Source organism: Spea bombifrons, chromosome 11, assembly GCF_027358695.1.
Source record: "Spea bombifrons isolate aSpeBom1 chromosome 11, aSpeBom1.2.pri, whole genome shotgun sequence".
Classification (NCBI taxonomy): Eukaryota; Metazoa; Chordata; class Amphibia; order Anura; family Pelobatidae; genus Spea; species Spea bombifrons.
Window position 1 is genome coordinate 23,994,343 of NC_071097.1, and position 144,179 is coordinate 24,138,521.

Here is a 144,179-nt window from a genome sequence, read left to right on the forward strand (position 1 = left end):
ATTGTCCACTGCAGCTTTCATTTCAGCTATGTCTTAAGAAGAAGTGTATTTGGAGGAGTTACATTATTATTCTATTGATTATGAAATTATATTAACTAATTGCCCCCTATGTAAAGCACAAAACGTTAATTATACGTCAATGAAAGAAATTCTAAAATGTTGTCTTGATGAAGAGATCTTTTATGACTTGCCAGACAAATACTATATAGAAATAAATAGTCCTTTATTTTCATAATGGTAGGGGAAGGTACATGTGAATATCAGTATTTATTTTGCAAAATAAAATCCCCAACAGTTATTAAAAAGCCATGCCGGTGTGGCTGGTTTGTAATGATGTGTCTGAGCTGAAGCCTAATTATCTGGTCAAAGGGCTTTATGCTGCAAAGAGATAGAGCAAGTTAAATTTTAACCTGCGAGGATTGTAAACCAAACCAAAGGCCAATGAACCTTTGGAGTTTGATACGATTAAGGAATAACCATTGGTACACGTCGCAAATTCCCCATAATCAAGGAGAACTCAGTGGTAGTGATCTCCGAAATTGCTCAGGTAAGGCTGCTTTTCTAAAACTATAAAATCTTTACAGCAAATGAAGGCAAACAGACACGTGATAAAGGCGTATGAAATGTGAAGCATTACCTTTTTATTTTCTGTAGAATATGTTTTTGTCTTATGGCAAATGTGTGACTTCTTTCTTTTAGATGTATGCTCTCGCTTATATAAAACAGGCGTATGACTTAACCAAAATGCAAAAAGGATTATATAGCTGCCCAACAGGTTTTGTGAAAATGGAAATATAGGAGTGTTTAAAGGAAAACTGAAACAGCAGCTGTTAAAAAAAGGGAACATAACAAATGCCGGGTGTCAACCTAGCAAGGAATCGCTCAGTACCACATATTGATATCCAAATAAAAATGTAATGAAGATCATTAAAACAATATTAGCTATAAAGAAAGACTTGAAAATGTAAATAGTTATTCCTTTTTAGAACATTTACTTTTGAAAAGAAAATAAATTTATAATAAAAATAATAATAGCTTTTTGTAGAATTAGTTGTTGCTATTTGCACAAACTGCTGTCTGTAAATACTGTCTTTAATCTTTGATAATTGTTTTATGTTAGTTATGTATCTAATGTTCATGCGAGGCGACCCATAAGCATATCAATTGGAAAGAAAAAAGCTTATTTTTTTAAACATGCATTTTTTTCTTTTCTGTAATTATATATTTTAGTTTCTGCATTATATTTCAATAGAAATTCTTTAATACGTACATTTACTAATTAAGTTAATTTACTAATATTTAAAAAACTGAATTACTAGGCGTAAATACATTCGAATCAACAGACTAAACAAATCAAAAAATAACTTTCAATATTTCAACAAGTTGGGGTTATTTTAGTTTTTTTAGAAAAATAATGTAAATCGCTAAGTTAGTTATTTTATACAAATCCAAAGGAAGGTTTTATGATTGAATTTAGAATCCAAGTTCTTTTTGTGCTAGGATGAAAATGTTAATATTTGAAAGAGATCCCTGCTTTTTATAAAATTAAATGTTTAAAACTATTTTACGTCACAAATACCTGTATTAATAAATAATTACTAATAAACAGGTTCTATTAGGTTAATAGGAGAAACAATGTCTATGGCCTATGGGTTGAAGAGGAATTCTTGTAAAGTTTACATTTTTTTTAATGATACTATAAAATTGCCAGAAAAGGTTTGTATACATTTAATATAGAATTTATATTCTATATGCTACATATTTACTTTGGACTGGCAAAAAAACTGTTACTCATGGCTATTAGAAATCAGCAAAGTATAATCTCACATCATCACTGGTTCTGCGACATCATCATTTGACAGACTAAGGCATTTGTAGGCAAAAAACGAAGAGGAAAAGAAGAATACATCACTTGTTATGACGCAATGGTGGAAACATATACCTGAAACTATTGGAACTGAATCTAAACACAATAGGTGGATATTAAAGACCTCATTTATTGTAGTTTAACATTTATAAATTTGAACTGGAATGCTAATTATTTCAATGCAAAAATGATGGCCATCATCACCAGGAAAAACAGACAGCATTTTAGTGTGAGTTACTTGTAATGGAGTTGGAAAACAATGTTGAGCTGAAGGATCTAGAGAAGGAATTTAAAATATACAGTCATGCCTTACCAAACGCAACTTTAACATTCATTTTTTACGTTACCAAAAGAAGCCTCCATTGTATCCTTTCCTGTCAATGCATACAACTAGTAACTAAATCAGGAGCACTGGATGTATCAGTAGGTGTACATGAAACTATATTCTCTATATTGGAATATTACTGATCATTAAAGAGGACCTCCCATTTAAATCTTTTATTACTACTAACTAGATAAAAGTTTTTTGTTTTTTTTTTAGATAATATAATATTTTTGGACAGCTGCATACTAGACGTTTATATTCTGTAACTGTTAACTTAGCCCAATCTACTAGACAAACACCCCGACTCCTTATCATACTGCAACAGTAAACAACAGATTAATTCTCAATCACCCAGTCGGGCACTAATGGAAGGCTATAGAGGAATGGATTTTATTGGACAAGCAGTAGCATTGCCTGAGCATAGTCTGAGCAATCACCCAAAATATCACATGACTGCCTACAATGGCAGCCTCTAGGTTTGCAAATAAATACATTTTTTGGGCTGGGGGGAATGAAATAAAATTACATTTTCTACAACACTAAGCTGCATTACTATATATGGTGCTTTATAAATAAAATATAATAATAATAATAATAATAATAATAATAAATACAAAGCACCATTGTGGATACAAGAAGAAAATGCAAAATAGATATTACCACTAATTTTTTTTTACTATTCTCACCATTACTAGTACTTTCGTAATTATTTCATAAAGGTTTTATTATATTGTCCCAATAAATGTAATGGTTTATAATAATATGTATTTAATGCCACAATAGTAATTGTCTATGGGATGGTGCAGGTACCAATATGGTCAACTGAGCATTATCTGCTGGCATTATCCGGGGAAACATTGCCTTTTTAAAGTTGTACAAAAATGAGTGTAAGTCATAGTAATATTTTTGTGCATTTATATAGATATAAATACATATATTATTATTTTTTGGGGATTAGTACATGATTTATTAAGCAGCATACGCTTGACGATGTCTGCCTTGTTTAATTTTGTTTCCCAGTGACATAATTGTAAAAATTAAAACTACTGACCTAATAAAAATCTGGACAGTTTCTACTAAAAAAACATTTGGGGGGAGGATTATATGTGTATGTGTGCAGAAAGTTAAAGTCTCATCCACATGGCATGGAAATGGAGGGCCAGCCTGCCATATCTCTAGGCTGCTTTTGGTTCAAACTGCTGAGACAGACTTACTTCTCTTTGAAATCTATCTTTACTTTCACATATTAGTCACAGCGTGAAAGGAAGAGGTTTGCAGCTCACCTGCACTGTGAAAATCAATGACTGAAACAAATGTGTTTATAAATAAAATTGTGTTAAATAGTCAATTATGTCATTACATAAATAGATATAAATATCTTGGTAATGCCCAGCCGCCCCAAGGTAATTACACTTACCCAAAAGTGTCCCTATGTGGAATGTTCAAAGAGCGAATTTGGCACAAAAAAAAACACCTTTATTAGCTAAATGAAGTATTATTGATGAAAGATTTGCCCTTTCTGTACAAAGCTAGTCCCGTACTTTTTGCATATTTGTTCCTTAGGAAACAAAAAAAAATCTCTCCCTAAGAATAAAAGAATAAAAGGTGAGTCCGGATACTAACTTCACGTCACTGACAGGTCTATAAAGGCTTACATGGATTCTCAGCAGTTTGGCTCTGGCCGTATGAGCGCTGTGAGCGAGGTAAAAGCTTGGCCCTCTGGTCTTAAGGTCAGGCAAGTTCACCGAGCCCAAGGTACTCATTGGAGTCTTCACTGGGGCGCTTGGCACATGGTGTAGCTGTGTGAGAGCATACTGACTTTAACCGCCTCCAATCTTCAATCTACACTTTTTATTCCCTCGCCCCTTACTTAAAAATGCCCTAGCCTATGACTAGAAAGGGAGTTTTTATATTATCAGCCATTGCCTGGGGCTCAAACTGGATGCTGGATGCTATTACAGTTTTATGTTTCTCAATGAAAATGGAGTTGGGTCTTCTCCTTGAAGACCTCAACGAGGGCCCTAGAAGAGCCACCATTGCCTAAGCTTTGGCTAGGGAGGGGAGGAAGGGGCTACGTATCCCCACATAGCATATCCTCTTTACACCTCTTTTCTTCTCGCAATGGGGATGAGCATTTACTGTTGGTTTAATAGTAATCACTGCCCTGATAAAAGTATCATACAGTGCATGTGAAACCTGAGAGCTGGAGATACTGTATACTACCCCATATCAACAGGAGCATATTTAATATATTAAATTCCATATTGCTGATGGTGAATTGTATTAACATTGTTTTTCCTACATAAAATATATCTCAGTAACCACATAAATGAACTTGCGCGACTATGAACAGAATGGGGACACTACATAATATGCATTTATAAATGAAAAAGAGTAGAATACACCTTTGGTTCATGTGCCCAGCTTTGAGAAAGTTATATTGTCGATGTGGTCTAGACAATAGGATTCATTATCATATGGGCTGGCTCTTGAGTAAATACACTCAAACAAGGCTATATTGATCCACACAGGATAAACATCATTTAGTTATCTTTCTCATGGAAACCGTAGCTAAGTCTCCCGAAAGGGCACTGTTGTCAAATACACACAAAAAAAAAAACCTGACAAATGCTGCTAAGATACCACAATTCTAAAGCGGAGACCTGAATGACAAAATCTGCAGAAATGTATTAAAACGCCATAAAGTTCTGAAACCAACTGATGCTACGGTTTTCTCTATTTGACAGTGATCTTGGATTGTATAGTATTAAATCCTGTATATATATATATTGGAAATAATGTATATTTATAGTAGTAAACATACTTATTTACACTGCCTATAGTTTGAGGCTTTCCTTGTTCGGCTTAAGTATTTTAGAGATATCTGGTTGGAGAGACTAAGATTATTTTATTCTTTGAGCAGAAAAGTGTCCCGCGATCACCCCCATTCCTTCTTCTAAGACCTTCAAAAACAGCTCTTTTAAAATGGTGGCATAATTATAAATTCATGTTACTGTAAAAAAAGGAAATCTGTAAAAAAATACAATGGATATCAAGTATGCATAGAATACATTGTTGATCTTTCAACCATTGTTGTGTATTTAAACATAAATACATTTATAATAAATGGTTTTAAACATAAGAAAATGGTATTTCAATTCTAAAACTACTTTATAAATCTACTTTTTTTTCATTTCTTTATTTGTCTTTTGTAAAAGATTGACACAGAAAATATGGTCTAAAATAATTTCATAATGACTGCTATGTTATTAAAAGTCAGTGTTAAATAAATATAAATCTACTTTTTAAGTATTTACAAATTGTAGAAATACAAAGATACATTTATTAAAAGATAATAAAGATAATAAATGTAATGTTCTGCTGGCTGGTAAACTTTGAGGATAGTTTCCCAGATTTAGATGAGGATACCTTGGAAGAAAAAAATATTATAAAACCTGTTGGCAGGTAATTTTTAGAAGATTCTGCAAACCTAATATCTAAAAAATCAAACATAGTGGTACACATTTTCAGCGCTTTTGGGTCCTGATACGAGGGGGTGAGTGGATACATCATGTGATTCTGTAGGTGGATTTTCACTTAACTGAAATAAATATTTGATCTTATAATGTACATAGGGTACGTTTATAGATCCTAACAAATTAAGATGTTGGTTTGATCTGAGATACTTCAAATAAACACCAAGGTCCACTCAAGGCAATGTGAATTCCTAGAGGTGAAAACTGGGATCACATTACCTTATGAGAAATTATCATGGATTTCAATACAGAACAATATGAGACAAATGTTAAAAAAATTGACAGTGATTTTATGTTTGTAAATTATGTTTTACACTAAACTATTGTGTAAGTTAAAAATGAAAGACAGCAATGCTACCATCATATGGAATACAGCAGTTATGGTCACTGTGGTGTAAGCGAGTCAAACTGGACGTATCTCCATTTCTTTATAAATTAAGTCAAAATAAATAATGGGTCTTATCACCAGGCATATCTGGAAACTAGGATGCTAGAATCATCGGGTTCAGGCAGTGGCATATCCTTCTTAAGTAGGCATAGAGTGTCCATAGGCTTCTTTCCTAAGAGCAGATCACCCTACTGGGACCTTGTGTCCCTCTTTCTTTCCCTGATGCCCGTCATTGAGTGATATTCTGAGAGTGGTCTAGTACCAACACTACTATCATATATAGATGGAACATACATGTAAACACTGGCGAGATGAATCATCTTTTACTATAGAATTGTCATAATTGTGTATTAAGTGGTAGTCTTGCTTTAAAATATATCCATAGTGTTTTATCATGATAAAACCCACAGCCAGATGCCTAATGGCCACGTCAGGAGGATTTGTAATGGTTTGGCTCCTTTTCTGATTCTTTGGAGAATGGTTCACTTTTACCTGGCTTTTCATTTTGTCTGCTAATAAATAGAATATTTCATTTAATGAGGTTGTAAACAAGACTGAGTCTAAACTGTGGGATTTTGCTGTCAGCTATTGACCTTAATGCAAATATATCATTACGGAACAGCTAAAAATTCAGAACAATAGAGAAGATTATTATAACTTCCATGGATAATGAATATATGTGTATAGCAACTAATTGAGATGTCAGTTTTATCAATGAAATGTAATTTTTTATATTTCCACCAATATTAATTTACTTAATTTATCTTAAATTTGATTGCAGTGAGCACACCTAATTAACCTGATTTTTTGCTGATAATCATTCACAATGGAATCAAATCAAAAATGCGGGGATGGACTGGCCGGCACTCAGAATGAAGCGGCACTGCGTGCATTGGTCCAGCGCACGGGATATAGTTTGACACAGGTAGGAAAATGCTGAAAGTTATAGAAGCAAGGTAGTCTCTGGTCAATTATTTGTATCAATTGGTTACATTAGTGTAACACAGCCTGTATGATCAGTTAATGAAAAACACAAATCTAATTAGCCAACTCCCATTATTGTTTGATTATGAGACACATCCTAAAGTGATGGTTGCACTGATATGCTGGTACTATTCCTTTTGGATTTTCTTTGTTGGATAACACGTTTTGTCCTTTCTTTCTTTCCATTATGAGATATTTCATAAAGGTTTGTTCCCTGTACCAAACTCCAACAGATATACAGAGTCATATTGCTCAAAAATATTCTGATGCGTCTTCTAGCCTCCCTTTCTGAAACACCCTGGTCTTCTGGTACCTTCATAGTGTCTTCATGCTCCATTGACTACTTTTCCTTCTTCTCTATTCTTTTCCCAACCTCTGCAACGCAACGTCTACAAAATACAACCCAAAAACTACTATGTCTAGTATTTTGTCCACTAAGCTATTGTGTATAAGTTGAGTTTCAGGGATAAATGGATACATATAATAAGTACGTTGGTGCATTTAGCTGTCATTATTGAAACATTAAAAAGTTGGTGGCATTGAAGTGGTGCTCAATCCAGCGATTTATGCAAAGAGAGCACAAATGGGAGAATGGAAATAATAAATGATTTAATATCTCAAGGAATTTAGAAATGTATGTAGAAGAGTGCCAAAAACACAACAAGGACGATGCTCAAATTTGTAGTGAAAGTTGTGATGACTCAAAGGCTTGTGTGAATTTAGACCTTTATACAAGTCGACCTTTAGTCTACTTTTATTCCCTTCCAAAGGAATCCCCAAAAATAGTTCTATAATGTTGCTTCAGTGTTTTTAGGCTCATAGGTGGTTATATAGATTCTGTGTACAGCAAGGAAATTTCACTATTGATTTAAAATATTTAAATATGTAAAGAGATACGGGGGGAGTACAGGGGGGACGTATATTGCAGAGTAAGGGAAATGTTAGGACAATAGACCAATGTCTAAAACGAGAAAGTAAGATGTAATGTAAAGATTTTTTTACTTAGATCAGTAGAACAGCCTTACTGCAGAAGTAGTAGAGATTGATACAGTGAAATAATTTAATCATGTATGGGGTAGACATGTGCCAATTCTAAATCAAAGACAAGACCAAGGACCGATTAAGATTACTGCAGCATTAATGGGCAGAACAGATGGAGCAGATAGTTTTTCTCTGTTGTAAATTCTAAGTTTCTATGTTTCTTGTTGAGCCAGCATCACAATTCTTTTCTATGCTATATGTTTCATGGAAAAGTGCTTTCAGTGAACAAAATATATTAGTTTCATTTTTTGATTCATCGATTCAGAAAAAGGCATAGAGTTTGGTTGATTGGCGTTATTTGCCTGCATTCTAAGGTGTGCATTCTTAAAATAGACAGGTTAGTAATTTACATGCTACATGCATACTTTATACTTCCTAAAACAGGGATCAACTGCCACGGCATGCATGTATATTGGCTTATAACTCATAACTCCCTGTTTCGTGAATTAACCCTAATGTGACCATGACTGATGGAATGTTACTGAATACACACATACGGTATATTAGAATGTTACTAAACACATATGTGTTTAAGTTTCTCATATTCCATTTGCGAATCAGTTTAGGACAAATTTATTGTTAACAATTTGTAACCTAATTGAAGCAGCAGGCTGACAGACACTCAGAGTGTTCAGTAGACTATGTGAAAACAGTGGATTAAGCTCTGTTGACAGAGTTCTTGTGCCAAAACAGCATTCTGCATGTGATTGATTTACTAACTACTCATTAAACATTCACATCTTCTCTTGGGTTCATGGTGCCAGGCACTGCTAACCCTATTGTGTATAGTGTTTGAGAAGAATATTGATAATATATTTGAATAACATTGAACATTTTCCATTGAGTCTGACCTATTTTGTTAAATGGACAGTATACACGATGGTACATTTATAATATATGTCTTGGAGTCATCAAGGTTGCCCAACTAGAACAGCAGAATTGTGGTAGCCCTCAATGGCAGTCCGATGGACTAAATAAGAAAAAATAAGACCTGTTGATAAGGGGCATCCAGGGGTCAGGAATTGATTGTACTCGAAGGATGGGCATTAGCATAAATGTATGGCAATGAAATTAGAATTCCCACAAGGTATAAGAATAGCTGGGATGGAACGCCATTAAGGCATTCAGAATGAAAAGTATAACAAACCGATGTTTTGCATGTATTCATTAAATGGGGTGCCATACTGCAAACAGAAATCCATGATAATAAAGATTTAAAACAATGTTCCCAAGGTACCTAAGGCTTCAAAGAAACAATGTTTCACAAGTAACCGAGACTATCAGTTTGGTGCACCACAGAAGACAAATGCAACTGTGCCCATTAATCCTTGTTGATTAGCTCATCGAGCTGGACCTTTAATAATTACCAAACATATCCATTCAACTAATAAATAAAATTATAATAAATAAAAGGGGGTGTTTGTAATCATTGTTGTAGATATGTTGTATTATTTAGGAAATAGAAAACAGAATAAAGAAACATTTTATTCCTGTATTTCTGTTTCTGTGTTCTGATTGTAAGGCGGTCACCACACAGTAGCCTTGGAACGGGGATTTGGTGTGCTTGTATTAATTCTGCTACAATATTTGTCTCATTCCCTGCTAAAGTGATATTCATTTTTGCAAAAGGAAAATGGACAGAGAAGATATGGAGGACCCCCTCCTGGATGGAGTGGACCGGCACCTGAAAGAGGTTGCGAGATCTTTGTCGGCAAACTTCCCCGAGATCTTTTTGAGGATGAACTCATACCATTATGTGAAAAGGTAAAATGCAGTGTTTTATGATAGAAAAATAATCAATAATAAAAAGTAGTAGGCCAATTGCTAGAACACGGCTTGGTTACCATATCATGAAACGGAAGCTGCCAGTGTTCCAAACAGTTGAAGCAAAATAACTACTCATAAGAATGTCATTTCTTTGGTGACTTTGGTTACTTGGAGAAATTGCATTGACCCAAATAACTTGATTTTCAACCTGTTGTTGGTTGTTCTTTTTTTCAGATAGGGAAAATCTATGAAATGAGAATGATGATGGACTTCAATGGGAATAATAGGGGATATGCATTTGTAACTTTCACTAACAGACAAGATGCAAGGAACGCAATCAGACAACTAAATAATTATGAAATCAGGTAAGCACAATGAACTTTAATGCAGAATTATAATGATTATTGTAACAATTATATCTATAAATGTATATATTCTGTGTATACTTATGCACTACTTATACTACACAATAGAGACCTCAATGTTCTACTCTACACAATAAGTAAAAAAAGAATAAATATTACTTTATTAAACAACTTTATAGGACAGTAAAAGGTATAAAATGAAATATATATATATATATATATATATATATACGGTATGTATACAGTACTGTGCAAACGTTTTAGTCAGGTGTGAAAAAATGCTGTGAAGTAAGAACACTTTCAAAAATAGACATATTAATAGTCTATTTTTAAACAAAATGCAAAGAGAGCAAACAGAAGAAAAATCTCAATCTAATCAATATTTGGGGTGACTACCCTTTGCCTTCAAAGCTGCATCAATTGTTCTAGGAACACAAGCACAAAGTCATGGATTTTGTAGGCATATAGTTAAGTGTATGATGAAACAATTATACCAAACTAGTACAAATGGTAATCACTTTTATTTATGTAGGTTGAAACACAATCATTAACTGATACAGAAACAGCTCACTAACGAGTCATATGCCATGATATTGAATGAAATTTTGAGACAGACAGGGGTTTACAGAAACAAGGCAATGTTGAGGATCATAGATGAAGTGGTTGGCCAAGGAAACGTAGAGTAGATATCCAGCGCTGCCACCGGCTCAGCATTCGCAGAAACATTTACTGTCCGGAGACCAAGTGACTCAACTATTAACCAAAACCCAAGAACTAGGGTGCAGAAAAATTCAGAGTTAAAGTTCAATTAACTTTCCAAAAATATATTTTTGTTTGTATTGTAAATATTATCCTCAATAGTATTTTAAAAGGTTTTTTTTCTGATATACAGAAATGGACGGCTGCTTGGGGTTTGTGCAAGCGTAGACAACTGCCGATTGTTTGTTGGTGGGATCCCAAAAACAAAGAAGAGAGAAGAAATCTTAGCAGAAATGAGGAAAGTCACAGAAGGTGTAATTGATGTCATTGTTTACCCCAGTGCGGCCGATAAAACAAAAAATCGTGGCTTTGCGTTTGTTGAATATGACAGTCACAGAGCAGCAGCCATGGCAAGGAGGAAACTGCTTCCAGGTACAACATTGGATTGATGTAAACATTTTCTAACTAAATACCTGAGAGGAACAGAGAATAAAACTATTTGGCCCATGTAGTCTACCCATGTTTCCTTATATAAAGGTATAAAGGCTTAGCATAAAAGAAGGGAAGGGTTCCTACATATATTAAGAAGGGATAAAAATGAAAGTAAGCTGGAGGAAAGAGGGGCTGACATGGAAAGAGGAGACCAGAAGGAATCAGACAGTATGTCACGGACTGACAGAGACTAACTATAATACATTATGTGAACCCCACGTTCTTGTTTCACTGCCTATCTTGAAAATAAATAAAATGCACAGTAAATGTTGCTGTCTCTTATCGCACAATGACAGGACGTATTCAGTTGTGGGGTCATCCGATTGCTGTAGACTGGGCAGAACCAGAGGTTGAAGTAGATGAAGATACAATGTCCTCTGTGAAGATTCTGTATGTAAGAAACCTTATGCTGACAACCACGGAAGAGACTATTGAGAAAGAATTCAGCAGTATTAAACCAGGTAGGACACTCTAATAAGTCTGGCGTTAATGTATGATTAAGTAACAAACCTATGCAGACAACACTTGTTTCTTTTTGGGACATCATTTTAAGGGATACAGTGTAAGGACATGAGCAGTCAATCAAACGGTCAAGAAAAACTGGTGTCCAGCTTGGAACGATCAACCCCGTATGCTGTAGCTTGTGTTTAAAGCACATTTTCTAAGCAAAACTATTCAAAAGATGCCAGTGTACTTGTCACATAATTTCCTGTATTATATTACAATGCATATACACTAAATATACAAACTATAAAGATAAGTCCGAGAATCTTAATTCTATTGCCTCATTTTCTTATGCTACCAAAAGGGTTGGTGATCAGACTTACCACCTTACGCCTACTGCACCACGACTCTTACAACTTTGTTAATCAATCACACCCTCTGTTATCGCTTATCTCTGTGGCTGCAACTTCTCTATCTACCAGTTTTATAAACAGACAAAATCATGCTGCCATTCCTTTGTCTTATCGTGTTATGATCATGATAATATTTATGATTGAGTAAGAAGAAAATGAACTTTGAACTGCAAATGTAGAACTTCTGCAAGTCTGTTGGTAATAAGGCATTGTTATATAGTGTCGTCTTTGTCTTCTGTACCAGTGTGCACTTAATGTGTGTTAATGTTATTTTCAATCTTGTATACCGTCAATTTTAATGTTATTGTTAACCTTCACTCTCCCTTATTTTAAGAGTGCTACAGAATCTGCGTATGCTCTATAAATAAAAAACAATGTTATGCCGTGTCAGGTTAACCAGATAGCAGCTAATGCACTAAATCTATAGAATAAGCTAAGGTGTACTAAAGGTGTACTAAAGTGAACCCAACATCCACACCATAGTAATGATTTGCAGTGATGGCCACTGGGCTGCTCGGTTGGATGCGACAATGCGTGACTTAACACATGGACAAATAGGTAATTATGTAAATGCCAGGACAGGCTTGTCATAAGGCTTGGACCAATGTCACTACCAGACCAGGTCCGTGGTGCATTATTTGCTATGATGCCTTCTGTACTGTGTTATTTCATGGGTCATTATTCCAAGCAGAGTGTTTTTTAATGGGCCAAAATCTATGTCATTTGCAGGTTCAGTTGAGCGCGTTAAGAAAATTAGAGATTACGCCTTTGTGCACTTTAACAGTCGTTCCGATGCAGTTGATGCAATGAATGCTTTGAATGGCAAGGTAGGACAAACTGGATCTCTGCATGCCTCAGAGAGAGATCACTTGTGATTATAAAATGATGGAGTATACAAAAATGTAAATTACATGTAGTGATATGTACCCCTTGGAATGAATCAATAAACATGCTTTTTATTTTACTTTTATTGGTTAAAAAACCCTCATCGGCTCATATTTTTCTTCTTCTGTAAGCGTATAGCCAGCCGTGTTTGGCCATTGGGATCTAGTGTAATCATTAGAGGTTAGTGCAAGTTAGCAGACAAAGAATCTTCAAATCATGTATTCCCTACTGCCGACTTGCATTTCAACATGCATCAAACTATACTCAACTTATATCAACTCAACTGCAACTCACAAAATATGCAGTCGCAGGCAATCACTCCAACTCACAACCATCTCGTAAATTAATGGATATTCAAACTGCATTGCATTTACATTTTTATAGTGAATTTCAAGTGTAAAATCTACCAAAAATGTATTACCCTAGCAGGCATTGTCAAAAAATGTAGCTTTAAATTGGTGAACCATGCTCCCTATTCTGAAGTTGTTTATTATTATTTTTATTGTTATTATAGAAGTAAAATATTGTTTTAATTAAAAATAATTATATTATTGCATAGTTACTTTGGCTGCTTGGCAGAGTGAATCACTAAGTGCAATATTTGGTAAAACTGGCAGATTTGTTTTAATTTGATATGGGAAAGGAGGGACACTATTTTTTAGGTGATGTGGCCTATGAAGGCCTATGAGTCCCTTACTTTCAAATGACATGTCTGCAAACCAGTTACATTATCCATAAGTAACTTTAACAAATTACATTAATTATTCTATCAGATGGGATATGACAATTCTCCTTAAATTTGTATTATTATTAATAATAATAATAATAATACAAAGCAGCATTATGGATGTTCTGTGTAGGATTTAAAAAATGAGATCAGGTAGTTGAGTACATAGTACGGACACCTCGTATCACACAGAATGTAGGACACAAAGAGATGTGGCTAAAGCAATAACTGGAGGAGCATGAGCAATGCGAATTATCAATTTAGATATCTGCAAAATAGTTATGTTACTTGAAAAACAAAAACCACAAAAATACTTTATTAATATAGTTATTCTTAAATATGGGATGTGACAATTTTCCCTAATAACAATGATAGAAAGAACCAGTAAGTGCCTCTTATTTTTTATTATAGTCATGAATTTCCATTTACAGATTGTTGATGGATCACCTATAGAAGTTACCTTGGCGAAGCCAGTGGACAAAGATAGCTATGTAAGGTATACCAGAGGAACCGGAGGAAGAGGAGGTTCTGTACAGGGAGAACTTGCCTATACGATAGGTCATGTATATGATCCCACCACAGCCTACCTCGGTGCACCTGTGTTCTACGCACCTCCAACCTACGCTGCAGCCATTCCAGGCATTCATTTCCCTCAAACCAAAGCATATGTCAGCAATCGTGGCCTCGTTCGACCTCCGTCTGTTAGAGGTAACTTACCCACAGTGCATAAATTACATTAAGCCTGTTAAATCCCTGTGCTTGCTATTAATTGGGAGAGCAAACCATGACATGGTGATTTAGTAATTAGTAGATTGCTATCAAAAGGTTATTCTTGTATAATTTATTGGATTAGCATCTAAATCAGTGACTGTTATAATGCACAGGTAACGTTACTAACCTGAATCTTAAATAAATGTCACACTTCCATCGTAAGGATCTGTGGCGTTATACACTGTTGTGACAGCTAGCCCTCTAGTAATGTGTGAAGGTTATGTTGAGAGAAAGCTTATTTGGGAAAAACACAACTAATCTATCACTAGAACTATGGGCGATAGATTTTGGGGGGCTTTATGTGGGGCCATGTGATCAGCCTTAATTAATTATAGTGCTTCACTAGACGTAACCTTACGATCTAAACATTCTCCTCTTATGGTCAGCATTAAAAGGTAAAAATAGGGCTCAAATATTTGGCTTAACAATTGTTATAATTTGTGCATGAATATAATATAAAAGTGAACCTAAGGTACATGGAATAAATATGAACATTAGGAAGTGCGTTCCAGAAAAGGCATAATTGCTAACTTTTTGAAACTCATACGTAGATGAATAATAATAATTAAAATTGGCTTATCAACAGCTATGCTACCAATGACAATCACGTCATTATTAGAAGGTGAGACCTTTTATTTTAGCATCATAGAATTTTTTTATTTCTGAAGATGAGACTTCTGAAGTATGGAGAGGTTCTTTAGAGGACCTTCATCTTTTATAGGCTTCATCCTCTCTTGGAGCAATACAACCAGATTGCGCTGGGATATGAGTTAGAACAGAAGTGCTCTAGCAGAACAAATAACAGGGAGAAACACCCCCCGTAAACATAGAAAAGGGAACAAAATAATCTTATAGTAAATGAGAAACAGCACCAGTCTATAAGTAGTAAGAAGAGGCACTCCATATCATATCAGTTCCATGTACGCCGGGCTAGCTTTTACATTCTATTATGAATCAGGGTGATTTTCGGTTGATTTGTTACAGTTTAATGCCTTTTTACATTCCTAGAAATTTACATGAGTGTACCTGTAGGGGCTGCGGGAGTTAGGGGACTGGGAGGACGGGGATACTTGGCGTACACTGGCTTGGGACGTGGATGTGTGGGATACCAAATGAAAGGAGACAAGAGGACAGATGAGAAACTCTACGATATTTTACCTGGAATGGAACTTACGCCAATGAATACCGTCGCTTTAAAACCACAAGGAATGAAACTTGGACCACAGGTAGGCATAATGGTGTGGAACAAATGACATTTACTTTGGTGTTTTAAGGCCTTAAAAAAAGGTTAATATTTGTGAGGGACACTATGCAAAGTTTATGGTGGGTACATGATTATGCATGACTTGCCGCACACTGACCCAATGACACCATTGTGGTAAATTTGTGTATAGTATTAACCCTTATATCATCAAAATGTACATTTGTGCATCGAAACATAGAAGCTTGAAGGTTTACTTAATATGACAAAATTGTAGCAGTAGTGAGTCTGATGTACAGGAATAAATATATATACTACTTAAAAATATGAGACACTGACTATTAATACATTCTACAAGCATAGGGGAATGTTCTATTGATCTAAAATAGATTTTACAGATACCGTGAAAAATTGGTACAGCCAAAAAGTACAAATATAGACAGACACTAATAATAATTTTGAAGCATGAAAGGCCCGAATTTATGGTTTCATTTGTTTTACCCATGGTGATAATAATCAAATCTGTTTCCTGGAACCCTTTTAGAAAAAAACATTGTCTAATTGTCTGTTATCGAATGTCATGTTTCCATTGTGCAGTTTCTTTGACCACATCTGATGCTTTTTCCCTTAATTTGTAGATTAGAAAATGCATCATTAGTTTGAGAACAGGACCTTGTGTCCTGAATGCAGAAATAAGACCAAAAAAAAGCAGAAATTGTGTCAGCCTTGTATTAAAAGGCCTACGATGTACATCTGAAATGCATATGGCCTCTTGATTTATCTCTCAATTTAACCCCTTAAGGACAATGGGCGGCCCGTAAACCCATTGAAAACAATGCATTTTGAGCCCGTACATGTACGGGCTTTGTCATTAAGGGGTTAAACTGAGCCCAAACTTTTTTCCATGTTTTGCTCTTTATGTATTGTAACACCTCCACATATAAACAATATATTTTAAGAATATTTTATTAATTTATAGAAACATGGATGTTACATACATTTACAATATTTACACATGATAAAATACAATATTTGTATTGGTAATTGTTAAATTTCATGAATACATGCCTTTTCTTTCCAGATACTTGAGGAAATCTGTCAGAAAAATAACTGGGGACAGCCAGTTTATCAGCTTCACTCAGCCATTGGTCAAGATCAACGGCAATTATTTTTATACAAGATCACTATCCCTGTCCTTGCCAGCCAAAACCCAGCAATGTAAGCATAGATTCCCAGAGCGCATAATTTATGCATCCTCCATAAGCTTATTTACCATTTGTGCCCAATTCTGATCCCAAAGCCCCCCAAGCACCTTATGTTTTCAGTAGTACTACTTAAGGACCAGGACTATAGTACAATGATAGGACAGGAGTAATTTGTTATTTTGCTTTTTTTATATATATTGTTTTTTTAGAATAAGTAGGGCTTTGGTTTGATACCATATTTATGCATATAACACAATATTTACTAGGACAGTGCTGAGTGCAGTGGGGTTAGGAGTGCGGAATTTTGTTGTGGAGGTTAGGGGCTGCCCAATAGTGTTGTGGCATTTGAGTTTGAGGGGGGCTGATGAAAAATATCAAAAAAGAAAGAGTAGAAACAGTTTACCTATTATCCCAATTCAGGGAAGGTTTTTTCTCATAGCTCTCACTAGACATGGGATATCTGAAATGTCCCCTCCAACTAGCCTACTTTGCATAACTGCTGTCTGTCATGGTCTCTGTCTAGATGTGTAATTTAGGTGCCTACTTTCATTGTTGAATGAAGCTAGTAGAATTCCTTGAATTAGTAGAGTTTGCTCTTATTGTACATCATGTAATGATATTCTTCATGAGCTGGCCCTTCTAGAAAACCTCCTTTCCATTTTATGATTTTGACTATAAACCAAGCAATTTATTATGAGCTTGGATTTTAAAGTGTTAATGTCTGAATCATTCTATATGACAATTTCGATTCTCTTTATTTATTAGACACCCTTTCACACCACCCAAACTCTGCATATCTGTGGATGAGGCAAAAAATTACGCGGCAGAGTATACTCTTCAGACCTTGGGGATTTCTACAGAGCCAACAGAACCCCCAACAGCATTCGCAGGTAACATCAGCTCTGCAGTCTGACATGGATAAAAACAGGACCAATTTCATATGCGCATTTTTTATAGTGTTTCAAAGTTTTCTTTACCTAAGTTTGGTTATCAAGGAAAGTCCAGAGCATCATCGGAACAATGTATTTTGTAGGTATTATACACTATATTTTATATGTGCATTTGTATAGCCCAAATATTTTTATAAAATATTTATAAAACATTTATAACTATAGGAAGTTAGGAACTACTGTTACTATAAAAAGAAGCTATTTTAGGCCAAAAAACCCTCTCATGATGTCTTTCTCTTTCACCATTATGTACTAATTTAGATTTTTTTTCTGAGAGACAATTCACCCGTAGTAACCTGAGTAGTAACCAAGTTTGTTGATGATTGTTATATCATTATACTTTTTGCTATGACATACTGTAATCTTATGTTTTTTTTGTTCAATTTTTGTAGGATATGCCATTGCCAGTTCCCCAGCTGCAGTAGCAGCAACCCAGTTGAAACAAGCTGTGGCCCTTGGACAAGATCTAACGGCCTACGCAGCCTACGAAGCCTATCCTGCATTTGCAGTTGCAGCTCGAGGAGACACCTATGGAGCCTTTTAATGGTCAATTCACAGCCGATAATAACACTTTTTTATTCTGAAAGTTAGCTAGACCATTATGTAAAAGGACATAAAAAGGATAATTCAGGGTATAGTCCTAGGAAAAGGAAAGAAATAATGTATTTCTGCATACTTTTTCTACTTTAGTGCTGCCTCCTTAGTGACCTTATCTTATTTAACAATGTACTACATTTTAACAACTTTTTTTTGTTTACATGCATTATATTCTAAGAATAGTTTCAAAAGCTGAATAATATATGTTGCTTTGCAAAATTTAATTGGACACGGTTAAGCCATTTTGCAGAATCCATGTCAAGGGAAAAATTCTTATCATCTTGTTCATTTGGTCATAATGAACAATTTAGATAACAACAATTTTAAATATGTCTTTTACTCAATACACCTCTTAATAGAGGGGAAAATGTAAAAAAAAAACATTTTTTTGCATGTAGTGAGGGCTCAACTGTAAATATGAATTACCAGTCTTTTCTTCACCATAAAACAGGAAATTTCACATTTAGTTTTTAAGTAGGATTTTAAGTATGTAGCTCTTTATTTGAAAAATACATGACATACATGGTAGATCCATTTGAGTGTATTTTTCAGTAAACGCATTCTTATCTTATTATTCTTATATATATGGTTTTTTTTGTCCTTATTCTAAAGTCCCTGAAATCTTAATGACAACGTGCTTACTTAGTCTCCTGAACAATTTCCCATTACCATAATTTTTTTTTTCAATTTTGCTACATCAAAACATCAGTTTAAATGCCTCTATATAACAAAAATATGTTAATGAAATATTATAATACCAAGTATTTGAAAGAATATTTTTATTCTACTCATCTTTTTTCTTTTATCTCTGGGAAACAAATGAAAGCTATTTATTTTACTTTTTTTCCCTAGACCATTTTAAATCTGGTACTTTGGTTATTCGTTTTAAACACTTTTCAATTATCCTTGCTAATCTCATTAAGGATTAACCCAATAACAAATAATGTATTTCAACTAAAGATCAATACTTTCACTAATTTAAATGCAAGAAAAAAGTTTATTCACAATTAACCCTCTATGTACAAGCAAAGTAAACACATAATAGTGTTAAGTTATAGGAGGAGCTTCTTCGGTAGCAGTGAGGTGAAGGCAGTAGAGAAGAGGCTTGTGTATCGCTAAGGTGGGCTAGCGGGGCTTATGTTATGTTTGTTATGTCATGATAGTCCATGATTATGCTGCCCATCTTCCTGGTTTGCCCTATGGTCAGAACCTAATATTTAGCACCTTAGCTTTTATCCTGCTCATAGCCACCATGATGAATGAATCACTTCTCTAACCAACTCAGTATAAGGAAGCAACATCTGTTATAGGAACACTGCCAGACGTGGGGGCATACATTTTCTCTGTGTGGTTGGCTTTCGCACCCAAGATGCTCAATGCAGCTCCTCTGGTCACTAATTTGATGATGAAAAACATATTTAGGAAATGGCGTATAACGTCAATCAGCCCAACACGCAAAACAAGCAAAAAGAAACTATTTAAAGGGCAGTAATACTTTAAAAAGTATTTTTTTAAACAGTAATTTAAAAAAAATATTTTGCTTAACCCCTTAAGGACAATGGGCGGTCCCTAAACCCATTGAAAACAATGCATTTTGAGCCCGTACATGTACGGGCTTTGTCATTAAGGGGTTAAATAAAGATAACAAACTAAGTGCATACATGTTACCTTGTTATCTACATTTTGAATTTCATATTTTTGCTAACCTAAAAATGGTTGCAAAATAATGGCTGTTGAAATCATTGAATTTTATGATTTAAACCTCTCTTCATTCGCTTTTCTTTTTACATTTTTTATTTCAAATATAGTAAACTTTTTTTCAGGCATTGGGAAACCACGGCACACAAAAGCATTAGCTCCTTGGTTTTTAAAGATATTGACGTAGGCAACATTGTTCATGATGTATATTTTCTGATTATGATATATTTGCTTTTGTCATAGATATAATATTAGAATATTATTGTGCTAACATGTTCTGGGGGGGGTCAGTCATGGAACTAATGTAAAACTAGGGATATCGGTTTCCCTTCTTTACAATGGGAGGTTCTGTCACTTTTGTAGGGTTCTAAACAAGTGTTAATGGGATGATTTTTATATCTTAGACACACTCCCTGCATCATATAGAATGCAGGTGGATTATAGACACAAAGGACTATTGGACATTGGTGGAAAATTGTCCGGACAGACCCTCCACCCTCACCCCCCGTAATGGTGCATCATTAGTGCCCTTGTATAGACCAAGCGTATTAAACTACCATTAATGCGATTCAGGGGACTGAAAATGGTAACAGTATTAACAGATGTGCAAGAAGCACTTATTTTTGTACATTTTATTATTTCTGTTTGTAAAGAACTGTGAATATTAAAGAATATCAAATAAATTATGCCATCACTTGAAACAAATTATGGAATTAACCTCTTTTCTGCCAGTAGGGACTGAGACTCACTGCAGAAGGGGAAAACAGGGGTAACTTGTTGAGTGCTAGGGGGTTTGCTTGCCTGTCCGGCACTCATCATAAGGTTAAGGAATTAAGTGGACATAAAAAATTGGGTGGATAAAGTACTTTGTAATCCATTTACGAAAATGTCATTAAATTGGTAACACAGGGATATTAATGAAATGCATATGTACATTGTTAATCATGGATCACAAGTGTATGATAACAAATGGAATGTCATTAATTAGGCATTTTAGCACAATAAACATGTATATAATATTGCGAATCATTGTTTTGTGTTTTTATTAATGTTGGTATTGTTGGTTAGAGTATTACAAACACAGAATCAATGCAAGGAAATTTATTTAGAAAAACCCCACTTAAACGGGACAAATAAGGTGCACACGTCTTTTAAAGTTATAAGGACACTCTGAGAAGCGCAATATTCTACTCTGTGTTCATCAGTTGTAGACCAGACAGCTGACTTCCGCAAAGAGCATAATGAAGAACATTGGGTCACAATCATCAAAAGTAAATAAAGCAGTTATGTATTATATCCCCCTGTACTTGAATGTAGTAGCGTCCAGTTTCGGTACCTCTTTACAAATAAAACAAGAGACACTTCTTTATTTTTAAAAAACTTTATTAAATGTCAGATATGGAATTATTTGTCCGCGGTGCGGACTTAAAATAACTTCAGCATCGCGACACTCAACCTTTATTAACATGTTACAAAGTGTCAAATATTATTACCACAACCAATTTGACACAATATATATCAATAATTTATTGTAAAATGAAAGCAAACATAACCAATTGTAACCATTTAAATAACCACTTAATAACCAAATTAATAACCAAATAAGTAACCTGCTGGTATGGGCGTGTCCACCTGTATCCCTGCTGAAACTGCCGGCGTCCCCCAGCGCGGCAGTCACATGACCATACGATTCACAGGGGCAGCTGCCCCTGGAGTGTCCTGCACTTACACCTCTGTGCACCACAAGTAACCATACCTAGATGGTTAACTCCTGCACCGTACCAGCTTAAAAACCAGAGTACCCGGCACAATGCCAAAATCAGGGGAGGGATGGGCGGGAAAATTTTCTTTAAAATGATTGCCCCTATAGGCCACGACCCTTCCTTATATATCCCCCAGGGAGCCACCAACTTAACACTTTCAGTGTCAAAATTTCCGCTTAGTCATGCCTTAACCCCTTCAACAGGCCTGACCATGGGTACCTCGTCCGCACTAAATTCATGTGGCCCCTCTGTCCAATTTCTTTTCCTCCGGGGCTGTTCTAGTATGTCTTAATGCGTGTTAATGTCTATTATAAGTTACGTATATTGTCACGTTTAAGTTATTGTTATTTTCCTCTCTCCCCTATAGCTCTGTGGAATCTGCTGGCGCTCTATAAATAAAATGTTTAAAAAAACAGTGTTTTCTGTTCCATGTAGGCCCAAGTCAGTAAGACTGTCCCTGCACAACCGGCTTCACTTTTACCTTGGCTATGTATCATATTTATTTCTATTATATTCCTTTCTTATAGGTGTCAGCCACCCACAGTGTATTCTTCATAACATATTCATATGATGTTTCATTATTATTATGTATGTATATTTCATACAGACAAAGGGATCTTTTTAAAAATGTAAAATGAATCTCTAGTCACATGCCAATAACACAGGCAGCCTAATAATAGTGGCATATATTAAGTAGACTTGGGCGCCGTCCAACTCTTGTTCGTCTTCGCGGGGGGAAAATCTTCGTGTTCTACGAATATTCACCCGTTCCTGTGTTTGCTTCGGGCAAATATTCGTGTACATTCTTCGTGTTTTGCCGTTTTTTTGTAGAAGGGGTTAATACAGGGTTAACACGGTAAGCACTACACAGCATCTTTGGCGCCAGGATTTTAAATGTCCGTACGAGCAACCCTATTGGTCCCCGGCAGGGTCCACCTCTGCCATCAATCAATGAAGTACACCTGTATTTCATTGGTTGATGGCAGGAGAGCCCCCTGCTGCCAGAGGAGGCCCCTGCAGGCAACCAATAGAGTCGCTCACACGGCCTTGTAACTCCTGATGGCGAACCTACAGATTTACGCTCCTGTTAACCCCTGCGATGCTGCGTAGATAAGGTAGGCTAGATGGGAAGGGACCAGAGAGATTAGTAAACGAAGAGGAAGTTGTGTGTCTTCGTCTTTGTATATGTTTAGCCGCCTCCATGTTCGTATTTTCGGTATCATGCTGAACAACGAAAACGTACCCTTGGTGTTCGTTTTCATGTTCGCCCACAAATGAATGCACAAGTCTAATATTAAGTTGTCATAAGAGTCTAAATTTTGTGTAAACTCCATCAGTGTTTTTGCATTTCTGGGTTCAATGTCTCTTCAATTGTGGATGAGTAGATGAACGATGCTTACAATCGTAAAAAAAGTCAGTGTTTTTTATTACACATTATTCTTCTGGATAAGGCTGTGTGGGCCTTTTCTCACTTTTTCCCATATACCATAGAGTAGCCGGTACTGTTTTGTTCCTGGCTTAGATGGTGTATTTCCCCTTAGCTGTCCCATTGATTAAATGCTGACTTATAGGAAGAAGAATATCAGCATTGGTTGTTATGATGGTTTTCTGCATATGTCACAGTCTGTATTGGTCATGATGTGCACATAATGTATTTCTAACTCTTTAAATGACTTAGAATCTCCGTGGATATTTATACCTAGGGCTTCCTAAAATACAACTCCAGCAATGTATCCCTTTGTATTTTGGCATTGCTCCAACCTGGAGACACCCATGATTGGCATTCTAGTGCACTCCAGCCACCAAGGCCATGCAGAATATGAAATATGGCAGCCACTAGTATGGTTATGTTGCCTTCCCTTGGTATAAGAAACCCCATCCAACCATACAATCTTTCTTTGAAGATTAATGAACAAAAACAATTCCTTCTTCTTGAAATATGCGTGATTATATCTGCGCCACATTTTCTTTGTATTTGGGAACTGTAATATTATTTATTACACTTTATAAGAATATATGATTTATGTTTTTGTAACAAGTTCCATTTTTTCAGCTCCATACGTCATAGAAAAGATTCCATTTGTGCAGATGGCATCTGATCCAGTTTTCATGCAATCAGGTTAAATACAGTGCATCAGATAAGACTGTTTGTTCAAACTCAGGGTAGCCATGAACCATTAGGACAACACAAAATTTTAACAAATACATTTTTTTATTTTACATTTCCTCCAAATCAAGTCTGTGCCTCAACTATAGTAACATACAGTGAAAATATTCTAGAAGCGATTAACCTTCATTTTTTATTACTTTTATTTTTTCCAACAATCAGGTTGGAAATCCCAACCACAGATCAAAGTGTCTCACACATTGATCTGCTCCAACCAGACACTGAACAAAGTTTCACTTAAAAGCCACATATAAATCTCAAATAGTGCACAATAATAATTATTGTTTTTATTATTATTAATTGTGTCTTGTACAGGAACACCAAAATTCATCTATATTTCTTAAGAGAGAATGAACTCGGTATTTGCATTTTGAGGCATGATGAGTGTTCGTGGGAGGCAATATTAATGTTGGTGTCCCCATTGTGTGGTTAAGCGACAATAAACAATTAAGATTCAGGAAAAGTAACTATTAGAGAAAAATCTAGCACTAAACCTTGGTGTATGTATTCTAGAATCTTAACTGAGAGGCTGACATAAAATGAACCAGGAAATAACCGGCACCTATCACAAAAGATAAAGAATAAGCCTTTATGTCCTTTGTGTCCAAAGCCCAGGAGATGGTCATGAGAATTGGGGCATAGTTTGCCACTGGTTTTGTCGATGATGAAACAGGTCAGATTCGAAGGATATTGTGACATAGGAACAGGTGAATGTGTCAGCGTGCAACAGTTTCTTTACCCAATAAAAGAAGAACATGTTCATCGAAGGTGATCCTAAACACCCGAACTGCCAGTAATGTGAGCCAGGAGAACATCTGCAAGTCATGCCATTATTTAAAGACACACTTAGTTGAGTAATGTGCAATAAAATATCAACCATCACATACTGATAACAAAAGTACTAATTAGGAGTCCTAGATATCATCTGAACAATGCAAAGTATGAACGAGTCAGCTCCGGACTGTGTGACCCCCTTCATATGGTTATGTATAAAAAGTGAAGTCTGGTGTAGTCTGAAAACTGATTTTCTCACCATAGTAACCTCTGCAATTTCTATTCCAACGCTTACCATGGTGATAAGGCCACTTTTCAAATTTTGGCCAGAATCACTTTTTATACACAACCCCAAATATGTTTGATTTTGAAACGTAAACTTTTGTTTTGTTAACCAACACTGACACCAAGTGGTTATCCAACTAAATATGAAGTTTTTATTTTATACATAGTACAAAGCTCTTTTTTGCAGTTATTGGGTCATTTTAAATCGACGCCAGCTGTTTTCTATATTTATATCTCTGAATATTGTTTGTTACAGTAACAAGAAACCCATGTTCGGAAAAACAATGAAATTTAAGAAAAAATACCTTTTTAAATAAAAAAAAGTGCACTTTCATTATATCCTTCCTTGTAAGTGTTTGTTTAATTTACTTTTAATGGTGTTATAATGGCCTTTTTAATGATATTTCCTTTGTACTAGAAAATGCAAAAATCAGTTTACTTAAAGCGGTAATTCAAATGACCAGGAGGTTGTACTAATCTTTATTACACTTTCTCAATGTTATAATAATTAAGCACAACTTTTGACAGTTATCCTGAAATGAACCCAAGACCAATAACACATAAAACCAAAGCACATCTAATGAACGTATAACCCAAAATTATAGGGTTACAGTTCTCCAGTGGGGCTAGACCTAGTAATTTCTTCAGCTAACCTGGGTAATGGTTTGGTGAAGTACTTCGGAAATTCAAATGCGTGTTTGTTCTAGAGTTGCAATGAATGGCTTGATCTGTGGTAGGTCACTCCTACGTGCCTTACATGTAAACCCACTTGTGTCGTTATGGTCCGTATTGGCATGTTAGATTAATTCTACCTTTATAGGAAGCCCCGCTATAAATGTGAGCCACCAATCTCTAATGCAATTTAATTAGAAGCCATATCCTGAAATGTTACACGTATTGTGGTCACTTGATGTACTGCATATCTCAGAGGCCAAGTGCTATTTTCTACATATTTTTGCAGAAACATTGTAGACATTTTTGTAGAGGTTGTTTTTCAAGTAAGCCTTACTTAAGATTGAGCGGGTCACCTCTGTAGCCACAGATCTCTTTCCTCTAAAGCAGGCTTAATGCAGAGAACAGCATTAAAGATGCACTGGAGTCTGCAGGAATTCTATAAATAAAATGTAATGTAAGACTTGTGGTGCAAAGTGCTTAAAGTGCGCTAACCAGCACAAACCTTTCTACTTTACAACTAGATTCTTTCCAGCACAAACCTTTCTACTTTTCAACTAGATTCTTTGGAGATTGCATAACTTTTAATTACAGTAAATCAGAAATGTTTTTCAGAAGAAAGAGGAGAAACGTTGTCCTTACTAGAATCCCCTTTTAAGATCTAAATAATCATATAAAGTTTAATGTTTTACAACAAAAATGCATATCAAATCATGAGACTAGCTCACCTACAAACAGAATCAAACCACAGGAGGCCTGTTTGATCTCACCCCAAGAGTGTTTCAAAACACAATGCAAATTCCCCTTTCATGAGACAGTCAACAACCTCAAACATTATGATTGTTGGACTTTGCCAGAGAGCTTCAATTGGCATTGCCCTGGGCATAACTGAGCAAGGAGGGCTGGGCTTCATCTGTACTCAGTTGGATACCAACACTGGCCTACTGATTAGGCTCACAGTGGTCAATATTAATAATAATAAGTAATAATAAATATTTGGGGTTGCTGTTGGGTTCTAGATGGTTGCTGAGGGCAGGACTAGACTGATATGTTGATGGAGATTTCCTGTTCCTAGTAACAAATGTGAGCTAAAATCTGAGCTGAGACGTGCCATAGGGTAAGCTATTATGATCTCAAAGACAAATAATACGTAGTCATACACGCACGTTGTTCTACTTGTTGACATCATCATTATCTACGTTGTGTAGCCATAGAGCTGAGTTGAATAGCTTAGTAAGTAAATTCTGTATTTGTGTAAGTGCGAGGTCAGTTATCGTTGTAGCTCATGTTCATTGTGTTTTATTAAGTGTAATTGATCCATTATCGTAATTGAGTCATTATATGCCACATCATGTGAGTGAAATTAGCTGATTTTACAGCAATTGCCAGTGCATCAGCGAGGCGAGAGAGACAACTTTGTTTCCGGGAGACTCTTGGGACTCTGCTTTTGGTACATATTTACAATGTAAATGACTGCTGGCTGAGCTAAATAGTTCATATTTTCATTTAAATCTATATTTCTGTCAATGTGAATGGTGTGTAAAGAAGTATAGTATAATAAACATAAAGTTACCTAAAGGCAACTACTCACTTAATTACCTCCTTCCCTTATGATTTAACCCCTTGTCCATGTTGTGAGAAAGACCTACCATTTAAACAGTGAAAGGCTTATTGCAAACAAAAAAAGGTAATTATTATTACCATATAGCAGTATAATCAATTCACTCCTCAGAGACTACCATGTTCCCTTCTAATGTTGCTTGGCAAAGATGTACTATGATGGAAAAACACCAGGACAGCAAAAAACGAGCAAATACATAAAGTTTTTACTTTAAGCCTTCAGCTCTATGAGAAATGAATGTTGTGAACAAGTTTGTTTATTGGTGTATATAATGATTTCATGGAACCAGAACACAACAAATGATCTCATTGTTTTTCTCAGTATTTGGTCAGCGCTCTGAATCGCATTAATGAGATATAACTTATAAACCATAACAGATGACACAGCTTTACTCCAATTCTTCAAGCCACAAAAGAAAAATGTTCTCATAACTTACCAAATAATATTTTGTGTGAGATTCAGAGGGTCCGGACATGACCATGCTCATGGGAGAAACAAAAAAAGCAAGAGCAGGATATTATTCTGATGTTCTGGAAACGTGGGATTTGGCATACATGATCAAGTATCAAGACTAAGAAAAAGTGCATTACATAACCTGGCTCATCCCCAGATAATACAGAACAAGTTGCGGCAGAGAAACCCATTGCAACATAAATCATTATGGCAATAGTTTGAGTGTTTGCAATCATCCAGAATTAACGATGAGTGAGCCGGCTGAAGTGTGACACAATCTGAACAAAACAGAGCCAGATACTATCGGCTGACACAGGACCCAACTCTCGTGTAGAAGGATGCCACGAGGACCTGCTGCCACGTTGCTGATATAGACTTTAATAAATACATTTAATTGATGCTAAAATCTTTGTAGATGGCAGGTGCAGTTAGAAGCCTAAAAGGGCTCGGTCTTAATACCCACAAGGACATCCTGACTAATGAAAGTCTATGAAGAAAAGGATTTTATTGAAACAAGCAGGACTTCATTAGCATTTCTATAAAGAATCAGCTCAGTGTGATGATTGAACAGGGAACGTTGTTCAAATATCATCTGACTGACAACAATGGCAGCCTCCAGGCCTGCAGATAAAGTTACGTGGATCAAAATAAAATAAAACCACATTTCCACCGATGTTAACCTATATTACTGTATTTTATCCCATGGGACTTTCCATTTAATTACGTGATTACTCCTCTGTGTTCTTACCCTATGGTGGGAACTGACTGGTTATGGCGTTTGAAGAAGTGGTGGGTTCAGGTATGGAACTGAATTAGTCATGGAGGTTTTGCTACACATGAACTCAACTCTTAACTTAGTTAATACAATATGATCCTTAAATCTAACATTTTTAAAGCCATTTACACTATTTGAAGAAATGCAAAGTAGAATCAAGGATACTAAAGAAAGCTTCATCTTAATAACCTGGATCATTGTACCCTTTAACACCTCGATAAAATCAGATGGTGCTTCTACTGAGAAAGCTTTATCCCCCAACATTGAAGGTCTGTTCATTAGAATTTACAAATAACATCAGACATAGTATCACAATGCTTTTTCTAACTCAATCTAAATAAAATTATATATATATACACATATAGACATCTTACAAAAGCAAACATTCATTTCCTTGAAGGAAGCTGCCTTTTTTTTCAACAGGATTTAACACATCAAAATAAATTCTGATCTGCGTGAATCAATCCACAAGCCACTTACAAATCCCCAGTCCCTACATTTAAACTCAGTTTTGGTTTGACTGTGCTAATATTTTTTCTCCCAACCCAGGGTCACTTGGAAGTCAGAAGAAATGCCCTCGTAAGGTGTGACACGGGGTACTAGAAGCTGTTTATAATGTCCAAAGTGTCGAATCCTGTAGATGCCGGGTTGAACTGATGACGGTATATGCCATTCCACTGTCCCATTGCTCTGGTTTCCGGTGCCCTTATGCCAATAATATCTGAATAAAAGAGTCATGAAATATTTCAATGTCAAGATGTTGCATAAATACAAAAACAAGATACTTATGTTAAGGGGAAGTGTAGATGAAAGCAGAGCTGAATTGCTAAAATGACTAGTTCCAATGCATGTCACCCTAAAACAATTAATGTGAAAATAGCTTCATGCAGCTTAATGCATCAAAATGGGCCCAAATGTCAATGAATTACTTCATAATTTTGCACAGCCTAAGTTTTTAGCCATCCAAGCCTATCTTAGATTTTTTGTGGCTTTTTGGTTTCCGACATTGCAAATTACATTAAAAGCTTGTTTTTTGGGGAGCTTAATGATGCTTAATGTACAAAACAGAACCTAAATATTAACCAATTTCCTCCAAACTTTCATCATAACCTACTGAAAATCAGCACTGCTTAGGAGTAGGAGTAAGTGGAGTTCAGCGCAATGAAGTAATAACCAAAAATGTTGTAGACATGTTTTCTATGAAATATTACATTGTTATAATACAATATAATATGATTGTCTGTAAGAAAGCAGGGCATGAACTTATGTCGTTACACGTGTGTTGCTCACCTGGTCTCCCATGAGGCATCATTATGTACTATTTGCCATGTTCCACTTAGATTCTCATATTTTTCCACTGCCAGGTATGTTTTGTTTGCCTGTGAAAAATATTAATATTTATTGAAGTTTTAGCCTATAAACATTCATTTTTGTGTTTTTAGTTCTGTTGAAGTTGTGAATGTTGCATGAAATATGAGGAAGTGATATACAGCTTAAACAAGCTAACATATATGAAAAACAGATACTTTGGAGAAGCGATGTTATCCTGAAGATCGTCAACAGGATTTGGGAGCCAAAAGGTTAACCCAAATCCCCACCAAAAAAGGCAAATCTTGAAGGCTCCAGCTCTAATGTGGCATTTCTAACGTGTGTGTCTAGTGAATAAACTCAGTCAAGGGCCATTACGGTCCCAGGCCATGGCTGATATTGTAAAAACTTAGCCCCCACCAGCCAGCCATAAGCAGGGCCAGCGAGGAAAACAAAAACGTGATTACTACTTTGTTGGTAGAGCAGAATATCAGCACCCGGTAATCATACCCTCACTGCCAGGCTTTCACCACATAACCCCAGGATCATGTAACCTTAAGGCAAGTTGGCAGGGGAACTGTGAAAGAAGTCTCAACGAGCAGGAAGGGACAATAGGATAGGGGACTGGAACAGGGAACAGAAATGTCTTAAAAATTTGAAAAATGGAAGCCAAAGCTGCAGCTGGAGCCAGATGGACCCAAGTCTCAGCTTGGACTTGTTCTACTGAGTCTGAGATGTTTGGGAGGTAAGATGGAAGTATTAGGTGTACTCACCATGTAAGCAACAGAATTTCTTGGGTTTCCAGTGACAAATGTTACAGAGGCAATTTCTCCCTGTGAATGTCACATTATATACTTTGTTTAATGGAATATGAAAAAAACTTTAAATATCCATTACAGGAAAAATATATGACTTGTACACTAACATTCACTATGACACAACTAAGTAACCGGTAGGGAAACTGCCACATATTTAAGCATTACTTTATTCATTAAAATAACCAATAACTTATGCCTTTTTCTTGCCCATCAGTGTAACTGGAGGTATTTAGGTTATAAGTTGACGGCTTTATTTGACCAATTTCTTGTCCTGAATATTTACCCAAAGTTACATGGGATCATTTAGTGTATAGAAAAGTACAATCAAATATATATGAAAAGAGACCAATATACTTTAAAGTTACAAACTCAAGTTGCTTTAAGTCTTTTACCTCAATGGACAAATCCATAGCATTCTTTGGGTCATGGGCTCTGCAATGGATGACAGAACCTATGTTGATAAAAGTTCTCCTTTCTATACATGATTAGTGCTCACCGGATGGTAAAGTGGCATCACATCCTCCAGCACGTCTCCAAAGGTTGTGTTTCCAGGAGCTTTATCTTGAAGTACGTCAGGCAGTAAGTTGAACAGTTGACTCTCATTAAAAAATGGGGGATGTGGTCCAGTTGGTAATTTGTCCACTGTGTTCTGAAACAAAGGGGTGTCGGATGCTGGATTAATTCTTCATTTTTTTTAAAATAAATATACTTTGATTTGATTTACTCTTTGATCCATGCACTATAAAACATCCTATCAAGCAATGCCCACGGAAGAAGCTCAAAAGATTCAGACCTAATTATGTTGGTGACATAAGTAAAATGAATGAAAATAAAAGGACTAAGGGTCCAGCTCTCCAAATACCAGCCAACCACAGACATACCCTGTTGCTGTATATCACTGATGGATTATTTATGAGGGGTACGTCCTAGGCCTGACCCAGGGCAGCATAGCAGCCACTCACCCCCATGAGCTACCTGTCATGCTCAAACATCATCTCTGTGCTGGGCACCAAGACAGCGCTCTACTACGGAGGTCTGTACTCACCAAAGTATAAGCACAGACCTCCATAGTGCAAATGGGCCATTCACAAAAAAGATCTATCTGATCCCAGAAAGGCCTTCTGCCCCTGATAAAGTGCCCTGCTCCACCTGCTTCCCTAAAATAAGCCTCTGATAGACGTTATACAGCACGATCTTACAGAAGAAGCTGAATCTGAAAAACTCACAAGTAAAAAGGTACGTGTGTGGTATGAAATATAGTGTAAATTGTATTAAAATACTTACTGATGTATTCCATGAATACATGCATCCAAGCATGTTACACGAATAATATAGAACCCGCTTTTTAAGTTTAAACTGAGTGGCTCGTTCATTTACCTCTGCAATGGCTTTAGCCAGACCTCTGAACAGCTGTATATAAGCAGACAGAGTATGGGGCCCAAAAATTGTAGATGCTGCTTCATATCGCTGAGCCTGTATCAATACAAAGAAAACTGCATCGTTTGTCAACAGCCATGTAAACAGGTCAGTATACTAAATGAGAAAGAGGGAAATAATGGCAGAAATGTTGAAAATGCTATTGTGTAAAAATGCCTTCGTTTTGAAGGGATTAAAGGGCCAGGGCTTTCTCAATCATCTCTAGTCCAGTTCTGCACAGACACACATAACCTTTGCCTAATACACATTCCCAGGTGGGGCACGGCTTTTATAGAGCTTGATTTTGGATTCGTTAGCTTACCTGATACTCTTCATAGGTGGTGATGTAGTGGGTATATACATTAGACAGTCCGGAGATAACAATGTCTGGGTTGCGGGTGCCAAGTGGATCTAACTCCTAGGAAAATGAATCCTTCAGTGAGTATATTTGGTTTGTTGAAATACTTAAGTATACGTATAGTAAACATTCATGAATCAATGTCATTTGTACCCCTGCTATGATATGGTTTAATACGATAATATTTTCTGGCATATTCCTATGTAATGTCTTCATAATATTAACTCAGCATAGTTCTTTATAGGGTCAATTGAATAAAATCAGCAGTCCTAGTTCGTTGTATACTGACAACTACAACTATGTACAAATGATGAAACATCATCCATTATACATGCCTAGCCCAACTCAGCTGGATGTATGACCATAGGATACCTCTCAAGTGTCCTGCTATGATGCCTAGTAGCCCCTCCGTGCCACTTTTGCAGGTGGTGGAGATCGTGGGCAGGTTGGGAATGTCCTCTGCTCTCCCATGACCAGCCTGAGGGGCTGTAAAAATCAATGAAGGTCTGTGCTGAAGCTCCTTCACAGCTTCCACGTGGCCTCCTCAGCAACCCCACTCCAGCCACAAACAAAGGGGTACTATTTTGGGACATGGACTATGAGTGTGCCATAGTCCACGTTCAAGGGAATAAACATTCTTATCAGCCGACGCAAAGTAATTCTATCATTAATATAATACCATTAAACCCATAACTTACTTTCTTTACAGCTTCTCTTAGTCTTCGCCCTGACATAGTTCTGTTGAAAAAAACAATTCTTCAGTAACGAACTGAAATTTTTTTTATTGATGGCCTTTCAGCTGTTGATACCTGTTGATGTTATAAACCCTCTCTCTTGCTGACTATATGGTTAGAGCTATAACTTAAAATATTTTTCAATTCGTTTCAGTGTAGATATTGAATACAAAATCATACGTTAATACATACGTAAACTCTCCCGGGACAGCAAGCACTGCCAACGATCCAATGGTTAGGATTTGAACATCAATTATTGTTGGATGCCATGGTAATGGGACGGAAACCTAGGAGGAAGAAATATACACTTTTTATTAGGATCGTGATTGTACCGTGATGAAAAATAAGTGTAGGTAAATATAAATAAAATAAAATTAAGTAGATTGTTAGTACTGCAGTCACATATCCTATTTACCTCTCCGGTATTTAGCAAGATAGGTTTGGGTTTCTGACATTCTACGGTTTCGTTTGATGGCTTTCCGAAAATCAGATCACGTATTCCATCCCAAAATGGATGACCTTCTAAAGTTCCTGTAAATATAGCAATATTGGTTACATGTATTTAAAATCTAAATGCTACTCGTAATTATGTAACACTAAATATTAACATTGTTTGATTTTAAGTTATTATAACGGATGCTTCCCTTTTTTTTTGTAATTGCGAATTCCCATAGGCGTTTGCCCCTTATCACTGCTCAGTTATTATCTCTTTATGTATTGAAATGTTTCTATCACACCTCCTCTCTTTGTTCTTCCCTCCAAGCTATACATCTGATCTTTTTACAAACCATTTACCATTTTAGTAGTCAGCTTTCATCTTTGAAATTTCTCCAAAATATAAATAACCTGCTGGGTATCCTTACCTTGTGTGAAACTGAGTATTCCAACACCATCAACAGTTCCAGCAGCAAAGCTGTAGCCAAGAGCTGGCTTGCATGTGTGTGCCTAGAAAGAAAGAAAGAAAGAAAGAAAGAAAGAAAGAAAGAAAGAAAGAAAGAAAGAAAGAAAGAAAGAAAAGTAAGGTTGGAGAGGAAATGAAAGAAAGAATGAAGGAAGAAGAGCAAAGGAACAAAGAAAGGAGAGGAAAATGAAGGAGGAGAAGAGAGGGAGGAGAGGAAAGGAAGGAAGGGCGGAAGGAGAGGAAAGGAAGGAAGGACAGAATGAAGGAAGGCAGGAAAGAAGGAAGGAAGGAAAGCAACTTATTTACGTGTTCCACTTGTAGCAATGGATGCAATGAATGGTGGGATATATATGTAACTTACAGTGTGAGTGTCATTGAGCTGCACGGTAACATTACTCATATCAACCCACTGATGGGCCGAATTCACAGATCCTTCGACTTCCGTGAAAGCTGCGTCATAAAGAGCCTTATTGGAAAAAGATGAATATTTATCAAAACACTGGCAAACAAAAAAAAAATGTAATTGATAAATAAAAACAAGAAACCCTATCTTGTAATAAAATAAATTAATACATAGCATGTTTGCTCACGTAATTAACACATTTTTTTCATATTCTATTTATCTACCATAACATGTTTTTGATTATTAGTATTATAATGTAAAGTCATAGAAATGTAAAACCTGTATCATTTAAACTTCATTCAAACACCTAGTTATATTTTGACATTTTTTTTACTTGCATTTATTTATCCATATGTATTCATTTATCTAAATATTTTGCATATATATATATATATATATATATATATATATATATATATATATATATATATATATACACAACTACCATTGTGGTGTTTTTTTAATTGTATCTAGATTGTTAGTTATTACTTACAGATTATTTATTATTTATTATTTTAGTTTTACTGAACAAATCCAAACAGCCATAATCCTGTCTTGCCATAAAATGATGTAATTTCTAAAGAGAAAAGTTATGCATGAGAAACACGTAAGAAGTAACATGGACCTATTGCTTGCATCTATTTGCCTACCTTGGCCCTCAGGTAGATTTTCTCTCCAATTATTTTTGTACTCTCAAATACATCCTTTCCAGGCCCAGTAGCCATGCAGGTCGTAGTCTGATAAAGGGATTTACAAACAGAAGAAAAAAAAAACAGAATTTTAAATAATTTCTATACCAATATCATTTTCAAGATCAATTACATTTCAAAAAGATTATATACAGATTCTTTCGTATGAATAAAGAAAGGGCTAAAGTAGACTAAAATCCTGGCAAAGTCTTCTAAAAAACAAAATGTAATCAACACAAAATAATTACAGTTTTGGTTAAAACTGCATCAATGTCAATATAAGTTCATTTTAAAGAGACGGTCACACTGCTTCCTTCCATTGATGCTACCTTACGGTCTTCCTTACATATATTTTTGGAAGTGTAAAGGAGTATTAGATGTATTGTATTTTTTGTAGGTGTATTTTTGGATGTCCATCCCTGCATGAGCTGGTGTAGCTACAGTGTCACTGGAATCACTGCCAATACCCCACTTACCCCTCCTATTTCACAGGTACTGGTGGGGTTCTCACATGACTCCCCTGTGTTTATACAATGAGGGCCTTTTGTATTCGGTGATACATCCCCAAGGTTTGACGAAGCAAAGGCTGCTACAAATGATCCCTGCACCGGGAAAAAATGTGGAAACATCATAAGCAATACGAATCACGTACGTTAAAGACATTAGAAAAATAGAATGTGTAATAATGTTTATATTCTTTATTAAATCGTCATTGCGGAGCCATAAACGCCAGTAAAATAATTAACCTATTGGTTAACAATATGATGATGCAAACTATCTAATTCTTCATTTTGTATGGGTTTAAATCTCATTAACTGTTTTGCACTTATTTTATAAATAGCGGAATGCCCAAGAAAGTTGATGATTTTATTTATTCAATAAACAGCATTCCTATAAGCACTTTCTATTAAAAAAAAAAACCTACGACCTGAAAAGTGTTAAAAGACCAGATTTTGCGTAATGCTTATTAATGAAAGTGTTTTTCTAAAACTGGCAGGTCAGCTAAGTCTTGCAAAAAAGATTATCTTTAAGATCAAAATAATCATTACTGATGGCCTTTTTGCTTGTTTTCTTCCGTGAGGACTATTGAGTTTTCTAAGGAACAGAACTAAGTACAGAGCAGATATGGCCATGACTACACATGAGATCTGGAACACGACTTGAACTTTGTACACTGGCAAACACACTAAAAAGATATAACATGTGTTGTATTAATCTTTCTAAAGTACAGGCAGACCCTTGGACCCACAAACAATATTCAGTTGCTGCTTTCTATTTACAAGCAAGACCATAGACTGCAAAGAATACGTTTCTTCAACAAACTTAGCATTTTGAATTCATCTCAAAAAATGTAATTTTCAGTTACTTTTAAAATGAAAGAAATTTGATACTTTCGGAAATCATATCGGACTCAAAACTTTGTAAAAAAAAAATCAAGTTATTCATACCCATGCTGCTCCAGAGTTCCAAATTATTTTGTAACGCTATGATAAAATCCATTTCTTTTTATACTCACTTTCAGCTTTTGTTTTAATGAATTTTAACAAAGGGATTCCATTACATCATTTTGTCTAACCTTTTATATGATAGAATGTTTATGTAAATATATCATTTGTACTGTATACATTTTAATACTGTAATACAACATTCAATAAAAAATATAATTTATTATTTCAATATTATTATAATAAATTATTAATAATTTCTTTTAATACATTTTCAAATATAAATATACAGAAATAACATAGAACATTAATAACAATAACACTAAAAACAAGGTTAAAAAAAATTCAATATTATTTTCATGAAATAAGTCATTTAAGATGCCCACCTCGCCAGGTAAAAAGCCTTTATTCTTTTCTTGTTCAAAAAGATATGAAGCATAACCCATGTTGTCGCTGCTCACCAGGTGGTTCTTGTTGTCCATGCTAACCGCATGAACCGCAAACCAGCTGTGATTGAGAAAACGAGAAATCGCTTTTCAAATAATCCAAGAGTTCTTTTAACATTAAAAAGAAGACATGAAACATACTATTAGGAGAAGAAACAAAAAGGTGTATTGTTGGGGGGCCTTAGGTTTCCTTTGTTTTCCAAGAATTTAAATCAGCACACATTCCAAATATAGACAATTTAACAAATTCTGAATTTTATATCTAATTTAAGCCATTTCTGCCTCCCCGCCATTACCATGTTGGTGAGATGTAACCAAACATCTATGTGTTTCAGATGCATTCTGTAAACCGCAAAGCTTTGGGCGTTGGACACACAGAAGATCTGCTTACCTGAACATTCCAATTTCCTGGTTATTCATATCTGTCATCTTCAGGATGGTCATGTCCTTGTCTGTGTTAGATGGGTACCTGTAAGAGACCAACCAACACTTATTGGTGGTTCTGGACTGATCTTCATATCTGCAAAACTGTCTGATGGTCTGATACTTAAATAAAGTAAACTGCTCTTGCATTGGATCATCTCACAAACTGTTGCAAAATACAGCTACCAAACAATAAAGGATGATGTTGTGAACTCTCTTTGTCTTATTTAACAAACATACATATGTTCCTTGAATCGCTCCACATTATAGTTTGGCATTAACATCAAAGATTTACTCGCACGCCGCCTCATGCACTAAAATGATGGGAAAATGAACCAGTTGCTGATGAAACTTTCATTCTAATATCCTCACTTGTTCCGCTCAGACTCTGGATTGAGGAGATATGAAGTTGGACTTCTATTTATATGACTGTCGTCCACCGTTCCTTTATTCAGAAAGATCCTGCCTCGTTTCATTGTTTCGTGTGCTCTGACAATGCTCTGAGAACGCATACAGAAAATGGAATAAAGTTAGCTGGAACATCTTCGCATATATATATATATAGACTTCCTGGAAGACTTCCATCCTATACTCATTTGTTATTTTGTACTTGGAAACTTCTAATGTACATTTCTTATCCAGCAGCACTCCGGGATAGAGTTTACAAGCAAAGCCAATTTAACTATATAATAATAAAATGCATTACATTTCAAAATATGAGCAAGATATAGTTAAATTTGCACTCCTTCAGTGCTGGTTCATCTCATATTAGTTAGAATAATTAAATGCAGGCTACCCCTGTACTACATAAGCCTCGCTGATTGGTACAATTATACATTGAGCTTTAATTTAAAATCTGTGTGTAATTATTGCTTTAACAAAATGAGACCTTGTTTTTTCAAGGATCTCAGCATATTTGGGTTATAGCAAAACTAAATGAAGGAAGATCTTATCATATTTTTACAGCTAGTTTAACATAATTGAATGTAATTTGTCAATGACTTTGATCTCACTGGATACACAGAAGTTTGCTTTGATCTGAATAAACTGAAATGAGAGCACATTGTGCTGGGCTTGTGAGATAGGATCACTAAATGTGTATGTGGGATTGAGCAATTTTTTTTGGGGGGGGTTACTGGGCATTTGAATTGCTTACTGGTGACTCTGTATACACATACAGTATATACATACATGCATAAACAAATACACATACTCACTCTCACACACAAATACCAACCTTGTGGCTTCTCTCCTGTGTCCATGCGGTGTAAGGTGCTGTACAGATAATGTCAGAGCCAGGCACCCAGTAATGCAGGGCTGATCCCCCTGGAACTGTGGCCATAGGCCCTGTGCTAGTCGCCACTGCCCTAATGTAACCCCAATGAGCACCCAGCTACAGTAGTCAATGCAGCTACCGCTCTCAAGCCAGTGGTGGTATATCTGCAGATTATCCATTAGAACTCTGGGGCCAACAAAAGCTCAGAGGCCCCTAGGCATGTGTCTAGAGTGCTTAATGGATAACCTGCCACTACTGTTGTGGGATTTGTTTTATCAAGTCTATTTTTTTAGACAGATCACTGAATCAAGGCCATTTTATCTATAGATGTTGGCATGTCCCCGGGACCCGCTACTGGCCAGCTTCGCCTATACACTAAGTGCCCAACTTTACCTGCCTACACCTGAGCCTCCTCACTGTTGCGATAATCTAAGTCCCTGTCCCCTTAGCCTGGGGCTCAACTCCTTGTCAGGGCTGCAAAATGGTGCACAAATCTGTAGATAATAACTCAATGAACTTTGGTTTACTCCATTAAACTCATGTCGTTTGCTGAGATGTATTCCCATGATAATTAATAGTTTAGCCCTGGATTATTGGAATAACTCAATACAATCAAAGGTGTATATAAGCGCACTATTGAAGTAAATTCTTCTACTATAATAATGTAAATATAGAATTTGTATTTGAAAAGTCCGTTAGTTTACGTACCGTAAAAATCCCATTGACAATGGCATCGGTGGCAGGTCTGAGAAACCCTTTGCTCGACAACATGAAGATTGTGTATTGGAAATAACCGGCAGGCCCAGCGTGTGTGTGGGTGCCGCTTAGTATAACATTGTCTTGTCTGTAGAGATCTCCATATTTGCTCTTCAGTTTATTCATTACCTGACAAAACACAAAAATCCAATCTTTCAAGTAACATTATTATTATTACTATCTTTTATTTATATAGCGCCAACAATTCCCACAGCACTGTTTACAGTAAATACATTCAAAACTAGAATTTATAGACAAAGCAATATATTAGGTAAAAAAACATCTATCATTCCTCCTGCTGCTCTATTAAATTTGTTGGTCATTTTGTATACCCTGTACATATATTAATTTCAATTCACGGGGATCCTGCAGAAATACAAGTCTTAATCTCATTGAATATGGTATAAATGATAATCATGATGTCACATTATTAATAAACAAGCTAATTCTATTCACAATACATACCTCCAGCCTAACTCGCTGTGAAACCATCCCTATGTCAGCGCTTACAAACACCACTCGTGTGGAATTATCAGGTTCTGCTACAATGAAAGCTCGGCTGTATTGTCGAGTGTGAATCCCTCCCGCCAGCTGATCGCTGCTTGCATATCCCATCTAACAAGAAATATGTAAAATATATTTAATTCTGGAACAGGAAAATCATTTAGCAAAAATACCGTAATTATAATTGACCATCCTTGTGTAACTTTATGCTTAAATTGTTACCCTTAAATGTTCAAAGGTACCTTCTCATGAATTACTGACAAGTTTATAAAGAACAAAGAGCACCAGACTCTACTGGGAGTGTGCGGAGGCACCACGAATACATATGGTGGAATATTTCATGGTCATATTTAGTAAGGGGCTGGTTGCATCCCTTTATGGGGTCTTAGGGTATGACCAGGGCCACCATGCTTTAGCCCTCAATGCTTTACACAGTTCTTCCAGAGGCCTTCTGAAGATGGGCTGGTGCCACACACACCAGGCTCTTGTCCTGTTTCCGCTGGCTCAGCAAACTCCTCCTCATAGATAAGACGGTGTGTGGAGTTTAATCAATTGGAATTAAAAGTAGCAGCACTTTCCCGTAACATAGGTGTGTGTGCATTTTTTGTATTTTATTTGAGATTGTCTCTATAAGGACAAGCATCCATTCTTCACTAGTGTGAGTTACCAATGGAACATCTGCTAGTAGACCAGTACAGTCTGCCCTTCCAACACCAACAAGATAGGCATCAGGGTATGGATCAGGTGTTGTTGTTTTGGTGGTGGTTGTTGTCGATGCAGTTTTGATGGGAGTGGACGTCGTCTGAGAAGTCTTATGGGTGCTGTTTGTAGGCTCAGGAGTTGTTGCAACTAAAAGAATAAAAAAAAGAATAAAAAAAAAAACATTTTTGTTTTATTATGCATGTGTATAGAACTGGAAATCTCAATGTATGTATGGACGGCATTGACCAATTCCCAAGAGGTTCTTCTACGAGATGGGCATATTGATCCTGCATGATGTATAACTAATGTAGTGAGATTCCTACACTTAACTATGCATAATGAAGAGCCAGTTGAGCAGGATTTGACCTACATAATGTAAGTCAAATTTCAGGGCTGTCAAATAATGTGAATAATGAGAGTAACATGCATTTTACACTGGACAGCATCCTGTTGATGATCCCTGGTCATGACCGACGACTTATATTTACTACTAATTGACAAGAGTGATTAAAAAAAGCCATGTTCAATACTTTTCATCTTCCCATTCATTGTGTGGCTCTTGTACTTTCTGATATATCCAGTTAAATTATAAAAGTTTCACTGTTCTAGTTTTTAGACTTTTAGTACAAGTGACACCCACCCCAAATATATGCTGATCTCTATAGTTAAGCAGATATTGTTGCATGAAAATACTAATTATCGTTAATGAAAATTGAGAAAATGTATATAATAAGAGAAAAGGTAGAACTTGCCACTAGAATTCCCGTTATCCTGCACAATAAATACGACTGCTATGAGTCCGCCAACTATACACATGGTTAACACAAGTAGTACGATCAGCGTCACTTCCAGTCTGCTTAGAGTCTTCTTTGCCATTTTATATAATGCAGAATCTAGAGACAGACATAAACAGGTTAATAAAACTGTATTTGGTTTAAGATCATAACAAAATATTGTCAAAATTAAAAAGATATGTTAACGTTGCTATGAACCTTAAATACCCACTTAGTTTAGTTCCAGTTGTTGAAATGTTCTTGAACAAACATTGATCAGAGAGGTTTGATAATAGATTATTAACAGGGAAATACTGAAAAAAAGTACTGGATAGAGGTAAGGGAAACAGGTGAGTGATTAGAATTGGACATAAAACAGATGACAATTTGAACGTAACGAGAAAAAATAATTAAAGGTACGTGGATAACAGGTAGAACTTACCCATTACATTTACTATGGAATTTTAAAGAGAAAATAATAGGATTTTATGAAATATATCATTATTAAATAGGAATAAAGGCGCCATTGTGAAAATTGGACAGTCAGGTCTGAAATGAATTATGTATTGTGTATTGTAATATATACATATATTGAGGAGTCAACTAGTCAAAACTATTTTCAACTTTTAGCCAATCAGCATGCAACTTTTAGCCAATCAGCATGCAACGTTTAGCCAATCAGCATGGACTACAATTTCCATAAGCCATTCAATAAATATCGCAATAAATATAAATACTATCCATTAAATTCCCCACATTTCCTCCCACCTAATCGCAATAAAGTATAAATGCGATTAGGTGGGAGGAAATGTGGGGAATTTAATGGATAGTAAGACCAATAATGGTTTCGCATCGACAGATCAAGTTACCAAATGTAACTCCGTCCACTGGAGTTTTTCACTTTTTCATTTTTGTAAAACTATAAAACTATTTTCCGTTGCACTCCAAAATAAGCAATCTCTGGTCTGCATGCTGAGATAATGGCTGATTATGGAGTTTCTTTCAAGCCACAATGAAATTACCTCTTTTAACCAGCTACAGCGTACTGGCTTTTATATATCATCTAAATATTTTAGTTATTCAAAATATATTTTCTAGAGATTTGCCAGCTGGATAAAATGAAGCTAATTCTAATGCTGGGGATTTTTCCGAGAAAATATTATTATCATTATAATAGCTATTATTACATAATGTATTTTTATAGCGCAAGTTATATACCCAGCGGGAAGTACAGGAGAAGCCCAAAGTATGAAAGAGAATGGGGCGATAGCTAGTGCAGAGCGGAGAAGTGTCCGCTAGACATGTGGTATTGCTAAAGAATAACATAAATAACTTATAGGCATCTTTGAAGAGGTGGTTGCTGAGGTTTTGTTAACATTTAGAGGGCGTTAAGGAGTTGGAGGCTTTGTGTGAGTTCCACAAGTATGGCTCAGCATGTCTTGTTAACATAAAAGGTCAACATGACAAAGATGATGAAAAAGGAGGAACCACGGGCCACAATTTCAGCGCAAAGGCCATATTATAACTTAAAGATGTTTTTTGAAGTGTTGCCCCGTTAATGTTTGTTTTAGGGGGGAAAGCACTTTGAATGTGCGCTCCCAGTGACTACTTATATCTGTAGCAATAGAGGAGCATCTGAAGATACTAAGAGCTGCTCCCTGACCTCAGAAGGTAGCAACTGGCTAAGGAACATGATGCAGCGAGACAGAAAAATATCGAAGTCACCTGTTATGGATCACACAGTTCATGTAAGATACATACTATGGGGTATTTTTTAATACTCAGGTGCCACGTTTATGCCATTGGTATGGTTTCTTAGAACTTGTGAGCAGAGCAGATATTGCGGCCTAGGCCAACTAGGTCTAAAGCGGCAGGTTCAGTGGCGCGGCGGCCCACTGTTTTTATTGTTTCAAATGTTAAGGGAGCTTATCTGGGATGTAACTCATGCTATACCAGTGACCTCATAATTTTGGACTCCATTTAGTATTGTCTTGAGTTGTTGCGTATTACATTTATTTTTATTTCTGAATAACCATCTAGTTGCATAAATGTTGGTTGAAAGCTTTATATGGAACTTAATTTGATTTTAGCCTTAAGAAAAACACTCTGTGATACACACAGCGAAATGTAAACTACGGAGAGCAATGCTGCTAATTCTATTACAGTGGAAGCAAAGAAGCCATCTTGATGAAGACTCTGTTCCAGCTACGGCTAATGTTACCATAATGGATTAATATTGATTTTTTGATGCTCGATTTTTTACTATTATTGTTCTTAATAGTAGTAATGATCACATTAAGCATCGAGATGATAAAAAATCAGATTTCCAGCATCTTTAGCAGTCAAACTTTAGCTTCGGTGTCAATTGTAATATTTCTGTTCCTGTCCCCTCTAAAACGTCCAGTGGAACCCAACGCGTATGCAGATATACACTACTGCTCAAACGTTTGGGGTCACTTTTTATGGAAAACAAGGACGTTTCTAGCTGTAACATGATACAAAAAGGTTTTTCTAAGGATCAATTGGCCTTTTAAACCTAAATTTGGATAAGCGAACACAACGTGCCATTGGAACACAGGAGTGATGGGAGTGATAAAGGGCCTCTGTACTCCTATGAAGATATTCCATTGAAAATCAGCAGTTTCCAGGTACAATAGTCATTAACAACATTAACATCCTCTTGCTTTCTCATCCCGTTAATGGACAAAATGTTTCAGACAAGGAAATTGCTAAGTGACCCCAAACTTTTGAACGGTAGTGTATATAAGTAATCCCATATAGTTCAGTATCACATATAACAAAGAATTCATCGATCAATATGCTGTTGGACTGAGTGGATCCATATTTTACATTGTATAGCGTCAAGTAACTGGATAAAGCCATTAATAAAACTAATCTAAGCATGCCGTGATATCTGGTTTCATAAAGAACACCTAATCATTTTATTATGCAGCTGTCTACAAGGGGCCATGCAAAAAACAGATACTTCGTGAAATTAGATTACAGTTATCCTTTGTATTCTAACATGATTCCATTAGACATGAAACAACTGTATATTTAATAAAAGATGATGAATAGCCGGAGGAAAGACTGTGACAAACACTTTATTAAACGTCTATGAAAGAATGCTGAGAGGTCACGAGCACCTGCGTCGATTCATCTTTAATTTGAATACGTTCACTTGGGCAGAATTTCAGCTGCGCAAAAAAAATTTATTCTGGCCAGAAACGCAAAGGAGAACATTCGTTCGTATTGTGATTCCCAAATTATATTGAAAGAATTCAAGAAAAACACCTGTTCTCCCCATATAATCCCATCAATGGGGGTACGGCTGACCGACTGAGGATACTTTCCTTTCAAAGTGATGGAAAAACATGACCCCCAGTGTAATGTGGAATCTTTGATTGCTGTTTAATGATCTAATGCTTGCTATTTTCTAAATAACCTAAGAAGAGACATCAAGACGTCAACGTCTCCATCAGGCCAAACCCAAAAAGCAGGCATTTGGTAATTAAGGACTGACCAGAAAGTAGGAAAGGTGAGAAAGACCCGAAGCTCAGATCCTTTATCGGACCCGTTCACTTGTGAGAATCCGTACACAAATACAATAATGCATAAACGTATAAAAAAATTGTATCATTATAAATGATTTCATCATAATAAAACAGCTTTTCCAAAATGGATGGTAGCATCAAAAGCATGATGAAATCTAAAGGGAATAAATGACTTACCTCCCAGCTCACTTTAAACCGACGGCAAAATATCGTTTATTTCCCAGAGAGAGAAATGTGTTCCCAGGTCTCTCTCTCTCCATTAAAAGCTTGTGTAAGAAGCTTCCCTGGAACTTAACCTGAAACAGGTCATTCTCAAATTGTCTCAGGTAGGTATTTCAAAACTTATCTTTATTGCTGCAAGCTATTTTTAACCCTTTCAGCTGATAAGATCCACGGTCCCCATCGTGATCCATTAGTGAAGTCAACTGAGTCACGAAGAATCCAGACTGTTCTGGATTCGTAAGCTTTTTTTTTCTCTCTCACTAATATCTCTGCAACTAAGCTGTGTAAAGAGGCTGTAATGATGAAGTCAATAATGGTGATTTCAAAAAGAGGCAGTTCTCTTTAAAATTGTGTTTTATGATTTCAACAAAAATCAGGGACTGAGCAACAGGTTGTGTTGGTGTAAGCAGCCTGCTGATGGTCAGGGATTATTGGCCACCTGTGGCTGTCAACGATTCAATATAACAGAGACACCATCCTCTTATAATGTAAATACTGTAAAGGTTAATGTAATCTTTGTATGTCCTTTACCTAAAAAAAAAACATTAAACAAGACTTATTTGGCTTTTTGGCCAATCATCATGAAGCAATTCTAGATCCAGAGCTGATCTTCAACCCCAAGAAGCCTCTTTGTCACCACACATGAACACCATTTACCTCAACGCAGTCTGCAAACCCAAGCACCTTCATGATTAAACTGGTGAAAGGACATACAATGGGGAAAGCTTACAAAGTCAATGCTTCATTATCCCCACGTTCCATTACCAAGGATATTTCCCATCAGCATCTCAACAACCTCAACAGCTGTAAAAACAAGGTTTCCTTTCCAGAAACAACCTCTTGGAACCCATGAGCGAGGTGCAGCAAGGAGGTCTACATGAGGACTACACTTTTACATTCATGGCATGTCCCTAAACATTCATATATGTACAAGGCGAGTCCACCAAAGAAGGGGACTGCTAAATAGCAAGTACTCATTCTGGAGTTTATCACGATTTTGATTACTTTTACAATTAAATTGGACTAAAACTAAAAGCTTCAAAGTTCCAAATAAATGAACAGTCGTAGAGGCATAGAATCCCTGAAATACTTAAATAAAACACAAAGCCATCATAGTATCAGCAAAACAGCAGATAAAAGAATGGATACGTATATTCCCAGCCTCTTACTATTGTCAGGCATCCACTCAGAGAACGCTATTGAACATGTTTGGTAGTAAATGCGTTGTGTAGAGGAGGCTTTATGCTTTTCCAGGAATGACTAGGCGTTGAAGTAATTATCCTCGGCTTGCTCAGGGACCAAGGAAACCCACGTACCTGACCCACTCCTTATAATACGTCCACACATATCCTCAAGTGGTTTTTTACCAAATGAGTGCTGTTTGGGATCATTCTGTATGATGTGGTATTTGTGCTGCACAAATGCTTGGCCACCAGATATTGTATAGGGTTTGTACTGTTTACGTTGTAGCATAACGTATTATGTTTCTTACTCCATCTTCTGTAAGGAACTCTTGTTAAGATCTTTTTTAAGGATTTCATTCATCCGATTATATTTTAAGTAACCGATACAGACAAATCAAGTCTTCACAATGGATGTTATAACCTCGCTATTCCAGATCCATTTTCTGCTTGTCTCGTTTTTAGAGGAAACAGCCTACCTTCTGAACCATATTTTTAACCAATATTAATGCAAATAAAATACAGTGCTGCATACATGTACCTGGGAACTTTTCTGGTATGAAGGTAGTGGGGGTTGTGCCCCAGGGTAGCATGAAACACCCCCTCCCATCAAGAAGGGAAATCTTCATATCCATCAGCATACCATGACATATGGGACAATGCTATGCTTCCAACTTTGTGGGAACAGTTTGGGGAAGACCCTTTTCTATTCCAGCATGACTGCCCCCCCCAGCGCAAGAGCCATAAAGACATGGTCAGGTGGTTTTGTCCATACAGTGTACATTATATATATGTGTATGTATGTACGTATATATAATATAAAATGCACAGGGCAGACAAATACAAGTTTCTCTCTTGAGCTATCCATTCGCTTACCATTTCATTAGCAAAATGCATAAATAATGTATGTTCTCTTTCCTCACTATATTGTATGGTTGGCAGAGCCCCTTTAATGAGCAATTATCTTTAAATCTGAACTCTTTTGCTGGATCTGTAGGCAATTAGCCACAATTCTTAATATGTAAATTATAGATGAACATACACCGGTATATATAGTTTATTATATTCAGGTTTCCTCCTACTCATGTTTGCATGCCTCGAGTCTGCCCTCGGAGCAATAAAAACACAATTACATGTTATCTTAGCAGGCCTTCAGTGGGATTTGATGATCTCAAAGGCAGCTTTTATTGCTATTAATAACAGAGATACCGTGATGTCTCTGATATTCTTCCCTGATAATATCTATTAACCTGGAGCAACGATCAAAGATCATAAGCTGTCCAATTTAGTCACGGTCCCATTTTTTTGACGTCATTATGTCACACAAAAAAACAAAAACAAACACCAACTTGTATAAGCTGTACAAATATAAAAAAATGGATTTCTGCTTCACAAAACCGTAGCATATATTTATCAATTATGATCTTTATGCCAACTAGTAGCACCCAAACCACTTCACAGAATTATGTAAAACAAAGAAAAAAAAAAAAGCGTGCCAATGTTTTAAGCAGCACACTTACAAGGAGCCTAAAATGAAGACTAAGTTGAATTATTGAAGGCCTTTAACCCTTTGAGTGCCATAAGATAATGAAAATAATGACATTAAACCTCAAAATATATGTAGCTTTATTGGTTGGTAGAGGAGCAGAAGAGGACCCCGTTCTTCCAAGCTTACAGTATATTAGATTATAAACTCAATCTCGACCAATACCTGATAATATAAAATCATATAGCAAAAAAAAATAAATAAAAGGAATTCTACTCTATATAAGTAGTTCATCATTTTATATCAGCCGCAAGGTCTTACTCATAATAGCCAGCAGAGGGCGAAATAGACCAGGAGCCGTGCAGTCCCCTGGAGGTTTTGTCCAAAACAGCTTCCTTTTCGCAGTAATTCTAAAAATATCCTAATTAGGATCATCACCTTTTCAAACGCACACAAAGATCGCATTAAAAATACCAGGAGGGGTACAGCCAATTACAGCGGATTGTCTTCTAAGTTTATCGTAGTCCTTTAAAGCTAGATCACGTCATAGCACAAATTCTGTAATATGGTCAGTGGATGGAGATTATATATATATAAAATATATTAGCAAATAAACAGCTATTATGGGGAGGAATAAAACTCACATACTGCTCACATGGTATTCTCATACTCAGGTGGATTACAAGTTATATATCTAAAATAAGTAATGTATGTAAAAGCCTCAGATCCACTTTAACACAGACATACTAATAGAGGTGATGATGATGTAGTCCTCAAGTGCAAATAAACAGACTCGGGTAAGAAAAGTAGAGCCATGAGTTAAATATAAATATATTTTAATTAACAGTTTTGGAAACAACAAAGGAATAAAAAGAACAGTGAAAACAGATAATTAAGAATGGTCGTGAGCCAAAAAAAAAAGAAAGAAAAAGGAAAATGCAGCACATAGTTTTAAAAAGTTTTCTTTATATTAAGTCAATAGAAGACACCATAGATCTAGACAAAGACATTTCCGATTCATACTGCCCAGCATTAATGATAAGGCTATGAATACAAGCACAGCACAATTCAAGTGTTTTCTATTTGCTTTTTTTCCTTCTTTTATTTTCAATCACCAATAATTTTTTACAGTACAAATATCACCGTGTGAATACACAAAACCAAAATTTAAAAAAAGAAAACAAACAGGAAAGCTCTGTTTTACTGAAAATACAGAATAGATAATATATTTGAATATATATATATATATATATATATATATCACTTTTAGATATTTTTCTTCATTCTTAAAAAACTATTATACTCTGTACATTGGCAATTATAAGATCCAATACTTTTCTTTTTTTTAAACAATATGGGTAGAGGGAAAATGCAGGAACATACATTTTCCACTCAACAGAAATGTAGAGACAGACACATTTTGCGTATCAAATATAGACAGAAGGCGCGGCGTTCTTTTATTAAGGGTGTCTAAAAAAATCGTATTGATAGACCAACATAAAAGAGTGACGTGTAGGGTGACGTAGGTTTCTGAAGTCTCAGATGTACTTCTTAAGCTGTAGAAAGGACCTCCGAGCTCTGGAAAGCTTATGTGACCCTACTTCTTACTCCGAATGCTGCGTCACTGAAAGCTATCACTAACCTCTTTGGGGGTTTATTCACTAAAAGGTGTGCGGTCTAACGAGATTGTGGTTTAAACTCTCTAATTTCACCATTCATTATAAAAGGATCGACATTAGCAAGTTTCTCCAATGAGAAGAGATGACCTGGCCGCCCTCGATAATGCATAACGCAACGTTCGTCGGGGTGGGTGCTTCATAACGTACAGTGAAGGAGCTGAAACAGAACTCTATCCTTAGTGAATAAACCCCTTTTGTGTGTATTAGGGATGGAATAATTACCAACAGCAAAAAAATAAAAAATAAATAAAAAAGGCAAGGTTAACTAAGGGAAGTTTAAAAAGTGGGTGGAATACATTGGCGACAAATCGGCCAGTTCTTGACCTTCAAACTGTATGTCTGTACTAAGACCAGATTTAACAACGAAATCAGAAATAAAGTGTCGTTTGGAGGTAAATGCAAAATTCTGTAATACGATATCCATATATAATTTCTTCTTAAATGTATCATGTAATAATACTCTATTTAAAATTAAAATATTTAAGACTGCCTACTGACCATACAATCAAGACAAGAAAGGCACTAGAAACATTTACAAATATCTCTCCCAGTTAGATCTTCCTCTGACATGTAAAAATCTTGAAATGTTTTCTTTGTACACATCATTTGAAAAATAAAGGTAAGAAATACTTAGAAAAATCACTTTACAACAGAGTTATTTTTCACTTTTTTTCGTTTTTTCTTTTTGACACCTTCACTCAAGAGATTTTACAAAACCGTATGTACTAAACCATTCTTTGTCTATCATTTTGCTCTAGAACATTGGTGCAACAGGTAGAAAGGTTTCAGAATGCATAGCTGCAGCCCCCACACGTGTATAGATAAGACGCTACGTTCTGTGAAATCTCCTCTGTATACGACAGCTTCATAGACAAAAATTAAATAATTTAAAAAGTCTCGTTAAATATATATATCCTGAAGTGTAGAACTTGACATAACGGCCACTAGAACGCCATTGTCTGCTGATCTGTCATTTGTTAACCACATGAGGGCATTTCCAATCTAGTTTTGTTAACTTTACATAAAAAAAATTAAAAACCCAAGAACATAAACAAGGAAGAAGCCACTTATTAAACAATACAACTATGGTTTCCTCATTTACTCAGTGGGACTGCAGCTTACACCATTAGGTCATTCGAAGCCTTCATAGAGACACTGGTTAGAAAATGGCTTAAAGCCCAAATATTTGGGGCAAGTGATATGAAATATATGTTTTCCCAAGAAAATAATGTTTTATTCCCAGACATGACTGGAAAAGACAGAAAACGCAGGGTATAAAAAGCTCACGGGTTTTAGGTTGTCGAGTCATTTACAAAGGATCATGGCTAGGGACAAAATAAAGTTCCCACGCTTGTAAAGAATTTTGTAGAGACAGTGCATGGTAACCTTTATTCTTGGTTTCATTTACACCGGATGTGGGTCCTTTGGAGAGAAGAATATCACAGTGCTGACCAGGTAAGTGAAGAGGTCAAGGTAACTGTTGACAACAAGGATGCTAGAAGTCTGCATTTATGGCATCATGTTGGAAGGTTCGCAGAAATACTCCCGTTGTGGATGGTAGCAGGTTAGGCCTCATTGACCAGCCTGCTGTACTTCACTTGACGGCTCAACTGCAGCCAGGTCCATGGGATAGGCAACTGATAAGAACGGGGCACAACGCCATGAACGTTCCTCTCAAAGAACTGGAAGGCCTTGAACCACCACACTCTTGAAAGCAGGTTTGCTGGGGAATCCTCTTTTAGCACCTGCCAAAAGAAAATACCATTAAAGCATCAAAATAATCTAAAGGATGCCTACATCACAATTATATCTGCTTTAGGGGTTGATCTGATCGCAGCACAAGCTGGAAGACTTTAATGTGCTTCACCATATTCATGTTCATGAAGGTAGTTTGACAAAACGGGACAAACTACATTCCTCAGAGTAACGAGAACCTACAGAGGTGTGCGCAAATCAACCATGTGGAACCATGCACCCTAAAGGGATTCTCAGAAAGCACATACAATTCACTCAACAAAAGCTTATTTTTGTGTGATTTGTTCCTTATTTTCTTTATATAATTTCTCCATTGCCTCTAACTTGTAGGGTAAGCAGAGGTTTTGTATCCATAGCCGATTTTTTGGTTTCATTGTCAAATTAGATTTATAATTTCTGAAATCAAGGTATCTTTGTACCTTTAATGGCAGGGTGATTTATAATGCGCCTGTGTGTGACTTTATGTGGCCGTCTCATACCCATGATATAATAATGATAATAACGTATTTACAGTTATATAGCCAGAGTGTGTTTGTAAGAGAGAGGTAGACGCACCAATGGGCAAACGAGAAAGCACTGTTGTGAAAGTAATGCATGACATAATACATACAAAGGGTTTTTGCACAAACACAAAACTTACTTGTTGATTGGCCATAGTGTGGTACCACCAGAAAAATCTGGAAGTGATGTAATAAGCTACCACAACATCAACAGTGTAGTGGTCATGGGCCAAAAGTATACAAAAGATGCCAACAAAGCTGAGGAACCAGCAGATCCAGTGATACCACCAGAGACGGCGTGGAGAATCTACAGAAGGAGACAAAACGTATTTATACACAACTCCAGATACGACACAGAACAGATTTATCTAACAGATCCAATAAAAATAACATAGTTGCACTAAAACAAGTGGCCAAGCACTTTAACCAGTGTGAAAGGATCCCATTTCAGAACACTGGAAAGAGGACAGTAAAGGATCCTGGCATGAAACGAGCCACACAAAAAAAAAAAAAAAACACCACAAAAATGTGCCGCCGTAAACATGTTTTTGTAAAAGGAACAAAAATGTATGTGCTATGCGTGCTATCAAGTTACAAAATAAGATACTGTGATGAAAGATACGTTCTAGTACTCCTCACGGTGAATCAGAGAACTTACACTCTTTAATAAACATGTATGTCAGCGTTAACATGACCGTGTGGCCGCTGTACAGGTAGTCTCCACACATGGTGTGGGATCCTGTTATGGAAAGTCCACCTCCAGCAATCATCTTTAAGATCCTCCTCAGCTGAGCTTCCCAGTTGCCAAAAAGCTGTCAAGGTGGGGAAAAGACCAGAAAATATTTGTTAAACCGCATGGAAATAAAACACTCTTTTCAAAAGCATCTTGTCAATACAGCAGCATGGACCATTTCGGGAAAACACCAGAGCTTCGTTACATTTTGGGACTCTTGGCCCACCACCGTGCCTGACCCTCTGTTCAATTTTTGATCGCTCTCGACACCTGCCCCTCGTTCTCTCTTTTGTTCCTGCTCCCACCCTTCGTTTATTGCCCTACTGAATATTTCCAGCAGAAGCTACAGTTGATTCACTTAAAAAAACCAAAAAGATGCCTGGATCTGTGTCCAGCTTGGGTAAAAAGAAAGAGTTCCTGAGGGTAAAAAGCCTTGGAATGGGTATTGTCAGAACTTGGTGGAATGTGTAGATGGGACATGCTGAGCGATCTCCAGCCATTTGAAGTTTTTGGTCGGACACGCGTCCCTTTGGGTAACATAGTCAGGCATGGTGGTCACTGCCGCTAGCTGGTTGACGTTCATCTAGATTTCACTGCCATTTAATGTAGAACATTAACTCTGCCAGAGGGAATGGCAATTTATTACAGACATGACCCCAGAAATAAAATAACTAGGGCAAGGCGTTAGAGGCTGCAATAAATTATACAAAAAAGGAATTCATGGATGAAATGGTTTACTTTTTATGTGGACTTTGTTGGAGGCTAAATTTGTAAATAATGATCAATTCTGCAACATACATTTAGGTGGATAAAGACTCGTGTAATGTGAAGTAATTAAAAACAACATTCCTTTTGAGGTTTCATTAAATTTATGAAATGTGAAATATGAAACACAAATAAGAATAAGGGAGAATCAGCCAATATAATCTAGCTACGGCATGGAGGCATAACGTGTGCCGACTTATTATGTAGCAAGAACTAGAAATTTGATTTGAAAAATATCTAGTTCCAGGCTCCCCTACTTTCTAGGATGCAAGACTACGGCACAATCGAGACTGGTTTTGATGGCTTCTGAAAACAGTTTATGACACAGCTGGTCAATGCGGGTATACTGGCGCTACAGTATATGATATACTGTATAGAAACTATAAGAGCCAGTAAACCTAAGACCCAAAATGCTGGACATTGCAATAATAATCAACACATATTCCAACAAATATCACCAAGGTTGTCTGCAGGGGACAATGATTCCATTCTACGGGATTATATATCATCACCAAACCATCTACAAAGGCTGCCCAACTGGACATTCCCCACATGAACAAAACGGGGGGGGGGGGGGGATTTATACAGCGCTAATATATTTGAGCTAAAGAAACATGTAGACACGGAATTCACATTATGTAATTAAAACTTCTTTTCAGGTTGCATTAAATTGCGTAACCTTGGAGACTATAAGAACTTGCGTCTTCACGACCTCAAGTCACTGCTTCATTCATATAGTTTCTGCGTTTGGGAGCTAAGCTTCTTAATTATGAGAACGCACTTGCAGGCGCCTTAGAAAAGGAAATCACTTTTTACATCACACTCCTGCCTTCTAACATACAGCCCGCAGATAGATGACATCACGCCAATTACACCAACTACCATGACCCCGGAGACGTGTCCCTCGACCGATGTATCACGTGTAGGCATATTGATTCACCAAACCGACAGATTACATATACAGCCAACCATATAGATCGCTATAATCAATCTTTTCCTCTCCGCCTTTTAACGCAAATGGGTTCTCATTAGTAATCACCCCCCAGAAACAAACACATCACACGGGCGTCTGTAGTGGGGTTAACACGGGCTATATTTAGAGTTAAGATTAAAATAAAAGTTCCCCTTTATCTGCCCTTCATTTCTAAGCACATTGATCATAAAACCAGCCATGCAAAGCCAAAAAAATACAGAGGCGCCAACAGCTACCGAAAAGGTGACTATTAGCATACAACGCAAGCTGTATGGAACGGCTCGCCATTTTTGGACTCGTTCCCATGCGGAATGAATTGTTCTGGCCTAATACACTCCTCCGGGGGATTATCGAGCATTCTGTATGCTAATCCTCCTAGTTGAGAAGGCTGTGACTTAACTTCAAGCGTGTCACGTCAGGCTACAATCTGCATTTTGTGAAGAATTTGCGTGCACAATTAACAAGGAAACGGTTTTCTGAGCAAAACTAAGCGTGTCAATGTCCTTGTGGAAGGGGAACCGCATCTTAAATTGACCACCGTACATAGAAATCATGACGGGGTTCCTTAAAACATAAGGATCAGGGAAGCCAGTAGCTCCAGACATGGCGTATGTCAGTTAAGCAGCACTTTCCCGATGGCGTCCATTCTTGCACTACTCCCCGTGTACTCCCCTGACACCCCCCCCCCAACGGCCAGGCCCTGGACTGAACCCACCGGCTTTCCGTTCATCTCAGGGAGGCTGCAGAACTTTTTTTCTTTTACAACACGGCAGAGAGATGGGGGGGGTTTAACGTGCAGTAACAGACGGTAAATTATGTTTTCCCTACCCCTGCAGGGACGTATTAAAGGGACAGTTTAACACCAATGGGAAACGCATGCAAACCAGGCTCAGAGCTGTTCGGACGCAGCAAGGCAATGCAAATAAATACAGAGGAGCAGAGGCTACAATGCAAGCTTTATCAAACTACTCTGCATATGCGATTCCGATATCTGGACTCGGGATTTGCATTAAAGCGCAGATGATGGCTGGAGTGCCGCTTTAAGCATTCATAAAACAGGGTTCATTGGCATTTAGAACGAATCCCATAATATAATCCTTATCTGATCGCCTTCCCTTATCTGTAGCCCAAAACAAACATGTCAAGCACTGATTTAGATAAAACGAGGACAAGAAGGGTACCGCCTTCTCTCATCCCTTATGCATCATGGTTTATTATGCAAAGTGGTGATCTCGTGAAATTAAACGTGCAGACAGCACTGCGTGATGATGTCAAATACTTACATAGTGTATAGTCTAGTCTAGATTGTAAACTCGTTTCAGCAGGGCCCTCCTCACCTGTTTCTGTATGTCAAACTGTTATGTCATATACTACTTGTTACATCCTGCCTCCCCTTTGTATATATGTAATAATAATAATAAATAATAATAATAATAATAATAAACCTTGTTTGGGAATATATCCTCATACACACATAGGTGGCGCTAGAGTACAGGCATATTAACGAAGCTGCTTATCGACACCGTTAACCAACGTGACCCTTGACTCATCAAAAATGCGACATAGCTATAATATTTTACGACTTTCACTGCGACTATAGTTAAATAAAATAAAAAAAACGTTCTGCGTGGCACCCTTTAAAATAAACAAAGTTTATGATTTAATACATCGAGCTCAATAAAGCAAAAGCTGAACTCTTGAAAGATGCAAAACACATTTCCAATATCGTGTGTTACTCTTTAATGTAAGAATATGGAGATTATGTTTAAATAATAAAGTCAGGGCTGGCAGGGTATAACTTCCACGTAGAAATGTCGCAATCTTAAAGTGACGGATCGCAGAACCCTCGCTGCCCAAACTAAATCAACTCTTATCTGCCCCAAAAACCAAAAGGGCACCATTTCACCCAAATCATTGGCAATGCGAGGCTCTACTGCCAGAGCCGGTCTCAAGCTGGGGCTATAACTCAAAACTAGTCCTTTTTAGTGGATACCAAAAGTTATTTTTAAATGTAATTGGCTTTCGATAGGAACGCCACGAGGAATATCGCATACATACCTTAGGAGAACAGTTGAAATGCATACCAGGAACTGGGAGTGTCGTCACGTACATTGTTATACAGCGATACAAGTACAGCGTACCCACTATACAAAAGAATCTTCGGCTAATAATAGACCTGTGGAAAGAACAAAATATTAATGACAAATTACAGCTTGGAATTAAAGCCATTTGGCAAGTCGCATTAAACATCACACACGCTCCATTCACTCGACTGCAAAGCACCGAGAACACCGGCAGGGGCGTCTGCAAAGAGGAGGATTTTCTGAGATGCTTTGTAAAAAAAAAAAAAACTATACAAAAAGATCATTTACGGCCAACTTGTAAAAACTGGAACCCAGCGTATCCAATAAAAACACATTAAAGGTTCAGGATTGAACCCAACGGCAACCAGTCTGTGGCAGAGACTAATGTGCCCTGTGTGTGGGGGGGGGACGCAATTAAAATGTTATGGCGTTTAGATGACACGTTCCTTTTAACACAGCGCGTTTTAGAACAAGCACTACGTTTTTGTCTACTTTAGAATCTTACTATAATCAAGCTGCCTTTTGAGTTGAATAAAAACGTTAAGGTTTGCTTTTTAAAAATCACTACGTAGGAGAAGAATTGACATAAATCCATTACTTACGATGACTATGCTTTCCCATTGGAGTGTCTCCAAAACGAGTATAATATGAGATAATATCTTATATGAGATAATATCTTCATAAAAAACCTCTAGAGGGGCTTAAGCTTATAAAAAAAAAAAATAATTAGAGTTATGGTGCCCACTATACTACCAAATATTAGTTTGGTTATCATAGAGAATTTTTTTTCCAAGCAGCCGGTCACCATTCCAAATGTTAGCGTTTATTGATGTATCCTTCTTGACCTTATTGACTATTTGAATCAATTTAACTTTCTATTGATTTATTTCACACAGTCTGGGAATAGGGGGTAATTATTTGGTAAATAGCTCTTTCTACCTTACTATAATAGTTAAACGTTTCCCCAGTTTGGCTTCCTAAGGATACATTTTATTAAAGTTTATATAAAAAAAAAATAAAAAAAAATAAAAAAAAAGTACGTTGTGCCAGAGTATAATCCACACCTATGTGTATGTGCAGTAGTATGACCAAGGATGTCATTTAACCCTTTGTTTAATATTCTGTGGTAAATAGATTCACATTCACTCACAACGAATTTCGTTCCTGAATTCAAAATGCCCTAAGTTTTCAACCAAGTCTAACGGGGAGGGAATGAAATTAATTGCCCCCCCCCAAAAAAAAAGTATTTTGTAAGGCTTTAGGGGCCAACAATGTCTCAAAGCAGCAGCACCACCGTTCAATCTGCTCATCTATCACCAATACATCAATAACTACATATGGAATATGCAAATAGGGAGATTATGCTAGCAAAATGCAATCTATATGCATGTTGTCCCTGCATTATGGATATGGATCAGTAAAGAAAAAAAATCTTCTATCGTGAACCATGCTAGTGCATTCTCCTTGGGAGAGAATATTGACAGCGCTGATCCTAAACGCCATACGGTGTATTGCGAATGAATGAACGGTCTGCTAAGAAGCATTCCTGCGATATGCTTGTTACGTATATAGATCTGCCAGAGAAATTGGCTCAGGAATGCAATCTGTGATAAGCTAGTGCAAGTAGGAACACATTTAATAATCATTCAAATAAAAAGATAGAAAACCTCGCTATGAGAACATGTTGGTTACACCCAGATACTCAGCGATCCCTTATGTGCATTTATTACAAATTGTAACAAGCTTGTTCTTGCTTTCAAACACAACACATATTGTCTATATTGTTATAGTGTAACAATAGCAACATTATCATCCAGGGCCAAGTACACTAGAGAAGAATTCACCACATTTTGGAATAATATATTATTTGTATTACTATTTGTATTGTTTGTAATAATAAATTATACAACCTTCTAGAAACTGAAAGAAAAATATGTTTTCAGTGTCTGCTCCTATACACAGCACAGTGGATGGTATGGTTGTACCGGTAATTCCACAGCACAGAGTGTTATCATTAGAGAAATTAAATAAAATAAACATTAAACGACTTCTCACACTTACTTGTATTTTAGGAATATCCACTGCAGTAACCAGACTCCTACAAGAATCATTCCATTAATTTCACAAATAGAAAAGGCCCACTGCACTCTGTCAAAATGATCAAAAAATACATCGGGTAGAGGGCCTTCCTCTGCCTTGGGAGGCACGCGTTCATGGACAACCGAGATCATTACGGTAGTAAAGATAAAACAACAAAGTGCATAGAGGAAGGCCAGAAAGGTTTTGCACCACTCATCAGGAAAGCTCTGGGAACGCTCAGGCTCGGGCATGGGTATTTTGACCATTTCTTTTCTAAATCCATTCGGTATTCCATTTTTCTTGGCCTTGCTCGTATAGCCATGGTCATTGATGTCTATCTTGGTGTTCAGGTGACCGTTTGCATGCCCATTCTTGTGTTCCTCTATATGGTTTTCTATTTTTAATGTTTCTATCATCTCCAGCAACTGCTGGCCATTGTCTGATGATACAAGTGACAAAGGTGGCTTCTTAAAGTCATCTTCCTTTAACCTGAGCAAGGCTTGGCCATTAACCGACTGAAAGGCCTCACAGTATTCCTGCAGCCCTCTATCCAGCAGCCATGTCCGTACTTCCTTCGGTGACCAGTACATAACAGTCTTCATTTTCCAACCAGGACTATGCTGTGTATTCACACAGCACAGTAGTCAATATCGCAATCCACCAAGAGTCCTATCTGTAACCTTCTCATCCTGTCTCATGTGTGCCTGGAAACAAAAGATGATGAGACCAGACAGAGGGCAACTTTCAACATGCCACATACTTCCTCATGGCTGGTGCTAAAGAATATCACAGGGCCGCTGTAAAAAAAAACAAACAAAAAAAACATTATTCAGTATACGTTAATACCCAAGTCATAACAGGCATCTAGAGGATGGGAAAACGTTAAAGGCTATAGACAGGTCCTGCTTTATTAAAAACCCCTTTGATCCATGCTATTTTAGGGGAAATTTGGTTTCCACGCTAGATTATAATTTTGCCCCAGCTTGATGCCTTTCAGGGGCATGTGGGGTAAAACCTTGTCTTAAGTCATTCCTCTTAATAAGAATGAAGAAACCTTGCATACCAAGACTTAATCCATTCTAGGTGTGTCCCTTTAGCAAAAACCAATTTATTTGGCAGCGTAAGCAATGTTTTGCAAATCGTCTCATGGGAGCCCATAACGAGCTACAATAAATAATTCACAAGCATGAATTTAACGATACAGGGATCAGCAACACCTTACATATACTCCAAAAACTAAATGCCTACAGATGGCTGCCACACAAAGCGACATTTAACCTTTGGGGGGGGTGACCTTGTATTTCTCCAAACACAAATTGACACACGTATGGAGTTTACCGGTAAATCGGTGTTCCACCCAACGTTGAAGAAGATAATATAGCAGCTGGACCATGCCAGATCCTAAGGCCCCAATAACGGCTGACGCAAAACACCGTTTTGCAGGTTCTTAGGAAGACAGAAGAACGAGTGGCTTGTCCTTCAAGGTAACCACTATTATTTTCCCATGTAGAATAAAAGCCGCGTGTGAGGAGGACATTCTACGTTCTTCACAGGAAGCCGCAGGATGCTTCGGTAATCAGGTTTTAGTGGAAGGAAGTCAATGTTCACTTCCAGCGCTGTGTGTTCTGTAAGGCATTACATCATAACGCAAACCTAATCTCGACTTTATCAAAGAGGATATGAATATATTTTCCCCGCTAGGAGAGGTGGAGGATATTACTCGGTAAAGACATACATTCTGCACAAATGGTTGAAACGAGGTACGATGAACGTCTTTTGTATAGCAATAGGCTGGGAGAGAGAAACACATTATATTTAGCCAACAGTTCTAAGCAGCCCAAATAATATTTATGCCTTAGATAGGCGTTTTTCAATGATACTCGCAGGGTACGCACTGAATTCCTGCTTACTTTATATGTATTGGGTCATTATTATTCTAGCTGCAACCCAGGAATCTGAATGATTATCCTTTTTAGGTTGTGAGCGCTCGTTTATGTATATTTATTTTGTTGTGTATATTTGCAGGTTCTGACCAGACCATAGGGTGGAGAAGCTCTTCCTGCCAAGCAGATGCCTCATTAATGGTGCCCAGAGATGGCTTTAAATTCTCTTTGGGGTAAAATGTCGTCCCATTAATTCAGCAAGCAACAAAGCCATGAAAAAAGTAGATGGGATTCGCCAAACTTGGGGACGTAATGGCGGGCTAAGCAAAAATACCCATAATAAGAAAGAGTGTTTCTAATACAATTATACTAGCTCAAACACTGAATGGTAATAGCTATACATCTCTCTATATATATGCTTCTGTTGTGGAACAAAGTCCTATAATAAGTGGATTCAGGAATATTTGGGAAACGCTGGTACGTATCAAACACATTATTACGTTCAATGACCCAGCCTTGGCAAAAAGGAACTATGCCCTATTCATATTTTCCCAGGGGCCGTCTCTGATCTATAAGCACACAAGACATACTTTTTCAACGGTATGCCATCAAAAACCTAAGTTTAATTTCCGCCTCCTAAAGAAACACCCGTCTAGTTCCCTAGGAGTCTACAAAATGATTAATAAACCCCTTTACTTTTGGTACTTTTATGAGTGTTTTCACATTGATCAGAAAAATAAGGCGCATCCGCTTCTGTTGAAGGACAACAAAAATCTACCAAAACCTTATTTTTGTTTTGGGAATAGAGTGATTCATGGCATCAGCGCATTGAATAATTCACATAGTTTTGTTTCAACTCTCCCCAGATTGAATAATTGATTCAGATATCTAAAGTAAACTATGCAGCCATAAGGGAATTGATGTTTGCACCAATAAATCACTTTACAGAATTGGGCCAGCCTTCGTTAGCTGTAGACTGATGTTAAATGGGTCTCGGAACGACTTCAAATGATCAGAACTGTGAAAGAGCCGAAAATATAGAAAAATAAACTGCATGAAGTCTAGTAGTTTCCTCGATTACAGCTATAAATGCAAGATGATGTTCGTCGTAGAAAGCCAGTCCTAATGTCTTCTCTCTAAAAATATCTGAAATATTTATTTTTACTATCGAAGCAGCGGCGTAAGGAAGAGTCCTTTATACACTACCGTTCAAAAGATCGTGGTCACTTAACTGATTTCAGGGGAAACAAGGAAATTCCCATTCCTTTGCCTGAGCGACAACGCTTATATCCTACAGTAAGCATATACTATAGAGCACAATATAGCTTTAACAGCTCCTTTACTCCCTTACAAAGCAGGCGGCCCTCAAACGCCCAACCTAGACTGTAGCAGCTCCCATGCGCCCAACAAACGAAAGCATGACGATGATGATAGAAATATACACCATGATTTAAGAGCACCATCACTACACAAACCCCTATGCTAGTGCAAATACAGCGATAGGAATCACATCTTATTGTGGAAACCATGAGTTTTTGGTGACGTAACAAATAAGTAAATATATATATATTTTTTTATTAAGTCTTCAGTATGGCATTTAGTCATCAAAATGCTAAATTCAGTAGGTGGATCCAACAAAGTATTCACCTTCTCCAGCAGCCCTCTTCATCTGAGTCTGCAGTGCCTTTAAGACAAGGATCACCTGGTTATGACATCATACACCCTGTGCTCTGTGTCATAAAAGGTGCACAGAGTCTTTAACTGCAGACTGTAGGGTCTATGTTGAGTCAGCACAGCCTCCATAGTGTAAATGAGGAGATCCAAGAGCTCCCCTGTAAGCAGCGGGCCCCCGAGGGGATACTGCCACCCCTGGACCTGCCGCCTTAGGCCAGAATACATCACCGGCTGGAACTGCATCTTTAATACAATGTTTGCGTACTGAAAGGAAGCACCGGCTTATATTAGGTAGAAAAAATAATTGTATCTTAAATGGCTGGCATGCGTTTTCATTGCCTATTGAACATTAGCAACGGGTTAGAATATTGTTCTGAGAAGTCTAACGTCTGCCCCCCTCCCCCTTTCCAGCCTGAACAGTAAAGTATACGAAGCAATAATACGTGACGCGGACGCCGGGCAGAGCGCAGAGCAATCCCCGAGACCGATCCGTTTTAAAGCGTGATGTCACCGGGGAAAATATTTTGTCTGCTTTGCACACCGCCAGCCGTCCGAGGCACATTCATCCGCTCTATTGAAATAAAGCATGGCACCCTTTACCAATTAGCTCATTAGACTGAAGGGAAATAGACGCCTTAACAACCAATGTGCTGACGTTCATTTATTCGTGTGAAATATGCCACAGAACATTACACTTTCACAAAAGCACGCCATGGACATCAGCTTATGCCTAAATTCCTAATTCCAGTGCCGTGTTCACCAATTTCAAGCAAAACACCACAAAAAAAACAGACCAAGCTCATACGCCAACAAACACGTTACAGATGACCATGGTTAATGACATGCACTAGTCAGCCTGGCTCCCAGACATGGCCCCTGATGCCGATCTCAGCACTACAGCAACACCGTTTGGGTGCAGAAAGCAAACGTGGATATCTTTCTACATGCGTCTAAAGCCATGACGGTCCTGGCACGTCAATTGTCACTAACTGGACGTTCGTGCAGGACGCGTCCGGACCGTCAATTGTCATCAAGGGGTTAGGATCTCCAAAATAATTGCACTGATTGGAAAACAAAAAGCATAAGCAAGCATTTTGAATTAATTTATGATAAAGGCTGTAATGATGTCAACGACAAAAATAAATAAATAAATCTTAACACAAACAAAACAGAATTTCAACATTATATCCAGGAGGAAAGCTTGACTAGCTGTGAAAGCTTTTCTTTAGCACATCTTGCCATTAATATTGCGATTATAACACTTCTGGTATTAGTGTGATGGAGAAGGGCCCGTGGAAATACTATTCCTTGTTTAAAGCAGAACTTGCAGATGAGATCATCTGGTGCATTATAAGAAATGACGCAATTTCACTTAAAGAGGCCGCGCATACTTTATAAGAAAAAAAAAAAATACACTCTAAAAACGTGAAAGCCTTCATAATTACAGAATCCATTAGCGATAATGCTTCATGTTTCCTCCAAACAATCAAACAGCAATAAACTAAATTTCATCTGAAATAGGATAGAAAGTGTGTATTATATGTACATAAACCATTAAGTATCTCTGTAATAAGACAGACTTGGGTAACTGAGTAGCGCAGTACGTTGCTCCATTGGTTTTTTTTTAATGGAAGAGCTCAGTAACGGCTTTTTAAAAGGTAAATTATCAGCCAAATGCCCTCTTACCTTCAAAGTAACATCATCTGCTGAATATAATTAATTGATAACCAGCGTCACCAACTAGAACCAGTTTTACTGGCATTATAACGCGATTAGCACTTTAGGCTAAGAAACGTATAGGTTAACAACCATGCATTGTTACAAACGTTGGGTGATCTGACTGATACAGAAGCTGTGGCCGGGGACCCTGCTTACAGTATTGTGGATATCACGTAGATTTGCCCCAGCCTCCCCCCCCCCCGGAGATTTTCCTCGCATTTTGAAACTCAGGCAATTTCTAGTTTTGCAGCGAGCATTCTGTCAGGGCCAGACTTTAAGGTTGGAATATATTTGCCTCGGTATTTAGTCCGGGATAAACGCACGTCAGAGTTGCTTTGTACCCTCAAGTAAAATGGATTCCCCCCAAAAAATGTTTAGAAAGACTTCTGATACGCAAGAATTATTATCCTGCCCGTGGCACTGCACGCACGCACGCACGCACACCACACCCTACACTAACACTTTGCTGTAGGTACACATACACACTTGTGACATTGTAGTAATAAACTTTTTTTTTGGCTTTTTAACCCAAAAAATATTTAGTGTCTGTGTCCTATCAGACGGAACCTACTGCCCTGGCGCCCCAGTGGATAAGTTTCCAGCTACATAAAAATCCACGCGATGTGGGGAGATCACAAACACGCAGCCCGCGCCCCGCATGTCGCACATCCCCTAAGTATACACAGTATTTATTTTTTTACGTTAGGAACCCTATGAAAAATTTAACTTTTATTTCTCCCCAATAAATAGAAACATTTCATGGTTTTCATAATGAAGCTTTAGAAATCCAGCATTTATTTTGGAAAGGGCCTATAGTCGCACAGATCTCTATTAAATATACCAAACGTGGAGGGTGCGAGCAGTAAAAGTGCAGACGATACACCCAGCTGTCTTCTGGTATCTGTTCCGCGGCAGCAATCATCCCGTGAGAACAAATCACGGAAGGTCTTACATTCTAGAAATACTTTTAAACGCTATAAACAAAAGTTGAGGGTAAGCAAAACCCCAACTACGAGAACATCAGAGAGTACGAGAAGATTCCGGTTTTCATCAATGACGTCTTACAGAACTTTACACCGCCGGCAAATATAACAACGGCTTCATCATTATCATGCCTGTATCCATACATGTACTATTTCATGTGCGCTGCCAGTGTGTTTCGGGCATGAACAACCCAGTTAAAGAGACATAGCTACCGGGGGGGGGGGGAATGGACAGGGTTCTAAGATCCGTGAGAGATTTAAATAGCCGTTGGTTTAAGACGAGAACGCAAAACTGGGTCAACTGCTCTAAGGCGTTCTGTTATGTAACAGGTTATTCTTTGGCACTGCCAGCAGTGAAAGGGTTAAGCGATGGTCCCCTGCCATCTTATTCACAAAAACAACAATAATCAGGATTAACCGTCTGCCCAGCTGGCTCCCCCCCCCCGTCAAATACCTGCCCATTGACTTAGCGTAAATCCTGCATTAAAGTATTCTCCTGTTAATATAATCCGGTCTGACCCGAAGGGCTGCTGGAGCTCCTGCTTAAACGGTGACAGCGGGCCACACGATCTATAATGCTCTACGGAAAAGAAGGAATAAATAGCCCGTCGCTCCCTGGCCGGCATTAAGTATATCATGTATAAGTTGGGTTAGGAGACAGCGTGGGAACCAACGCGCTTCTTTTGTATCCCAGGTGTGATGTTCCGAGCCCGTTTGACAACATACGCTGAAAATGACCTTTACGTTGGCTCGTAGCCACATAATGATTGAACACAGAGTCGCCCACTACAGTCCAAGTGTTCTGTTAAAAATATTTAAGTAGCCGGGATAGATGTACAAGTTAACATACGGCTGCTCGGTGGGCTGCAGGCGCACACAATGCTCTCTACCATGTATTCTGGGACGGGATAGAAGGCGGTCTGGGTGAGTAACAGCATAGCATACCTTACATATGTGTACACACACACACACACACTAGTTATTTCACAATATATAACGTGCCACACGTTAGTGAATAAGAGGTCCACTTTAAAACTCAAAAGTTCTAACTATTCTTCTAGATTTCACAATCATGGAACTAAATACAACTTTAGAAACATCATTGCTACACCTGCTGGTACCATCATCTATATCAACAAAAGCAGGATCAGAACCAGGTTCGACATCAGAGGACACCAATGTCCATAAATTGGTCTATGGTGACCTCACATTATGGACATGGAAATCTGCTAGGATAAAGCGTAGATCCCATTTATCTTGACACATACACACTAATGGGGGATGCGTTTGCGGTATTCAACCTCACGATCTATCAAGAGCCCTGGTATAATTATTAACCGAAACAAAGTACACCTGCATCCATAAACTCATTGTACAGCTTCGCAAAACACAGCGTAAGTTTATAAATAAGAGATAATCTCTATGGCTTCGGGCTCCCACAGACACTGTATGACATACGTATTCACAGACACCCACCTACTTCCACGGAGCCGGAATAATCACATGTCTGCATCATCATCATCATCATCATCATCATCATGCTGGCTTACGCTGATCAAACACTCTCGCCTGTATGTAAATAAGCCAAACTGACTTCATGTGTATTTGTTTCCACTTCCATTGTTGATATCGCCGTGTTGATTAATCCATTGTAAATGTAGAAACCGTTCCTTTATTGACTCATAAGTAACTCAATGGGTGGTGAAAGAGGAAAGGAGGAAACACAAGGGGGAGGAAAAAGAAAAAAAAAAAAAAAAAAAAGAAGACTACACATCTGAAGCTTCTGAATATCTGAACACAACTCTAACCAGTCTTATCAAAAGATCCAAGACATTAAACCTCAATTACAGGTTCAAAGCTATACATGGATCTGCACATCCATAGGTTGCACTGGTTTAACACATCCAGTGCCAGTACTATATATACACATATAGTGTTGTATTCCTTCCGGTTTGTGACCCACTTGTATCTGTGATCGATACACAGAGTTTCTTTTTTCCGTGCCGGTCTCTAAATTCTCCCAGCAATGCTGATTTTCAAGATTCCAGCTCCCGGGTACAGCTTATTCTCCCAGAACCGGTTCTTACGGGAACGCAGACATCAACAAGAGCAAAAGTAGAACTTGGCATTATAAAGGTTACAAAAATGTGGTTATCTTCCTAACACTAGACAAAGTAACTTTTCTTGGAAGATCCCTGCCGTAAAAAACTAACAAGGAACCCCGGAATCATTTCGGTATAAAGAGGAATAAATCGCTATTAAATGGAAAAAGCACAAGGCATAAAAAGAAAAAACGTAATCATGGATACATATGACGACATATATAATATACATATAATGCTATACGTTGTGAACTGAACTACAACTAAATTCAATGAAGAGTGATGGGCAGACTGCTGGGAAGTGGAACGTGCAATCCATCATTTTACTTGGTATCATCCAAAGGGAAAAAGATTTAAAAAAAAACAAAACAAAAAAAATAAATAAATAAAAAAACAGGTTATCTGGATCTTACAGAAGGAAACCGAACCCTCCGTGTGTATTCTTTACAAGGTGGACTACAAGGAGACCGCATACAGTGAAAAAGGCGGTTTTCCGCCAATTATTCATTGTATTTAGCTCTGTGTACAAAGCAGAGGTTTCTACGGTATATGAAAGAGGGTATTTCTTGGAAATAAGCACAGTTTCACTCGAAAGCCCTGAGCAAATATTACATCTTCCGGGGTTAAGAAAGTTACATGCAATTTGGTAAAATGTGGTTAAATGAAACATTTTGGTACACTCAGTGGCTGAAGCAGACAAGGCATTGAAATAGGCGATTCTATAATCTGAATCATGTTACGGGTGCCAGTGGATGGAGTACCGCGATCATCACCAACGACGAGCACGTGCATTAAACTGATAATACTTATTAGAGAGAGTCGCATTTACCCCATAACACCCCTTCCGTTATTCATCAGCCGCACATACGACTGAATACAATTCTCACGGTGGAAGGTGGGGTTTTTTCTCCCCAAGCAATCCTTGACACCAAGTGATGTATGTACATGTCGTCTTATGCGCAACCTGTATTACGGGACAGTATCTTAAAGGGACAGGCACCTAACCCAAACATCGTCCTTTGTTATTCATGCTTTGTTTGGGACGCAAGCTAAAGCCAATCACAACGCAGGAAAGTACATCTCCTGCAAATGAATGGGGGGCTGGGGGGACATCCCAAACGTATTCCAAAGAATCCCTCCATATGTTTGCAGGGTAAGACACGGCTATTATATGCATTAAGTGCTTTCCCTTTATTAAAAAAAAATATATATATCTAAATTCAAAACAGCAAATTCCATATAGAGAGCACTTTCCTGGAAATTGTGTTTCTGGAGATTGGGGCAGATCCCAGGAGCTCGGCAGCCATGCCTCCCAATGTCTTTCACAATTTCATATTAAGCACTATGGATACAATTGCTGGTTATTGTTTCTATGGAAATGTACACAGGAGCCGAGAACGCACACCATACGATTACCCCAGAAAAACTGGAAAATTCAAACCGCGGTGGATCCACTCGTACCATCAGAGATCAGATACTCCTAAAACACCGGCGTTCCATAAAAAATAAAAGATTTAAAGTAACCTTATGGGTGCAAAATGTTCTAATCCTGCACATTCCTAACCACTGAGATGCCGACTGGAATAAATATAATAAGAAATGACATCATATGATCATATGACATCAGGGCTTTACCTTCTAGAGTAGAGTTCATGCAAGGTGCTGCCTGGTGGTACGGCTTGAACACGCATAGATTCAAACACCACGATATTCACAATAAGGACCAGGCGACTTGTGCAATCTAAGGATGGAACGTATAAAAACTATTCACGACCGATAAACCCGACCGCCTGGTTACGGTAGCCGGTAACGTACGGCCACTAGAATAATACCGAAAGAAATACTAACTTAATAACCGAGTGATCCAATATGAATATGAAGCATTCCAACCCCACACACATTGCAACGACTCCCACCGGAGATCACCAATGAGCAGAGCGAGGACGTGGGTGTCGAGGGCACTGAACAAAACCACCGTACAAAAATATTCAGCGAGACGTTTCAATATACAGCATTCATTATCGGCGGAGGGACAATGACACCCATTTTGCCTGCTGCATGAATACCAGCGACAAGGCGTTTGCCACTTGCGTGTTATAGCGAGTGCATCAGTAAAGTGATTAGTGACACGTGACGTTTCCCCTTGTGCAAGGAGGAGGCTCGTTAGAAGAACGTGCTTTAAAAAGTTTGTTCTGGATTTATAAGTACAAACCTGTCGATAAATCCATCTAAAACATCTGTACAGTTACCACCTAGCCAAGATCTCACGGCATTAAACATCTGGCAGCCTGCTACATATCCCAAGGAAGATATTTCTTCTTACACCGTATTTACACGCGCGCAGATGAAGTCACTACAGCGCACTCGCGGTCTAGATTAAAATACAACCCACGAGACGGGGAAAGTAACCAGTAACGCATGATCTCCATCGCTTACAGAAGTCCGAGCAAAGTCCGTGTGACAACGGCACATCTGGAACCGGATTAACCCTCAAACGACCAAAGAGCTCCACACTGATGATAACACATTACTGGCTGTAATCCCTCTAAACTCCCCTGCCTTCAATGTGTCTTCATGTTCCTTTAAAAGCACCTTAATTAAATTTACAAAAAAAAAAATGTGTTAATTAATGCCAGGTCCGGTGATCAGTGTCATGCCAACCAATCCCAAGTCAGGACATTAACCCCTTGTTGTCCGATCAGCATATGGAGCTCTGTAACAGTTCTCGGGGGGGGGGGGTCCTCTACCCCTAACCTGTGTGATCTATGCCTTTGAGGGTTCAGGTACTTTGTGCTGGACGTGTTCACACTGTCTGCTGCACTCATTCTCCCAGCTAAAGAGTAAACAACACTAAAAGGAGCAACAAGCTGCTTACCCCCAAAAAACACAAACCAGAGACAGGAACAACAAGGGAGTGTAACGGTACCTCCGGGAAGTTTCACTCCCACAAATCACAGCCGTATATACAGGTTTCCCCCTCACCTCTCACTGTGTGTGTATCCGCGGCCCGTGTGTTTACAATCCCTCCGAGCGGCTCCTCCACAACCGAAACAAGTGAGAAGTTGGATGGAAGGGCAGCCCCCATCTGGGAAGTAGGAGGCGGGGTTGTGGGCGGGGCCGCTGGGCCGGGTTAGGACAGCCAATGGGAGAGCCGGCTTTAGGACTCTTGTAATTAATGACTCGGGCCGCTCGCGGTGAGCCGGGCTGGGCGTGGCTTCCTGAGTGACACTGCCTGACAGGGTGTGGTACAGCTGGCCGGGCTTTTCTGCTACTTTCCGAAAGCACACATGCAAATGCGCGGCCCTTCTGGGATTACCCCTGCTGGGGCAACTGCACTGAAAACAGGGGGGCAACTGCACTGAAAACAGGGGGGGTGAGAGAGGAACAGAAACTCACCAGCACCTTCAACACAGCTCTGACAACCTTTTAATACACAATTAGTGAAGTGAGGAGAGAATGCATGGCTTTGCCTGCAGTCCCACCATTATTTATTCAGGCGGCACACACATACATTATTTTTTGATTTACATAACACTGCCAAATTCCACGGCGCTGTACATTACCTGCAATGAGCGTGACACGGCCCTTGCATTGAGTGCTGAGTGAGCGCTGAACGAGCGTGTTGCCATTTTTGTACACATTCTGAATGTGATAGGATGGCTAGTAATTTATACGTCTGACATGCTGCAGGGTAACGCATCACATGTTCTCATCCGTGACCCATGAAGCGTGTGTGCGTCCTAGAATAAAAACAAGTGGTCACCCTGGAGATGTAAAGGCAGACGGGGCATAAGTCCTGATTTGAGCCGTTTGCCCTTCCAGGGCTGCGCTGTACCACTTGTAACCCATTTCTCTTCTGCAGCCGGGGCAGACACCATAATCCTACATCTTATCAATATCACCACATCATAATAATATAAGGGTGTGCGTGCTATTCTCCCCCGCTGCCCGCCACGGCGGAGGTCAATCAGGCTGGGTTCTCCCCACCAGCAATAGACCATGGACATTCTGCACCGGCCTGCATATTAGGAGGCACGAGGATCTCTGCGTTTACTTATTGTAATTTATGGAAATGGTAGAAATACCAACATATAGTAGCGTGTTTTACAATCGAAACTGGGGTGAACTTATTTATCACTGATTTGTTTTTAAGTTCCGAGGTCAAACAGCAAAATGGTGCCGGTGATCCTAGGGGCCACGGCAGCCACTAGATTCGCAAGCCTTCATCTTTGGGGGAATATGCAACCCCTTCCTTCCCTCCCTCCCATGCCAAAATGCCTGCGGGAGGGCCTGATCTTCTTAGTCTTTTCTTGTAAGGACTTTTGTCTGAGGGATGGGGTAGCCCAAAGGCTAGCACTCCTCCCTGAAAAATAATCTTCAGGGCATCTAGTTCCACTGTGGCTATTTTCAGGGATGAAAGAATTCACACGTACCCAGTACGAAAACAATAGTGCAACGTGAAAAAAAAATGAGTGCTACACAAGGCCCCAGCATTTTAGGCTAGGTGTGCATCACGGGTATATGTATATACAAACCATCCATTATATTACAATGCTAAGGAAAGCTACAATACATGTGATATTTGTATATAAAAACAGAACACGCGTTTAAAAACATTTTAAATACAGATAAAAAAAAAAAACACTAGAAAGTAAAGGACAAAGTTATCCCCGAGTAACGTGGGGCCGCCGCAGGACACCGAGACATTTATAAATGAAAAATACTGCAGAGTTTATTTTTAATTGCACTCCGTTTGCCCAAAGTTTCCATTACCCCCGCCTTGTACTTGTTGGCGTACCCAAGGAGCTTTATAGCCTTCATCGCTCATCAAAGGGTTCTGCCCCCGTATATATTCTATAACATACAATATCCTATCGGATAGTATAGATCTAGAGAAACTAGACCGCTAGTCCTCTCACAGTGATTGCCCTTTGCCTAACAATCTTATATATATACTTATTATTGTGTACATATTCATATATTTGTGATCTATATTCTAAAATGAATATAAATTATATATATATATATTTCTTTGAGCGATACAGTGCCATATACAGTAATGTAGTTTAGCTTTGAGGTGGTTTGAGGTGGTTTTGCTAGGAGTCGCCCATTAAGTTTTTGCTTCTCACCTTAAATTGCAGCCCCCTGTAAAAATAGTTGGGGGCTGGGAGAGGACTCGACCCCCACCCCGCTGGCTTCCTGTTGGCATCATGGTTAATAGCTGGTTTTACTCTTCTCAGGTTACTCCTGGAAGTTAGCTCGTCCATTCGCTATATGTACATATACAGAATATTTGTTTTTTTATAACAATACAACCGATGGAAATATTAACCCTTTATCTCCAATCATTTCCAGTTCCCAAAGAGGGACTTTTTTTTTTATTGCAGAGGGCCTGGCAGGCGATGTGTCTAGAAATAACATTTTTCTTTTGACTACTTAAAGCTATTTATACAGTTGGTTAATTCATCTGAAAATAAAATATTTCATACTTCTTGCATACTTCTTGCTGCTAATGCACAATTTATAAGGGCCTTAGATCTGAAAGAAGAACTATTGCTCCAAAAGAGGAACACTTAGTAGGCCTGCTTTGGTTACAGATCTCCTACATGAACGCAGCCGTATATCTGGGGGACACATCTGGAAATAAGGGCTTCATTCACTAAACAGTGCACTGCATGACCTATTCTTTATGCAGGGCCATGTCACCGCTTATAGCAGGGGAAACTATTATTATAATTTATTGTTTTGTATAGCGCCATCCTATTCCACAGCATTGTACAATGGGTCCTTTTGTATTAATAAACTAATGATAAAGTTGTCATCTTTCTGCAGCACAATCCATTGTTTCGTAAATATACTTTTGTGAGCATTTTGTATCATGTTTCACCTAGTAAAACACCTTATAAGTATAAAAAAGTATCACAATATAGTCAATTTTGAGCAAGCTAAAATACACCTATTTGTATATCTGTTTATCTCTTTATTTACTGCATGATACATGAATGCTGATACCTGGTTACTATGTAATGGTGCCATACAGATATAACATGTAATAACACACGGTGCTAACCAAACTGCATCAGGTTTAAGTATATTGTTATTCTTTCTTGGTCCATGAGAAAGTTACTCTCATGTTTGTTTTCAATACATTGTATCAGGGTGTTGATTACTGGATACATTTTAACCGTATTCATGTAAAAGCACATATTTGCAAAACATCTGCGTAAATTGTTGGCGCAATATAAATAAAAGATAATAATAATAATAAAACAGGAGAGACTTTGCCAACTTTTCCAGCAGATGGAAGAGCGTAGGAAGCTCATTTGGAGTATATCCCCCATGAAGAAGATAAGGCCCCTTCTAGAGGTGCAGTGGAAGACACATTTGTAACACAGCTCCATTCACTTTCACTCTCCCTTTGAAATGCAAGCCTATGGTGGACCAGCGATGCATTTTATTCTTCCGTTTGACAGTGTAAGGAGGTCTTTGGGGGCTACGTAAGGATATGTATGAACAGCCTATATATACTATATACGGATGACTTAGAATATAGTGGACGCAATACTGCCACAGAAATATCTCTACTTACCTTTTGGAGGCAGTAAGGGGAATCTTGCCTGCCCACAAGTCTCAGGGTAAGGTGGCATATCAAAAAGAAAATCAGAAATAAACTTGAATGTTTCTTTTTTTTTACAATACATACACATGATACCAAAAAGTTGATATGTATTTTGCCCAAATCGCTGTGTACAACATCATTGCCTTTCGGTGTGCCTGGTACTGGTCGGCCCAATCTACCCCCCCCACCCCATATATTTGTAGTATGTACTGTGGTTTGCTTACTGGATCACCTCCGTCCCTAGAAGTCACTGCCACTGCCTTTTTGGTGTGTATAGTTCCCACTAGCCCCAAATTCCCTCTACCTAAAACTTAAAGTAAGAGCTAGATTTAAATATGTATATATATATAAAAAGAAAAGGTCTGGAGAGTTCAACTTCAGGAGTGAATTGCAGAGCGATTGAAGGGTTAAATGCAGCGTTGGAACATGTCACATGCTTGCAGCTACAATGTAACAGGATGTTCTGTCACTCTGCTTCACCAGAAAATGAAGGAAGAGAGCGGCAGAGCAAAGTCAATGTTTACTAGAAATGACTGTCACATGGATGCCTGCGATTGCTGTGATTGGTGATCACAGCAATCACATAACTCTTCGATGCCCGGATTGGTTCACCCACTTTGAACCCGCAGGTAGAAGCACGCACGGAAGCGTAGCACTGCATTTTCTATAGGATGTACTATTACGTCATTGCAGCCACTGTTTGAGGGCTTAAGAGTACATTCTATCGCACAAAGGGGTTAAAGGCGCGGTTCATCAAGACTTTTGTAACTAAATGTAACATTATTTCCAGTTAATGCCCAACCTTTTCCCGAAATAACGCTTTAATTAATGTATTCATTCATACCATAAAAAAAATGATCACACGGTACAAAAGTGGACACTGATGCTGTTGTTTTTGACCTTAAGAAGAAAAAATAAAATGACAGATCTGCTGAGGTTAATTTGCTTAACATGCTAGAAGGTGCAACTGATGTTTGGTGGAACAGCACCTTTAAGACAGTTGATTCAAAAATGGTAGGCATAGTCAATAGAAAACGCAGATAAATAGGCTAGTGGCCGATGAATACAATGTGAAGACAGCTGCTTTAAAGGGCAGCTGGCAAATGCAGAAGAGCAACGTAACCAACATGACTGTCACTGATCACATGCTATTAAATGCTGACAAACACAAGAAAATGATCACAAGTATGATGCGTGATGCTGATCAAATCTTCACTATCACACCCAGATTGAACCCATCTCCTGATGGAGGTTCTCCTGCTTCCTAGGATTTGGCAGTAATAATAATTTTTCAGCCATCTCCAACTCCCTGAATGTGTACCATGGCCTTCAACATGCCAGGGAGCGTCTTGTGTACAATAGCTGTATGGAACTTTCCACTAGTGTGTCTGACAGATTAAATAAAAGAAGGGAAGATGACTGTGCTGCTTGCATCCAATATGTGTTAATATCCGTCCTGTTATCTTTCCTTTGACCTGTTAAGCTGCTGATCATTGTTGGTTGGTTCATCCAGCTTTTGTAAAGGTATTTAAACTAAATAGCTCCAAAGCACACAACCCTTTCAATAAATTAATATAGGAAGGGGCTTTAAGGTCCGAATTTCAAATGTATTTTAAGCATTGACTTAATTCTCCTGCCTATTTACATAAGGGGCTCCTTAAGCTTTTCATTTAAAAATACAGGTTATGATTTTCTAACTTGAAACATCCAATAATTGTTATAATTTCCTATCCATTATATGCTGATTATTTGTTTAAAAGTAGAATTTCATGTTTTATTTCGAGGGAAGCCAAGCTGCTCCCAGTGCATACTTTGTTGTAACAGTATTCTGGGGTTGGTCACGCATGGCCGCCAAACTGTTTTTCCAGCCTCCCCATTGGCGCAAAGCCATAGTATAGCAGGGGATTTGAAAAGCAGAAATAAATAAGATGATTAATATATTGAGGGTCATGTATTAAAGATCTAGTCTGGTACAAAGTGGTAAAAGTGACGGAATCATCATATGCTACCATTTTTATTTTTGAAGCCAACTTCTACCTTGCATGCTATACCAGGAATCACCATGAATCTTCAGCCCAAGCAAAAGTAGTTATGAGTGGACATGTATATTTAACCTCTGAGGCTGAAAGCTCCTCTGATTCCAGGTAAATGCGCTAGTATTAGATTTAGATTCCACAACATTGAAACCTGCGCCAAAAAGCATGCAGCTTCCACGTCTGATGAACTATTACTAGAGTGGAAAACAGATGTGGTGCTGATTTCGCTAATTTGTTTAAAGTGGAACAAGCAGTGCTGTGAACTCTACTATAACTGAAAAAGAACAGCGAGCCACGAGAAACATAACCAAGTAAGCCTTATGGCTACAGATAAGGCTCTGCCGCACAACGCTAAGGGGACATACACTGTGTGACATGAATTCCCACACACCACTTAGAAGAAGAATCACAGAAGGAAACACTGTTCAGCTGAAACTAGACACAGTAAATAATAACACATTTTCATGTTACATTTGTTTTAAAGGGAGGCGTACCCACCTCTTAGCATTAAAAGGAACAAAGACATATATTAAAGACCACATTTACCTTTCTTTCCAGGTAAAGCTCTATGCCTGCCGGACGTACAGCTTCACTGCCACAGACTGCCTGTCCTGCTGCACTTGAGTGACACCATCACTACTTTTATTGTTTTACTGGGGGAGGCTGTAGGTGGCCCTTCGGAGGGGATAGACGCTCATACAGCTTATGAGTGGGACTCGGAGAAAGCTCAGCATCTAACACAGGAAATATTAACCCTCTGTGCCCACCACAGTGTTATAGATAACCTTTCACGGCTAACAAAAGTAGTGATGGCATCAAACCTACGCAGAAGAACTTCAGAGGGCTGCAGTAGTGTAACAGTACTTCTGGCAGGAACAGAACTTCACCTGGAAAGAAAGGTAAGGGTGGTCTTTTATGGGAACCCATACCACTGGGTCACTGGCAGAGTTGCCATATAGTCCATTCTTTTTTCCAGAAAACCACCACCTATAAAGGTCTTCCCTACATGATAAGGGATGTAGAAACTTGATTACATAATTAATTTATAACAGTTTAAAAAAACATTGATTTCTTAGCAGCATTTAGGAAGAACTATTTGAGCTCCTAAAGGCGATTTTATAGTGGTGCATGTAAACTACCCGTCAAGAACTACATTAGCTCCAAGGTTCTCCACCGTTAAAAGGGGTTAATTATCCCCTTACAGAGACCTTTCATTTAGCAAACCAATGACACTATGTATTGCAAAGGTCTAGATTTATGTGTGAAAGCCAGGTTAGCTCTCTATAATGCATAGTTAAACTACTTAAATAGATGCCTTGAATCACCTGATTAAACTATGCAGTAAGCAGGGCCAGCTGAGCCCTTCTTGCAGGAGACAATCAGCAGATTTGCCCTTCATAAAGTTTTAACTGCAAACTCCCACTTTAATTAATAAGCCCTTCAATGAAGATGAGGCGATGCAGTGCTAGACCCGCGGGTTCCCTATATTGTTCCTACTGCTGAAAGTTGTTATTCTTGAGTGAAGCTGCCGGTTAATGATTGTCTCAGATATTGTAACCTGATTATACTGTACGTCTTGCAGTGAGTGGGTTTGTACTGTCACTGCAATCCGATTTCAGCTAATAGGCTTCCTTTTCCTTTCCAACTCCTGATCAATGATTCATCTGAAATACTACAGCAATGTACACCCCTAATGAATTGTAAGGTCACAAGCAGGAACAATAGCATTTGGCACACTGGACAGCTGATGACATGTGCCAGTGACCCACAATCACAGTAATAGGAGCAATGTTGCATGACAGTCAAGGAAAATGCCAAGACCTCGTAATTAAACCAAACAATACAGATCCTAAATGTCATCCGGATATAGTGCCTCACGCCTGATGTCTCTTCCCGGTGCTTTGTAGAGGCTCCAATGCATAGCTTTGCATTTTAAGATAGGTAACATGAATTTTCATGCACATCCCATGCATTTTTCCATTATTTAGGCAAAGTCCCAACGGCCTCCTCTTACTGCTACCACCTATATAGGCCAGATTATGTTTCAGTTTAAAAATGTAGAATATGTACTATATGGACAAAAGTATTGGGACACCTGAGCATTACACTAACAGGGACTTTTATGACATTGCATTCTATGTACAAAGACATTAATATGTAGTTGCTTCCCCCATTTGCAGCTATCACAGCTTCCACTCTTCTGGGAAGACTTTCCACGAGATATTGGGGTGTTTCTGTGGGATTTTTGGGGTCCAGAGGCCCGAGCAGTGTTCTGAAAGGTTTTATATGCCGTGAGTTTCCCATTTGTTTGCCGCACTGCAGGAACTCATATCTCATTTCATTTCTCCTCTCCTTTTACATTTTCACCCCAATAAGATCTGTTTTGAACTTTTCTTGTGATTTTCCATTTCAGAGGCATATTGGTGTAAAACAGGAAACTCGGGCAGTATCAACAAGAAAACCTTTGGGAATTCACTGCTCTGTTTAACAAAGTTCCTTTGTGCCTGAAGCTTTGTAACATATGGCAAATATTCCGCGTACCTTCTCTGTAGATATCAGCATAGGCTCAGACAGCTTCCAGGTTTAATTTTCCTTCAATGGATGGTGGGTAAGAAGGCATATCATAGCACCTTTATATAACGCCTGGCAGGAAATTTGTCATTTACAGGGACAAGCCTAAGTAGGAATGGATGCTAAGTTTTCATATCTGTGAACCCAAAATGCAGAAGTCCATAAAATATATTTTATGAGCCATATATTTGCTAGTTGTTTATGTAGCACAATAGATTAATCAAATAGAATTTGTTTTTTGGGTCTCCTCTAGATTACGTGACAGTGGTCCAATTTTCATCCATACTGTAGAACTTGTAAATATTTTTGACAGCTGTAAGCTGTTTCTCAAATGTTAAGACTCCAGCTGTAAATGGGGGAATGATGCTCATTTGATTACTTATCAAAAAAAAAAAAAGATTTTATCGCTTCTTGGCCAAGGACAGATTTTACAAACCAACCCTGATCTGGATTTGTTGCGATGGTTTCCATATGGACATTCTTCACATATCCTGAAAGGTATTAGCACTTTCTGAACATTCCTAGCAGTTAATCTGTTCATCATAAGTGGTAATCTTCAGACAGTTATCACCGTTTAACTCACCTAGAGCTATCACAGCCGTATAATATCAGTGATAACAGTTCCATGGTCACCGATACCAGAGGGAAATATTATTTATACCATGTTTTAAATTTAGTTTGTTGTTTTCCTGGCACTATACCGGGAATGAGACAGAGATAAAAAGTATAGTTAGCAACAAAAGTGATGATATCTTTTTAGTAGGTCAGGAAGCGGAGAGTTGAAATACAGAAGAAACAATAACATTAATAATCGTAAAAATGTTTTAGATAGCCCTTTCCACTGGCTGCTACTGTTATTGTCAAACTTTTAACACCTTCAGAAAGCAGAGCCTTCCACTCCTTCTGTTATAACGCGTCATTCTACAGGGCTTTAGAATCTTAACACTATATGAATAAAATATTAATAACTTTGTCCAGAGCTCTTCATTCATAAACCTTGTTTGGTTTATCTGAGGTCAATGCATGCACAAGATTCCTAAACAGTGCAACAGATACTGATTTGATTTTATGGCTGCCCAAATTACTGGGTAGTTATTGGGAATTATATAAAGAAAGTAGACTGGCCATTTGGCAGGCGGCCACATGCCCAGTGGGCCAGTGTCTGTTGGTGCCTCCCATGCACTCTTTGTGAGGCAGATCCCATTCTTTTAGTGTGTGACAGCTGGCTGGATGCATGTGGCCACATACTGAAAAGTCATAAGAGCGTGGTTGCAAGCAGGCACATGTATGTCGTTGATCGGCTGCCGTCTTTAAAATGCCAGGGCTAATTTTAACCCCTGGTCTGCCACTGCCTCTACGTCACTGGCTAGAGGTGTTGTTAGCCTTCTGGATTCTCACCACTAGACAGGTATATGGCAGATCAAGACTCTTGCTTTCCAAAACCCACAAACCCAGGACATATGTCTATAACTTTCTAGCCATCACCAAAAGATATTTAGAGGAGCCAGAGACCAAATCTAGCCAGGAACGATCTTGGTTTCAACTTTTCCCAGATTTGACCCTCTTCTTCAATTGAGGGTCGCACGATAAGTAAATTGGGTAAACCATATGTTTTGGGTTCTGTATTTACCTATAACCCTCAGGGTTCAAAGCAGGTAAAATGTTAAGGACAGTCATGCATCACTCATAATCACGGCTGAGTTAGTTTGATGACTCACTCTTAGCTCACTCAGGGGATATCCTAAGCAGCTGCACATTCCCAAGTTCTCACTCCATGAGGCGGAGGATAGAAACGTGAAAATAATAACAGACTCAGGGGCGTAACTAGAAACCACCAGGCCCTGGTGCCTCAGACCCTCCAACTTCAACAGCTTGTTGCAAGAGCCCAGACCTTAACCCATAAAACATGCTGTGGAATGAAATCAAGAAAGCCATTCATACCAGACACCCTAGGAATATGAGCTTCAGCAGTTCCTCTTGAACATTGTACAGCTCTGATCTGCAGCGAATGGAAGCACATAAGGTTACTGCTGCCAAAGGAGGTTCAACCAGTTATTAAATCCAAGGGTTTGTGTACTTTTTCCACCGCACTCTGAATGTTTAATGGGAGTGTTCATTAAAGACATTAAATATTATAATTGTTTGTGTGTTATTAGCTTAAGCACATTGTGTTTGACCATAATTGTGGCTTTGATGTAGATCAGAACACTTTTTAATGAATGTGGATAAACAGGGTTCACTTACTTTTACTTTTCTTTTTTTTCTTTCTTTATTTTTATATAATTCTATTTTCTGCCATGGTTTGGACATAGATGAATATATAAGTTTACTTTAGGCTTGCTGTATCCCCTCGGTAACCTCTCATGTACTTTATCAAGAGACACCAGCTGTTAGCACTGAAACATTTCCCACACGCTGAAGGCTTAGCGCTAGCAAACATGTGAGTGAAATCCAAGTGGGCACCAGGCAACCTAACCACTCATCTTCCTTCACTTTTACGTTTAACTGAACCGTTATGTCATGAAAATAAATGTTTTGGGCACAGAAATCTTACAAGACCGACCTTAAATTTTAAAAAGAAATCTGTATATATAAAATATAAATATTTGGGAAAATGTTACAGATATGTCTTACATTAAAGATTAGAATCTTAGTCCAGATGTATGGTTGACTTGCCTATTCATCATAGCACTAGGTGGGTGGAAAATATTATTATTATAACGGAAAAAAGTGTTAGATACAGACAGAGCTTACTCAACGACAGCATAGAGACCTGCTAAATATACTTGCTATCTCCTTATTGGCTTTGTAACAACATTTCCATGCCTCACCGAGACAAAACACATTTCTTATAAAGGTCAGTTTTCTACTTCAAAACCAACAAAATTATTAGTCCCTAAAGTATCTACCTTAATGACGCAATACTAAATAATTTTTATGTTACAAAAGCAGAAAAAGTGGCAAAATACACTGTATACCCAGACTTACACAAAGCAGAAATAGTGAGACACAATCAGATAATCTACATCACATTACCCAGATTCCTTCCCTATGTAAAAAATACGATCGTATAAGGAAAAAAAACATTTACTGACCAGACCCGGACTACAGGAAACAATATACTATGATGGGGAGAACAATAATAGTAATAATTTAGATGAAACTCTATTTACCTGTAAATTAAGGACAGAAACAATCAACTTCTGTATACTAACAATCTCTATACCAACAAGATGGCGCTCGGCCACAACCAAACAGAAATAGAGACAGAAATGTATATTTCTCTTAATTGGCAATTCCATTCTCGGTATTTGAATTGGATTCAAACTTTTGCTTGTGTTCAGGTGAGGGAACTTGCAATGATTGAGACGTTACATAAAGTCCCAAAAGTCTTTAATGAATAAGTTCCTCTTGTTCTATAGTTTGAATACCATGTAATAAACATATTATTTATCATTGTAAAAGAACATATTCCACACTCCACACTTTTTTGTCCCAATTTCCCCCCTCCAGGCCTTCTCATCTCAAGTATGAACACACACTGTAGGTTGAGTAGAAGTATGTCTTTCATTCATGTTTCTTTAAGTATTATGAAATGCATTCCTCAAATTTAGTTCAAAACTTAAATGAACAGAACTGATCACATACTGTGACACGCAGTCTTATTCAGAGACATCAAAGGACCGAAACTGGGAAGATTAATACAACCTTTTCTGATAAGGTCCTTTGATGTCTCCTGGTGGAAGAGCCTTGTGCTGTCCGATTAACTGAAGAATTTCATAAAAACAGCAGTAGTTTCCAGTGACCCCTGCAGGTCTTTAAAAATGGAAATGCCAAGAAATATTATTATTATTATGGAAAGGTAATAGGGAGGCTTTTACAAGAGACACTCCAAATTTTTGTGTGGCCTCTTTTGGAAATACATGTAGGATTCCCCCAAATGTATTTGTCCCAAGATGAAGACTTCCATAATATTTCTTCTTCAGATGGAGGATAGACTTATGAGATCCAAAAGCTTACATGACTCAAAAACAAGCATAACATTCATCTAAACATTACGCCATAAAGTTACAACTAGCTATAACGCAAGGTCCAATATAAGGAACGTCTAAACGTATCCAAAGGTTCCAAGCAACTTTTGTAGAAACGTATCGAAGACGAAACAATAACATTATTTATACAAGCATTTGTAGTGTCTCAATGTAAATAATATTGCAAGTTTGCAACATCAGGCAATGAGAAAATCCCGTTCTCTCTCTTTTCATAGAATCCAACCGAAACGCACAGCCGGCCAATCAAATGAAACCTCTGCGTGAAACATGGATACTTAGGGGAAAGCATGATGGTGAGATTTTGTAAAGTTCCATTCAGAGAAAAAGAATAAAGATTTGAAGTGATCAGAGCAAATACAACGGATCCTGCATGAACTGATAAACCCGTCTAAGAAGCTGCCAAATGTTTCTTCTTCATTTTAGCTTTATTTCCAAAATATAGCAGTTGATACAAGACATTTGCTTATTTGTTTTCTGGTGTTTCCTGGTTAGCACCGGATCGTTAATACAATTTGTGTGATATCTTTTTCAAGCCTCCGGAGGAAAGCTTGATTTATAGCAGCAGCTCTGAGGTTTCCTTTTTAGTATAGATAAGAACTTTGCTAAACTTTATGCATTCATTAAATAAAAAGGTTAGGAGACAGCAGCTATAGCTCTATGTCTCTTTGGATTCTTCAAGGTGTCATGGAAAGCAAAAGTTTCTTTTCTGTTACGTGCACAGTATCCCGAGCCGATCTGGAGAATGGTTAATTCTGGCTCAACCAACAGAACGGTTTCCCACAGCCCTTCATCTTGCTCCCCACCTATCGCTCCCACCACACGTTCACCTCTTTTTTTTGTTTTTTTAGGAGTGTCAGGGAAGGTCTGGAATCTTGAAAAATATACATATATTGTAAAACGGGAAAGGGTGGGGATCTGAACTCTGGATTGTTGCGAACAAGAAAAGCCAAGTGATTTTGCCAAGTAGGAGAAGCCGCTTCACATAAAGAAATGTCATTGTGAACATTTGTTTGCCTGAAAAGAAGATATTTTTAACACCGTAGATAAATGCTCTGTATGTTATCTCTTTCAGGCTGGTGTACAGTTTACTTTTCATCTGAACATATGCAACGGGATGATGTTAATGTTTCCATTTCACCATATGCTCCGCAGATAGTGCCAATTTTGCTTGGGCCATAATCCAAAAATAGAATACAGCTGTGCTATACATACCTCACAGCAAACGCACAGAGAGCATATAACCTTAATAAAGTGCAGAACGCGCATGGTATCTGAAATTACATGCTATTTAATGATAATGAGACACGTTACATTATTATTTTTTTTGGTAGGGCCACCTAAAAACTGCCGTTGCGGTTAAATCTGGGCGCAGAGCACTTAAGGCAGGAAGGGGTATCTCAGGCACTCCCGATACCGTGAGGGTCAAACGACAAAGTCTCAAATGTAGACTTTATGGCTTGAAATATGGAGATTCTCTGTGATTTTTTCAGTGAATATGAATGAATGATACTAGCATCTGATCTACATCTCTTGGGAGACCCCAAACATGGCACTAGGATACAATGTATAATCTTTCACCAACGAAATTATGGACCGGGGGATTCCCACACTAAGAAGAATACATTCTGAGAGTCTGCTATCTTTAAAACATTTTGAAGAGACGGTCACATAGAAACATAGAACCATGATGGCAGATAAGAATCATTGGGTCCATCTAGTCTGCTCATTTCTCCTGATGTAAGAATCTAGATCTTGATTCCCTTATGATATTAGCCTCTACCACTTCTGATGGCATTTATCTAGCACCCTCTCTCTGAAACAGCCGTCCTTCTTTTGCAGGGTAGGACATTTCATTGAAGCAATCTATGTTTGCGCCACTATCCCTTTCTCTCAGCGAGGCAATCAGCATTTCGTGTAGAAGCGCTGTTTTTTCCATTCTACCATTGGCTCAATAGTGAGTGTCCAACATACCAACTTCACGTGTCGTTTCTCTGCAGAACCAGATGTTTTGGAAATAAAGGATCCACGGTGGTGGAATATGCTCCTTGTGCCATACAAGACTGTGATGGATAAGGTATGAAAATGCTGGGGTAGAAAAAATACATGCAGACAGAGATCACATTTTAATCCTCAACTAAGGGCACAGGAACGTGTGTAAAGCCCCGAATATATTCACAATGCTCTCATAGCTTATGCTTTTAGCAAACAGATAACAAGGACTTGCCCACTGCTAAAAGGAAGTGATACTGCATTTAAGCGAGGCCATTGTATGTGGAAAACATTCCTTTCTCTTCTCCAACCCAACTGAAAGTCATGGCGGCTGTAACTGCTAAAACATTTTACAGCAAAATCAATTTTTTTCAGATATAATCATGAGTTTAGCAAAAAGGCAAATCAAACTGTGTAAAAAAGAGGTGCTGGGGCAAGACAACAGGTTCACGGAGAACTAGAATACAGCAGGACTTGCCCTGGAGCTTCAAGTGACTTATGTATACAGAATTCTCCAAACAACTCGTTTTATTTACTTCATGTTTTCACGCTGAGTCCGGAGGAACCTGCTCTCTAGCACAGCAGATGAGAACGTGGCAACCGTACCCACATCCTACAAGCGTTTTATCAGGCGAGTAATAGTCGCAGCAGCATCTGTAGTTTGGCTGGGCTCAACAAGACTGAGGAGTACGAGAGAGACAGTTGAGCCGGCTCAGACTCCTCATCTACCTTAGGGACTGTACGCACTTTACTTATGTTGCAGAAGAATCCGGCTCACTTTGTGCACAGCCTAGTGAATGAAGCCTAAAGATGGGCTTCCCCCAATACACAGTGTTTCCTGAGCGTCAAATGTTATCGCAGTCAATCAACACTATAATGGTCTAATAATACATGCTGTAATTCTTTATAGGCTTTCGAACTTTACAACATCAATTCACTGCGAAGGTGATGGACACAACCAATGCCATTTTGTAACTTAATTTAAGAAGAAGAAAGGCAGGGAGAGAGAGAAGGACCGCACTTTTTTGGGTTATATGTAACTAACGGCAAGAAACGCCTCTGCGTTATGTTCTTAGTACAAAATATCTTCAGAAAGAAATGCAGCCAAGCGCTTGGTCCCCCTGATGTCATCTTGGAACCAGGATCAACTCTCACTGCGACCCACAGCAGTCTTTAAATACACTTTAACGGCTTCTTCAACGTCAGCCACAGGAATACTTCTGCTTCTGCTCCTGAAAAACCGCAGGCAAAATATCCCTGCCAAATGTGAAGCAGCTTAGTCTCCACTGTTTCGGTTCCTTTTTCTATTAACTAGTGATTAATGTTGTTTCCAGGGATGATCTCCTCTCTTTTAGATATCCATATCTGCTCTCGGTTGGTGAAGCTGATGGAGTTGCCGGCCTCTTCTGCTATTTATTGATATGTCCAATCAACCTTTTCCAAACTATTCCAAAGCTTGAGGAATTTTGTAATAAACTAAAAGATACACCATAACTGCTGTAAAGCTCATTATAATGACAAACGTATCTAATTTCCCCTATGGAGATGACTGATGTGATGTACAAGTGAATGATAGGAACAGATCCATAGGTGAATGGTGATGGGGAACACTATGTTCCAAGGGGCTAGGAAGCAGGGAATGTTAGAACGGAATCCTTTGGATACTGTATTCTATCACATCTGTGATATGTCATGTTATCCATTACACATTATAAACTTATCCTGCATATCTATCCGAGAAAGGTATTCCAGAAGCCGAGGCCGTTATCAGGTCCTCTGTCTCGGTAACTAATGTAAACCTGGTTAAAAGCAAGGCTTCTGTTGATTCGCACTTGACAGATGTATACGGCACTGAATTCCTGGTGAACAGATCCTTGCACTGCCAAATGTAAACAGTAATTCCGTTACCCACTGCTATAATACGTAACATTATTTCATAGCAAAGTGGGATCGCTCTCGTGCTTACACTATGCAATCGGAAACAACTCTTTTTCTTGGACGCTTTTTTTGTACAGTCCAAATAGATATCACAGGAACAGTATTTGGTTCTTATGATACCTGGTACCGGGTTTAATGGGATATTTTCAGTTTCATATACATTATATCTATCGATTTGATCTATATCACATACTTAAGTAACCAATGTTACTACAGCGCCTTGCTTTAAACCAATTAGGGACAATGAATTGTGAGCCTGTTCCATGCTTTGTCATGAAGGGGTTAAGTGCATTACACCTTGTTCGCTAGTTCAGAAACTAGATATATTAACCTTTGAAATCCCGGGACGTAAGCACAACAAAGAACTAGGAATTCATTCAGCAATCAAACTGGAGGCATACCTGCGAGTAACGTTTGTTTGCATGCATTGTAAGCATTAACACATCAAAAGGCTTTTGCTTATTCAATATACCGTCTACGCTGACAACTAATACAATGAATTGGTGTTTATAAAATACGAATGTTAAATCAACAGACTTAACAGAGACTGTGGGGTTTACCCTAGTAAACGTCCACAAGTGAGTTTCAGTTTCGACTCCATAATCTCACTTTTCATTGTAAAGGGCCAAAACTGAGTGTCTCCTGCGAGAGCAGCCGAGTTACCCCTCTATAACGTAAAGGTAAATCTATCAGACGTCTCAAGTCATCTTTACCAACTCAACTATGCATCATGCAGGGCCAGCTGAAAGTTTCCCTCAAGCGTAACTTGGCCCTTTATAATGCAGAGGTAGGTCAGTGAGTGGTAACTATGACTCTCCTGCTTTAGTGAATAAACCCCTTTATCCATTGATTACCCATTAATCATTCATTTTTATATAATTACTTCTCACTTGGCAATGGACATTCCTGATACTTCACGCAGGTAATAGATGGTTATCAAGTCTAGGTAAGAGAATCTTTATCTGCATGCAAGTGTGCAGAATAAGAAAAAAAACCTTAAATTCCCTTTGGTTAAGAAATTGTATCTTATTACAAGGAAGAACATCTGAGCTGTCAGCCATCATACATGTCAAAACGGAGACGTTTCCGTAGAAAATTTTCCTGGACGTTTCTCAGCTGTTCCTCAGACCTTTAAGCAATGTCTTCTTGCTCAAATCAGAGGAATGGAGCTTAGACCCACCCTGCCTTCGACCCATTTCACCACGAAGAATCCTGCACCCGGATATCAAAGGGAAAATCTGAGAGTTGCTACGGATAGACATGCATCTGCCGTAATAGCAACCGATGACATAAAAAGCAGGTCTATGAGAACACTCGTTCTACATAATAATAATAAATGCAAACATCGCTCTTGGTAACTCATTCCAGTTTACAACCTCAGTAACCTTGGTTTTCCAATTAACATGCTGAACAAAGTCATTTTCCCTCAGGTTTATTACGGCTATTTGTCAAAATCATTTCTTTGAGTAAAGAGACAACAAACACCAGTACCCTTTAATAGCCAAAAGATCTAATAACCTGATTCAAATCCAATTAGAGATAAAGGTTGAATGTTTGGCCACAGGGCTTGCTCTATATGTAGAGGCTTTAAAAACATGGAAATTCCAGCATTGGCTGGCGTGCTCAATGCACAAGTAACGTCATGGAAGTCGCGGTCAATGTGAGACTGAAGTGCCGTAATCCCTCCGTCACAGGTGATTAGTGCAAAGCCCCTATGCTCTCTGAGGACTTTTATTGGGCCAAAAAATCCATATGCTGGCCTAACAAGCTTTGAAAGAATATTCTTTTGTTCTTTAGGGAACACTTATTTTCCTGTAACAAGCGGCATATTCCGTCCAAGGCCACGCAGGCCTTGGGCAGCGGGAAGAGTGCACTTTGCTAGGTGTTTAGAAACCTGTTGAAGCTGGCCTTCAGGGTGGCGTCACAGCTCTCAATGGGCCTGCTGGGAGATCTACCTTAAAGCGCGCCCATTTATACTACCGACCTTCATGTCATCTTTTACTTGTGACCTAATGTCGAGCGCTGGGATAGCCCTTCTTGTGTGTCCTTCCCCCACAGCATTCTGATTTAGATCCCTAATACCCACATATGTACTCTTTACATTTCATAGATGCTGGTATTGAGTATCATCAGTATATTAGTACTAACGAAGATTATGGAAAAACTTTCACTATTCTGCTTTTCTCTAACTGTCACTTTTAAGTATAGGGATTTGCAAAAAAAATGTTATTCTGCTTTGTCTAGGTTTGATCGGTGCTTTGTTGACAGCATCTGTGCAGAAATATGGCTACGGCATGACAGCTTTGACACCCTTCTGGGCTTTCACTGCTCTTTGACATGACTTTAAACTTCATACCGCTTTACTGAATCAGGGAGAGTAGCAAAACCCTACACTAGATGTTAGACTATGCTAGCCAGCGCCCAAGTCAGTTTTATCCACCAGACGCATGGAAGTTATTACAGGGATATTATTTTATTTGTATTTCATTCTTAGTATCTCAAATGAATCACAGGTAAAAATATGCATTACATTGCTCGCAACGCATATAATATCCAAAACCGTATTTACTCTAACATTCTAACAAAAGATTTCCATGGTGTTTTTATAAAGAGGATTATACATTTTGAAACCCCTTGAGTCATCAGGAACAGGATTAAGATGTTTAGATTAAAAGAGTGTGGGGTATGCTGAAAATTACCTGAGTATGTCCTGATACTATGGAAACAATAATAGAACTTCATGTAGGATAACAGATCACAGTTAGAATTAAGCTCAATCAGGCAGAAAGAATCAAAGCCCCCAAATCCCCACTTAACAAGAACGGTCAAATGAAATCATCATATGAAAATTACAGAGATTCTAAGAAAAAAAAAGTTGCTGTTCCCAACTATGAAACTAAGAGAGCTCTAAGCAGAACTCTTTAAAGTGCAACGGCTTTATAGTTCTTTCATTTTCTTCTTGAAGATACAAAGGGCATTCTACATGTCATTAATTGGTCTAAAGGGTCACCACACCTAAATACAGCCACAATACCCGTCATTGGGAAAAGGGGTTTCTATAGGGTGCCGTATGGATAGAAAAGGCTTAACATTGTTTCCTCCAGAAGAAAACACAAAGCCTGACCTTAACCCCTTCAATCCCAGGGGTTTTTGGTACCTCAAAGCCCAGAGCAATTTTGCCATTTTTGGGGTATGTCGGTTTAGCGATTATTCTCTGTTCCTGTGAATAGTGTACGCATGTAAACTATATATTGTTTTTTCAAGGAGAGATAGAGCTTTCGTTTGATACCATAGTTGGATGATTAGCTGAAAATTTAGAATGAGAAATTTAGTAAAAACTAGCGAAGATTAGAAAAATAAACTAATTTTTTTTACATTTTCCCTCTGAATCCTCACAAAATTAGGTAAAGTGATGGAAAATCCCCTCCAAGTTTATCAATTCAGGTGTCCTGATTTCAGAAATACCTAATTTATATAGATTTTCCAGACTTTCCCTGCAACAGGGAGCATACTATTAGGTGTACAATTTTGTATAATTTTTATGCCTATGGCTTAACGGGTTTGGGGGTTGTGAACGGGGGCAGGAGGGTTATACTGGCTAGATGTTATGTTAGGGCAATGGGATGTAAGGTTTTTTTAAGAATTTTTTATTATCTTTTTTTATATATTTTTTTTTAATTTTTTTTTATTTTAATTTTTTTACATTTTTTTGTATTTTTTATATTTTTTTTTCACACAGTAATGGTTGGAGGTCCTCCTAGGGACCTCCTGAACATGCCAGTGATGTCACAGTGACATCACAGCTCACATAATATTTTTTTTTGTATTATTTATATTATTATTTTAATGATTTATTTAATATTATTTTTTAAATTAATTAACTTTTTTTTTTTTCAGCTTTTCACTTACAGGACGGGAGGGGGAGGGGGAGTGAGAGAGATGGTTTCTCACTCCCCTCCCCGCGATCCCCCTGCACCGATCACACTGTGATCTCTATGCAGGTCCTCACAGACCTGCATAGAGATCGTAGCGTCTCTGTGCCTCATCGGAGGGCAGGATATCCCCGCAGGGGATGACCTTCCGGGTTACGTCAGCAGTGACGCAACCCGGAAGGGAATGCCCGATCGCGCGTTTGCAACTGCGCGATCGCGCGATCCGGCAGTTTACCAGTAACAGCAGCTTACCGGCTTTCATGCCGGAAGCTGTTACAGGCGATCGGACAGCAGAAAGCCGGCAAAGCCGGCTTCTGCTGTCAGTGGGGAGTCCAGGCTGTCAAACGACAGCCTGGTCTCCCGTGCAGCGGCAGGGATGTGTCCCTGACGCTGCGCGAAGGGTTGGACGTACCGGGACGTCCATAGGGGTTTCTTTGTGGGCGTTTTTTGGATGTCCCGGTACGTCTATAGGGGAACGAAGGGGTTAAGGAGTTTTCGGTCAAGACCAAAGTGGGGACATACTTTCTATCTATCCCAACAATCCTCTCTAGCGCCCTCTATGAGCTATGAGTGAAACTGCGCATTAGATACAAAACAAACAACAAACCAAACAAAACAAAGGGATCTGCAAGACCATAATGCCACCAGCACCCTGCTTATCTCCTAGAGGCTACACAATTGTATACATAGGCATGAACATGATTAAATATTCTTCTTTAAATAAACCAACTAGGTGTTTATTCCATTCTTGAGGATGGAGTAAAATAAACAAACCGCATTAATAGGGTTTCGAGATTCACTATTCTCAGAATTTCCTTGTGCTGATGGGCTTACCTTGTTGGCGCTCTCACATTCTGTTCTCCTCTCGGTAGACTCATATGTTGGATTTCCTGTCCAATGTTTATCTCACTAAACAAGAAGGAAACATACGTATAAGCAAGCAGGCTCAAAGGAAACGCGACAGAATAGTATTTTTAGGAATGTGCAAATGTGTCATTAGATAAAATACACAGATATTAACTGCTTGTAAGTTAGTTCTGTCCTTGGCAAGGAAATGAATGCTATTATAAGAACATGTCTCACGAAACCAATGTCAAAGTTTCGACAAACAGGTTATTGATTTATTACCTGGTTAGTACCTAATTAACTGACTGAGGTTCTCTGAAGACGTAATTGAGAACTACTGGTTAGTAATCTTTGATAAACTTAACATATAGAAGATAGAATGTATTATCTATACCAGGGGTGTCAATCCCGTGGTCAAGAAAAAAGTGGTGTAAGTATGAATAGACTCTTTGAAGGAAATATATCCTGATCTGCAATGTCTGTGTATTGACACTCCTTATCTAGATGGATAAGAGAACATTTCAGACAAATCATGTTACGCCCATCGCTCTCTGTAGAGGTGAATGTTTGGGAGGAACGGACGACTCCAGCAGAGATGAAAGGTGGAGGAATTCTGAGAAAGATCCGATTTTACAATACAGAACTGAGCACGACATGAACGGTGTATTTGGTTTAAATGTTTGGTCTGTAGAAGTTGAGTTCTGTTTTTTTAAAGCAGAGCCGGCAATTTATAACAAATTTCCTGCCCTGACCTTCTGTCCCTTCTACCTAAACCAGGCTGCCTGACCCAATCAACAACAATCAGCAACATAACAGCAGCGGAGAGATAAGATAACAGGCAGGGAAAGCATGCATAGCTCGAGAAAATGAAGTTATAGATACTATTTCTCCGTTTCTACTACATATATAACTCAACATATATAATGCGTTTGGGAATAATAACAGACCCGCTTAAAATAGTCCTGATTTTATGATCTAAATGTGGATGAGTGCTCTACCTTCCTCTAATAAAGCTAAGAAACCAGCGAGTGGATTCTGCGCTTTGCCGTGCCGAATACTTTAGCTGTGCCTGTTTGGGTATAAAACCTGTCATTTTGCTCATATCAAACTATACCACATCGACCCGAGCAGCTGTCACAATTAGAGATGATTGCGTATGATTTGAAGCTACGGATTGCAGAAGCACAAAGGCGTTCTCTGTGTACAGAAAACCGAACTCCCCTCTCCCCGCTGGTTATTCCAACACTTCAAATAAATAACTGTCTTGTGTGGTCTCCATTCACTGCAGCGATCACATCAGGTCAGACCGCGGAAAAATGGAGGTCTCGTGCGCAGCTAACAGAACGCTACGTCTTTAGATTTTGAGATCTAGGTCAGTCAATCTAAGTTTGTCATAACCCTGATATATATAACGCATTGATTAATTGTGAGCGCTAATTAAATGGATGAACTCAAATAATTAATTCTGTGCAATTTATGTAATGGAGGAAAGTACTATATTTTAGAATATAAGACACACTTGATTTATGATATCAATTACAGTACACAAAATATACATTTTGGGAGGATGCTTATGGCCCGTAGAGCATTATTTTGAACCCTAATCGCATATTATGCTCATACAAAAACCCAGAAATAATAATAGTAATAATAAAACAATAAATAAATGGGGATATATAGAAGGCACATACTAGTAATACGTTTTGGTTATGGGCGCAGTAGTTTAAATGTCCCCTTTCACAAGGAAAGTTAACCCTAGGAGCCAGCAAAAAACTGAATGTAATGCATTACATTAAAAGGAACAATATTTGGAGATTTATAATAGAGGGGAAAGGGGGGGGGGCAGAGGGAAAATGAGAGTATTTTCTCTGATAACCCCAAATATACACCTGGAAAGGTTTAATAACCAGAACAAATTGCCCACCATCAGAACAGAATTACTGATTTTTAGAACTGGACATTAAAAGGCATCAATCTTAAAAAACGTATTTTAAATGTTCTTCATCATTCGGCACTTTAGAAAGGAGCCATGGGGAGCCAGAATGGCCTCACAACAGGTTTATTACATCATAAAAGTAGCTTACAGTCCTATGCCCACGGCCTTTGATGTGCGAGTGAAAGAACACGTACATATAAATAACTTCCGATCTCTGCGATGTCAGATGCACGCGGATAGGTATATGAGCCCGAGAAATAGTATTCGAATTTAAAAATAAATATAAATATTCACAAAATGATCTCAATTTCAAATGAAGTTATGTATATAAAGTGATTATGGTGCAAAAAATTGAAAATGTTGTATTATTAACATAGCTACTAATGGAATGATTATGGTAAGAAGGACAGTTTTCACCAACTTTGCACCAACATGAGTTTTAAATATATAAATCCCAAACAGGGCATGATGTGATACGACCCCCAATGGCTGCCCTCCCCTGGGCCTTTAGATATATGCTCCTAGCTATACATAGTCTTTAAGTGGAAGTTCCACTGTGACGAGGAAGAGGCGTCAAAGAGGGTCTCAAGTATTAATACATCTGTGGGGCCAGCCATGCCAAGTTAAACCCCCGGGCATAGAGTCACATTTTAAACTACGGAGAGTCGGCGTTCACACGGCTCAGTAAAAAGGACAATCTTATTTTCTCATCCAACGGACTTAGATTAACACAGCGCGGTTCCACTGGGACATTCCGTCAATACTTTATTCAGCACAAGCAGTGTGATCTATAATAAAGCATCCATCGCATACAAACCGTGTATAGGAAAACCGGGAGGTTAAAGCAAAACAGATGCCGAGCTATAGGCGGTTACCAATAACCAAAGTGACACGTCTTGCCAGAAGCTTTGTGTCTGTCGTTTCCGCACGGCTGCTATTCAGTAAAGAAGAATTCAAAAGAGAAATGAAAAAGCGGAAGGGCATGAACTGAAATACTTTGAATTATACAAATAGTGCAGTGTTTACATCCCAGTACATTATCCCGCCAACGCACATTCTCAAACCGTATACAGCGAGTCTTGCTATTACTGGACACCAAACCATAAGTAGTGTCGGCGGAACTCTCAGAATTTCTGCTCAAAGGTTTCTGAAACCGAACCGCAAACCTATCTACAAATATATTTATTATTAAAGAGACCGTAAACTTATTTCTTTCATTCTTAACAATTCATCTCTTCGTATAAAGAGAAATGTTTGCAAAAACAGTTAAATTTGGTCGCTTAACAGTGAAGGTCTGACCGCACAGCCCGTGTGCGCGCACATTGTTACAATCACTCAACGGCGGGGGGGAATAAATATAACTGTGGCCATGGCGTAAATCAAGAGAACTTCACAAGGCAAGTTCTCCTAATTAGAAATACACACCTATTTCCTAAACAACCCAACCCTGGTTTAATTATGGCATTCCAAATCAATAATACACTAACATGGACACGCAGATCTCCAGTACCTTCACGCTGGATCAGCTCATAGATGCTTACAGTGGCGCCAATGTAGTTACGGAACAGCTTACTCTCTAATCAACAGAACAGGCCTCTCCTACTTCATGGGAACCCTGACAAAATGATTACACCTTTCAAAAATTCATTTCTTTAGCATATATATATAATTATATAATATTATATAATGTAATAATAGATATATATATATTATATATATATATATTTGGTGTTAACACTTTTAAAATTTAGATCATACAGTGTGGCTACAATTCAACATGACATCTTCATTACTGTTATTACTGATTTAAGATTTTTTTAAAAAATATACACACAAACACACACACACACATAAATAGCACGCTGTCACTGCCACTAGCTTGTGTAACTTGTTGAATAATTGTCCATAGAGATATCACAATATTTATTTTTATGACATTGTTAATAAGGCAACCAACAAGTTTCAAATTTCCAATTAATCAGTCCTTGGCCTATTCTTAGTTCCAGGAGCCATATGCCTATCCCATGCATGCTTCCACTCCCTCACTGTGTTAGCCTCTACCACTTCTGCAGGGAGCCTGCATCATTTATCTACTACCCTCTCAGTATAGTAAAACCTCCTTACACTACATTTAAGCCTCTCTTTAGTTTTACATTTATGGCCTCTTGTTCTCACATTTCTCCTGTTTTGAAATAAACTTTCCTCCTGTACTCTTTAAATGACCCCCCCCCCCCAGTTTCCTGGTTCATACTCTCGTTAATATCGCAAACTGTGCGTAAGAATGGCAACAGCCTATGAATGGGTGTTTCACGTGACAATTAGGCAAAATTCTACCTAAATTTAAAGAACTTCTGGGAATAATGAAACGCGTGGGGAAGGGAACAGAACACGGGTGAAATCTGATTGCAATGAGGTTGAGTTTGTAGCTCTCGTTAGAGGACACGGTGTCTTTGCAAAAGTAAATGCCTAAACGGAATGGCTGTTGGCGTTTCTTTTGTACCGAGTTAAAGGAGTAAGCTACAAAGCGAAGCACATAAACCACGCGAAGCATACAGAGGCAGGCGAATGAGACTATTGGGAAAAAGGGTTACAGCTTGCATTTTAATACACATATTTAATACATATATTATAAGTCTGCAGCGGTGTATTCATCTACAGCAGTGGCCAAGCACTATGTCGAAATGCACCACCAGCCGGCCCCGCCGTGTCCTTCCTCTGAGCACCCGGATACGACCTCATCGCCAGGCGTTCCGTATCTGAAAGGGCGCCCAGCAGCTTTTAATGCATCCTGCACCATCCTCCATAGTATTAATGGGTCGACTGAAGAGATCACTGATCTCCCTTTTTAAATGGCCTATTGAGCTGGGCCAATAGAGGAAGCCTAATAAGTCCTCTGGATCCAGCACCGAATACGCCACTGAACTTCTGTATATAGGGGAAGCCAAGACAACCATTGTCTAGGTGAACCAATGCTTCCGCAGGACTCCCCTGGCCAAACCAATCTCCTGCTCTCTAAAGCGCATGCACATCATACTGAATGCAAGAGAGATGCTTGCGCAAGAGTTTCAGGGGTCTAATAAGAGCCCCCATGCACATGCAGAGAAAGGTTTCTCATTGCAACGGGAGCTGATCTTCTGCTTCAGCCAACAGTGGGCAAAAATGTCACCACAGAGGAGGCACTGTGCTGCAGCTTCTCCTAAAGTTAAGCCACATATTTATTTTATTTATTTTTTACTTAAAAAAGAATTATTTGCTGGTGAGGCTACAGTGCTCCTTTCATGTCAGCAGTATTTACTGGGTTTTTTTAGTGTGCTAATAACACGGTCTCCAATCTGCTTATTGGGAGTAGGTTTTATTTTAACCTAAACTCAAGATATTTTGAAGTAGAATCCTACATTAAAAAGTAAAACCTTTGAATCCATTGTCGGGCGGTGCAGAATATGATGGTGCTATATAAATCAATAAATAATAATAAAAGTCAGATTGTTTTTCTTTGTGGAAGGGTTAAAGGTCTTCTGTCAGAATATCTAGGGCGTGAAAATTCATCATCCTATTTTCTGGTAGGTAGCTGGGACAAAACATAAACCACAAAACAATATATTTCTACGAACCAAAGAATGATTCTGTTATCTGCTCTGTCACCGACGAGTGTTGATGAATGACTGCTCGTTGTTCTCGCATTGATTGCCCGCTGACCTCGGCACCTCTGATTACCACCCGACTTGCGCAATCGCTATAACATAGACTGGATCCGGCAACAGAAGTCCCCTGTCTATGAACCTAACAAGAAATATTCATTCATATAAAATATTTCGATGGACCTTCTCACCTCTGCCTTCAGGAAAAAATCGTAACAAAAATGAGTATTTTCAACATAACTGTCCTCAAACCAGACACCACGTAGTGCTTTGAGCTATCATTCCCACTGATTTATGAAGTAAAACCATGTTCCACTTCTGATGACCATGATTAAATGTGTTGTTATCTGAATGAGGATGTTCATTCATTCTCATTAAGGCTATCTATATACACAAATACACACATACATAATATATACTGATCAATAAAATCCTATTGTAAAATACCAAAATATTAAATACTATTTAAATATGTAAATACTCTTTAAAAATACACCAATAATGTAGCAATGTATGTAATATATATATATATATATATATATATATATATATATATATATTTTATACATACCTTTTAAACTAATTCACTATATAATAGCTTCAGGAGCGCGAGGAGATTTTTATGATTGTGAAAGCAGGCACCGAATAACGTGTTTAAGATTATATATACAAAGCAAATAAACACTTTGAACTGGGGCTTTTGAGATTAATCTTAAATAGAGAAATCCATTATCTGAGATTCTCACGTGACCCGCACACAACCACAACGGCTCATTATTTAATACTAGGCAAATATCAGAAATATGTGCCAACTCCATACTCCATGCCACTTGGTAAATGAACGTAAAGGTCAAAAGAGAATTCTGCCCACCACGGTTGTACGGCACGTTAATAGCAAAATGAGCTTCCTGGAAGATACCTTACGATCCAAAATGTAAACTGTAAAAGCTGGTCATACATAGATGTCCAAAATCTGCAATAAAAAGATAAAACGTAGCACTCGTGCAGCTCGTTAAATGCATTTTTATAATCCGCAAGCGTCTAACAGAACTCTATATGGCTCCTGGCTGACCTCACCCAATGTTTTAAACATACTACTTTACGTAGGCGCTGGTGTCTTCTAACCCCCGAGCGCCAAAAACGTGCGCAACGGGCGGCATTGACTTTACACAAAAAAATATAAAATGCTTTATTACCTCTGTGTCTTATTTACAAACTAGCCAACACTTCAGGCAAATGTTTAAAGGCTCATAAAGCAAACAAGACCATCTACTTTTATTGCAAGGCTACTATCTAGCTTATTCAAATATGTGCCGTAAATGCACTTTTATATGGATTTTGTGCTATGATTTAGCACTCACAGAAGTATTAATGTAGCAAGCGAGCACCATAGCTACGAGGCTCTGATTAATGGAACATTATGGCATTGGCACTGGCAAGCCCTCATTTTCTTGATTATATGTTTGCTGCATCTGGAGAGTAACACATAAATCAAGACTCCTTCATTCAGTAATAAGTACTACTTAAACGTATAGTCCAAGTAAAGAGAGTGGAATTCCAGGACTTAAGGGCCACATCCGTAGCAGGAATACGGAATATCTGCTCTTGAACACATGCCGTTTAATCAGTTCCAACCATTCGGTCTGAGCAGTCTGTAATCAGGCTAGGCTTGTTTATAGCCTTCAAGGTTTTTATTCTTCAAAGTCTTCTCACCCACTGATCTCTGCATTGTACATGGCTCAGCCCTTCTTGTTGGTGATACATGCGAGTGGCAGCCCTTCCTAATAAATAGTGTGGGAGCTAAATCAAAAAGTCTTCCTTTAGTGAATAAATCCCAACATGTGTTATATGTTTCTAGAGCATACATGTCTATAAGAAAAATACTATGCATCAGTGCATTGATGTTCTAAAGAACAAAGGAAGGATCCACCAAATCTGTAGGTCAGGTCTTCCTAAAACATCACACATATTTATATATATATATAATGTATATTTTATATACACATATATTCAGGCCCTCTACTTTCTTGGCCACCTCAAAATCTAGTCTTAAAACGCTTATGTCTGTAAGTATATTTAAGAAAGTAAGCCCAGGCGAGGAGACACCTGTGAATCATTCACCAGTGGAGCGTCATCATGCGACTACACTATACACCTGTCAACCCTTCTTTACTACGAGCAGGAATCCCAATCCTACAGAATCCTAACGTCAGTGTTATAAATTCTTCTTTCTGTGGTAACAGCCAGGGAATTCTGCCCAACCAACCCAATCTTACACAGGATTCTAATTCTGCATGCTGACACAAGTACTGTTGCAGACGCCGAGAAGGTGTGCCGTAATACTGCACATAATTATGTTTGAATTCAATACAAAATGTGTTTAATGTTCTACCAATTCTTGTTAACTATTGTGTTGTCATTACATTGTTATATTGCCATAACATACAACCATATACCGGTATGATTATATTATTCTGTCAAGCATTATTTTTCGTTGTATCGGTGTGTCCCTATCACAAAGCCTGGGAACTCTATAGATCTGATCCAAAGTCTCCTGGAGAAGCCCTGCTTCGCTGGGTCTCTGGGTCAATTCCATCTTTCTGTGGCCACGACCACATTCTGCCTACTTTCCCTTGATGTTTGCCCAGTTCTCTCCCACTAAACTCTCTTTGGAGAGAGCCCTGTCCCAGTGCGAAGCCATTTCCCTAGAAGAGGGAGAGCTAAGGGTCTCCTGGGAATTGGCCAGATGTGACTATGAGAGACCAATATCCATAAGACATACCGAGCACCTAGAAAATTAGGCATTATGGAGAAAAGATGGACATAGAGATATGGCAGCTTGGACGAAAGAAGAGAGAGGAGAGACGTTAGAGAAACATTTAAGTACTTGAAGGGATTTAACAAAATACAGGAGTGAAGATTATTTTAAGGAGGAGAAATGTTAGAACATGAGGTCATATACTAAAACTAGAGGGTTAGATGTGACGTAGGAAGTTTTACTTTACCGAGATGGTGGTTTATAAATGGAAAAGTCTCCCAGCATAAGTGGTAGAGGCTAATACACCAAGGCCATTTACACACGTGGATTAGGCATAAAGCTATCCTGAAGATGAGATGAAGGAGTGGTTAAGATATTTTCATCAGAAAAAACGGGCAGAGTAGATAGGAAGAATGGTTCTTATTTGTCGTCAAATTCTATGTGTCCTCCTAGGGGGAACGCTTTGGGAGAAATGGTCAAGCTGAAGAACTGTTCTTCCATTGCCACTAAAACAGTTGTCCTTCTCAAGGAAGTTCCCATTTATGCATCTCTCTCCTTGGTAGAACACATACTGAACTTTCATGGGAAAACTCCTCCAATTAACACATTACAACAAATATAATATGTATATATATACTAAACAATAGTTTTTCATGATATTGGTCAGCCTATTCCTGTTGCATAATGTATCAAGGTTTTAGTCCTTCACTTAAATTTGTTTTTAAGAATTTAAGAAGTGGCGAGAGATCTCATGTCCCTGAAGTACAAGCTGACGGCCCATATGCTAGTAGCCTTGACTAATAAAAGCCGTAGCTAAACACCAGAATGATGCAATACTTTCTCTAACGCTACAGGCAAGTTAAACAAAATTATGGACAAAACGTCACAATTTCATGTACTTTGTCTTCCTTGGAGTCATCACAGGAAGTTTGGGAACGTCTAGAATAGTCCCTTTGTGCCAAACACTTTGGTGGAAAAACAAATACATATTAAATAAAAATACATTCTAACTATGCCAATAAATATTAGAATACATATGCTGACATCAATTTGCAGAGAAATATAACCCCTAGAAGAAAAATGTATGATCAGCTTTGTCATGTTGCTTTTTTTACAGCAATTCCTGGCCAAATCAACGTCACATCAAAGGACGACCATTTATAAAAGTAACCTTTCATGTGCCAGAGGGCAGAGCGCTGCTTTAGAAGCCATGTCCATGCGTACGTCTCTCCTAAAGAAACGGGTTAAAAGCCAAAGAGGAAAATTAGATGGAGAACATCTATGCTGATGGCCTGGAAATTGTAGATTCACTTACAAGACTGCTGTAGACACTGATAAAATTACAAAAATGTCAATTAAATCACAGACTATGGCAACAAAATGTTTGTCATCACTAAAGCAATATTGTAGCCAGATGATGAAAATCCATGCATGACTGGGCCGTGGCCTTCACCAGGGCCTAAATTCTAAAAACTGCAAATATCAACAGAGTTTAATCGTTTTTGTGACCTATGAATGTAGTTTTTCTTCTTCAGTAGAAACATATGTTTGATTAAGAAGACAAAGATTGTTGAACTGGGGTCTTGTCTCTTATATAGAACTAAACCCATGAAGCAGGTGACATATTCCAGAATCTGCCACTACTGCCCCGCTGAGCCCAGATTAGCTGTTATATTCTTGTACAAAATAGGACAGGAAACGTTACAACTGTGATGAAATAATTTCTCATATAAATGTAAAAAAATGAAAGTAACATATTACACTACTATTCAAAAGTTTTGGGTCACTTCAAAATGTCCTTGTTTTTGAAAGACAATTAAATTTTGTCCTTTAGAATAACACGTAGTACAGCACCACAGACATTGTTAATGCTGTAAATGACTATTCTATTATTATATATGACATATATATTTCCACTTATGAATTCAAAGGGGTTCAGTAGAAACCCTCCACCCCATGCATTTGCCCTCTTCCCCAGTTCCCGTCTCCTTGGCTTGGAGGAAATGCTTTTGGCTATGGGCAATAGCCAGCGAGCTCCAATGGCGTGTCTGACTGCTAAAGATTGCATTTAGGCAAATTATTTTCATATGCATTCTTCACCGATGGGGCTGCATGCTGAACTGGAGTGTCCCTTTATACATGTGTCAGAAGCACTCAGATCCCAGCTCTGTTATTTTACCTCCGACCTAATGTTCTCCGTCCTCCCGGAGTGCACAGCAGACAAGCTGGCAAGTATTTCCTGTGACATCATGGGAATTCACTTGCTGAAGGCTGCACTATGCAATGAAATCATTGGTTTTCTCTCTTTCACATGAGGATTAATACTACAGGGTCAGGTGAGTGACCAGTTGGCCAAGTAAAAGGAGACTCCCAGCCAAAACAAAGCCAGCTGGTATTAGGGAATCGGGTTCCTTTGCACAGTCAAAGCCTTGTTTCCTATTGTAAGAAATCTTTTGTGTATATAAAGCAGATCTGTTTTCTCATACCTTGTTTTCAGTTCTGTATACAAAATAAACATAAATGTGTATATATCAGATTAATTTACGCAATATATGTAATAAAATATGTCTCATGTGCAATTAAGTCAGCGTGACAGCTCTCATTATTTCCATATAACTGGACATAACTGGAGAGAGTGTGTGTGTAAATATGTGTGCCGTGCGTACATGAGTTACTGGGGGGCCAGTGGTCCCTGACTGCATATATATGATGGCTTACTTCACTGATGCCTTATTTGATGAAATAGGCTATGTATTACATGGCAATGCTGAAGCCGGGTGTCAAAGCACAAACACTGAAGCGTTTCATATACATTTTCGTCTAGTGGCCACATTCAGCATTGGCCCCTACCACAAGATGTCCATGACAGTGGAACACCACCCTGCTGGATAGGCTAACATGCCGTCAAACTAATAGGAGCATGGCTTAAATATTCAGCCGATTTTAAAAACCATAAGGTCCAAGCACAACTCTGACTTACACTATCCCACTTATTGTCCATGTATAATTTAACACCATGTCATTTATTTTTCACGTGTTTATGGCAAGCAAGTATAACCTCATGCAGAACACTACTGCTCTACTTCCAAATGGCTAGCAGACAACCGTGATTTATATCTACTCAGATTGAAAATTAAACCGTGTCATTATGAGCCACATATACAGCTCAGAAATTCTGTATTTTTCAATATATAAATATTTGATGCAGTAACACAACAAAATCAAAATTTCAATCTCAGAGTCAAATCCACAGAAAAAAAAATTTCTAGGCATTGCTGGCAAACAGTGAGTGTTTAGGAAATTCATTTTAGTTCTGTTTGGTAATAGACTTTTTATTGATACATTGTTTTAATAACCACCATTGATTTATGATGTAATTCATTTACTTATTTTTTATATATTTTATATGCATAGCATTGCCTTGTCCAAAATGTCTTGGTATGCCGAAGGGGACATACCATGACATTTTGTACAATGCTATGCTTCCAACTTTGTGGGAAGAGTTTGGGGAAGACCCTTTCCTATTCCAGCATGACTGCCCCCCCAGCGCAAGGACCAAGTCCCTTTAATCAGAGAAGCAGGATAATTTGGCTGAGTTGGCGTCATACAAATAGCACATACTATATCTAGAATTTATTGCATTTTTTTTTTTTTTAGACTAGGACATTTGCAGGAGAGATCTGGTTTCTGCTCACTGAATTACGCGTTATGAAGGGCCACCCCAAGCCATAAGACTGAGCTGACCCCGCATGACACATATCCCAATCTGTAAGGGTCAAGAACTCACACATAATGCCGGACCAGCCACACTCAATTTACAACATAAGCTCACTGGACTGGGACTGTGAACTTGGTGAGTTGAAACTGCAACTCTCCTGCAAGCTGGGGATGGCCGGCGACCTTCAGGCCGAGGGGCAATCCCAGACAGGTCAACTAGTAATAAAGTAACCTAAAGCATAGTTGGAAGCAACATTGGACATTACTATTATCAACGAAACTGGAATTGACAGACTAGGACAAAGCGGCGTATTAAGTAAAAAGGGCCCTTACCGCAAGCATACAATCTAGAATAAATCCAGTCCTGTCTATAAGAGTCTAACAAAAAAGGGATATATGAAAACACAGAGAATATGGGAAACATGCATAAAGAAATCACATGGAAAACATAAAATAAAGCTTCAGACTCAAAATCATAAAACTGGGGCAGCCCAGGGGGCAATTGCCTACAAGCTCTACTACCAATTCCCTCTTTACAAAATAAACCCAATGGCTTTTACAGACCCCAACGTCATTATATCCTTTAACTCGGACTGCTAGCCATGCATGATGCCATAAAGAAACGCAAATATCTCTTTATCTATTGTTTTCCCTTTGCAAATGGAAAAAAAGTAAATGGTTAACTTGTTCTGTCACAGCTCTTCTAGGATCCAGGGCTGGAAACAGGAACTTCTATCTTCCACATATCTGTTTATAATTAAGCTTGAAATATTAACACAACTGCATGATGTAATTGCAGAGGGTCTTGGGATTGTGGTAATTATTAACATCTGATGTAATAAAAAAAGGTTCACACCCTAAGCACACCCCATATCTACTCATCCTGTAAGGTAAGATTTATTCTTTTTGAATTTAACATTTTTATTAATGTAATCTCACATATAAGTCAACTTACCTGTACATCACATGTGCAGAACATTACAACACATTTTGCTAAAATCTAATACATGCTACACAGAAATAACATAGAGTGGCGGTGTAGGGTGCTTCCACTGGAAACAAAATAAATAGGTTATTGCACAGTAGTCCCCGTTCTCATTAATCCAACTGTGCAGGGCCAGCAAAGTCCCAACTAGCTCTGCAATAGCTGCCTTAGCGTTCCATAATAAGTACACAAACAGGTTCCCAGTATTATATCAACAGACAAGAGATTAACGGAAAGAAAAACAAAGAAAAGGAGGATGACGAGAAAGTAGATGCTTGACATATAATGTAAAAGCAGGGGTGCTCAAACTGCGGCCCTCCAGCTGCTGCAGCACTACATCTCCCATACTCCTCAGCCAGCCCCTTAGCTGAAAGAGCATTATGGGAGATGTAGTCCTGCAGCAGCTGGAGGGTCCAAGAGTACTCAGCTACTAAACATCTTTACTGATCTCCCACCCGGAGTTTGGAGTTCACCATGAACCTGGTGGTGACATCCAAGAAGGAGAGAGATATGAGGTCTCTGTATTGCTTTCCAATGTGAAGTCCATGCATTGGTAAACAGAGCAAAATAGGGTTAATACATACTTAAAATGTTCCATCATCCTTTGTCAGGTTATGTTTGTCCTTGTGACATTTAAACCATCGCTCTTACTTGAATCAGTTGCATGTTTGTTTCCACAGTACTAAGTGCAGAGCAAACATTCAAGGATAGCAGGTGGCCACAGAGACTTTTCAAGCCATGTCAATAGTACTTAACTTCTCTGGTCTGCTTGGTTTGATATAGCCTAATAATTAATGAACCTGCATGGAAGATAATATGTTTCAGCAGCTTAAATTTGATAGACATTCTCGTTTAATTAATTGTAAGAAGGGTTTGTGTGAGCACTAGGAGGATGAAGCATGTCACAATGAACGTTGTCTACCTACAGGTAGAAGAAAAATAGGAAATAGTGGCCTTTAATGTTCCAGTCAACCTGAAAGAACTTTCAATTATGTCCCCTTTTCAGCCCATCTAGTCTTTTAGTCCTCGATCTTGTCTTCGATTCAGGATAGCTTTAGCCAGTCCATGCTTCTGATGGGAGGATGTTCCCAGAATCCTCTCACTTAAATTAAACTTTCTTATTGTGTTATATTAATATGAATTTATTAAAAAAGTTTATATTTGTTAAAAAGTTTAATTGTGCTGCCTATATTTGGTTTCAAAGTAAAGTAATTCAGTAGGGTGACCGAACTTGGGTTACCCAGTAAAATTCCTGTTCTGAGTTTATTTAATGCCTCTACACTCTTAGCGTGTAATGAAGGCTTACAACAAACGATGAAGGCATGGTAACCTGTGTGTGAAGATCTAAATGGTCCTTTGTGACTTGGTACAAGCTTGATGGAGTCCCCGCTACGGGATCTTGTAATCCAATTAGTGCAGAACAGAATCCATTGGGAATCTACAGACATATCGTCTTATCAACAGAAAGCAGCAGCCTGCAATGATTCAATGTGAACAATGTATCCTATCCAATACACCAAAGACGTCTGGAAATTATAGAATGGACTAAAGCAAGCAGCCAGACCGGCATATCTAGATAAGCGGAGAACTTTTAGAAATATTACCAATTTCCAAGCTCCCATACAAGATCTGTGGCCTCGGCTCCACGTCTTTAAGACTTATTCAAAATTCTAAAAACAGAATTGATTGTCTTTGAACGTAAACAAAATAAGTTTAATAGGGTTCATAGAAGAGAAGCAATAGACGTCAGCCCGGAAAATACAGAGATGTTTATGAGTGATGATGGTGCCCACTACAGGTGGATTTACAAAATGATCCCAAATACCTTAAAATGATCTACATAATTAACATTTTTAGCATTTTTTCATAAATGTGCCACATTTTCAAAAAGCATCAAATCAATAAAAAAAAAACCAGAATCAAATAACTGAATAATGTTTTTTGGATAACCCTTTAGCTGTGGATAATGGTACCTGGTAGAATACGGTTAGGAATTGAATAAAGCTTGATATGTAGAAGCATTCGAGAAACACCCGTTTATATACAGCTGGCAGCGTGAGATAATGTAATGACTACAGAGAGATGCATTCAGATCATGTACATGCTCTCTGGAGCCCGATTCAATCCCAACCCCACAGTGCTTATACTTTCTCAGCAATAACCGGCCCTATCAGGATGAGTCAGTTATCGCATGAGAATTTACTATGTCATTTCCCCAACAATATTTTGTGCAGCTGTCACAATCCGGTGGAGCACAGGTCACCCAAGTCCACGCTGTGTCAAAAGAGACAAAGTCTGCTTCCTGAAAGTTTGGCAGCAGTAAGCCAAACATTATGGTCAGTTCAAGTGTCACACATCGAGGTCAATTCAGGCCAGTATTCTGTTCTAAAACATATCCCATTCACTAAAACAAACTGTTCATCAAAAAACATGTAGATATATATCTATGAAATGGGTTCTGGCGTTAAAGAGACACTCCAGCTGTCATTTGCATTTTAATACGTGGGTCCATGTATTAGCCTGTAACACTTTGGCTAGGAAGCTGTTCCATCTATCTACCACCCTATTTAAATGTTTCACATCTCCTCTCCAATCCATACATATTGAGATCCTGTAGTGAGCCATCCCTGAGTCATTCTTCTAGCCCTAAATCTCTCTAAACCTAAATCTAGGAGCCATCCCAGTGACATCTAGGAAGTTCTCAGCTTCCTGCAGAGCTCCCTCTTGGGCGGAGGGTTAGCACCAGGCAGCCTTGAGTGGGAGGGAAATAGGTGGGAAGCTGGGGGGGGCAGGAAGTGGACAGGGAGTGGGTGTGGCCAGAAGAAACTGACCCAGAGACCTGGGGAAACAGGGCTTCACCTGGAGACTCTGGGTTAAACCTCATACTCCGTGTTTAAAAGTCCTAAAACTCACAAGCAGAATACATTATTCTCCCATTCTTATAAACACCAATCAACTGGTCACAAAGGCAGAAGCTTTTATAAAGTCCCACCCCCGGCCACATGTTTTCCAAGAGTGCACAACATGTCCCCATTTGGCCATCTGGAAATGTTAGGGGGTATAAGCTTGGCACAGAAATATTCCCTACATCGAGGGTAACTGCGGGTCATATTATCCACCAGAATGAAATTTACCAAATAATCTCATAGTTGGAGATTATTATTCAGATCAGGGACCTTTGCAGGCCGACACATCAATAATAATCTTTTCATGGCAAACTATACTTCATTTACATATAATTGGGAAGAGGACTTATTAACCGGACCCTTTAATCACATTTAGCATAGCCATGTTCTGGAAGTGCTGTACAATTAAATTAAGCATCATTAGCGTGGTGGGTTCTGTATTTCACATTCACTTTGCCTTTTAAGGTTTTTCTTTTATTAACTGGCTAGGTGCACTTCATGGAATTGTGTGACGATTATAAATACGCTGTGGCATTTATTTTGTGACTCGTTCTCTGTGATGAGGACAGCGGCTGGCTGCTAATTAAGCTTCTTGTTAGTTACAAGCTTTTCATCCTTAAAGGGACACTCCAGTGCCTCGTGCAGCCCCTCCAAATGTAGAATGCATATTAAAGTACTTTGTACTGCTTTACTAGACCATCTTTAGCTAAACAAAATTATAAACGCACTTTTAGGACAAGCTGCAGCTCTGATTTTTGTGAGTTTTGGCTGGTGGAAGCAGCCAATCACTGGCAGGAAAGGGCTTCTATTGAAACCAATGGCAGGGTTTATGTGCGTGTATGCAAGGGTCTCATTAGACCCCCCTGGAACTGCCAGTTGAGCGAGAGCTGGCTGCCAGTGTATGCATTTGCTGACCAGCAGAGGTGTGCAATGTAACTATCGCAAGCCAAGAGGGTTTTGGGGAGGAGTAAATGTGTAGTGGGGGGATTCTGATGAATACCTCTGTATATTTGCAAGGGAGAAAAAAATTGAAAAAAAGAGGACATTGAGCTATCGTATGCTTTAATGTGTATTTGACGGGCCGATCGTCTCTTTAAGCTTTATTACGTTTAACCCATAACTCCTATAGAAAAATCTGCCAAAAAAGTGCTTTATAAATTTTGCAATTATGACACCTTTATACACAACCCCCAAAAATTCTTAGTATCCTTGGAAGCTATTAACCCCTTTCTCCTGAGCACACACATTTCTATCATCATGTCATCTCATCTGTTGTTTCTGGAAGTCAAATTGTTATATACTACTTGTCCTGTTTACCCACTATACAGCGCTGCGCAATATGATGGCGCTATATACACACAATAAATAATAATAAAAATTGTCCTCCCTGGAATGATTTAATGTGTTCCAAGAACAAATTAGCTGTTTTGAGATTTCAGAGGTTTCCAGAGCACTTTTTATCCCAAGTTTGTGAGCTTTTGGTGGAAATATTGTTAAGTGTGAAGTTGAGAGGACAAGGAAACAATCTTCTTCCCTTCGTATAATTTAGATAAATGGAAATGTGCGTGTCCTTGAAAAATGGCAAAAAAAACCCCATACAGAACAGTCGCAAATGCCTTGTCATGACAACAGACTTTTCTAAACAGATGTCAGAGAGTCAGATAAGAACATTCATATCTACTGGATTTATATCCTTTAGAAAATGTTTAAAGGTCACCCTAGTTCTGTGCCTTATTAACTATTACTGCATTGATACAGAATACATGGAGTGCGTTGACCAATGATTGTCGATGGAATTATGAAGCCTTGTTGTTGAAGGCATACTGAAAGCTTTGACAAATTGGCCAAGTCGTTTGCAACAAACTGTGACACCTATCAGAACCAGCATTAACTTTTTCTGCAATTTGACCTACAGTAGCTTCGGATTTGACCACACCGGCCCCCACATGCATCAATGAGCCTCGGCCACCCATGACCCTGTCGCTGGTTCACTGCTTTTCCTTTCTTGGACGACTTTTGTTACTGACCTTTACACACCGGGAACATCCCACAAGAGCTGCAGTTTTGGAGATTCTCTGACCCAGTTGTCTAGCCATCACAATTTGGCCCCTTGTCAAAGTCGCTCAGATCCTTACACTTGCCCATTTTTCTAACACATCAACTTTGAGGATGGAAAGTTCACTTGCTGCCTGATATATCGCCCACTGACAGGTGCCATGATAACAAGATTTTCAGTGTCATTCACTTCACCTATCAGTGGTCATGATGTTATGGCTGTTATCCCCTTGATGGTAATCTAACGGCCAGGTCCCTCATCAACTAATGTATCGCTTTGTTTTAGTCTAGTTTTATCATTGCCTTTGAATGTATGGAATGTAAGTAATGCTGCAGAAATTTTTGGCGCTATATAAGAAATAATAATATATATTATTGAACGATAAAACAGGATTCCATACAGATTATAACACTATTATGAATCAAAATACAGCAAATGCACCAAAGATCAGTGGCACACGCAATTGGCATGCGATCGTTCAATGAATAACTGGGTGTGATCCCCGCTGTTTTGATAAAGAAAGCTTCATTGCAGAATGATATATTTTCTCTTGTTATTTCTCAATTGTCGGGTCAATTGTTTTTTAATAGAGAGGGGCAGGTCGTGGCTAGTAAGCATCTAGTTTGGTAGGTTAGCAGTTATGCCTGGTGGTTCAGAAAGAAGGTCATAACCAGAAGTAAGGACATAATCTCATCTTAATATTAAGCCAATAACGATTACCCACAGCCTAGCCGCACACAAACCGAAATTCTCCAGAATTAGTACTAATAACCTGCTGTTGAATGATGAGACAAAGTGAAGGACACCTGTGTCCGCAGGATAGAATCAGAGACACTGTAATAATGAATCCTTCAGCTAACCCCACAGAGCACTACATTTCCATTCATGATTTTAGTCTTCCAGTTTTGACAGATACCCAAAGTTAAGAGGTTCAAGACTAATGGAAGTGTTGCTGCCTGCATGGAAATGTATACAAAGAGGATGCCGCTGCTAACAATGATCTGAACGAGAAGGTAGAGCTTCACTACAGACGACCAAGCAGCCACAAAAGCTTATCAAGGTAAAAAAGACAAAGGGTGGTAAGTGCAGAATAAGATAAAAGTTATATATAATAAATAAGATGCACTGCAAATTATAACGTAAAGGGACAGTTTAGGGTCCCTGGCACCCCCCACTATAGAACAGTGCGTAATAATGTACTACAAAATGAAAATAAAGCACCTACTGGACCTAGAAGATGCAGTCCTGCTGCAGCAGCTGCCCTCCTCCTCCATGATCGGACATTTATTGCGATTGATTGGCTGCTTGACGCAAGGGGCAAAAACGAATGGTGGCTGGAACGTCACTTTAAAGGGGAAGTCCATTGACCATTACTGTATAATACAGTCTGGCAATGACCGCAGACCTGGAGGCTGCCATTGTTGTCAGTCATGTAACATTTTTGAGTTGCAAGGGTCTGTTTTGGTGAGAATGAATGGATTTTAGCATGGATTTTAGCATGCGCACACAGCACGTCAAGCTGACAGTAATGTAAGTGCTGCACCATCCAAGGTAATAGCGGCACATCCACCCCCTGCTGATCATTTCAAGAGCTTAAGCCACAGAACAGTTCATTAAGGATATCAATCAGGATACCCTGGGCTAATTATATCCTTGGAGTGATAAAGGTTAACATTTGACATTCCAGTAAGATCTGCTTAAACAGTTTAATTACTATTATAAACAACCTTCAAGTTCACAATAATTAATATATCCCTCTGATGGACGTGACCTGTGGCATTTAGAATTGGCCTTTTGTAGATACTGTCACCGGCTAGTAAAGTGCCTGTGTGTGCCGAGAACGTTTGGTACACGATATCTGAAATGAAGCCTTCCTTGTGTGAAATTGGTTTTGATACTGACTTTCTTGGGAGAGTTGAAAAGTTCAGGAACAAAGAAGCTCTGTTAAGTGCTCCATCAGCTGGGTTTTGAAACGCATAATCTTGGTTTAATGTTGGTTTAAATCAGCTGGGAATATGAATTAACCACTCTAATACCACAAAAATTCTCTATTGTACCCAGCGAGGTCAGATCCTTAGCTGTCAAAACTTATACTCTCAGGCTTCATCACCGCTGCAAGATGTATGTTTAATAACCATAGGGATTATAACAAAGTGTTGTTGGTGCAAAGTCTGAAAAAAGGGCTTAGTTGAACATAGCAGCTAAAAGAATGGCGCAAAAAGCAGGTCAATGATGATAAAGTGAAACTTTCAACCACAATCACTTTTAATGTGCGATCGTGTCCTTCAAAAATAAATTGGGTATCTTGGGTTGGATGACAAGACATGTGGCTCCCTAGGACTTTTCATGGGGTGGGTCAACATCAAAACAAATATAGGATGCATATAATATACCCCAATATTTCAGGTGCCCAAACATTTGTTGTAAGTTGTGACTAGATGTAGGCAATGAAGTGGCCTGATGCAAGAGGCCAAGGTTGTAGTACGAGACTTGGAGAGTTACCTAGCGGCACTCAGCTCAGAGCATCGTCTGGTGGCCACATGTGAGGGGAACTGAAGATCTGTGCTGCGACAGCTTAGCCATCCATCATAATTACAGCTTCCCGTGCCGGTCAAGGGAGATCAGAGGACCTCATCAACCACTCCATAATAGCGTCTGTCTGCAAATGTGACTTAGGACTGTCCTGCATACAAAACGTACGCTTGGGAAGTATATGATAATACCTTCCCCCTTATATTATTTCTGCTATTCCCCGCAGAGACCAAACAGATCAGATATGTAATGTTATTCATAACAACGAGTCCTAAGGATTTAACCCACACCGTGAACTTTTTTCCCCAAAGGGTGAAGCTGAATTTAACGTATTATCCGTAACCCCTAAACCCTTCTGCACGTTTCTCCACATCTTACATCACAACTGCGGAATTTGCCTTCAGCAACACTGACCTATGCTTCATGTCCATATAAATTCATCGACATTATTATGGGCCATATAAAACCAAGACTAAGTCTACATTTCCTCGAATACGTAACGTAGAGCATTTTGTGAGAGTACCAGCGAGGCTTCACCCATGGAGAGATGACATTTCATCTACGCTAGTCTAGTCAGGTGAAACTACACCTTTAATTACAAGATCCCTGAATAATTCATCACGCCAGACAGTTCTTAAGTACTGTGGTACACGTAATACGGAAAATGTGATTTTCTGTTAAAACCTTTTCTTTACTCTTTCAGAATAAGATACAGGGAACAGTGACATTTTTAGCGGATATGATCTCTAGATTGTAAGCCTACTTGAGCAGGACCCTCCTTACCCTATTTTGTCTCATTGTTATGTTATATACTACTTGTCATGTCGTGTTTACCAATTGTACGGCACTGCGGAATATGACATCGCTATATAAAACAATAAATAATAATAATAGCTGAGTGGTTCCTCAATGGTGTCCAGGCATTACCAACCAGAAGACCGATAACCACGTAGCTTACAAGTAAACTCCAAATCACTGATTGAAATCGGTGTCCCAACACAACTTCCCCAAAAACAACCACTTCTAACCATTACACGACTTCTGCTCCGTTGTTGCATTTGTTCACTTTGTTCTAAGAAACTGTAGATCCTTTAAGGAAAGGAAGCGCACTGAATTATAAATGAAGTTATTCAGCAATCGTGAATAAATAAAGCTCGGCCTCTGTTGGGATGCCTGGTACCAAGGAGAGACAAGAGATGTCTGTCAAACACGGTTTTTACCACCTATTGTACAAACATACAGGGCTTCTTATCTAGGCAGATAGCACCATTCAAATATCCCCGCACCATGGGACAAAGGGAACTTGTATTAATTAGAAAAGGCACGCGGATAAAATCAGGAGGCACGCCGGCGCTCGAAAAAGGCTTGGTTTTTAATATACTGAAATACTGACTCCAATTTTAATTAGCCAGTTGACGACAAATAAAAACCCCTTTATAATATGTTAATTATGCTGATTGCGATGTACATTTACGACAATACTTATGCAATCAAGCGATGGAACCTGAATAACACCCGCAGACTGGTTCTTCCAGAAATAGCTTGGGTGTGATTATCACCTAGCCTGTTCTAGGTAACAGCGAAAAACTAACAAACTTCAGCTACAAAATGTAGAATTACAAGATTCTTAGAATTTCACTTTATTTATATTGCATCGGCAGATTCCGTAACACTATTACAATAAGAGGAGAATACCAAAATTATACAATTATACAACATACTTGTACATCATAGAGGATTCCACTTTTGTGAGCCTACAATCTATTAAGAGGTTAATGGGGAATTGAGACGGAAGGTAAGCGACTGCTTTGTGAAGAGATAAAACTTTTTGCAGTATTAGAAGTATCATTCCTATTGTCCTTAAAGACAACCAGTCCTTTCCCGGAAATAATTCTGGAATCATGAGAATTTTTGCTTTTTTCAGAATTGTTCTGGGAATGCATAATTGTCACGTTACAAAAAAACAGACACTGATTGGCTGATGACACAAAAACTATACAAACAAAAACTAAAACAAAGCTTCTGATATTTTTGTGTGTTTTTTGCCTGTGATTAAACCTTTAAGAGGAAAGAATAAAATGACAGATCTGTTAAGGTAGACTTAACACACTGGGGAGCGCTAAATGAATATTGTGTTTAGTGCAGGAAGCTAAATAAAATTTCTTAAATTAACCAAAAAAATCAGAGTATGGAAATCATATAGAACATTTGCAAAAATGAGTTGTAGCACTGCATGTGAAAACTAATGTATTTTGTTACTTATTGAAAAGCAAATAATAGTAACAAAGATTATTATGTCTACTGGTGTTTCCCAAGTCCAGATCCTTGAAATAAGAGTTAAAAATATCCCAAAATACAGTAAAAAGAAACAGGAGAAGACGTTAGGATCTTGTTTACACCGCAGCAGCTGTAATCAGTGTGAGCGCTGAGCGAGAGTCATGTTACTGGACGTCATGCTTCATCATACAGCGCCACCAGCAGGAGTCCCGCTGTCCATACATCCCCGTACCCATATCAGAGGGGAAGAAGGCCGTTCTCCCGAACTTAGAAAGAAAACGGTTTACAAAATACCTAAAACCACATTTGGAAAACAAGAATAAAGTTAATTTAACTCGAACCCAAAGCTGGAAAACCAACTATATTAGCTTTTGTAACTGCCCATCACAATCATACATCCCAACTGTTCACTTTCTTGGCCGAGTTGCTGCTGTGCCTAAACGTTTCCACTTTCCAATAAATAATATCACTTAAAATGTGAACTGGGGGAAAAAAAAAAAAATATATATATATATATATATATATATAATTTTTTAATGTTACATGTCCATTAATGGGTTACTTTTTGGAGTGGTTGAAAACTGTAAGCTACTGCTGCCCTGTCCGCAGACATGTCACCCAATGCCTCTGCCTAGCCTATACTAAAGAGGTCATTAAACATGTCGCCGGTATTAGATCCACTTGGTCCAGGGTGGAAATGAATACACATTAAACACAAGACCCGTGCCTCGCCTTGGCCAGAAACCAGTAAGTCCACGCGAAGGCGCTGACATCTAAATGCCGGCTGGTATAAACAGATGAACAGGCAACAGTGTCAGGAACCACTTTTTCGCTGCCTGAACCATGGCTTCTTCATACCTGTGCCATTTACATCTGCTACCACTAGTGGCCACCCTCTGCCCTCTGGAGCACTCAGAACTCAGGTGTGCCTTGTTACCTGGGTTGAGCCCTAGTGAATACATCCAGCTGGGCTTTGTTACCTGGATTGCCCTGCCTTTATGAACCTGCCCTGCCCTTCACTCAGGGCCTTTGTATTGAAGTCTATGGACCTTCCTGCTGTGGCTCTGCACCTGTACTGTTCCTGGTTCCCTGCTATTGTGTCCTTTCAAGTGGACTCCCTGCTTTCGTACCCTTCCAAGTGGGCTGTGTGCCTTTTGTACCCTTCCAAGTGGGCTGTGTGCCTTTTGTACCCTTCCAAGTGGGCTGTGTGCCTTTTGTACCCTTCCAAGTGGGCTGTGTGCCTTTTGTGCCCTTCCAAGCAGGCTCTCTGTCTGTCGCGCCCTTCCAAGCGGGCTCCCTGCCAAAAGACTTATTACCTGTATTCTATTTTGCCATACGTCCAGTTACTTGCTTAGACTATTACCCTTGTTTGCTGGTCCTGTTATATACATAAAATACACTGCTTTACCTGGATTTCTGTTTGTGGTATCTTTGTTTGCATAATCATGCACCGTGGGTTACATACTGAACCCCAAGTATCCCCTGCGCATGGGCTCCTACCCGACCTGATCACCCGAGTCCTGACAGAATACAAAGGCCATTACAAGGAGTCCGCGGGGTTACTTTCAGTAATCAAAGTGATAGGAGAATGCTTGCTTGAACTGTGCAAATCATTAATGCAAATCTGGGACTCCAACCCCAATCACTCTCATGAAGACCATTCACCTACACCTGCTACATCACCTGAGAAACCCAACAAGCCTGTTCCAAGTATTAAAAAGGAATCTCCTAGGAAATCTAGGAAACGTGAACCCCTTACTGCAACCGAATTGCAACAAAGGCGTGATGAGGAATCTTGCTTTTACTGTGGCAAAAAGGGACACTGGATCACCCAATGTCCTCTGAAACCAGCTAAACCCTCTGCAACCCACACCAACAAACCCCAGGCCCAGGAACCTGCATGTGACAACAGCAACGCATCAAAGCTGGAGCACACCCTATCTCTTCCCCAACCTGGTGATCCTGGGGTTACCCAATCCACAGTGCCTGGTACTTCTGCACCATCTGTAGCCATGTCTGATGACCTCCAGACCATCTCTGATGAAACCGACTGGTCTGATATGGACAGTGTGTCTTCAGATGCTTCTGTTGCTGATACAACGGATACACCCGCAATTGATAACCCCACGGCTGTTTGTGCAGTTGGGACCACCACTCCCATCACTCCCAGGAATAAGAATCGTAGACCCCAAACAGCAAAACACTCCTTAGGGGCTCCCGGTTACATCCTAGCTTCTGACGGGACAATTGTGCATCGTAAAGAACTTAACAGTTACGAGCAACAACTGCGTGAACAGAAGTCTGTTAAGCCTGGCACTCCAGCCTTGAACCAGTGCAGTTCGGTTACTACCCCCCAGCCCCCAGAGGTGCCTTGGGTACAGGGCAGCTTCGTGACCCCTGGTGCATGGACAGCCAAGAAAGAGGGAGTGCGGAACAGTGCCATCATGTCTATGTATCCAGCATCCAATACCACTATGTCATACAACTGCACTGCAGATGACCTGTCCTCAGACTGTGTCATTGCCTCTAACGGAACTGTAGTAAGAAAGGAGGACCTGCACGTATTTGAAAAAGCTCTACGTGCTAGGACTAAATGTTCTTACCACAGGTTTTGATACTGCCTATCTACAGTCCCAGGAGCACCCGGAGGCCGCTCCTTGGGGAGGGGGTACTGTCAGGAACCACTTTTTCGCTGCCTGAACCATGGCTTCTTCATACCTGTGCCATTTACATCTGCTACCACTAGTGGCCACCCTCTGCCCTCTGGAGCACTCAGAACTCAGGTGTGCCTTGTTACCTGGGTTGAGCCCTAGTGAATACATCCAGCTGGGCTTTGTTACCTGGATTGCCCTGCCTTTATGAACCTGCCCTGCCCTTCACTCAGGGCCTTTGTATTGAAGTCTATGGACCTTCCTGCTGTGGCTCTGCACCTGTACTGTTCCTGGTTCCCTGCTATTGTGTCCTTTCAAGTGGACTCCCTGCTTTCGTACCCTTCCAAGTGGGCTGTGTGCCTTTTGTACCCTTCCAAGTGGGCTGTGTGCCTTTTGTACCCTTCCAAGTGGGCTGTGTGCCTTTTGTACCCTTCCAAGTGGGCTGTGTGCCTTTTGTGCCCTTCCAAGCAGGCTCTCTGTCTGTCGCGCCCTTCCAAGCGGGCTCCCTGCCAAAAGACTTATTACCTGTATTCTATTTTGCCATACGTCCAGTTACTTGCTTAGACTATTACCCTTGTTTGCTGGTCCTGTTATATACATAAAATACACTGCTTTACCTGGATTTCTGTTTGTGGTATCTTTGTTTGCATAATCATGCACCGTGGGTTACATACTGAACCCCAAGTATCCCCTGCGCATGGGCTCCTACCCGACCTGATCACCCGAGTCCTGACAAACAGTGAGCGTGTAATAATTCACGCTGAATTATTAACGCGCCTGCTGAAAGCCAGAGCTCTCCCCATTAGTACTATAAAAGGAAGCACTCGCCGGGAGTGGGAGAGCGGAGTGCTGCGGCTTCGTGAATTACAGATAAAAATATTCGACCTGTCAGGATACCTTTAATGGAGACTGCAAACGCTCAATGAGACGCGGGGATATATCAAAGCATGAGAAAAGCAGTAACTGTGGATCTCTTCCATGTGTGTTCTTTCACCCTACAATAACGAGATCCCATTTCATTCATTTTATTTTATTCTATTATTTAATTCCTTACAAACAGAGCGGAGGATACCCTTATATTAACACCTAGTGAAGCGCCAGATACATTGTGCAGCGTGGAAGAAAGCGCGTGGTCCAGATGTAGCAATTAAAGGAGCAGAGACACATGCTATGGGTGGGAAGCAGAGCTACATGGCGGGATATCAGAGATAATATATATAAGAACCTACAATTCAGATAATCCGTAGCCTCCCATTTAATCTCATTGTCCCCTACATCTTGTTCTATCCTTTCTCTTTTATATCCCATGCCTCCCAACTGTCCTGCTTTGCGCGGCACAGTCACAATTTTGCCACTCCCACTTTTGGGGACATAGGTAGAGCTCGGCATGGGTAGACGTTTGGGAGTATGACATTCCCTATCATACTTTAGAAACATATCACAATGATGATTTACTGGATCACTGTATTTTTCACAGAGTACATAAATACTATCATGCCATACCCCCCAAAAAAAAGACTGAAGAATGGCGGACTAGAACATTTCTCTTTCTTATTTCTGGCGCTGTAGAAATCTTTGATGCTTTTCCAAATTAATCTGTTCATGGTTCCTGAGTACAGAGCCCCGTTCCTCAGAAAAGGGTATTATAGTAGAGCAGTTTAAAGCCCTTAGGAGAAAACGCAGCTATCAGAAATCCTGCGGCTTCTTTCCTTGACTTGGACAATGGGGAATCTTCGCGTACAGCATACATCTTTATCGCTGAACAATAAATCCTATTAAACCGTGAACCAGAACTTTAAACAGCTAAACGTGATAGGAAACCTTTCCTTGCTGGATTCATTTGCACAACACAGTCTCTTCTATGGCAACAATGACATAAAAAGAAAAGTTTACTAGACTGGAGGATACTGGGTAAAAAAAAAAATAAAAAAAAAAAAAAATAAATAAATAACTGAGGAAGGTCCCCAAACGAAAACGACGATCTCTGAATTTGCATTGAAATTTCATTGTTTTTTTCACTTACCCACTTTCTCGCACACTTTCATTCACTCTCTCAAGAGTTCTTTGAATGTGCCAACCGTTTCCCTGTCCCTGTCTTCTTGCCTCACAGCTCGGTGTCTTCTCTTCCATCTTCTTGTTCTTCTGTCTTCTTTCTTTGCCCGCTGCTTGTTGTTTCTTCTTTCACCATCTTTCTCGACTGGTGGAACGGGGGGGAGAGGCTGTCCCTTTGGCTCCACCGTTATGTGGAAGTGCAGGGAGAGGCCATTAAATGCAGTTCGATTCAAAGAGAAAGAGAGGTGCAAAAATGCTTCTCTTTCTTAGTATATCTTTCTATATTATGCTGCCCTCCCGGTAAACTTATGCAAAATGGGTCCAACCTTTTGTGTGAGAGAATGAGAGTGTGTGAGAGTGAATGAGGGTGAGTGACAGATTTAGTTTACGGATCTAAAAAGGCCTCCGATTTTTATCTGAACCGAAAGGGCAGAAAACAAAATGTACTACTAATTGAACTGGTTCAGCGGATTCCTGTTCTGCCGGCCTCTTAAGGGACAGCGTCATAACAAATGAAATGTTATAACTCTTTTGGTTATTTGGCTCTATAATGCATAATTATTTTGGTGCTTTTAGTTAATTTACTAAAATCTGCATGGTGCCGTATTGCATTTTTAGAGCCCTAGCGCCCCTGAAACAGGCTGTTCACCCACAGACAATGTTTTCTAGTCCACCCTACCTCCTGCATATATGCACCGATGGATAGAGTAAGTACATGCACATCATAATCCAACCTAGATTTAAGCAGCTGCTAAGATCTTTGATGTGGTTACCATAGTAACAACCCAATTCAATTTTCCCACATTTTGCAACATTTATGCAAAGCTGTAGGTCTATTCAGTCTATTCAATAGGATGCCAGAAAGTTGGATCGCTAGTCTCCATAACCAGTACGAACAAGAACACGTGCAAATGGGGCAAAAACGTAGCTCATTTGTTTTCGGACAATGAATTTCGTTCCCTGCCCATTCGGTTCAGCCAAAAATTTGGGGGCATTTTTTTTTACTTGGAAACAGATTTTGTTACCCAGTGCCTACCTTTACTCTCACTCTCTTGCTCTCTCACACTCTCATGTTCTCTAAATGTTTCCCTACCTCCTCTGTCGGCCACTTCCACCTCCGCTGACCACTTCCGCATCTTGTTCTTCATCATCTTTAATCCTCTATCTTTGTCCGAATCTCCACGGATTTTTTCGGGGCTTCGTACGAATCACCAAATTTACCAAAATTCTGGAAATTTGCAATTTGTACAAATCCAAATGCACAAGTCTACTAGGAACTTCTAGAATACTGTCAGATGCTGCGTAAAGAGTTAGTAGCAAAATGAGGAATAAGGTTTTTAGCCTGGAGACTTAAACCTTTGTCGCAAATTTGGGTTAAAAATATGCACTTATGTTTCCTTTTTTTATTCTAAAGCTTTCAGAATTACTCAAAACAAGGGTTTCTTTTCTAGTGTTACGTCACTTTCAATGTCAGAACAATACTCTTACATCTCCCATGGTTTTGAAGGACCATACATTGTTCTCTACCATACTACAGTGAAATTATAGTGAGGACTCCATTTAAGGACCGCAGTTGGTCCGTTCTGTAAAAGGACCACTAACCGACATGCTGAAGACCCCAGCTTCATGCATGTAGAACCCAAAGGAAACCCTCTGAGAACCGTCTATGGCATCTGACCAGTGTCCAAGCCTAAAGAGCACACTGCAGACACATCCTGCGTGCATTGACAACTTTAACGGGATGCCCTGGGTGTACTCATATTACAACATGAAAAATAAAAAAAATAATAAACTTCATTAAAATGTAACACTGTTTTGAGGTTATATTTAGCAATTTGATGAGGTCTGCACTTCAAGTATCCAGATGTGAAATCCATCACGTTTCCAGCTTTCCAATTCCCGTCAAAGCTTATCCACAACACACACGAGACGAGGCTGTCTGAAGCTGCAGCTTTTTCAATTGCACAACAGAAAGGCTGCAAGAAATGGTATGAGTTCCCTATAGGGATGTCGATAAGATCTCAGCGGGACCTGATAACCGCAAGTATGAAATACATAGCAACTCAGGAGAGAACTAGGATCCAAAGGGAGCCTAAAGAGCTTTACTCTTTCATGGAGAGCTGTCATCCGATATCAAGATTATCCCTGCACCGGCTAGAAAGGGTATCGCTATTCAAAACACTGAACGCTCCTTCTGTGTGCCAATTAAAATCACCAATCCCCTAGAATCTCATCTAAGAAAAGAAGTGGGGAATTTGCGTATGGTTGCGTATAAGCAATATATTCATGTTCATGCATATTTACGTATACATACACATCAAAATTTGTATATATTTGCCATATATATGAACTCAACTCGAATCCATGATATGATTAGCATAGCGGCCGCACAAAACCCGGGCGTCAGGGGCCACCATGGTGACTAGGAAGCCAAGTTCACCTGGTCTCACCTGCTGGACACATTCATTTCTCTGCTGGGAGGTGGAGGCTCAGAATGGTCACATGACATGATGTCACATGACCCCACAATAATAACATAAAGTAAAGAATTCTAGCAAATTGTCATGTAACATTAAGATTACAAATATAGAAATATAGAGCAAAAGCCAGCCATAAGCAGAAAAGGTCACTTTCTTGTTCACTAGAAGCTGCTAGACTTAGGAGGTAAGATGAAGACTCACCTTCATCACATCCTCTGCGTGTGCTTTGTAGGAGTCCGTCTTCAAGACATTTCTGACTTGGCCAAAAGGCAACTTGTTGTCCTCGGTACGGTTATTGTCCTACAATTAAAAATCACAGAAGATCAATGTTATAGTTATTATTTATTAATTCGATTAAATATGCATTACTTTATGAGAGAAAAATTATTTACCACGGCTGGAGGGGAGTATACCACGTGTCCTACATGGCAAATATACGTGGGGTAATTCTGCAGAATGCCCCCATATTTTTGCAAGGGTAATATCATAAAAACATTACAAGAACAACTTGATAGATTCTATTAGAACTCAACTCCACTATATCCACTAACCCATAGGTGAGGCCGCCTCCTAGCATGGAGTGTACTCCATTGGCAAAGCAAACAAACAGACCAGTTCCGTTCCTCCAATCAGAGGAGAGGACTTGCCTAGAAGCTCTGCCATTTTGCAGAAGTTCACAGTGAGGTTACTTTGGCAAAAGGGTGGAGACTCCAGGCACACCCTCTCTTCTTCCTCCAATCAGGGAGAGGATTTGCCCAAAAGCTCCGCCATTTTTTAGACGTTCACCAGAGGTCAGGCTGTGATCTGTTAAACGGGGGTGGAAATGCGTTAAACCGGGTTGGAATCAGTTCCCTGCTCGTCTCCAGAACACAGCGTTCTATTGTACAAATATGAAAACGTCAGCACCATGCATGGATGAAGAGGAAGTCCCGCGGAAAATAAGCATTTTAGAATCTTTGAGCCTTTAATACAGTATTGCATACTATAAGAAATTGGTTTTATCTAATTTTGTTCCAATAAACTTTCCTGCGTCATTAAAAAGTTTCAAATATACTCATTCTCTTTCCTTTAACGTGAGAATATACCTTTTAATTAACCCATGCAAGCACGCATCCCTGCACCACGAGTTAACCCTGCCGCGTTTCATCTATGAAATGTCACACGCGTGTTCTCAAGCTGGAAGACCCTATCCGAACTACAGCTCAGGGACAGGGTGCACAGAAGAGAAGATCACACGCAAAACGCAGTCAATGCAAAGTTGAATTCCACTGAGTGTCACGGTCGCTGACAAGAGGAATCTCTATCCTCTAGAGTGTAAGCTTGCGTGCGGGACCCTAATTTATCGCAGTTCTAGATTTGTCAGGCCCCTCAAATAGTAGAAGAACTTGGTAAATTGTTGCCGCTATATAAGTAAAAGATAATAATGTAGATGTATATGTAGACTGGAACAGGTTATCTGTCGGAGGGATCTAGAATAGTACACAAACGTGTCATCGTTATCACATAGGGAAAAGCCATTGCATCCAAGATGACCGGATTTGTGTGGAATTCAGTGGGAAAGCCGTTCGCCTTTACAGCGTGAATATTTCTCTCCACTTGACAAACATGATTAATATGCCAATTACCAAAGCCTCTGTTTTGTGATTTCCCCGCCGCCGCCTGCGGACTTCACTGCAAAACCCATCACCGCTGCTCATGCTTTCCACCTAAACACATCAATAGCCACTGCTAGAATCTCTCGCTTTCCCTTCAAAAATGTTCTGGAGCTTTTAACCAAATCAATACATATCCGCAGACTAATTTCTGTTCAAAGTTTAGATTAACGTCCCGTACGGCGCTTAACCGTTTGCTAACAGAATCATCTGCACGGACATTTTCTTTATGGGATGAAGTTACGTTATCTGAAAGCTGAGCGATATAAATAATAACAAAAATAAGTAATTTCGTGTCTGAATAATCAGTCCCGGGCCCTTGCTCTGATTTGCAGCAATTATAGGCAGTTCTCTTATTATCTGCGCGCAGCCGTGATAAAAGCAGCGTATCTATTAATCAAACTGCTTAATGCAGATTATTAGACAAAAAGTTTAAAAGCTACAGGAAGAGATGCAGAATGTGATTGATGTCATAAGTTACCTTTTATCTGGCCTCTCTAGCAAATCCCTTGGTGAGCAATGGGTAGAAAATATACAAAAACATAAAAAAAAAATATATGAAAAAATATTTTAAAAAATGCCAATATTTTATTTAGATTATTAAAATTACATATAGCTTTTTTTTTTTTTTTTAAAGAATGTTAATGTTCTTTAATTTAAAAAAAAAAGGTGCTATAGTAAAGCTGAACTTTGTGGCAAAATATGGCAAAACTAGAATATCGAACACATTTACCCCTCTGCCAATCAACAACAAGCAGCAACTTAACAGAAGGGGAGAGACCCCTTAAGAGAAGTAACCGTTGTTTAGATCAGGAGAACGGGTTAAGACGGCGGCTCCCATACACATAAGGCTCATGGTATCCATATTGCTTATTTTAATTTCTATTAGCAAGCTGAACAGTAAAAGGTAAGATTTGGAGTACCTGGTAGAATTGGACCAAGCAGCAAGAAAATACTACCAGAATATATATATTTAACCCATTGCCTCCTCTGTGTTTACTCATTGAGTGAAGCAACTCATCTTTTTAACGCATATGGTAAGTGAGTGGAGCCTCACATCTGTCACAGCCAATCAGTGTTGAGAAACATGGGACCACGAGGAGAAGTGTCACTGGGGCTGCAGCTTCTCCTGAAGGAAATAACATTTTTTTCCTTCTTCTAGGTTTGAAGAATGCGCATTGAGTGTGTGGAATAAGTACCTAAGACACCGGAATGTGCCTGTAAGAGGTTTAATACGGTATCAGATAATAATCGGATGCTGATTACTAATTCAGCTTTCCAGCCGGCGCAGTCCATGAATCCCAAGGCCCAGATCCGTCACAAGAGCAAGATTAATATTCTCTGCAAACCAGCGTTAAAAAGCTTAATCACGTCTTAGCTCTACAAATTTAGGCCAGTGTTTCCATACAACATGACGGGGTGACAACCAAAATCTTTCCTTATGCTGAATCCTTGTTCACAAACCGGAAGTTATTAGCGATCAAACCAACCATCGTAAAAATGCCAAAGTGTTAAGCGTTAAAAAGTGGACTTATACATTGGACACCTTTTCCCCCCGAACATCTGTAATCGCTATGGCAGTAAAGCCAACATACTGTATCATCTTATGGTTACAATATAATTTCTAATGTATTTTAATATTCACTAGCAATTTAATAAGAAAATATGACAAAAGTTTCCACTCCAAATGCAGAGACAATAATAATAATAACAATAATAATAATAATAATAATAATAAAAGTTTATATTTCCTAATTCCTTTCTTCTGATCTGCAAAATAGGACCTGCGAGGTTTCTGTGGGGCGGCATGTACAATAAATACGACGCCACTTGAATCAGAGATGAATGGAGCTGCCAGGAGTGAACACCCTGGGGCCACAGTTACAAACACAGTGACCTAAACGTACAATGGCTGATCACGTTTATTCAATAAACCATTCATTCTTAAAGGGACACTCTAGTTTCCTAAGTAGCCCTTAAACCATGGGTGTCCAACCTGCGGCCCTCCAGCTGCTGCAGGACTACATCTCCCATACTCCTCAGCCTGCCCCTTAGCTGAAAGAGCATTATGGGAGATGTAGTCCTACAGCAGCTGGAGGGCCGCAGGTTGGACACCCCTGCCCTAAACAAAGAATGTGTATTCTTCATAAGTTCTTTCACATGCAGCGTTCAAAGCTGCAGAAAAGGAGAAAAATGTACTTGCCTTATGGAGAAGCTGCAGCTTCCTGCATCTGCAATGGTCTGAAGCAGCCAATCAGTGACAGGAAAGCACTCTCAATGAAAGAAGAGTTTGAGCGATCTCCACACATGCGCACAGGGGTTCCCTACTGGGAGAGCCGACTCAGTTCCTATGCTATATACTGTAGAACCTCTTTGCTCTGAAGAAGCACATTGGTCTCTATGGGTAATCTGGCTATAGATGCAGCATAGACTATTTATATATACATATATATATATATATATATATATATATATATATATATATCTAATGCAGAGACGGTGCACAGGCCACTGAGGATGTATTAAATAACCAAGAAGTTCCCCAGGCTCCTTACTAGAGACATAATTGATAAATCTAGAGAGACTTTACTGCTTGCATTACTGTCGTCAACGTACCATAAAACGGCACGAAACGTGTTCAGCCGTCACAAATCTCACATGGCTGACGACAATGGCAGCCTCCGGGACTGCAGATACAGAAAAAATTAGATAAAGCCTTGTTTTTGGCTATCCTAACATTACTTTACCCAGCATTGCATTTTATGTTCAAGGAGATTTCTTTTCTTCATGGGACTTCCCACTATAAATTATAGACTGAAACTGCAACTCTCTCGCTGCACACAACTGTCTGATGAGCAAGACTAAAACACAGGGGGGTCGACGGATATGGTTGGGATCTAGGAGCGCTACATATAATGAGTATACATAGAGGGGGAAAAGCATGCCTGCTGCTTTAATACGACGAGTACATTATATATATATATATATATATATATAAACATTTACACACTTAAAAATAGACAGATAAATCTACCGAGGACCCATGGCCTAAAACAAATGAAAAAATCATATTTATTGTAGAACAGTTCATAATGTAAAAGTAAAGGAACAGAGGTTTAGATGAACTGTAAGGAAGTTCTGGAAGCACTTCCCAGCAGAAGCGGTAGAGGTAACACATTAAGTATTCTGACTATAAGACAAGATCAAGGACTGATTAAGGTTTAAGTCTTTATGTTGAGAAGAACGGGCAGACTAGATGCGCCGAGCGGATGTCCCTCCCCGGCGTACAGATCTGTAATGTATACCTTAACGTGTGCTCCTTCATCCTGGACGGACTCCAACACCCCTGGAGTACTAACACTGCGCTGTTTGGATTTCTCCCCAGAGGCGCGCATGCATGTGACGGGCACGATAGACTCCAATAAAAGGCCCATTGGACGCATTAAAGCTGCTGTTCCACTTAAACAAACTATCAACACACTGCCAAGCAAACACTCTTTAGCAGATCTGTCACGGTACTCTTTGCTCTGAAGGTTTAATCACAGAAAAATACATTTTAAGAAGCTTTTTCCCGTATCCGTCAGCTTTAGTGTCTCGGGACAATTAAGTATCCCTGGCAAAAAGTTTGAATAAGGCAACAACCTTAAAAGGGGGCCCTCCAGTGGCCCCGGCAAAAAACATGCATATCAATGTACTTTGTATGTAGTTTAATAAATATTCTTCAAGCCTAGGTGATAAAATAAGCCCTTATCGCCAGGAGAAGCTGCAGCTTCAGAGCTGCAGAACAACCCCACCTCTCTCTGCGTCTCGATGTTTTGTGCTTAAAGCAGCCAATCGGTAACACGAAAAGGCTCCGTAAAAACACATTTTATAGAAAGCAAAGATTAAATAATGTTAACCCTATCAAGCAAAGACAATAAACATAACAAGATTCAGCATGGCTGAATTCTCATACGGTTGCTATGGCGACTGTATGTTTCATTCCACATGTAACCTACCTACACACAGCTTAAACGTCAGGTGTTGATAAAATACATATTTCACCAACGTTCGGCTTGTTAGGACGCCAAGAATTAGCTGGCCGTTTGTCAAATTACACGTGAACTTTAGACAAGTGATCATGGATGAACGGTAACATGCTACACACAAGACATAGTTACATAGTTACAATGTGATCGGCAGGGCCAGCAGAACACGCATCCACCGAAGACACTGTTGGAAAGCAACCGGTAGCGCCTGCAGTCCGTCAAACACGTCGCATGCCAATCGCCTCCGTGGCACCGTATGAAGAAGCACCGGGCAGGAAGATGTTCTGCAGCTGCTTGGGTTACACGACTGACACATACGGCAACCGTACATCATACGTAAAAATTCCAAACTGGGAGAAATACGGCGAGGCGGCTCTATACGATCTATAGGGGCTGGACCTATAGAATGAGTACGTTATAGTATAACGAAGTTCCAGCAGCAGGTGCTGTAAGTGCAGAAACGCACACAAGCAGCCAGGTACCCGGAGGGGGGGTGCGACCACTGATGGTGGCCTGGTGTCTGGGCCAGGCCAGGGTTCCTCACCTCCTCCCCAGGCGCGGGGCAGCTGTCAGTCTACGTGCCCCGGAGGCAGGCGGTGTGTTACTGGCAGGGGGCAGAATCTGGGCATGAGCGGCTGGCACTGACCTGTCACCACCACCGGCAGCCCGGATCAGTGCCACCTGCCCCTGGCATGTATCCGGGACGGATGAGCAGGGATGCTGGCAGCATAGCACCGCCGAGGGGCTGATCACACCGCGGGCACTTCTGTGCTACTCACTTGTTTCCCCGGGCCGGAAGGTTACAGGTCCTCGTTGGGATCCGGCTGGTGAAGAGCTGCGGGCTTTAGCGCTCCTAACGGGATTGGTGATGGAGAAGTGAAAGTGTCCCAAGCGGCCTGATGGGCGGGTCGGTAAACGGATTTCTCCCAGGGCTTCCCGGAGAGTGGGCGGGATGAGGGCGTCAAGATCTCGGCTGCCCACAATTCACAGCGTTACTATCACACGGGGAGACTCCGTGATGACAGCCGTAAGAGCCGCCGAGGGGAGGTCTGCTGCCACCTAGCGGACAGCATCACTAACTGCACACACGGGATACGGGCCAGCACACGGTATACGGAGCTCCCCATCCGCTCACCAACATAACGGACACTAAATACTACCGAGAACATGGAGGAGGTGCATGACCTCATTTATTAACACATTCTGCCAAAACATACCAGGCAGTGTAGAAACCTAACGTGCTTACAGCATTATACAGAACATTAAAGCTGCATTATATGTAAGGGATCCAGGTCATCAGGTAATTGCAATGATAGATCGGACGCTGACGCCAGATCAACCGTCCGCAATATTTACTATTGAAAGAGTAACACATGTATTACCACGTTAAATATTCATTCATTCCCTATCGGTCTTTAAGAGTCAAAGAAATCAAAAGGTATAATTTCCTAGTGACTGATGAAATGCTAATTGATAAAGATAAAAAACCAAAACATTTTGACACCTCTGGAATTAGAATATAAATATAATTCTGTTATTCCGTTTCACATTGTTTACAAACAAACACATTAAGACATTCTAGGGACAAACGGATCATTTTATTCTAAAGATTTCATATTAAAATTGAATACAAAAATATATTAAATAATGATGTTTTAAACATAAATATTGATCATAAGTCTCGGTGCAACGGGCACAGTCCTCGAAGTAGTCATGTAGCGGTTCGAATGTATTTAATTACGGTTTATCTTCATATGTAAAGGAAGACACGCTGCTGCTGCTTATCTTGTTAAACCATTTCGCTGTAAACTCCGCATCAGACGGCATTTGGAACGATGTTAGGGCCAGGGTGCTTTTTGTGTCAATTTGCCCCTCTTCTCTCAATCCCTCTGGTGATAGATCTTCACTCATCAGCTAGAGAAAGAATAAATTAAGCCTTTCAATCCGCAAGAAGCATTTTTTTTAGGAAAGTCCATACAAAACATTAAGATGTTTTATCCATACATTTTGAGTCAGTTATACGAATATTGAGAAAGTCGTGTGAAATACAGAAAAAAGTAATGGATCCAGTGAATGCTTAATTACATTTTCCTTGAATATTTTGCTTAATGCCAGAAGCACACCTGTGTGGATGTGCTATATATATGTAACCAAAGAAATATGGGCACTCACGGGTCTTTGCAGTAAAGTGCATTAAACACTAGTTTATTTCAATCAGCACGGCCAACGTTTCGGACCACCTCCGGTCCTTTCTCAAGACCTCAAGAGACAGGACCGGAGGTGGTCCGAAACGTTGGCCGTGCTGATTGAAATAAACTAGTGTTTAATGCACTTTACTGCAAAGACCAGTGAGTGCCCATTTTTCTTTGGTTACATATAGCTGGCTATTTTTGGAGCACCCGGGCAAATAAAAGCCTGTGTATATTAACAATATTTCTGAGTGTGCAGCCGCTCCCTTTGGTTTGTGTGTATATAATATATATATATATATATATATATATATATATATATTTTTGCGATTATATATTACTTAACAATAGTTTTTTTTTGCTACCAGTTACGGGAAAGAAAATGAGCAAGTTTGGAAAATAATTTCTTTATTGACTAACTGAACTGCATTAGATTCCCCTCTTTCAAGGCTACAAGGTGTTTTACAAAGAAGACACTCAAAAGCTTGCCAATGTAATTCAGTTAGGCAATAAAGTTAACACGTTTAAAAAATTTGTTTATTAGCAGGGAGGTCATCAACTTCTGGGAATAGGTTGGCCATCAGGTAAATATACAAATTCCAGGAATTTTACTCGTCTGCTACCTGCAACCTACTTCCCATTTCAAAACTCACTACCACACAATACGCACATAAGTTACACTTTAACCAGCAAGATCAAAACACAGATGCCACCTGGTTACCTAGAAAATATAATTTCCTTATAATTACATATTATTGAACTTCCGAACAGGCCTGATTTTCTTGCATAAAGCAAAACAATGAGTGTGGGGGGGGGGGTTGCTTCTCACCTCAGCATCGACAAAGCTGGTAATAAAAAACAGTTTATTGATTTGTCTGGTAATTTATCAACTTCAAAGAAAAAGGCAGCTTTCAAGCTTTGTCCTTGGCATGAAAATGATTTAACAGCAGAAGCTGTCCTCAGCCTTAGGGTCACGGGGTTTATGGTTTGCTCTCACTAGACTAGACTGTGCTTGAGAAAGAGGTAGCCATACCCACAACCAGAGCCTATAAACCAGAAGCACAACTCCGAGGACCAGAACACAGAAAAAAAATTGCATTTCTTTTCCCCCTTAAAGATGCATAAGCTAGAGTTTACAGACAGAACACAATGGGCTTAGGCACTAGTTAACAGGAGAGCCGTGGTTTTAGCACCTTTACTTCACTATATATTATGAGGGTCCAACCCCTGTTTCCACTGTAGGAAGAGCTTGATTGACCCAGTTCTATAGGTAAATAAGCAGGGTTTCTTCCAAATGTCTCCTCCCTGAATGATGCATTTTACAGGGCCAACTCAGACTTTCTTCATAATCAGAACCCCACCATAATAAAATATAAGTCAGTCTGCAAAATAACTTACTTCACTGATTAACATTTGGGTTTCCTCTTGTAGCCCAAGCATGTTCAACTGCTTTCCGATGTGCAGCTGAGCCGTCACATTTTTATCCAGTACAAAAGATGTTTGTTGAGGCTGTATCAGCTGCAAGAGAAGTCTAAAATAAAAGCAAGATAAATATTTCTGCCCATTTATAAATACATGTTACAGTCCTTAGCGTTGTATAGTTCTGTGCTATATGTTTTTCTTGAAGTTTTAACTGAACGTACACATTTGTTTTTTTGCAGGAGTGGTGAATAAGAATAATTGTTACCTTGCTCGGATGAAAGATGCACTTGCATTAATCCATAGTTGTTCTCTTCCTAATGCTGTGGATGTAAGTGTGGCCATTGCAGATTCACCGGTATGCCCTTGGAGCTGCGAATCTACTCCTTGATTAAATGCACCCATTCTACTAAACAAAGCTATGAAGCACGGCTGTTCTTCACTGCCCTCCTCAGCAGCAGGCGTGCAATTGTTCGCTCTATTAAAATTGTTAAAGTTCTGTGAAGTTTTGCCATCTAACACGGCAACATAAAGCCTCATGTAGAACTCTGCCAGCCTTTTCCAGATCCAAGGATTAAATGGATGCAAGGAGACCAGCTGCTGTAAACAGGATAGCGTTTTATCCAAATCCCCTAAATGGCTGTAAACTGTTATCTGTAGGTTCAGGGCACAAGTCAAGTGATCTGTGTTGCTTACAACTTTCTTCTAAAATAAAAAACACAAACTTTAGGTCAACTATTTTATTTAGAAATTATGTTTAACATGTCATTTTCAGTTTGCTCAACTCTGAAACCTCCCAATTTTAGGAAATTGTGTTCTTAAGTGTAAAAAACTGCATCAAAACACATTCTGTTCATTCCGGACTACATGAGCAGTACTGTGATTTAAATCCTGAAGAGACTGCTCAATAATCATGCTAGCACATCTTTCTAAATAATACATCTTAACATGGGTTCGTTACATAAACACTTTACCAGTGTTTCAGTGATCTGTAGCGCTTCAGTATATCTCCTTAGGTGAAGCAAGCAGCGTGCTTGGCTCTCCTGGACATCTCTTCTCATAGCAGCATTGGTCCCTGGCAATACCATGATACAGTTCTGATATTCATCCAAAGCCTTCTACGAAAGAAAAAAAATAAATAAATTTTAGCAGCCTCTGAATCTCCATCCTTAATATGCTATATTGCTAAATAAATGTAAAGTCATATCAGTAATTATTGTAGCTATTGCCATCTGCCCATATTTTGCATCTAACTATTCCAAATTGTATACATATGGCAGACAGTTAGCTTTCTTACATATACAGACCAGCATATTTCACACTAATTATATATATTTATTACTAGTGGACACAATGCCTGCACTGATATATCGCCGGCTTTAAGTTATACACTCAGTCTAGCACCTGAACATCGATACTGAGCCATATTTCATGTTTCATTTAAATTAACTGGAAGCTATTGCAATCCACCTAACAGCTTGATGTTTTGTACACAAAGGGGGTTATTCACACACGGGAGAGTTGTCAGTGGAGCTTACAGGAGAGTTGTGGTTTTTGCTCTTTGCTTTTTATGATGGTTATCAACATGAAAGAATTAGCTGGCCCTATATAATGTTTGATTCAATGGGGGAGGAGACTGGAGAACACTCACTGATTTAACTATACATTATAAAGGGCCAGCAATAATTATCCTGCAGCAAAAGCTCACTGTGGTTGGCTCTTCAAAAAACATAGTGAGTAAGTCGAAACCATAACTCTCCTATAAACGGTGCCTTTAGTGAATTCACCCCAAAGACTACACCTAACACGTATGCCGGAGCGACGCTAAATACATTTTAGATACACATAGATTTTACATGTTATAAAAACGCTATCCAGCAGTAAAATAAGTTGGGATACAATGTGATGTGAATATTGGATTAAAAAGGATGTACCTGATAGTCTTCCTGTTTATATGCCAAGTCTCCTCGGAATTTCAGTACTGTAGTAATCTCGGTGCAATCAGCACTGTTTATGTGTTTGTTAAACCACTGTGAATAAAGCATATACAATGTTATTTAAAATGTTGCAGTACATTCTGAAACAAATTAGGTGCCAAGAACAGACTTGGACAAGGTTGATTGTGGTTTTTTTTTAGCTGAAATCGTTATTATTTACTTAATTGATGTTTTTGTTAGAATATAGTTTAAGTTAGGATATGTTATATTTCAAAGCATACTACTGCCTGTCATTGGGCAGCACATTAAACACATGTATTGCAAAATATCCTAATAATGAAAAGACTATTGGCTCCCAAATCTCACAGGACTCCTCGTACATTTAATACCAGGAGTAGATTAACAATCCCACATACTAAAACATGATTTATATTCCAGACGTGGCAGCCCCAAACTTGAATTGCAAAAGTTGCACATAATTTGCGTGTCACAGAAAACAGCCCCGGACCTGCGGCTCGCACTGTCGGGCGGTGTAAGGTGTCCCAGATTGTGGCACCCGCTCCCTTGTCTCTGAAAACACCGAGTCCTCGAAGCAGCAGCCTGGAAATTCCATATCGAACCCGTAAACATTTGGTGGTCCGCCACGAAATGATGCCACCGCGGAAACATTGTAAGCGCCCAAAACGTTCCGCTTGCTCAACTCTACGCGTATACGTACTACATTTTTTACGTTCTTGTAGGCGCCTTCTGGTTTTGGATGCGCAGGCGCAGTGGTAATGCCGAGGCGCTGTTCTTAGTGCGCATGCGTACGACCTGTATGGAGAAAGTTGTGGACATGATAGTGTAGCACACAGGTTAGACCCCCTTGATAGCCACACAGTCAGTGTGATCCGCATTCCAGCTCATTCTTCTGGCCTGCGATGGTGCACGATTCAGCGAGACAATTACACGGTTAGAAGAGATCCATGGTCAGGTATGAGGGGGAAAAATGCCATTTTTAAATGTATTTATATTTCTGTTGGAATTGGAGTTATAATTGTAGTGACAATTTGTACTCTATTTGCATGTAAGCTGTATTATTCTATACTTTATGGTGCATTCAGCATGTATTTCGTTACAGAACTAACCAAAAACACACACAAAGGGCTAGTTATGTTTTAGTGTAATTTTTTAACAGAAAATTATTATTATCTGTTATTTATATAGCATCAATGTACTTTGTATCGAAAGCTTGCGGGCAGGGCCCTCTTTATCTGATGTATGGGCTTGTCTGTCAGTTTGTTTTCTCCTACGCCTTGAATGTATGTGTTGTAAGGAGCGCTAAGTAAAATATCGGCACTATATCAATAAAATATCATAATAAAGCATGGTTGCCATGGGGCTGATCCTATTGGCATTGTGTCATATTTGAATATGTTATTCATTTGCATGATCTGCAATCTAGCAGGGCAATAAACACAGAGGAGGATGCATACGAAAGGTAGAATCAGAAACTTACTTTGCTTAGTGTTGGTGCAGCCTCTTACTATCCCAAATATAATAATAAACAGATATGTGTATGGTGTAGATGTATGGTTATGGTGACTGGCGTTGATCTGTATAGACATAAATATACCTGTGTTATAGAAAACTATAAGAAGAACTCAATTATCTACTTTGATCGCAGTAAAAGCCCCCTGGTTCATCCAACTTTTTTTGCACAAATGGGCCCCTTTTTAAAGTGATTCTGGTGAAAATAGCTTTTATTACCATAGCAATTGTCTCATTTACTATTTTATTGGTAGTCAGATTAACAGATTGGAAGGGGATCCTATTATTTTAAAGGCTAATAATAATAATTGCGTTTTTATTTGTTTTATTTATACTTTCCTACTCAATATATTAACTCTTAATGATTTTTTTATTACATAATTATTTACTCATATAAGTATCTGGTATTTCTGTGGGGTAATTTCATAACGTACACTATTGTCTGCTTAACTCACAAGCAGAGTAAATGACAATACAAGGGATCCCTTCCGTTGTTCTCGTCATTACAGCGGTGGATGTTGGATGTGGTGTGCTGCTGTTTGATCGTTTTGGTTGTTTCATTGGCATAACAATATGGTTTTGAGGAAGGTCTCCTAAACTTTTTGGTGGTACCTACATCTCTCTTTTGGCCAAAACCTTGGACAGGGCTAACTGGCTGTACAGTATAGTATCCAAACTTCTTACAGATACTCAACTAAAGAATCGACTTCTCTCTAATTAGCTGTATTCTACAGCGAGGCACAAAACATCCCTAAGATGCCCTCCAGATGACTTTCATTTCCTAAACTTCCATAACATTTGCTGAATGTCTTTGCTATAGTACCTTCCATCCCACCACAACATGGTCAGTATTTCTTCTCCTCAATTCAGGGTGTATGTACCAGATTATCCAGTAGGTAATATGCCCTTCCGTGTTGAATGCTAACATTTTATTTCCTCTGCAGGGTGTCGAGTGATCACGGGAAAACTGAACAACCAATACTGGTTCTGGTATAATAAGTAGTACCGTCAAAGACTTTTCGGGTACTCTTTCTGAGATTGTCATCATGAGCTTTGCATTCAGCACATACAGAAGATGTGCACCAAAGGCCGTTCAGATGCTTCTCATTTCTGTGACTTGGTTCTGCAGTGGAGGACACACTTGTTTAATCAGTCAGTCCCCAAGTTTAGCCTCTTACTTTGGAACCAAAACCAGGTATGAAGAAGTAAATCAATTTCTCCTGGAGAATCCAATTCTAGTTAACAGAAAGCAAGATCTTTTGCCTGACACATGCACACCTCTCAAGATCGTATCTGTAATCAGACACGGGACAAGGTATCCAACCAAAAACCAAATAAAAAAGATGAAGAAAATGTACAGTTTGATTCAGAAGTATGGCGGTGATGGGTCAGAGCTAGCTGGAAAGCTTCAGAAATGGAATATGTGGTATGAAGATTGGATGGATGGACAGCTGGTGAAAAAGGGAGAGCAAGATATGAAGAATCTGGCGATAAGGTTGGCCACTCTCTTCCCCTCGCTCTTTACCGCTGACAAGTTCAAGAATTGCAAAATGTCATTCCTGACCAGCTCAAAGCATAGATGTGTAGATAGCACAAAAGCCTTTATTAGCGGACTTGAACATGGTTATTTTGGCTTTCCTCCAAACTCTGGTGCTGAAATGGAAGGTAAATCATTTATTTTGAATGTTTTTATTTTATTTTAATATACCTAATGTATTCTTATTTTGGTGTGATTACACAATATCTTGTTGTGGCTGCTTTTGATTAACATCACTAAAAAACTTTGCCAAAGTATTCACTCTAGAACTGTCATCATACCAGACAATGGAATATTCCTGCTGATTGCTAGACATTTGCAGAATTGTTCTTTATACATGCATACATACATACATACATATGCTTTCAGCACAACTACATTAGTGTATTAAAACTACAGTTATATACCTAAATATATGTACATATGGTAAAGTGTTTAATTGTCCCTTTAAGACGTGTAACTGCAGCAAGGGCTTGTAAATGGTGTATTGACTCTACCTGGTATGCAGCTCAATGAGTTGTTAGACTACTGTGGACACTGGGCTGATGCCAAGGGAGATAGCATGGGAGAGGCTAAATTAGGACACAGGTAAGCAGCGCCTTGTAGATTGTGGGTTATAACAGTTTCATTAACTTAAATTGTCCATGTTTCTTCTGAACGCGGCATCTGTGAGATGAAGTGCTCTACATCCTTGTGAGGGTTCTTGCCTGAGCCAACTCCATTGTGTTTCACGAGGTGATATGGGAAAGGTTTTAATTCCCTCTGAAGCCCGTTGTTTCCTGTTGATTTGGAAGTGAGATTGGGTTTTTATCGGGTTGATCTTGTACCACAAGTTGAAGGAAACCGATTATAATATAACTGCACAAAGCTAACACGATACAAAATATATATTTGAATCAAATTTTGGTGACATCTAATATTTGGCAGTAAATATAGCATGGACCCTGTCCGTCTACCTTGTATGCGTCTAAACATTTCTGCTGCATAGTAAAAATATTATCCATATACATTAAAGCAATGGGGAATGAACATATTAACAGTCTAAGTTGCTTTTGCTTTGCCAGATGTGCCATGTAGAGAACCAGTCATCAACGACACACTGATGCGTTTTTTTGACCATTGTGAGAAGTTTGTGGTCCAAGTAGAAGACAACGACACAGCGATGCATGAACTGGACAAATTTAAGCAGGGTCCAGAAATGACGAAAGTTATTCGCAAAATCTCAGCTCACCTGAATGTTCCCGAACGTGAGCTAAGCGCAGGTACAGTGCATATCAATTAGTGTTGTTGTGTCACATAGTAATATAGTAAGTCAGGTTGGGAAAAAAAAGACTTTTAAGTCCATCAAGTTCCTCCCTGCTGCTGGACCAGTAGAAGGCACAAACGCCATATTGATGAGAAGGGGAAACATTTCCTCCTGACTCCAAAACAGCAATACGGTTTCTCACTGCGTATGATTAATCATGTCTTTTTTAGCTATTATACACCCGTTTGTACGCAGTGGGTTCCACTTCTTTATTGAAATTACTGTAAAGGGCCCTTTCTGCTGCTTTAAGTGGAACTACCTTTCTTCATTGTTCTGTCCTGCCAATGAACCGGTCACCGCAGGACGGTTTGTATCGGTTCTGTATAAGTATTGGTTGAATAAGCTGAGTGTGAGCATTTTGGGATACGGGGGGGGGGTATGTATTAAAAAAAAAAGTGCAAAGTGTGAAAAAGTAGTCTCATCACCATAGCAACCACTGTAATGTTCCCGTCAGGGTGACTACAGTAATATGATCACTTTTTAAATGGTAATTTCTTTATACATAACCCACATTATACAGTAATGAAGTGCCAGTTTTCACAGGCAATGTTATAAAGGGATCACTTTTTGTTGATTTGCATATAAATATGGTTCTTTTTCGATAGCGTCGTTGTTGCTTTTGCTGTTCATATCACCAATACTTCCACATCAGACCTCAAGAACATCACTATCTATCAGTTTCCTAGAAATATGTATATTTCTTCTCTTTTTTTTTTCCTTCTAAGCCAAAGTATCTCCATCGCTTCTCAAGTAAAACTGTTACCACTGACCTCAAAGTGTCTTCTTCAGCTGCGCACAATACGCTGGCGTGTTACTGATACTCAGAGCTAACGCTTTGGTTGTTATTGATTACAGATTTAATTCAAGTGGCCTTTTTCACTTGCTCATTTGAACTGGCCATTAACAATGTTGCGGACTCTCCGTGGTGTAAATTGTTTGATGAAGAAGATGGAAAGGTGAGTGTTGAGCTTCATATCAAAAGTACAGATCATCTTATATAAACGTTCCTAAGGTGGCATTGTGTATCGGATTAAGGTGTAATATTTAGAGCATCTTATACTGATATTTTGATTATGCATTCATGTTTACGAGGCTGTACTGCTTTCTGATGATGATTTTGTGTGTCTTTTTTATTTCTCTAGGTCCTAGAATATCTCAATGATTTGAAACAGTACTGGAAACGTGGGTACGGATTTGATATTAACACCAGATCCAGCTGTAACTTATTTCAGCATATCATCAAACATTTAGATGCTGCAGTCGCTGAAAGCAAAAGGTAACGCAAAGCTTCAACTGATGAGCTGGTTTGTAGAGTTTAATCCAATCGTGAGGAGATTGAAAAGTAGAATTGTCACTGATGTTTAACCCTGATTGAATCCACCACCGAAAATTAACAATCGTGTGTTTATTATTATTATTATTATTACTAGCGTAAATGTCCATCATTTAAATATATGCACTTTTACTCTCCTCCTATATTTCTTTCTCCTCCTATCTTTCTATCCCCTCTCTCCCTATATATCTTTTCTCGCTCTCTGTCTTTCTCCCTCACACTCTCTTTCTCCCTCACACTCTCCACCTCTTTCTTTTATCTCACCCACTTTTTTCTCTTTCTCACTCTTTGACTTTATATCACTCGTTCTTCCTTCCTTTGTCAGTTCTTCATTCTCTCCCCCATCCTTCTGTTCCTTATCTTCTATTTCTTTGTTTGTTAGTTCTGTCTCTCCTAGTCCTGCTGGTGTAATAAGGGGGTAGAGTCACACCAAAGGAGGCAGGAAGGTGCAGGTCAAGGCCCGGGTATGAACAGAGGGGGCAGGAAGGTGCTGGTAGGATAAGCGGGTAACTTGTGGAGTTGGGGAGAGAGGGAGCAGACAGACAGGGAGGGCAGCAAAAGATACTTGTCCTTGTGGGAGTTGTAATGCTCGGTGGGACAGGGACCAATCAGAGTGCAGCATGTTCTTTCTGATTAGACCTTACCTGGTGTGAGCAAATTACCATGGTAACAAAACTTATTTATATATATATATATATATCCTGATGAAAGTCTACAATAAATAGACTGAAACGTCGATTAGAAAACTGGAGTTTCTCGTGTAGTTATTTGAAGAAGTCACTGGAGTGCCTGGAGAGCTACTTGGCACCGGGCAGAAAAAGTGGTGTTTGGAGTACAATTGTTAATTTTGGACTTATATATAATTGTTTTTCAGTTAGCTCTAACCAAATGTATATCCAGACTTTTTCATGCAAGTTGTCTCCATTTCATATGATCCCTCATCGCTGATTTGTGTTTTCATTTTGCTGAGGTAGCGAGCTGTAGTGAGGTTTGTGGACTCCTGTGTTGATTTTGCAAACTGCACCTCCTAAAGATTATTTACAACCAAGCAGACCCTCTTTAAATCTGACACATTAATAACACGGGATGTGGCAACAAGATATATAAATAATAATGTGTTTTCATAATATGAAATATAAATAATAATGTTTATAGTGAGAAGTCTTTGATATAGTTTTGTACCTGATACCAGCTTTGGGTCCCCAAAGATGGCAGAGGTTGGTGAGGGTTGGTGGGCTTTGCCTTTTGGCTGAGACTCCCCCTTAAAGACTTCGCTGGGTCTTATTAGACGGTGGGTTCCATGGTCCAAACCGCATGCAAGGCCCTGAGTGGACAGGGGGTGGCTTTTATCACTTGGTTGCTCCCTTGTTGGCATGTTTTTGCAGTCGTTGTGCAGGCCCTATTAGGAAGAGACACATGCGATGTGGGGGCACAGATCTGCTTCTTCCCGCTAAACAGTGACTTCTTCCCGGTCACCCTTCAGAGTTTTTTTGCAAACTGTAGCAGTTGCTCCACTTTGGTCTGCTGATGATTTGTTCCCTATAAAACAGATCAGGCATTTGTCACAACAAACAAACATTGTGTTTACAAGCAAGCAATTTGATTGTGTCAGAAACTCACTTCATGTATATACCATGGGAGCAGCTTTCTTGGCTTCTGCCTGATTATTTCCCCCCATAGTTATCGGTCCCCATTGTAGATTCGTTGATTGTTGATGATCGGCTGAGACAGCACTTGTAAGAATTGGGGAGGACGAAGGAGAGAACTTCGGGACGGGAAATTCATTAGTCATTGGTGGCTGTCACACAAGCTCCCATGAGATGAACTTTTTTAAAGATATCCAAAACAATTGCAACTAAAAAAAACTAAATAATAGGACGATCCGGGTATGTTTAGTAAATTCATTTAGTTGGACTCAAAGCTTTGGGTCCCACATAAGGTGTGTTAGATAGAACAATATCGCGTTTTAATAAACATTGATGCATATGTAAACAGGGAGGGTTGTATATTTATTATTAGATTTGGGTTTGATTGCTTATGCATAAAATGTGTTAATTAATTTATATCGTCAGCGCCTGAGTAATTGGCAGCAGTCCAGCGAAGTAATAAAGTATCCGATCTCATCCGTCCTGGGTAATTAGCTTTTTCCCTGATGAGCTGTGTACTCACAGTTGATGTAAATACCGAAGTAAATTATTGTCTGGGATAATCACAGCTGGCATTTCTAGTCTGATTAAATTAGCAACCCCCCCAAACTTGTTCCCTCCAACATATATCACATAAATACATTTACTTAACACCGTGCGCTCCACACCATGATGCTACATATAAGGAACAAAAATACTATTGCATGTTAAATGACTAGTATCATCTATATAAAAGTGCCTTACTGTATATGAAATAATAGATCAAAGGAAATAAAGATAGGGATTTATAAAACCTTTCTATTTTATGCTTTTGTTTCTGCTGCAGTAAACTAAAAAGTTACACTTTCAGTAAAGACATTTTATTTTATTTTCATTAGAGTATAAATATAAAATTATTTCTGCGTCTTCATTTTACGGCTGCAATCTCCATATAAAATCTCCCGGGTTAGAGGCCCATGAACAATCTGCCAAAACAAGTCATGAATCTGCTTGATGATAGGGATCCAGTGCAATCTAAAGGGTGATGGCGATTCAAGGGTTGGGTCAGGTTAGAATTCTTCTTTATCCATCCAAAATGATCAAGCAGGGCTTACCCAAAGTGACCTTTAGCTTTGGGCCATCCACCTCTGGTGGATCATATAGCATAAGAATGCATGGCCCCATGTTGGTAGCACCGCACCTTGTACAAAGTGTGAGCAGACGTAAACCCCAGTGCCGGACAGGGTTAGGTACGTTCTTGAACGTGTAAATATAAGCTAAAAGATTAGTTGGGGCTTGATATCGAGCGGTGAAGGGTAGATACCACATTGGCTGAACTTTCTGGCAGCTTCATTGGTAGAGCTTAACTTTGAATCCGAACAACTAAATGCAGTAACGCTTACTGTGTAATAAATTAAAGTACTGCGCTGGTTATATGTGTTGAATTTTACACTTAAAGCTTAATTACGTGTCAATGCTTATTTTGATAGCACTGAGAAACGCGATTTAAAAAGTCAAGGCAAACATGCGTATAAATCTTTAGCGATCCGAGGCATGCACTATGACAGTGTAACACAAGGGGGCAGCACAGACTTTTATTTATTTTTTTAGACATTTTTCCGTGATTCTGTGGTCCTTTGTCCATATAGATCTCTGTCGCATTATATACCCTATTCAATACACTTATACAACCGCGTGGCCTCTTATACCCTCTCATTACTAGTTCTCAGAGGTGAACTTGTTCTTTATGAGCAGGTGCATTATAGGGACGTGAGGCAGGTGTGTGTGTATGAGCGGTTAGGGGAGGTGGTCCCTTCCTAAATATCTTAACGGATAATCTGTAACGGATAAAGTACGCACGTGAGAGTAGCGGCGGTCAGGCATAAGTGTCTCTAGCAATTGCTTGAGTACTTTCCTTCTAGTTGAAATAATACTTGTTAACTTATCGCATGGACTGCAGACACAGAACCCCAACTGCCTCAGGGTCACATTCATACTAGATTTTAAGACTTGTTGGCTTTTATCACCTCTGGTTTCACCTTGTGGCTCCTGACTAAGTGTTCCTTCAGCTATAACTTTACTGCAGTTGTCACTAAACTTCAAATACACTCTTTCCAATGATACATACTCCTCCAGGGTAATGCAAACTCATTTTATTTCACAATACACAAAGTGTATCACAGGGTACACAGTCTTCTGATACCTGCCTATCTTCCTTCCTTCATATCTGAATATTGTTGTATAATATATTGTTTACTTTTTCTCCTTTATATCTCTAACTGGATCAGTAACGGCAGCCGTAAGAATTGCCTGCACGGTGCAGATAAGCACTAGCTCACAGATCTCATAGAGATGTTTCAGACATTGTGCCTTCCACGTGATCGTAAGGTTCAGTCTTGTATACGAACATAACCTCTTAGTAGCTAGAACAAAGACACGTGTGTTATTGACCCCGTGTAAAGATGTTTGGAAACAAGATACATTTTGAAATGTATAGATATATATTTGAACAAACTGGGGGCCTGAATGTCTCTCCTACTTTCTTGGGAGGTGGCCTGGAGTTGAGCAGGGGCAGGAGAAGCCATGTGGGGGAATGGCCTCTGACAGGTACGAGAAGAAGGTGGTGGAAATGAGTGTTTTAACCCCAAATATGTAATGTCTGACCCATAGACCCTGTGATCAGCTACCCCAGGACAATTACTGAGAACTTCCAGGGAGGGCAAATTGTAAGTTTAAAATAAAGTTTACAAGACAACGTATCTTTGCTTTAATTGGTTTATTATGATGGCTTGGCACTGTATTGTTTGACCCTCGTAGTGGTTGAGAGTTGAGAACAGTATCGCAAAGTTCAGGAAGAAAACTTCAAATGATGGTTAAACCGGTTGTCAACTGAAATAAAACCTTTTGCCTTATTATAATTGTACTGGAAGAATTTAGTTGTTCTTAGATTGTCAATTGTCCTGACAAACAAAACATTTTGTCCTTTTACTGTGTTATATTAGTTCGTAAGAACACAGAAACGCCAAATAAACTTGCAGTTATTTGTAAAGGTCAGCTTGCGTTGGGAGTGAACTTTGAAACCAAAATATTTTTGCAGGAGAAAGGTAACTCTGTTTAAGTATAAAGTTTAAGAGGTTTATTCACATGCTCCTATAAAATACTTTTCCCCATACAAGATTATGAATTGATTATATTAAATTGTGTAATTCAGGGCTTGACAAATTTGTTGGGAATCTAGGCGCCAGGTAAAAAAGTTAGGAGCCAGGATTTTTTTAAACTAACACTTGGTCAGGAGTGATCTGATCATCATCAGCCCACTTACTAAACTCACAGCATTTGACCTGGAAGCACCCTGGACTTTCAGGTCAGTGCTGTTTTTTTTTTTATTATTATTATTATTTTTTAACTCTTTCGATGCTGATGTTCCATTGGAGCACAGCATTGATTGATATTTAGTCCCCACAAGCTTGTGGGGACAAATGTTAACCCCTGCAATGCCACAAATGTGTCATACACAATTCTGGCATTGAAGGGGTTAACGCTGCACTGTCGCTCTCATGGAGCGACCAGGCAGCAGGGGGGTGTTGGGGCTGCTCTCCACACTCATGTGGAGACCAAAGAACCCTCTCCCCTGCCCCTGAAGCTGCCTCTGGCAGCTGGGACTCAATTGCTGGTCTATAGACCAGCCATTGCAGGGAGGGGAGTCTTTGATGACTGCTGTAGGCTTCCATGCCTACAGGAATCATCAAAGGGCTTGTGGGGGCTCGTTTTTGCTGTTGCTGGTCTGCCTGGGCTTCCAGGCAGACCACCAGCAGCAGAGCCCCGTACAAAACGGGAATTAACCCCTAAATGCCGCGATCGCGGCACTGAAGGGGTTAACGCTGCACTGTCGCTCTCATGGAGCGATCAGGCAGCTGAGGGGTGTTGGGTCCGGTCCCCACACTTGTGTGGGGACCCAATCAACACACAACCCCCTTCCCTGAAGCTGCCTGTGGCAGCTGAAAACACGATTGCTGGTTTTGCAGCAACCGCGTTTTCAGCCTACAAGCTCACTCCGTGGGAGTGATCTCAGGCTCGGGGGCGGGCTCTGAGTGGATGTGCTGTCTGCCCAGACTCCTGGGCAGACAGCAGCAACAGCGCCCCCGTGTGGTGACTCAGCCTCAGTCCCCATATCCCCCTGAAGACTTCAGTTTTCCTCTGCTTGCAAAGATGTAGCCTTTTCTTGGTTTTACCAGGGTGGGAATGAAGGGGCTACATTTCTCCTAGGGGGGTTTAGCCCCAGAAGAGCCCTACATTGAGTACGGTTCACCTGTCACTATCTTCACCAGAAGATGGAATCACAATACCCTCATGAGTTGTGAATTAAATTACATCACTGTGATTGTTTTGTAGATATTTCGATTAAACATGACTTTATAGAAGTTTAGATGTGTTGTCCAACCAGAGCTAGCATTATGTAATCA

At 39.0% G+C, this 144,179-nt stretch overlaps 5 protein-coding genes across 6 annotated transcripts in view; 2 read left to right on the top strand and 3 right to left on the bottom strand.

Moving 5' to 3' along the window:
• Positions 1–462: 462 nt before the first annotated feature.
• On the top strand, positions 463–18,927 carry A1CF (APOBEC1 complementation factor). Of its 2 annotated transcripts, none has more exons than XM_053451337.1 (12): positions 463–547; positions 6,898–7,041; positions 9,771–9,905; positions 10,143–10,273; positions 11,166–11,404; positions 11,761–11,925; positions 13,051–13,148; positions 14,365–14,641; positions 15,713–15,930; positions 16,987–17,123; positions 17,876–18,000; positions 18,453–18,927. In XM_053451337.1, exons 2-12 carry the CDS (start codon positions 6,943–6,945, stop codon positions 18,602–18,604), a joined length of 1,776 nt encoding a protein of 591 aa, XP_053307312.1. In that variant the 5' UTR covers positions 463–547; positions 6,898–6,942; the 3' UTR covers positions 18,605–18,927. The 2 variants fall into 2 exon arrangements, with proteins under 2 accessions (XP_053307312.1, XP_053307313.1); XM_053451338.1 differs by having other exon boundaries at positions 15,737–15,930.
• A 10,051-nt stretch (positions 18,928–28,978) lies between these two features.
• Positions 28,979–45,602, bottom strand: LOC128469498 (putative neutral ceramidase C). Its single transcript, XM_053451336.1, has 21 exons — positions 45,549–45,602; positions 41,797–41,937; positions 41,010–41,191; positions 40,304–40,453; positions 39,791–39,967; positions 38,179–38,306; positions 37,775–37,852; positions 37,324–37,444; positions 35,969–36,094; positions 35,454–35,540; positions 34,762–34,866; positions 34,363–34,444; positions 33,915–34,030; positions 33,692–33,786; positions 33,464–33,503; positions 32,730–32,825; positions 32,369–32,464; positions 31,488–31,640; positions 30,947–31,006; positions 30,156–30,244; positions 28,979–29,586 (listed from the first exon to the last, which is right to left on the bottom strand). The coding sequence occupies exons 2-21, from the start codon at positions 41,918–41,920 to the stop codon at positions 29,391–29,393; spliced, it is 2,301 nt and encodes a 766-aa protein (XP_053307311.1). The 5' UTR covers positions 41,921–41,937; positions 45,549–45,602; the 3' UTR covers positions 28,979–29,390.
• Positions 45,603–51,006: 5,404 nt separating this feature from the next.
• Positions 51,007–91,237, bottom strand: SGMS1 (sphingomyelin synthase 1). Its single transcript, XM_053451339.1, has 6 exons — positions 91,161–91,237; positions 58,811–59,625; positions 56,724–56,841; positions 52,853–53,006; positions 52,335–52,501; positions 51,007–51,684 (listed from the first exon to the last, which is right to left on the bottom strand). The coding sequence occupies exons 2-6, from the start codon at positions 59,428–59,430 to the stop codon at positions 51,505–51,507; spliced, it is 1,239 nt and encodes a 412-aa protein (XP_053307314.1). The 5' UTR covers positions 59,431–59,625; positions 91,161–91,237; the 3' UTR covers positions 51,007–51,504.
• Positions 91,238–128,568: 37,331 nt separating this feature from the next.
• Positions 128,569–133,064, bottom strand: C11H8orf76 (chromosome 11 C8orf76 homolog). The gene is made up of 6 exons (XM_053449937.1): positions 132,894–133,064; positions 132,383–132,478; positions 131,423–131,566; positions 130,717–131,153; positions 130,428–130,560; positions 128,569–128,754 (listed from the first exon to the last, which is right to left on the bottom strand). The coding sequence occupies exons 1-6, from the start codon at positions 132,996–132,998 to the stop codon at positions 128,578–128,580; spliced, it is 1,092 nt and encodes a 363-aa protein (XP_053305912.1). The 5' UTR covers positions 132,999–133,064; the 3' UTR covers positions 128,569–128,577.
• A 138-nt stretch (positions 133,065–133,202) lies between these two features.
• MINPP1 (multiple inositol-polyphosphate phosphatase 1) overlaps positions 133,203–144,179 on the top strand; it is a 20,345-nt gene continuing 9,368 nt past the window's right edge. The window contains exons 1-5 of the mRNA XM_053450527.1: positions 133,203–133,358; positions 134,860–135,580; positions 136,517–136,714; positions 137,614–137,714; positions 137,901–138,034. Of these exons, the coding sequence (XP_053306502.1) occupies positions 134,962–135,580; positions 136,517–136,714; positions 137,614–137,714; positions 137,901–138,034 (1,052 nt within the window). The 5' untranslated portion in view covers positions 133,203–133,358; positions 134,860–134,961. The remainder of the gene's footprint in view (positions 133,359–134,859; positions 135,581–136,516; positions 136,715–137,613; positions 137,715–137,900; positions 138,035–144,179) is intronic.

Coding starts and splice junctions, on each gene's coding strand:
- LOC128469498 (XM_053451336.1), bottom strand. CDS start 41,920: ATGGCAAAGAAGACTCTAAGCAGACTGGAAGTGACGCTGATCGTACTA. Junction 40,454..41,009: donor TACTAGCAGATGTTCCATTG/GTAACTCACACT, acceptor ATTTCTTGTTAG/ATGGGATATGCAAGCAGCGA. Junction 35,541..35,968: donor GTACCTGTGAAATAGGAGGG/GTAAGTGGGGTA, acceptor TCCCTTTATCAG/ACTACGACCTGCATGGCTAC.
- C11H8orf76 (XM_053449937.1), bottom strand. CDS start 132,998: ATGGAATTTCCAGGCTGCTGCTTCGAGGACTCGGTGTTTTCAGAGACA. Junction 131,567..132,382: donor ATAAACAGGAAGACTATCAG/GTACATCCTTTT, acceptor TTTCTTTCGTAG/AAGGCTTTGGATGAATATCA. Junction 128,755..130,427: donor CCCAAATGTTAATCAGTGAA/GTAAGTTATTTT, acceptor TTCTTTCTCTAG/CTGATGAGTGAAGATCTATC.
- A1CF (XM_053451337.1), top strand. CDS start 6,943: ATGGAATCAAATCAAAAATGCGGGGATGGACTGGCCGGCACTCAGAAT. Junction 11,405..11,760: donor AAGGAGGAAACTGCTTCCAG/GTACAACATTGG, acceptor GCACAATGACAG/GACGTATTCAGTTGTGGGGT. Junction 18,001..18,452: donor ACCCCCAACAGCATTCGCAG/GTAACATCAGCT, acceptor CAATTTTTGTAG/GATATGCCATTGCCAGTTCC.
- SGMS1 (XM_053451339.1), bottom strand. CDS start 59,430: ATGAAGACTGTTATGTACTGGTCACCGAAGGAAGTACGGACATGGCTG. Junction 56,842..58,810: donor TGGATATTCCTAAAATACAA/GTAAGTGTGAGA, acceptor TTCTTTCCACAG/GTCTATTATTAGCCGAAGAT. Junction 51,685..52,334: donor ACACTATGGCCAATCAACAA/GTAAGTTTTGTG, acceptor TTCTTTTGGCAG/GTGCTAAAAGAGGATTCCCC.